The sequence below is a fragment of the Vombatus ursinus genome, unplaced genomic scaffold (genome assembly GCF_900497805.2).
Source record: "Vombatus ursinus unplaced genomic scaffold, bare-nosed wombat genome assembly UNPS02007284.1, whole genome shotgun sequence".
NCBI classification, from domain to species: Eukaryota; Metazoa; Chordata; class Mammalia; order Diprotodontia; family Vombatidae; genus Vombatus; species Vombatus ursinus.
Window position 1 is genome coordinate 20,862,338 of NW_020947062.1, and position 123,976 is coordinate 20,986,313.

Here is a 123,976-nt window from a genome sequence, read left to right on the forward strand (position 1 = left end):
TGTGTGTGTGTGTGTGTGTGTGTGTGTGTGTGTGTGTGTGTGTGTGTATGTGATGTGCTTATAAATATTTACTGGTCATACTTAATCTTCCTTTAGTTGATTTTAATGGCATATTCTTGCTACAGCTGTTAATATATATCATTCTTTGCTTTTGTTAATATATTCCTAAAATTTTTCAGAGACAGCCTAATCTTTTTTCAAAAGCTTACATCAAGATTTTATTATGGAATAAGATTTAATAGTCACATAACAGTGTGGAAATGATTCCAATGATAATTATTACTAAATTTAAAAAATTTTTCACCTAGGTCTTTCCATTCACACCTTCCATGGAAATTTCTTTGTACGATCAACAGACTTGCTGTCCTTGCCCAATGTAAACCCAGATGCTGGATATGCAGTACAGATGTCAGTAGAAGAAAATCTTACTGACATTCAAGTGGTTTCTTTTCAGTCAGCACTCTTATATACATCTAGCAAAGGTGAGCAAACTGCAAGAGCCATGGAGTTCTGAAAATTGTAACAAAAACTTTGTTAGCTGAATTCTAGTTAACTCTGCTTTTGCTAAAGTTAACATTTTTATATGTATTTCCATAACATTTGAGGCTTATAACTTGAAATGGGAAAGATAGAGTAGGTGAGAGCTTCTTTAATTTCTCTTTCCTGAATTAACCTTAACTTTCAGATAGTCCTGGGGTAGACATTAACTAGACATTGTAAAAGCCTCAAGAAAATTGTAAAAGTTTGAGAGAAATATCCTCTACCCCAAAAGATTTCTCTTTTCACTAGATCACACACACACACACACACACACACACACACACACACGCACACGCACACACACACACACACACACACACACACACACACCCTCTTCGCATTAAATGATATTGATTTGACTAGATAGTAAGTTTGGACCACACTCTAAACTGTTTCCTTGCCATATCCAGAGAATTTATATTTTATTACAATTATTAGAGAAGGATTGAAATTATGGAGCGGCATTTACAGCATATGGAATTGTTAGAGTAAAGAAGATTCTGGAAACTGGGAAACCATTTTGATAATTCAGATGATAAAGATGATAAAGAACATGGAGAAAAATGATAATAGGAATATAAAGGAAAAGAGAGATACATTATGATGGAAGAACTGACAAGATTTGGCAACTGACAAAATGTATGAATAATAGAGGAACCCAAGAAAACTTTTATTTTAGTCTTTTGTTTTTGAAACTATAAGACTTGACAATAAGTAGCAGGATGCAAAAGCAAACCCACAAAAATCAGTAACATATTTCTATAACAATAACAAAATCCAGGAAGAAATGATATAACAGGAAGGCCTATTCGCCATAACCGTGAAATAGATAAAATGTTTCAGGGTCAGTTTACTGAGAAATACTCAGGACTTGTATAGGCACAATTAAAAAGCATTCTTTAAAGTAGGGATTCTTAACCAGGGGTCCGTGGATAAATTTCAGGGGAGAGTCTGTAAATTTGGAAGGGAAAACAGTTACATTTTTATTTCGGTAACCTTCAGTTTCCTTCGTAATCTTAATGCATTTCATGTATTTCATTAGACTACCAAAGGGGTGGGTGACACAAAGATTAAGAATCCCTCCCTTAAGGAAATAAAGGATGACTTAACTGGAGGGACGTTCCTCACTCATGATGAAACTATACTAATACGCTACCTAAACTAATTTACAGATCTAGTGCTATACCGATAAACTGTGAAAGGGATACATTATAGAACTAGATGAAGATAATTACAGAATTCATTGGGAAGAAGTAAAGCCATAGAATATCTATGGAAATAATAACACTAAGAGACTTGGAGAACGATGGTACCGTTTGGTGAAAGAGGAGCATATTTTGGAAAAAAGCTGATGAGCTCAGTTTTAACTTTGTTGAGTTTGAGGTTACAATGAGATGTCCAGGTGGAATTGTCTAGCAGACAGTTGGAAATACAGGAATCAGCATTAGGAGAGAGATCAAGGATCACAGGCAAGTAGATCATAACTGGGAGAGTCCTCAAAGATCGTGCAGTCCACCCTCTTCATTAAAACATGAGAAAACTTGGGGCCAAGAACATTTATTGGCTTACCCAAGATCACACAGATAGTAAGCCTCAGGTGGGATTTGAAACCTTTTGACACCAGCTATCATAGAGGTAATAGTTAAAGCTATGAGAAACTTCTGATGATGACTGTATATAAAGACTAGAAGACAAAAAGACTGGACCTTGTGGTATGGCCACATTTAAGGAATGAATGGGAAAAGTGACAGATATATAAGAGAGATAGGAAAACCAGAGTATTTATACTGTGACAGAAGCCAAGGCTGCAGCTTCAGCAAGAGAGGAAGCAGTCAGCATTGTCACATGCTGAAAAGAGGTCAAGGATGATAAAGATTAATAAAAGTTGATCAGATTTGGTGATTAGGAGGTAGTCTTTATTTGAGTTTGGAGACAATTTTACTAATCTGGGTAGGAACCAAATTATAAGAGATTATCAAAGCAAGTAGTCAAATTAGATAGGGAAAAATATTTCTTTATGTAATTAAGCAGTAAAAAAATGAGAGCAGTGCTTATAAAGTAGTTCTTCAAAAGTTTGTCAATACAAAGGAAAATGAAAAAGAGGAACATGGTTAGCAAAAGCAGCAGATTTAAGGATTTTTTATTTTAAAAATCTAGTAGGTAGAAGAGAAATTCTGAGTACAAAAGAATAAAAATCATTAAAGAATACAGGTGAAAGGGATGGACTTGGGCAAAAGGAAGATTATTTCTTTATAGAAAGTAAGGAGGAGGTTGAGGTGATACCCAGATACAGGAACTTTTTGAGTTTAAAAGGGTAGTGGAAGAAGGAGGGAGGCTTAATTTGTCTCAGTAAAGTTAGAAGTGTTTGTCCATGTTGGAGAAAGGAAAAGGAGAGCTTTAATGAAAAAAAGTTCGCAGTAGCTGTATAAGCATTATGTTAGGAAATAGTTGAATAGAAGGATTGAGAGGCAGCAGTAAGTCCTGTCAATTGCATTGAGCTTAGTTGGCACAGTTTTCTAATTCCTCTCAATATAGAAAAAGACATACCTTGTTATGTTTTTTTTAAAAAAGATTGTACATGGTTTATTTTTCATATCCTTGGTTATTACCTTATATTTACTATCTTCACCATACTTTTTAGTATGTTTCCCATTTTAATTTTATATTTGTCTTTTTGATATCATCATTCCCTCTACTTTCTCAGCATGGAAAAGTGGAATTTGGAACTATCCCCAAATTATTATTATTTTTTTGCTTCCCTACCACTGGAAGATGAATATCAAATAATAAAAACTTTATATATTGATTTTATTGAGCCTCTTCTACAGTAGCAGATCTCTGAGCTGTCTTTTGACCATATTTGACTGTTTCTGTACAGCCATAAAGAAAACGTCCACATGAGCAGGACTAGGTATGTAATTGACAGGAATTGAATATAAGTAAGGAAGGTAGGCATTAGGAACTCCTGAATCAGTCATCACCCTGTTATCTAATGAGGGCTTCCAAAATTTCCAAGGGATTGGGTTTCAAGATGTGTTATAATGGAAAGGTTCTTGGATATGGAGTCAGAAGATCTGAATTTAAATCCCAATTCTGCCTATATAACCTTGGAAAGTCATTTAACCTCCCTAGACCTTGGTGTCTTTATAAAATAAAGGGGTTGGATTGGTTATATCTCTAAGGTGCCTTCTAGTTCTAAATCCTATATGTTGGAAGTTCTCAGACTTTTGGATCGCAGAACCCCTTTGCAGTCTTAAAAATTACTGAGGTTTCCAAAGAGCTGTTGTTTATGCTGATTATCAGTATTTACCATGTTAGAAATTAAAATAGATAAATTCATTTTAAAATGACAATAAGCCCATTATGTGTTAACATAAGTAACATTTTTTATTTTAAAAGAATAGCTAATTTCTTCAAAAAAAATATATAGTGAGAAGAGTGGCATAACTTTACATTTTTGCAAATCTTTTTAATGTTTGGCTTAATAGAAGGCAACTAGAGTCTCATATCCTGCATTCAATTTATTGTAATGTTTTGGTTGAAATACATGAAAAGAATCTGGTCTCACAAAGATGTTTTGGAAAATGTAGTATTTTAATGATTTTTTCAGATAATTGTGGATATTCTTTTTTGATACTACACCAAAACTCAAGAAATGCTAGTTTCTTAAAACTTAGATGCAATGTAAAATCTGAAACTGTCATTGACCTTTTTGTACTCTGTTACATTACAATTCATTGGTCTATGTTATACTTTCTTTTCTTTTTTTAGTATTTTATTTTTCCCCAGTTACATGTAAAAACAGTTTTTAATAATTTATTTTTATAACATGAGTTCTAAATTGTCTTCTCCTTCCCTACCTTCCTTCATTGAGAAAGAAAGCATTTCGATATAGGTTATATATGTGTAGTCATGCAAAACATATCCATAATAGTCATGTTGTGAAAGAAAACATACCCGGTGCAGGTAGGTGGCACAGTGGATAGAGCACTGGCCCTGGATTCAGGAGGACCTGAGTTCAAATGTGGCCTGAGACACATAACACTTACTAGCTGTGTGACCCTGGGCAAGTCACTTAACCCCATTGCCTAGCCCCCCCCCCAAAAAAAAAGTTAAAAAAAGGAAAGGAAGCATAGACAAAAAAAAAACCCTCAGAAAAATAAATTGAAAACAAGTATGCTTCAATCTGTATTCAGACACAATCAGTTCTTTCTCTAGGGATGGATAGCATTTTTTTTTTTTTTAAGGCAGTTGGGTTCAAGTGACTTGCCCAGGGTCATACAGCTAGTAAGTGTCAAGTGTTTGGTCTGAGGCCGCATTTGAGTTCAGGTCCTCCTGACTTCAGGGCCTGTGCTCAATCCACTGCACCACCTAGCTGCCCCATCTTATACTTTCAATGGATCTTTTACCCATCGATGATTGTGTAACATGCATTTGGTCATTTGGAAAACATTGGCTCACTGAGTTATATAGCTCTTCCAAATGTTGATACATTTCAAAATGCAACTTTTTTAAAAATCACATTCATTAATATCACCTCTGATCTAATCAGCAAAGTCTCTAAGTATTGGAAAGCTGTCTAGCTCATGGTGGTGGATACAGATTTTCCAAAATTTTAATTGTCACTTGAAAACTCAAATTTTATTATTGGCAACAAATACTGATGGATGTTTTCCTTGAAGTGACAGGTTTGTTAGCTCATTCGTTTTCAAGAAAATATCTGCCACATTCATCTTGGAATAACCATAGTTTTCTTTCAAGCATAAATGGTGTTCCATGATAAAAATGGCTTGTTCAGCTTGCAGCTCGAACAATCATACCAGTGCTTTTCCTCAAGACAGCCATCATACCTTAGTATGTAGCAGAGGACCTTTATGTATACTTTCCATTTTGTCACACAAGATGTTAAAAAGACATGTACTCAGGGGTAAAGATTTAATAATTTTCATTGCTTCATCAAGGACATTCTTAAGTAAAATTGGTGGTTTTTTTTGTTTTTGTTTTTGTTTTTTTTTACTGTGATTGTTTGGTGGTGAAGAATTCAATGATTACAGTTCAATTTTGTATCACTATTTTGATTCATGCTAAGGTGCCAGCATTGGTACCCACCATTGCTTTTCTACTGTTAGTATAAATGTCAACACATTGTTCCAAAATAAACCATGAAATTCAAAAGAGTTATTCAGCACTTTGAATATTTTAACATCAATTATATTTGTTTCCAGGCATTCTCATAAGAAGGATCTTCAGTGATTAGCTGGTACTTATGCTAGATATAAGCAAAATAGCAAGTCTAGCCCTGTCTGTTGATGGGTTCCTTTGTAAGGCAAAAGTTCAGTTATGCAGATTAAATATTAACTTTGTCTTCATGTTTGCAACTAAATCTTTAAAAGTCTATCTTACTTCATGCACACAAACTGGGAAAATATTGCCCTATAAGCTTGCTTTTTTACCTCCAAAATTTTTATGAGAATATCTTATGCATTGAGGGTATCATTGCAGTTTTCTATACTAGACTACTTTTTCACAAATAACTAAGAGATGCAAAAGAGTAAATGATCCTATTGTGTCTTATCGATTTCAAGAAAACATTTGAATCAAAAGAACAAAATGCAGCCTTGTCTCAGACAAGGTTTTTTTTTCTCCACACATAACATTAAAATTATGTAAGATTACATGACAGATGGGACCATGATCTGCTGAGTATCAACAAGAAGCAAGGAATGAAAAAGAAAGCCATAGGGGCAGCTAGGTGGCGCAGTGGATAGAGCATCGACTGTGAAGTCAGGAGGACCTGAGTTCAAATGCGGCCTCAGAACAACACTTGACACTTACTAGCTTTGTGACCCTGGGCAAGTCACTTAACCCCAATTGCCAGGAAAAAAGAAAAAAAAAAGAAAGCCATATACTTATTTAAAGAGTTAATCAGGATCATGGAAAATGTCCCAGATGATATCCAAGTAGAACTGTATTGGTGAGTTCCTCTAAATACTATTGTTTATGTTGTTATAATTATATTGAACCTTGGAACACTACCAAGGACACTCTATAGAATCTATAGAAATCAGCTTAACTACCCAGAGTGGATAAACAGCACAAATTGTAATTAAGAAAAAAGACTAAATCCTTAATTTTCTTCATATCAAAGATTCAGTAGTTTTTCTACTTCAGGATGGGCTCTAAATCTAATCATGAGAATTAATTCCATTCCCAGTATTGTATTTTTAAGTTACTTGTGTCATACCTTTATTTACATTTCTTTCACAAAGGTGAAAGGAGGATTCGTGTGCATACTATGTGTTTACCAGTAGTTTCAACACTGAATGAAGTGTACCTTGGAGCTGATGTTCAAGCAATTTCAGGATTATTGGCAAATATGGGTAAGAATAGTTGAATAAACTATAATAATTTTCCAGTAGTATCATTGGACAAACCCCAAAATGGTTATTTTTGGAGGAGAATATAAAGGCTTTCTTTTGTATTACTAGATCATGTTACCTCCTGTAGAGTACTAATGAAAGAAGTTTTGAAACACTTTAACAGCTCCCTCCGTAGACAAGTTTGTTGATATGAAACTTTTTTTTTATATAACAAAGACCCATGTTTTATTAATAGTAGTAGAGCAAGGCAATGGTCCAGGCATCTACCCATCCTATTTTCTCCTTCTTCCATAGTGTGATTTTTTATCCTTCTTTTCTCTTCTGAGAAAGACTGCATAATTTGCTTTCTCCAATTGGGATTCTATCCACTCTGCATATAATAGTGGATGGTTACATTTTCCCTATCTTTGTTGCTTTTAAAAGTGTTTTTCTTCTGTGGAACCCAACAAAAGAGTTATGCCCATCCACCTAACTCCATAAAATGTTACAACATACTAGTTGCAGTTTGCTTTTAAAAAAAAAAATCTTGCCTCCCTACCCTCTCCACAAAAGATGATCTTTAGGAAATTTAATTTTTTAATGATCACCCCCACCACTGATCATGTGATCACTATAATCTTTCCCTTTCCTTTTTTTTTTTTTCAGCTGTTGACAGGTCCATTACTGCCAGTCTGAGTGATGCTCGTGATGCCCTTGTAAATGCCGTAATAGATTCTTTGTCTGCTTACCGCACTTCAGTCCTAAATAGTCAGCAGCCTGGTCTCTTGGTTCCCTTTTCTTTACGTCTCTTCCCACTTTTTGTGTTAGCTCTTCTTAAACAGGTAAGAATGAAATAGAAAAATTAAAGGGGATGGATAGCTAATACATGTTTCATATCAGTGATTTTTAATATTTTCTTCATAGCAAATGTTTTTACTTTGCTAGTGTGTCCATATTTCCTATTCTCACTTTTTTTCATGAAGTTCAATACCAAGTATGAGGAGCCTCAACACTGACTATAAATTTTCAAATTGGCAGTCCTTAATCACACACACAAAAAATTCACTTTATCTTCTGAAACCTTTACAATTTCTGTTTCTAATGAATTGGTCAATTCATGAATGATTCCAACAGCCCTTTTATTTTATCTTCTTATCTTCAATATTTTGGTACTCCTCTCAGACTACAATTTACTTACTTGTCACTTCTATACCTGTTTTCAGCTTGCTTTTTTCATTGTGACCTTTGATCTGCCAATTCCAACCAATTAGCTTAGCTCATTGACCACCAGGTCTAACCCATCTAGAATCCCCTTTGTTTTCATCCTTCTTTAATCTCAGTATTTTGCCACTGTTAACACCTTTCCCCACCCGTTTCCATTTCCCCCATTTAATTATTATTATTATTTTTTTTTGGCTAGGCAATGGAGTTAAGTGACTTGCCCGGCGTCATACAGCTAGTGTCAAGTGTCTGAGGCAGGATTTGAACTTGGGTCCTTTTGACTCCAGGGCCAGTGCTCTATCCACTGCACCACCTAGCTGCCCCATCCCCCATTTAATTCTTTACACCTTTTTTATCAATTATGATGCTGTACTGGTCTACTTCTCTTAATCTTATGCCAACACTCTGTGCCTCCTTTTTGCTACCCTCCCCCTTACATATCAAACCATTAAGGGTACATTTTTCCCAGCATTCATTTCTGGATCCTCTGCTCTTTCTGTATTTGTGTTTGTGCTAAGTTCATCAACTCATCCGAATTAAACTTTTATATGTGAGAATCCGTGTGCTTTGTCTTGATTTCTTACTTTCTCCCAAACTGATATTTCCATTTCTTTATAGCCTATAACTTGTATGTTTTGCTATCACCTGGAGCTTAATATGTAGCAATCTATGCTCATTATCTTTACTTTGCCTCAAATCATTATTCTTTTCATTTTCCCTGTTACCAGTAGAAGAAGCATCTTCTTATACCCTTAGCATCAGTACTTTAAGATTCCTTTATTCCTTTTTTTTTTTAATTCTCTGTACCTCTCCTCCTACCTGACCTAAAGCAGGGCTTCTTAAACTTTTTCTACTCACAACCCCTTCAGTGTAAGAAGTACTTGCCCTAAAGGACCCCCATAACCATACACCAAGATCTTCTGACATATTTGTGTAAATATATGTCATTTACGTATAAATATAAACATTTGTATATGTATTATGTATGCATTCTATGCTTGAACTCTTCTTTTTCCTATTCACAGCCTTAGGTCAGGTCTACCACCTATAACCTAAATTTCCTGCTTTATTTTCCTCATCTTCATATTTTCTTCTGTCAGTTCTGTCAAGAGCTGTGAAACTCCTAATTTTATTAGATTCTCATAGTGAGTCAGATATAATGGTTTATAGTAGATATTTTTCAGGTGAGGAAATGGAGACAAGTCAAATTATTTGTCTAATGTCAATACATAATTCATAGCTGTTACAGGATTGTGACTACTAACAGTGATCAAATTTGACTTGCTGATAAAGCTTATTCAAATAAGTAAAAAATAAATGCCCAGTACTTTCTAATGGTTCTTATCATTAAGTCTTGAAAAATCTCTTCCATCTGTGTTTAACAAATGTAAGTAATTTTTATTTTTTGGTGTGGGGGGATTTGATATGTTGTGTTCACAGAAATCATTCCAAACTGGGACTACTGCTCGTCTAGATGAACGTATTTTTGCTATGTGTCAAGTGAAAAATCAGCCCCTGGTTTACCTCATGCTCATGACCCATCCGAATCTGTATAGAGTTGACAATCTCTCAGATGAGGTGAGTTTGCCCATTAATTACTTTAGTCCATGCATTCATAAGTCTTAATAATGAATCCAAAGAAGAAATGAAGGTTTCGTTCCTTTTTTTATTTTAAACTTAAACTTCTGCTTTAAGAATTCTGAAGACACAAAATTTGGTTTAGTCATTCGTTTAAGTGATACTTCATATTATAGTTGTCATTTAAGAATTCTCCAAAAAATGTCTTGATTTGATATATGTAAATTATCAAGTTATTGGCATGGTAAGGGCAACCATTGTAGATTGTTCTAGTAGGGTCCATGAATTAAGGAAAACCAATTATAAAGGCTATGGCATTAATTTTCCTTAAAGAAAATAGCATATCTTTGATTAATGTTATTGGTGTTTGTAAAGATATCCCAGATCTAATACAGATATTTTCAATCAACTATTTCCTTTCCATGTAATTAAAGGGAGAAGGGCTAGTTACATTTGAGGGAGCTTATTAGGAATTAGAAAACACTAATGATACTTTTAATAGAATTATAAAAATTTTGAAATTATAAAAATATTTTAAATAGTAACCATAGGCCAATCCTGTATTTAAATTTATTAGATTTAATTAATTAAGCTTACTTATATTTGTAGAGAGACATTGACATTTATAAACTTTTGTCATTTTTGATATTTAAGAAATTTTTGTCCTTTGTTGTTGGGTAATACTAGTATTTTTAAGCCGTGTATAAATATATATATATACAACTTTGTCCTTATCTTTAATAATTTAAAGAAGAATGGAAAACTACCACTTCTGGTTTACTAATTGAATGTCACAATATAAACATTAATGTTTTTAGTTATTTCAACTTATTAAGATACAAATTAATAGCAGCAATTGATTTGACTTCAGAAGATAGAATAACTTCAGCCAGGAAAATAGTCCTTTTTTATATGTGTGTGACATTCAGCAAGTTGTTTTGCCTCCCTGGATTTTAGTATCTTACTTTAGAATTGGGAGGTTGGATTACATGATCTTTTTTAGGTTTCTTTCAAGTATCACTTCACTGCCGAACTCTATCTAACTGTATTTTAATATTTGTAGTTTACTTATGAGGTAAAAAAGGTTCTTTATTTAGTCTCGAGATTATTAGATGAGAGGAGTTAGGCATATTGGTAGTAGGTTTTTTAAAATTTTAAACTTTTATTAGTATTTTTTGGCTTTTACATCACCTTCATTTCCAGCACAAAATTATTGCTTTATATTTATATACCATAATTTATTAAGCGTTTCCTAATGATGGGCACTCCCTTTGTTTCCAGTTCTTTGCTTCAACAAAGAGCAGTTACAAATATTTTTGTACATGTGGGTCTTTTCCCTCTTTCTTTAATCTCTAAAGGGTATAAGCCAAATATTGTTATCACTGGGTTAAAAGGATATACACATGTTAGTAACTCATTTAGCATAGTTCCAAATTACTTTACAGAATCGTTGGGGCAATTCACAGCACCAGTGGACCTGTTTTCTCTCAGCCTTTGCAACAATTTTATTTTTCCTTTTCTGACATGGAATCTAAGAATTGTTTTAATTTGTATTTCTATAATTATTAATAATTTGAAGAATGACTGTTGATTACTTATATTTCGTACTTTAAGAACAGTTTGTTCATATCCTTTATTTATTGGAGAATACTGGTCATTCTTAAATATTTTAATTAACTCCTTATATATTCTGAGTATCAAACCTTTATCAGTGAAATTTGCTACAAAGATTTTTTTCTCCATTCAGCAATTTCTTTTCTAATTTTATCTAAATTGATTGTCTGTACAAAAACGTCTCACTTATTTTTAATCATATGTCCATTTTATATTACATGATCAATCTGTGTCTGATCATGAATTCTTGGTATATCCATAGTAGGAAAAGATATTTTCTCATTCCTTTGATTTGTTTATTGATGTGGCCTTTTACACCAATTTGGAGTTTATCACATCACCTTTATTTCTAAATATATCACTCTTCTAAACCCCCTTTGCCTGTAAGCTATCACTGTATGGAAACAAATAAAAAAAGAAAAGGGCATTTCAAGAAAATTAACACAGTAGCCAAGTGTGACAGTGTATGTAGGGTCCATACCCAAAACCCCCTACCTCAGCAAATAAGAAAGTGGGAGATACCTTTTGCTTAATAGTATATCCATATCACATCCATCTTCATCTCCTGTCTCTACACTTTTGTAGTAGCTATCAGACATGGCTAAAATGCACTGGTTCCTTCGTCTTTGTAGAATCTCTTGCTTAATGCAAAACTTTGCTAAAGCACCACCTTCTACACAAAGCCCATCCTCATCCCCATAGTTACTAGTACCCTCTAGCACAAAAAGTTAGTGTGTGTGTGTTGTCTCTTGCTCCTTGAAGTCTGGAACTGTTGGATTGTTGTCATTATATCCTCAGGACCTAGCATAGTCCCTTGCATATAGTATGTGCTTAATAAAATGTTTTTTAGGGGCAGCTAGGTGGATAGAGTTCCAACCTTGAAGTCAGGAGTTCAAATCTGGCCTCACACACTTGACATTTAGTAGCTGTGTGACCCTGGGCAAATCACTTAACCCCATTGCCAAGCCAAAAAGCAAAAAAAAAAAAAAAATGCTCTTTGATTAATTGATCTAGATAGAATCTTTTCCTACTGACAGTGTTAGGTGTTTTGGTTTTTTTTAACCCTTTAGGGAGCCCTCAACATCAATGATAAAACTATACCTCAGCCACCCATTCTGCAGCTGTCTGTGGAGAAGTTGAGCAGGGATGGAGCTTTCCTTATGGATGCGGGCACTGTGAGTAGTCTGATTTGTCCATGATCTGACTGAATAGAATAGTCATACTGTCATACATTTTGGTCCTACATCTTACATAGTCACTTAAAATGGTAAATGTTTGAATGAGCAGATTCAATATTCTAATATACACCAAATGAATTTTTTTCCCAATTGCTAGGTAATGATGTTGTGGGTTGGAAAAAATTGTGGACAAAATTTTCTCAGCCAAGTTCTCGGAGTTCCAAACTATGCATCTCTACCACTGAATATGGTAAGAATGTTTCAGTGTAGTGTTGTAACACCTAAAGAGCAATTCAAATTTATGCCATATTTGTCTATTTTAAAATCAGAAAAGAATCATGCTTGTCTGCTAATATTAAATGTTTGTTTCTATTAGAAATTATTTCAACAGTACAAGTTGATTAATATTTAAATGTATTCTTAGATCATTTCCCTTAACTGATGTGTAACTATTTCTCATGTATTTAAAATAAAGGTGCATGTGGAACATAATATAAGATTTTGGGGAACTGGGCAAAAAGAAATTTATCTAGTTACTATTTAAGTAGAGCCTGCTGTCATGATACCTAGTAAGATTGCATCTTAAAATTCCTTTTGGGGGGGGGCATTGCAAGAGGAGTCATGTACTGTTATCGTCTCATTCAGTGAATTGTCTTACTTGCTGTTTGAGGGAAAGAAATTAGGTAACTGCCACAAGTAAATATTACCCCAAAGTTAATGACCAGATTTGACACAGTTGTGCAACTTCAGAGGATATTTGGAGGAGAGGTAGTATATTCAAATTGTGTTTTAATTTAGATGGATGCTATAAAATCTGTGAACCTCTAGTGTTTTCAGGTCAATAATACATAATTCCCATCATTGTAGAACCTGGATGATTTTACCACCACTTTTATTTATTCAGACATTGTTGTTTGATATATATTAAGTCATCCATGGGCATATGAAATGTTCAATAGGACCAGCACTTCTGATGTGAGGCCTTACCAAGCCCTTTTCAGGCCTGCTTATTTGTCTTTGGTATCCACCTGATCCACCCAACTCTCCTCTGTAGCTCCAAGAAGCTATAGTACTCACAGCAGCCATAGCCTGGCAGTCAGGCTAAACCAGGTTGAGGGTAACCAACAGGCCTCAAAGCTGTTGGTGGATTAGAGGGATGTCTGCCCCAAGCAAGTAAAGACTTTTCCTGGCAGAATGAGTGGATGAGAACAATTTGTTCCAGTGGCCATGAAGGTGGCTGAAGAAGGCATTGCAGAGTCCTTAGAGCTTGGTCAGACATCAGCGATGCCAAGGTTATTCACTGCATCCCTGGGTTATCGCCAGTTGTTTTGACTTTTGTCTTGTCACTGGACTTCAATGACTCTAAAAGAAAGGGTGAGGCTGACGACTTTGTGCAACTCTGCCTCACTTAAATCCAGTTCACTCAGAAGTCAGGACATCACCTATGATGTCATTCATTGGTCCTCTTTGAAAACGAAGGACAAACAACAACAGAGTCATCCAGAAAGGTAGTAAGTGCTAGCATTTCCAATCTCTGGAAGAAAAACTGAAGGTACTGTGTATGCTGAAATAACAATGAGCAACCGAGAATGGTGATTCTATTTGTAATATAGCATTATGAAGAAATTACTGAATGAATCACTTTTTCTAGATTTAATAGCTTTATCAAAAATCAGTATTCTTTAAGGTAAAGAATATGTTATATATACGGATATACATGGAAAGTAAATTCACGATTCCTATTACTGTCAAGAATACCATCATTCTCCCAGTCACCCAGGCTTGCAACCTAGTTAACATCCTCAACACTCACTTTCTTTCACTTCTCCATATCCAATCAGTTTTCAAAGACAGTCTATTTTACTTTTAGTAACATCTATCTCTCTTGTAAGCTTCCTTCTTTCCTCAGACCCTGCCAGCACTCCTACAGGTACTCATCACCTCACACTTATATCATTACAATAGCCTTTTGGTTGGTCTCCTTGCCTCAGGTCTTTTTCACACTCCAATCCATCCTCCACTGAAATGTCAAATTGACCTTCCTAAAGTGAAAGTCTAACCATATCACCTCCTACTTAACAAAAGCCAGTGGCTTCTTAGTCACAGAACTTCAGTGTTTCCCTGTCACTTCCAGGATCAAATATAAAATACTCTGTTGGGTATTCAAAGCTCTTTATAATTTTCCCCCTTCCCCTATGTTTCCAGTCTTCTTCATATACATACATTGATATACATGTAGACATACACAATTTTCAATCCAGTAACACTGACCTTCTTGTGTGTCCTCAAACAGAATACTCCATCTCCTGACTCCATGCATTTTCACTGGCTGTCAGGTCTCAGCTAAAATTCCCCTTTTTACAAGAAGCCTTTCCCAATCCTCCTTAAAGCTAATATTTTCCTTCTCTAAGTCTCCAGTTTATCCTGTGTATATCTTTTTTTGACGTAGTCATTTATATATTGTCTCCTCTATTAACTGTGAACTCCTTGAGAGCAGGAACTGTGTTTTTGCCTTTCTTTCTATGCTTAGTGTTTAGTACAATGGATGACTGGAACATAGTAGGAGCATATTAAATGCAAGTCTGTCAGTTGATTGCTTGATCTTTATTCAACAGACATATCTTCCAGACCTTGATACAGCAGAATCTGCCAGAATAAGAGGTTTTATCTCATGGCTTAGAGAACATAGGCCATTCTTTCCAATACTTTATATAATAAGGTAAGCTAGATTACTCTTATTCCTTTTTATTATTTGAGCATGGAAATTGTACCTTATGAGAGCTTGAATTTTAGGTCAGAAATATTATTGTAATAGATTGCTGCAAAATACCATTTAGAGTAATAAAGAAGACATTGAAAAAAGAAAATTATTCATCCTATGAAAATAAATATTATCTTAACATATCAGTTATTAACAAGTATTTATTAAGCATCTAGTATATATGCTAGGCTGTGGTGATAAGATTACAATGAATGAAACAATCTGCACTTGCAAGGACTTTCCATTTCAATAGGAGAGACAACTGATACATGGTATATACAGAATAGATATAAAGTAGTTGAATAATAATTCAAATGTTAGAACTCTTGACTGTTTAAATAACTTTACATTTAGCATTTTTGCTGGCATATTAGGCCTGACAGTTCTAATACTTATTTCTTCAAATCGTGGGGTTTTCATTATCGTGGAATTTTTATTCAGAAAAAATACCTTGAAATAACTGTACACATGGTATAATAATGGTACTTATTAAGATATTTTAAATGGCTTATGCTGGATTGAGTTTATTTGTAATTATTGTTATTTGTGTTATTATCATTAATAAATGAAATCACACATTTTCTCATTTTATTCCTTAGGGATGAGAGTCCGATGAAAGCAACTTTCCTTCAGTACATGGTAGAAGACAGAACAGAATCTGCCTTATCATATTATGAATTTCTCCTGCATGTACAACAGCAAGTGAATAAATGAACAAATGAAGAATGTGGATCATCTTTTCCCAATGAAAATCATTAGAGTTGAGAACACTTGAGCTTGTAATGCCCTCTTTTAAAAAAACTTTTTTTTATTAATTTTGTGGCCTAGTGTGATGGTTAAGATATTTTCACTGTGATTTCAACAAACTACAGCAAATAATGGACCACAAAAGAAAATCAAACATGCATCTAAAGATACTGTATTTTTCGAATCAAAATATATCTAAATATGATTGGGCACCTTTTTGTTTGCTGCCAATTATGTTTGAGTGGTTGTAGACTGAAGTAAGTTAAAGATAATATTGAGGCAAAGTACATTTTGTAAAATAAAGACTTCTTTGTTGCTCAAAATGTATATTATTTTTTATTTTTGTTGAATTTTTTGCTGCTACAATTAAAACCTCACGTGACTTAAGTGTTGCAGGGAAGTTATATCCACTGATAAGACCCTTAAAAAAAATAAAAAGGTTAATCCACTTATAAAGTAAATGGATATTTGAAAACCTTTGTTATTCCCTCTTTTTTTTTTTAAAGGAAAAAAAGTTATCATGTTAAATAGAACTAATGTTAATTTTTTCTTAGTTCAAGGGGGAAATATGAAGTAGTACATTCAAGCTTTTAAATCCATCAGTATTCTTTATACTTGGAGGACAAAGCCCTGATGCAGCAAAAACTATAATTAAGTGTTTATCTGATTTGGCTGCAGTGAGACTCGACTGTATATTCAGCCTTGTTCTGCATTGAAAATAATCTGAGCTCAGTAGGCATAAATACTCTTGTGATTTTTTTTTTTTCCTAATAAGGAGAAAGAGTAATGCCTCTATATTAGGGAGATGTGAATCTTAATGCTCTTGATCCTTCGTGAGTTATTTTTTGATATGTTTCTGGTCTCTCTTGTATTTCATCAACTTTCTGGCATATAATGAGAAATAAAACTAATCTTTTGATGAAATGTGGATGAATAAAAGAGATCAAATGTTTAATATTGTTTGAAATGCACCAGAAACTTTTTTGGGAGTATGAATGATGAAATTGGAAATAGTGCATAAATAATTTTATTCTTGGAAATGCAAATTTATTAAAGCATGAATAGATTATGATTCAGTGGATTTTTTTAAGTTTTCATAGATTTTATTTAATGAAGTTAATTTTTTTAAAAGGCCTGATTTCAAGACTTGCTCAGAAATTATGGGTTTCAGTTCAGCAAAGGAAATATTAAAGCCAAAACTATTCAAGGCATTTTGTTTACTTATTTAGTTAACATGCATCTATATATTTATAATGCAATGATAAATATTAATTTAAAGAATTTGGCTCAAGGATTTTTCACAAATTCATCTTTCCTTGTGATAATAACTCATTAATAAATGATGTTTCCTTTTATTAATACTCAGCAGAAGCTTTTTATATTAATGGAATATAAATGTGTTTACAATGTTGGCCTAGGTTGATAACCAAATGAATAGTAATAGTTAAGATTTATATCAATACAAGCCGTTCTTAAATTTAACTGAGTTGCCTTGGTACAAGGAAAAAATAGGTTTTACCTGGGAATAGAGCTACTGTTTTCAGTTGGATCAGAAAAAACTAAACAATTGTATTATTTCTAAAGAAACCTATGCCATCCCCTAAACAGTGTCAGACTCTATTCTCAGTATTCAAGTCCACTATACTGGAAGCTTTGTGAAAGTTGTTACCAATGTATAATTTATGATTTTATTAATTTGGTGTGTAGTAGCTTTCAGATTATAACAAAATAGAAGTTTTTTTCCTCTGTGATAAAATTAATTTCACCTTATCATGTGTTGACATTTCTCAAAAGAACTAAAATTCTTATAAAGATAAGAATTGCACATTATTTTATTTTTTTAAAGCCCTTTGAGAAGTTAAAGAAGCAGCTTCCGGGGGGGGAGGTACATCCTTCTAGGGAGAGAAATCCTCCTTGTGCCTCAAACATCCCTACAGTGGGAATGGTTCTTATTTGCTCAACATGCTTTGTTAGCATATTTCACAAATCTACTTATTTTTTTAACTCCTATTTTAGATATTGTCCAATTTAGGTGTGAACTAGAATAATTATAACTTTCAATCCATGGGTCATAATGAATATTCCATTTAAGATTCTCCATGTTTGGTCTGTAATTTCTATGAACAGTGAATGAATGGACACTCTTGGAGATAAAATGCTTTTGGAATTGTTGATATTTAGGTCATTATTCTTTGCAATATGAAATTTTCCTTTTTAATTTTATTCCCAATAGTGGGCATGTGACCTGCTGTCTCATCTTCTATTACATTTTGATGTTGTAAAACACACCAATATTTACACAATGCCATATTTTTCAATGTAGCTGTAAACTATTAGAAATGCTTGCATTTTCTATAGCTCTACAACTGCTAAAGGTAACAAGCAAGAGCAAGTTTGTTACCTGTTCTGGAGCAATGACAGTCCTACTACAGCAAATGCACTCTATTTTTCTAGTTTCTGGAATTTTTAAAATAATATATCTATAAGTTTGACTTACTAGCATTCAGACAAAAGCAGTAATCTTCATTTGCATATATTTTCATTATTTTTAATTTAATATATTGTCTAATAGACTGTTTTGCAATAATTAGAATAAAATTTGTTCATTTAACAATAATCAAAGATGCATAACAGCTATTATCTAGGGGACCATCAAATGTGATTTTATGTTTTTGTTCCATATTACAATGTAATCCTTATAGTAAATTTTAATTTTGTAAAGTAGTGTATAATATTGTAACATTTAATTCTTGTTCTCAAACCCAAATATATATTGTTCTTCAGTGTGATGTGTTAAATCTTGCCCCTTTGAAACATTAAGAGCCAAGATTTACTTGTCCTCTTTTTTTTTTATAGTTTGTAATTTTCACTGTAAAAAGAAAAGTCATTTGTAACACATGCAAATTCTTATTTTATCTGTACTAACTTATCAGTTTGGCTACTCAATAAAGTTAATTGAAAGAGCTTAAAACAGATGACCAATCATTTGGACTGATGGAAGCACCATACTGTAAAACAAACCAATCTGAGTTATGTTGCAGTATGTTCTATATTATTATGATCATGGGAAACAGTAAACTGAAGGAACTTTCAATCCTACATCTAGCTTTAGGAGTTAGACTGTTACTGTTGACACTGAGTATAGAAGCTTTATGTCTAAACGTCATGTGTAAAGTGAGAACACTAAGCTACCTCAGGAATGTTAGGATCAAATAAAGATTGTATACTAAAGTGCATTTAAAATAGTAGTGTGACAGCATGGCTTTGTTTTTTCCCTTAAATGGATTAATTTAGCCATCCATATATCCACTCTCAGTAAAGAGAGAACTTCCATAGTGGATAGAACCCCCTCAAGAAGGCCTGGATTCAAGTGCTCTGCCCCCCCCCCCCCCCCACCCACACACACACACTAGCTGTGGACCAGAGCAAGTCACTCAAACTCTCAGAGCTTGGGCCAGTTTCTACGACTATACATTGCTGAGTAGCTGTTGATCTTCATTAGTAGGGGCAATTTCCTCACCGAGATTAACCTTATAGCAATGAAATTGTAGGCTGGGACAAACAAAATACAAAACATCCATTTTACTTTAAAAGTAATTAGAATTCTTATCTATCCAGGCTTTGCATATTTGCAAGACAAAAAATGCCTTTCTATATTCATTACTTCGTGGTTCATTGTGGAATTCCAAAAAACTACATATTTGTTTTTTTAAACTCAGATTTGGGGTGAGTGGCTTAGAATCTATGAGCCTCAGTTCTGATATAGTTACAACCTTTTTTATTTTTGAGGCAAAGTTTTATTATTAATAATTTGATGGTTCTCAAGCTTTTTAAATATGAAGAACCTTTTTTGTTATCACATTTAAAGGACCCCATGAAATCAGTCCCTTGATTGAAGAAATGATGAAAAAAGCTACTTATGAATCCAATAACCTTTTAAAATGAATTTGTATTTTAATTACAGAATCTATATACATTTGAAAAATAGTAATTCGTATGTGAGAATACAATGTATACAGAAATGCTCATTTTGCTTGGTGTTTAAGTTTAGAATAAAGGAATAAAAAAAGCATATGTTATATGGTCTGTAAAATCTATGTGTTCTTATCTATTATACTTAACCATGCTGACTTTTTTTGTTACTGGGGAAGAAGGATCCAAGCCTGTGACTGTATGGGAGTAGGGGGCTACAAGTGTGAAGTGTGTAAGGTCTTTCCACTAATGCAGACTTGCAATTAGTTGGTAACATAGTCTTAGTTTTCTGGGCCACTGAGAGTTTGTAACTCACTTAGGTCACATAGTACTAGGTGTTAAGAGGCCTGACTTTAACCAGGTCTACCTAACTCTAAGGTGTTCACTTACACCAAGCCTCCCTTTCTTTGTATTGTTAGAGCTAAAAGATTTAAAATTATTTTTAATGGCACATTTTGTAAGCATATGGACTCCTGGATCCAAGATTTTTTGGCCTACGGATCACTAGGCTTTAGAAAACCACTGCTTTAGAATGCTGAAGAAATTCCATATCCAGTGTGTTATTGGACTTTTTTGTGTGTACATGACAATTTTCACATGATATTTGGAAACCTAATACTCAAAATACTAGGAAAGTGCTTCTCTTTGTAAGAGGTATGAATTCAGATGGTCAGTTTTATATCATAGCCATAAGTTATATAGGTACATGTGGAATAGCTTTGGATTGCTTAACTGGAAACACTGGAGTAGTATGAAGGGCACCAGACTTGGACCCAGGAAACCTGGGTTTGAATCCCATTTCTGTCACTAGTTTTGGAACCATGTACATATCTAACCTCTCTGCACCTCTATTTCTTCATCTGTAAAAACAATGAAAATAATTGGAATACTTCACATGATTAGTATAAAGAAGATACTTTCAATGTAAGCCACTATATAAATGTAAGTCATTATGTATTTCATTGGCTGTGTATACATGCAATTTACAGAGACCTGCTAGGAGACCCAAGGAATAGGAGTTCTGTCAAGAGATAGAAAGGTACCTTTATCAGGTTCTTGGTCTTTCCTCCCTCCAGAAACACTGTAGTATGAATGAATGTGGGAAAATTTAAAAATGGAGTCCAAACTAGAAAAGATTAAGAACAGGTTGCCATTTCTAATGCAAATGCCCTTTTGCTACTAGGTTATAGCTGATCTGTGAGCCCATGAGAGAAAAATGATATGGTCCATCAATCCCTTATTCTTGCCTTGGAAAGAGCCTAGCACAGCTCTGCCAAGTGGACAAAGGACAGGCATTTCTGCTCAGATTTATCACCAATGTTTTTGCCAATTAGTTATGAAAGTACAAATACCACCTTGTGAGTATTCTTTAGTAAGACAGAGATTTTCTAAAGATAGGAGATAATTAGGCAACTCAAGTTTTTATATTGGGGAAGGAATTTTGGCAAAAGCAGGATATTTAAAGCAAAGACTTGAAGTGCACAGTGGACAGTGTGTAGTACTCATTTATTCATTGAACTGAAGGTGGCTTTGGACAAATGGGCAGCATTGCCCTGGGAGATGAGAAGGTCCCATAGACAAACCAACTACTCTGATTTTTGTCAACAATTGCTTTTGTAGCTCTGAAAATTGTCACTTTGCCTATGCTAAGATTTGCTGATAGCTGGAATGTCACATTTATTAAAGCACAGGTAACACTCTCTGAGATGTGTGTGTGTGCGCTTGTATGTGTGTGAATTAGTCTAACTTGACCAGGAGACTATCACTTTTAAACTTTTTGATGATCTTAAAAAAAAGATAAACCCAACAAACAAAACACTGTTTCTAAGATGTGTCATTCATTAAGAATGAGTGGTCAGTAAGGAGTAGTTTATTACCCACTGATCTGCCAGGGGTGATTTCGTCAAAGCTGCATAATAGTTCAAGCAACCTTTTCCCTTATTGAGAAACAGTTTGAAAGGACAAAAGCTAGTCCTAAAATTATGTGACTTAGAAGCCAATTTGGAATCGCCATTAACCAAAGTAATGTGAGACAAATACATTAAAAAAATGCTCCAAAACAGTAGGAAGAAAAATGCAAATAAAAACAGCCTTGAGATTTTACCTCACATCCTGCAAATTGGTAAAAATGACCAAAGATAGAAGTGATCAATGTTGGAGGGGTTGTGGGAAGATAGGCACACTAGTTGGTAAAGTTGTGAATAAGTATAACCATTCTGGAAAGTAATTTGGAATTGTGCAAGTAAAGTGAAGTGCCCACACCTTTGACCTTGAGATTCCCTTACTAAACCATTGATAAGAAGAAAGTCCTTATAGAGAACAAAATAGAAGCAATATAATTATGATAGCAAATAACTGGAAACAAAGTAGACATCCATCAATTGAGGAATGGCTAAACAAATTGCACTATATGAAAATAATGAATATTATAGTGCTGTAAGAAATGAGTGGGGTGAACACAGAGAAGCATGGAAAGATCTACACGAACTGATGCAGGGTACGGTAAATAGAACCAAGAAAAAAATACACAAATTGACTACAGCAATATAAACAGAAACACACACACACACACACACATATTTAAAAGTGAATGTTGCAAAATTTTAAAGAACAAATTTGGCTCAAGAGATATGAGAAGACACTTCCACCTTTTCTGAGGTGGGATGTTCATAAGTATACATTTGCACACATTTTCAGATTTTTTTCATGTTTATTTTTTGTTTTCAAAAATGTTATTTGTTATGAGGTGGCTTTCTGGGACAGAAAGGAATTTTGGGGGAGATTATGGTAATAGAAAATAAAGTTCAATTGCTTTTCAGTGGTGTCCAATTCTTTGTGATCCATTTGGGGTTTTCTTGGCAAAGAGACTGGAGTAATTTGCCATTTCCTTCTCCAGTTCATTTTACAGATGAGGAAACTGAGGTAAATAGGGTTAAGTGACCTGCCCAGGGTCCACAGCTAGTAAGTGTCTGAGGCCAAATTTATTTATTTAAGGCTAGATTTGAACTCAGGAAGATGAGTCTTCACCACTCTAGGCCCAGCACTCTATCCACTGCTCCACCTAGCTGCCCTTAGGAAACAAAAGACATCAATAAATCTTTTTAAAAAGTACTATGTAGTTGTGAAAAGACCATATATGGACTTTGGAGTCAGAGGACCTTTATGACCTGGGACAAGTCACTTCACTTTATTGAACTTCAGTTTCCTCATATGTAAAGTGCTGGGTTGGATCAGATGATATCCAAAATCCTTCCCGCTCTAAATTTTATGGATTTTATAAAAGGGATATGACTATAGTAAGCCATAAGCACTACCCTATTAAACATACACTGAAATATAAAAGAGAAACCAAACTAAAACTTTCAATAAAGTTTTAATGTCATGAAAACTTAAATTCTGCTGATGGTTTTGCACGCTTTTAATCTTTTTGGCTGTCAAATTTGAGTATGACTGTGAAAGATTCAATGAAGTGTAAGTTTCTATGCTTGATGCAACTATTGGAAGAATTTTTTGGGTTGTATAGTAATTCATTTGTTGCTTTTAATTTTGGAAAGTAGAGAATAATTCTTCACATCTATAAACTGAACACTGAACTAATCTTGAAGTTGAAATAGCCAATCTTGATAGTGCTAGTGCTGTGGATACAAACAGTACCCTAAGGGTTAAAGAGAATATTAAAAAAATTTGGCCTCAGACACTTACTATCTGTGGACCCTGGGCAGGTCACTTAACCCTATTTACCTCAGTTTCCTCATCTGTAAAATGAGCTGGAAAAGGTAATGGCAAATCACTCCAGTCTCTTTGCCAAGAAAACCCCAAATGGATCATGAAGAGTTGGACACCACCGAAAAATGATTGAACTTCATTTTCTATTACCAGAATTTTCCCCAAAATTCCCTTATGTCCCAGAGACATATATACTGTCCCAGTACTTGGTGAGGCCCCTCCTGAAGGGGGGCTCATTCTGTAGTTCATCCTGTAACTTGAGAGCATCCTAAAGTCCTTTTCCCCTTATGTTGAAGCACCATAAAACTTCCCTTTATCCTGGGACCATAAAATTCCTTGTCTCCCTCATCTTGTGTCATAAAATTTCCCTCGTCTTCATTATCCTGTCTTTATCTTTTTTCCCCTTGATAATTAATTTATTTTTAGTTTTCAGCATTCACTTCCATAAACTTTTGAGTTTTAAATTTTCTCCCCCTCACATTCCTCTCCCCTCCCCAAGATGGAGTGCAATCTGATATAAGCTCTACTTATATTCATATTAAGCACATTTTCCCATTAGTCATGATGGAAACAGCAATTAGAACTAATAGGAGGAACCACAAGAATGAAGCAATAAAACAAAACAACAAAGGAAAAGGAGAGCAAATAGTATGCTTCCATCCACATTCAGACTCCATAGTTCTTTCTTTGGATGTGGATAGCAATTTCCATCATGAGTCTTTTGGAGTTGTCTTAGATTCTTGCATTGCTGTGAAGAGCCAAGTCTATCAAAGTTAGTCATTGTACAATGTGGCTGTTACTGTGTACATTGTTCTCCTGGTTCTGTTCATTTCATTCTGTATCAATTCATGTAAGTCTTTCCAGGTTTTTTGAAGCCTGCCTGCACACCATTTCTTATAGCACAATAGTATTCCATTGCATTCATATACTACAACTTGTTCAGCCATTCCCCAATTGATGGGTATCCCTCAATTTCCAATTCTTTGCCCCCACAAAAAGAGCTGTTATAAATATTTTTGTACACGTGGGTCCTTTTCCCATTTTTGTAATCTCTTTGGGATACAGACCTAGAAGTGGTATTGCTGGGTCAAAGCGTATATGCAATTTTGTAACCCTTTGGGCATAGTTCCAAATTGCTCTCCAGAATGGTTGAATCAGTTCACAACGCCACCAACAATACATTAGTGTTCAAATTTTCCCACATCTTCTCCAACATTTATCATTGTCTTGTTTCGTCACGTCAGCTGATCTGATAGATGTAATGTGGTACCTCAGAGTTGTTTTGATTTGCGTTTCTCCAATCAATAGTGATTTAGAACATTTTTTCATATGACTATAGATAACTTCAGTTTCTTCCTCTGAAAAGTACCTGTTTTGACTTGACATAGGCTTTACTTATACATCGGATATCCTTTGACTATTTATCTCTTGCAGAATGACTTGTATTATTATAAATTTGACTTAGCTCTCTACATATATTAGATATGAGGCCTTTATCAGAGACACTGGTTGTAAAAATTCTTTCCCAGTTTTCTGCTTTCCTCCTGATCTTGGATTCCTGTCCTTATCTTTAACCACTATAAAACCCTAAAACTACATCATCATCCTGCACATCTCTATATAATCCTAGTTCCCCTAAATAACCAGTACCTTAATTGTAGCTTTGCTGCTACGGTAAAGGTCCCTATGTGTTCACCTTAATAAAGTTCCCAATGGCTAAAAGAGAACGTCTGAATTCTTTCACACTCAAACCACTCTCCCAAATCTGATCTCGACATTATAAGTCCACTTATTAATGTCACCTCTGTATTTTAACAGAATTGTCATATTAAGGTTTCTGGAACCCAGCTCCACAAATTCCTTCGATGAAGCCACTTCTCTAAGTTGTGAACAGATTTCTTCTCTTTGTAGCTTGGGATTGTCTATTTTATTCTGGAGTCAAAGAGCCACTGGAGTTCGTGGAATATGGGGAAGTGAGAAGATCTGACTTATGCTTTATGAAGATCACCTTGCTGCGGGGAGTGTGAAGTGAAGTGGGGGGAGTCTTTAGGAAGGGAGGGCAACCACAAGACTACCGTCCAGGTGTAAGGTGATGGGGCCTGCACCAGGGTTGTGGCAGCGTCAGAGGAAAGATGAGAGATGCTGGAAGGTAGAACTGACAGCAGCAGGCAACAGAACTGAGAATGACACCCAGGTTTCAAGCCCGTGTGAGTAGGAGGATGGTTAATTTTCTCAAGGGATTCAATGCAATAATTTTTGCTTCTTTCCCAACTCCTGAACTTCGCACCGGAACCGCGTCTAAAATAATGTTTTTTAACACTACCCTATCGTTAAGTTTAGCACTAAGCAGGACTAAAGATGGCTGTGCGTCACGTGGTCCGAAAACGGGGCGGGGGAAGGCGCAGCCTCGCACCGCCTCCAACGACAAGCTTTGGAAGGTTCTGTAGTGCGCTTGCGCGCGGGGTGGGGGGAGGGGCGGAGCAGCGCGTTCCCTCGTCCCCCTGTTTGCGCGAGGCTAGGGAAGGACAGCACATGCGCGTTCCTGGGGGAGTGAGCCCATTGTGTGAGGGGGACCAGCGGACCGCTGCCTCACCTTGGGTGGTGCCGCCTCAGGCCGGGATGGAGCCGCTGGCCGGCGCCACGGAGGATGACGGGCCCGGACCGCCCGGGCCCTCGGAGGGCGCGGGCCTGTCTACTTCCCAGCGCCGGGCGGAGCTGAGGCGAAGAAAGCTGCTAATGAACTCGGAGCAGCGAATCAACCGGATCATGGGCTTCCACAGGAGCGGGAGCGCCACGGGCGAGAAGCTGGGGCCTCCGGGTAAGTCCCCGGCCCTCGGCGAGAGCCCGTGGGGGCCCCCCTCGCGCCCCAAAATTACCCCAATGCGGCACCTGGCACCCAGCCGGGACCCCGGGTGTCCTCCCCTCCGCCTGGTTCTGTCGGGCGCAGCCCCCGCCCCGCCTCCTCCTGCGCCTGGCCCGGGCGGGAGTAACCCCGAAGGCCCAGCCCTCAGCCCTGCCCCCTGCCTCCCCGCGGGGGGTCCTTGCGGAGCCCTGCGGCCCGCGACCCCAGTGAAAGTTTCCCTCTCGTTCCTGCACACCTTTGAGAGGTGGAGCTCTCCCTTACCTCCAGAAGACCGACTGGTGCTTCGTCAGCCCCAGCAAGACTGCTTTCCTGGCCACCCCAAAAGGCATTTCCCCTTCTTCTGTCAGACTGCCCAGCCGTATAGACCCGTTCTCCAATGTCCCTCCCCCTTCCACTGCCCTACTATTCCTCTCTCTCTCCTTCCTTCCTTCCATTCTTTTCATCCTTTCATCTCTTTCTCACCTGCATTAAAAAAAGGGTTGTACTTTGCATTTATTACCCACAATATTGGTAACCTGTGGTCCTGCTGAATCAGGGATAGGAATGGTGGAATTTGGGGGTAGGGAGGACTGGTTCTTAGCTGTTCTCTTGTATCTAAATAGCAGTCTGAGAGATGTATTTGTGTTAGTAGAATCGATTAATTTTAGGTGATATCTTTTTGCTTTTGTGTCTTTCTCATTCCTTGTTTTTAGACACTGTCAGGCAGTGGAAAACAAAGCCTTTCATTTATTTTGCTTCAGCTCTAGATATCCCGATAACCACCTTTATTGAGTTAGAGGTGTTATTGTAAATGGTACAAATCTTGTAAGAAATGTTATGATGTCACTTAGCAAAAGAAGCATTTTTAACTAAACAGTTTACATTTAGAGAAAGTTTCCCGTGTGGAATAACTATGAGTGGTAAACTTTGATTTTGAATAAAAGTTAAATGTATACTACCATGTTTAGTGCACTGTGGTAGGCCCCTGACGAGGCACAAATTTAAAGAAGACATAGTCTTAACCCTTTAGAAACTTATGTTAGTAATTTACAAACTGAATTTTAAAATACTTTTAATCTACATTTTCTCCCAGTTTGTACTTCCAATTGCATTGAACATTCCCTTTATTAAATGGCCTTTATCACCACTTGCAAACTGATAACAGATTTATATATATTTTTGTGAAGAAGTAGCAGTATTCTGGGTAGACTCAGTTATAGAAGCACAGGCTTAAAATTTAAGGCAGCATAGTTTGTTCTTGTTCAGTCATCATTTCACTCATTGTGACCCCATTTGGGCATTTCTTGGCAAAGTACTGAAGTGATATGCCATTTCCTTCTCCAGCTCATTTTATAGATGAGGAAACTGAGGCAAAAATAGTTAAGTGATTTGCCCAGAGTCACACAGATGGTAGGTGTATGAGGCCCAGATTTGAACTCAGGTCTTCCTGAGGCCAGGCCTGTCCACTGTACCGCCTAGCTACCCAAGGAAATATATATACATATACATATATATATATATATTTAAATGTAATTATGCATATATACATATATGCCTGGGAGCTGGAAAAATAAGGAAATGTTAAAGTACATTTCAAATATCAAAGAGATGGTAGGAGGCAACAGGGTATAGTAGACATAACCTTGGACTTAGAGTGAGTTGAAATCTATGTTAGAACCCCACCTCCAACACTTAGCAACTTTTGACCATGGGCCAGTTTCTATTAACCTTTTCTGAGCTTCTGTTGGATGATATCCACAACAAGGATAATGCTTAAAACACCTACCTCCTAAGGCTATAAAAATTTTCTTTTGTCAAGTCATAAAAGCACTTCTTCACAGTCCTTTTTCTAATGTATTTTTTTCCCATTTCGTGAACTATTTTATTACTCTCTTCATTTTGTCCATTTTTACTTTGCAGTTCCTAACTATCTTTTTAAATTTTTTTTGATGAGGTGATTGGGGTTAAGTGACTTGCCCAAGGTCACACAGCTGGTAAGTGTTAAGTGTCTGAGGCTGGATTTGAACTCAGGTCCTCCAGACTCCAAGGCCAGAGCTCTATTCACTGTGCTACCTAGCTGCCTCTCCTAACTATGTTTTTAGAAAGAATAGCATTTTCAAATCTTTTGGAATATGTCAGCATATACAATTCTACAATAGAAAGATTACATGAGCAGGTACTGTTTGACTTAGCCACACCCTGTACAATTTGAAATCCATATTCAGTAATCATTTTAAATTTTAGATTAAAAAGAACTGAAATCCCTGCCCCCATAAAGCTCATATTTCATCCTCTGAAAGAACATCTATTCTGCCTTGTTTAGTTTTAATATTTCACAAGGGTGATTCTGAGGATATGTTTTGTTGTTGTTTTTGCAAGGTCTTTAATGAATTGGATTCAGAACCATAACTTTAAATATGTTTATGGCTCCTTGTCTCAGTGGCAAGCTCTTTATATGTTAATATATATTGTGTTTACCATAACATAGCATGCATGCTTTATTTTTTTTTTCCTTAGAAGAAGAAGTGAACACAGAATCAAAGCAGCATGACACTGATAAGCTGAACTCCCTCCCTGTTCCTTCAGTTTCAAAGCGAGTGGTGCTGGGTGATTCAACTAGCACAGGAGCAGTGGACCACCAGGGTGGCATTACAGAGATCAAGGGAACCCAACTGATAGATAAAAAGGACTCTTTAATCAATCCACCTGAGAGTGCTAGTGATGGTAACCTTGAACTCCATCATCGAAAAAGAGGGGACCTTACAACTGAAACTGTCCAGAGAAGCTCCCAGCATGGCTTAGACCAGTATCTTTCCAGATTTGATGAAGCAATGAAATTAAGAAAACAATTGATTAGTGAGAAACCTAGTCAAGAGAATGGAAGTACAGGGGAAGAATTTGATACTTTTCGAATTTTCAGATTGGTGGGATGTGCTCTTCTTGCCCTTGGAGTTCGGGCTTTTGTATGCAAATATTTGGTAAGAAAAGAACACTTAAGATATTAACAATTACAAGGTGTTTCAAATCTAAAAATAAGATCCTTTTCAGAGTTCTTTAATAACATTAGTAGATTAATATTACCAACCTTGTGCTTTTTATGGGAAATAAATTCTATTATTCAAGAGTTACATAGTATGGTGCTCTGATTTAATAAAATATTCTTCCTAATAGAGATCATGTGTACCATATGTTAAATACTATTTTTCAAAAAATTCAAATGTATTGAAACAATACTATTCTGAGCATAACTATTGGTTATCTTTACTGTGAAGTGTCCAAGTTCCTATTATTCCAATGTTTAGATTGGCAGAATACTGGATAATGAAATCTACTATAATAATTATGTTTTACAGTGAAAGAGCATTTGCAGAGAAGCTAAGAAGTAGTACTGTTTCTTAGTTAACATTCCCTGTACACAAGATGACATATATTCAGTTAGAAAGCTATATGATTATTCAAAGTATCAAAGATAAAAATATATTACCGTAAATGGAACAAAAATATCAATATGTTTATACTCTACATGACACCAAAACTTAATGAGAGGGAACTTGTAGCTTTTCTACAACAGGTATGTTAGAACTATTTTCAGAACTTTAGAGTCTATGTAAGGTCATATCTTCTGTATTACTTTCTTAAAAAGTTGCGTCTTGAATCATTGGAGAATGAGGTTTTCCAAATAAGTTAATTTTCCAAATAATTGAATGTGCCTTTTAAGCATTGTAACTTTTTTTAAAAAAAGATTTTTATGGAGCATTTTATCTTCTTAAATATTTTAAACATAATTTATTTTTTCTTGATAATTTAGTGTTTTAGTTAGGAACTGTACCCATGAACATAATTTCTGTATTTGGTCCACATCTCTTTAAAATGTGAACTTTCCATTTTAGATCCTTTTCAGTTACAGGTATTGTTGGTTGTTTTGTAGTAAGGAGTTATAGTATAGTTAGCTAAATTAGAGTAAGCAGGCTCTGAGTGAAGACCTGATGAACTTTCCTGTTTCTAGATTATGAGAACCTGGACTTTGTGTGGGTGTAGATTCTGATTGTGATTTTTGTATTTTTGAAAAAAAGATTTCCAGGTAACTATGTAAAATGTATTTATAACACTTGTCTTGTAAATACATACACCTCCCTCTACTTCATTCCCCACCCCTTCCCAACATATACATGTGTATATATATAAATGTGTGTGTATACACAATATAGACATATGTACATATATATATATACACATATACACATTGATGTATATTCATATATATGTATACATATTTACACAAGAGTACTTATGTGTGTATTTCCACATAACCTTTAAACCATCTCATAAAGGAAGACTTGTTTAGCTGGAAGTGACAGTCCATTAAAAGAAATTGGCATTTGTCCAGATGTTGACTTAGAAATTTGGAACAGTATTTATGAATAAAATTCTTTTGTTCTCCTCACCTTTCTTTCTATAGGAAGAATATTCTTTAAAGCTACCTAAAATGAAGTATTTTACTGTGATTTTTAAGTTGAATTTTGCAGTTGGCATTAATTTGACTTAATGTGATTTCTGAATAATTTGTACACTAGCAGCTGATTTGCTCTTTTGTCTTTACAGTCCATATTTGCTCCATTTCTTACATTGCAACTTGCATTCATGGGATTATCTAAGTACTTCCCAAAGGTAAGTTCATTTATACCTAAAATATGTGCAAGTCTTCTAATTCTGTTTTTGTGGAGTTATATTCAAAGATGTTTAGGTAATTTTGGGGTTCTTAAGCTGGGGTCTGTGAACTTTTAAAAAGATACTTGGATAGCTATTTCAACATAATTGGTTTCCTTTGTAAGCCTATGTATTTTATTTTATACATTTAAAAACATTCTGAGAAGGGGGTCTGTAGACTTTGCCAGATTGTGAAAGGAGTCCATGGCACAAAAATGTTAAAGAACCTTGGGAAATGAATCATGTTCTTCAGCATCAGTAGTTTAATTCAACAAGCATTTATTAAACATGTACTTTATGCTAAACACTGAACTATGCCAAGAGATAACAAAGACAAAAATGGAAGTGATCCTTGTGTTCTAGGACTAAAATTTTACAGGTAAGTCGATACTTAGTAAGTTAGGCACTGGTATTTGGTGTCTAAAATTATCTCAAAAATAGATTTTTAAGGGGCAGCTGGGTGGCTCAGTAGATAGTGCACCAGCCTTGGAGTCAGGAGGACCTGAGTTCAAATTTGACCTCAGACACTTGAAACTTTCTAGCTGTGTGACCCCAGGCAAGTCACTTAACCCCGATTGACTCATTGCCTCATCAAAAAAGAAAATGAATTTTCATACAAGGGTTGGACCCAAAGAAGAAAAGGAAAAAATGTACTTAACTCCCTTCTTGGGTGAGGTCAGGGACTTTGATTATAGAACACTGAATTTACTATAGGTCACAGCCAATGTGTTGATTGATTTTACCGCATTGTTTTTTTTTCCTTTTTTAAATTTTTTACAAAGGATAGCTATATGGGAGGATGAGATATATTTGGAAATAAAAAGGTGATTTTTAAAACCAAAAGCTATCAATTAAAATTTGAATTAGGGTTTTTTTTAAAAATCTCATTGTGATATCTAATAAACAGTAATAATAAGGCATTGTTAAAGGGTTTCTTGGCTCTGTGAACTGCCTTGTGTCACCCCCTCCTTGAAAAGAGCAGAAAACAAAAGCATGAGATCAATATCAGTAAGGAAAGAGAAGAGAATAAAGTGTTGGAAAAGTTGATGGTACTGCTTTGCCTGAAAGATAGGATGAACATGCCTTTGTTTTGAACTTGCCATTTGATGATTGCTGTAACTATGTAGATTGCTCCTCTTTAATGCAAAACTGTATTCCTTCTGTTTTTTGAAAGGATTTGAAAGGGAGTCTTTACTTTGTAAAAAGAAAAGTTTGAGCCTTCAAGTCAAGATGGCTAAGTGAGGGTTTGAAAAAGATCTGGACTCTTCACATTCCCCCCCAACACACACAAACATACACCCATAGAAACAATGTGAAGAAAAGTAACTTTAAACAAACACAATAAAATATATAGGATTATTAGGGAAACCAATTATAATTAAATACAGTTATCAAAATATATTTTTAAAAATGCAGATTCATAGATGTTCAGGTTAAGAACCTTTAATATTAAAACTGTCTTTTAGTTTTCCTGGTCTCACCATGTTACCAGCCTTTTTAAAAAAACAAAACAAAACAAAACATAGGCTCCTTAGATAACATCCTATACACATTTACAAAATTCCTCATTTGTTAGTGTTAGAGTGTACTGATTCCTATCCAGGTTCTTCTCCCATTGCCTTTAGGGTGATTTGGACACTAGTATCCTATAAGTCCCATCATCATTGAAATAGAAACTTAAACCAGAAATATTAACAGAAGTGTTAATGTTTAAAAGGATAAAAAAGATTTTGCATGAATGAATAAACAATCTCTCTAAAATTAAAAGAAAACATTTTTAAAACATACCAGTAAAAAGAGACATCTGCAGCCTCTGAGCATCTAGCTATTTTTAAGAATGTTACCCCCCCAATAGAAAAATGGTCAAATGACATGAAAGAGGAATGGTAAACTGTTTATAACTTCATGAAATGATGTGTTAATGTGATAATCATGTATAAATAATAGCATATAAATGAAAACAACTTTAAGATACCCATCAGAAAGGCAGAATAGAAGAACAAAAGAAGAAAATCTAATATTGGCAAAACTGTAGGGAGAAAGATACTGCTACATTGCTAAGATTATATTGTTAAAATATCAAGAAAGATCTAATTTCTTGAAAAATATTCATACCTGTGCAAAAACATTCTTTTGCTGTATCTATTTGTAATGATAAAAAAAAAACTAGAAATAACTATTGAAGAATGACAATAAATTTTGGCCCCAGCTCTGTTGACTACCAAAGTGAACCCTGGGCAAGGCATTTAACTTTTTTGTACCTCAGTTTCCTCCTCTCTAAATTGTGAGGATTGGACTAGATGACTAAATATTTATAGAAAAGGACATAAAGGAAGATTGGTAGATCCAGAATTTTATACAAATTAACTAAATAAAAAATGAAAACTGAAGTTAAAATAGCAGGACTTCAGACACTGGAAGGGACCCCCAACAAAGACATTTATAGTTTTGTCGCCTGCTGATTTGTTTGATTCTAACCTGCTAAATGCCAAGGGTTTTATATAAAATTTTATTTCTTATTTTGTTAATATAGAAGGTAAAAAGAAAAGAGATACATAGTTTCATTTATGCAGTTTTTAAAAATTGAATTTTAAAGAACTATTAGCAGACTAGAGAATTGTAATTGACAACGATTATATATGATTCCTGGTCTGAGATAGGTCTACATGAATTGATTGTATTTAAGTCTTTTTACTTTAAAGCTTTTCTCTTTTATGAACCCATTTTTCAGAATTTAGAAAATACAATGTTTTGTTTACATTGTTAGAATGAATAACAGTGACAAGTTAAAATGCTGTCTGCTCATTCTTGTAGTGTCTTCTTTAAAAAGAAAAAAAAATCACAACATACTTTATTACTGAGTTTTCAATTTCTCACTGAAAAATTGAGCATTTGCTACTGTCTTTGAGCCATCAATTATAGATCAATTATAATTGTCCTGTATGAGAGAGAGACAGTGTGTGTCTGTCTTTGCTATAAAATTTTTTTGACTGATAGCTGAATCCAACTCATCTAGACCCATAGTAATTGATGAGCATTAAATATATTATGATTTGGAGCACAGGGGAAAGGAGGGTAATATTTTACTTTTTCTTTAATCATTATAGAAACACAATTTTACCCCTGGAATGTCTGTTAATCTAATTTTCTTGAGCACTAACTGTATGAAGGCACTGGTAGAAAGACAATTGATTTTTTTTTCCTATGTTCAGCCAACTTTTAAATGATGAGTGGAAAGGTTTATGAAAATTAAATATATCAATCCTAAAGTAGAAAACAACAGCACGACGAATTCTCTGAGGATAAAGGGAAAATCATTGAAGAAACAAATATTTAAACAAAAGAAAGAAAAACTTCAGCCCTTATTCTCTTTGACCCCTTTAGCTGCCTTTTAAAAACTATTTCCTTAACTTTTGTGCTCCTTGTTCTATTCAAAGAACCTCAAAGGGGCAGCTAGGTGGTGCAGTGGATAGAGCTCCGGCGCCTTGGAGTCAAGAGGACCTAAGTTCAAATACGGCCTCACACACTTGACACATACTAGCTGTGTGACCCTGGGCAAGTTACTTAACCCCAATTGCCTCACCAAAAAAAAAAAAAAAAAAAGCGAAAACAAAACAAAGAACCTCAGAGTTAAAAGGGGCTTCAATGGTCAGCTAGTTTTAGCAGTTCCTCAACAAAAATTCCTTCTGTGATATATCCAGCTAGTGGTCATTCAGACTTTGCTTGATTGCTTTTTCTTAGGGAAAACACACTATCTCTGAAACTAGTTCTTTCCACTATTAGAATAGTTCATTTGAGGGGCAGGTAGGTGGCACATTGGATAGAACACCAGCCCTGGAGTCAGGAAGACCTGACTTCAAATCTGGCCTCAGAGACACTAGCTTTGTGACCCTAGGCAAGTCACTTAAGTCTGATTGCCTCAAAAAAAAAAAAAAAACCAACAATAAAAAACTGAAAAAACAGCTTATTTGTTAAAAAGGTTTTTTTTGCTCACTACAAACCTCTGTAATTTCTACCGGTTTTCCTAATTCTGATTCTACTTTCTGGAGCCCAGGAGAACAGTCTTACCTCTCTTCTTCATGAAAGCCCTTCAGATACTTGAAGATGGCTATTATATCCCCTCAGTTTGTTTCTTCTCCTGCTAACTAATCATCTCCGTTTCAGGCAGTTCTTACATGGCATGATTTCAGTGCCCTCCACCATCATGGCTACTTTCTTCTAGACATTCTCTAGCTTATCAGTGTCCTTAAAATGTGGCACTTAGAACCAAACAGCTTTAAGTGTAGTCTGACCATGGCAGAAAAATAGTGGACACAATTGGAGACTGTGTTTCTCTTAATGAAGGCTAAGATTATATTAGCTTTTTGTCTACTGTGTCATACTCTTGACTCATATCGAACTTATCCTCCAAAACTCACAGATATTTTTCAAGCGAACTACTACGAGCCTCCCCCTTCCCTTCTTGTACTTATTATGTTGGGTTTTTTAAACCTAAATTAATTTATCTCAATTAGATTATACCTCTTTAGATTCAGTTCAGTGTTTTTTCCTGTCAAGATCTTTTTAGATCCTGACTTTGTTATCCAGCTTGTTCATTTACCTTTCCCCCCCAACTCCCCTCAACCCTTTATTATCAATACTTTTGTTGAAATCATTGATTAAAAATGGCTAATAGCATAGGGCCAAGTGCAGAATCCACTAGCACTAACTGGAGATCTTCCAAGTTGATATCAAACCATTAATTACTATATTTTGCACTTGGTCATCCAATTATTTACAATTTCCATATTTACCTGTGATCTAGTCCACATCTCTAGCTTGTGGACAAGACTAGTCTTAGAGACTTTGTCAAATACTTCGCTAAAATCTGGATAAACTATATTTACCATGTTCCCCTCATCTGTCAGTCCTTCCAACTTTGTAATATTCTCTTGTTAAAATAGGAAATGAGGTTAGTCTGACACGATGAATTGACCACTAGGATAACATAGGTAGTAAGCATCAATGAGGGAAGATTTGAAGTCTGGTCTTCCTTGCTCCAAGTCCAGTACTTTTCTCCAAATTTCAGAGGGATTCTCTTTCAGAACTGCCTGACAACAGTAGCTGATATTATCTTAGACTTCATTAAGAGAAGCATAGTATCCAGTTGTCCACTGTTTTTCTGCTTTGGTTAGATGACACTGTATTCTTTTTTATTTTTTATTTTTTTGCTAGGCAGTGGGGTTAAATGACTTGCCCAGGGTCACTCAGCTAGTGAGTGTTATGTGTCTGAGGCCAGATTTGAACTCAGGTCCTCCTGACTCCAGAGTCGGTGCTCTATCCATTGCGCCACCTACCTGCCCCTGGACTTTTTTTTTTTTGGACACTATTCTTGATGGAGCTATATTGGCTCTATGTGATTAGCACTTCCTTTTCTGTCCATTAACTATCCCTTTAATAATACATTCTAGAATTTTGCCATGACTCAAAGACAAATATGCTAACCTATATTGAATTTTTTTTTCCTTTTGAAAATTATAATGTTTGGCCTTCACATTCTTATTCCATCTCTTACATCCTCTATAATCTTTTAGTAATCACTGAAAACAGCTTAAGCAAATGCATTCTTTGCTTCTTAAAAAACCCTGAGATGTTTTTCGTCTGAGCTTCATCAAGGATAGCTGGGAACTCTCTTACTATACATCTCTCTACTTATCATTATTATCAGTTTTCTGTTGGCCATGTTTGTTCTGCTCTTTCTAGTCCAAAGATCATTGTCTTGTCAAAGAAAACTTGGCAAAGAAAAAATCGTTGCTATTCTTTCTCTCTCTTCTGCCATTATCATCCCACCCACATTGAGTAGCAGTCCTGTACCTTTGAAGCTTCCACCTTTCCTGTTTCTAATCATTCCTTTTTTGTGTTCTCATTCAGTTTTTGCGAGTCTTCCCCAGAATTCAGTTCTTGACTCTCAGCTCTTTCTATATTGTCTAGTTGGAAATCTCATCCACCTATTTCCCATGGTCCCCATAGGTTGGTCACATCTCTATCTTCGGTTCTGGCGTCTTGGTTTTGCTTTTTTTTTTTCCATTTGACTGTTGAATATTTCCATTCAGGTTAGTTTTCAACTCAAATATGTCTTAAAACCCAGCTCATCATATTCAGATACTTAAATGGATTTGTGAACTCATTGTTTTGAATATTTCCACTAACAATACAAGTTTGAACCTTTCTGTCCATGTCCTCTTATAATATTAGAAGCCTGCCTTCCTTTCTCCTAACGTCATAAGCATAGTAGTAGAGCACCTGAGCTATCTACCTGTCATTTATATAAACACAACCAATCTATCCATAACCACTCAAAAGTTTGGATAGGGCAGTAGACTTGGAATCAGGAAGATTTGAGTTCAAATCCTGCCGTAGACATTTACTATGTTACTGAATGAGTCATTTAGCCTCTCTCAACTTCAGTTTTCTCATCTGTAAAATGGGAATAATAATAGCTCTTGCCTCATAGGTTGTTAGAAGGATCAAAATATTTATACATACACAGTATTTTGTAAATCTTTAAGCAGTATATAAATGTTAGTTAATTCTGCAGTGTTCTGGGGTTTGATGCAGTCACTACTATGTTTTCTGCAAAAAGGACTATCTGGAGGAGGTTCACAATTTCTGAGGGAATCCCTTATTAATTTTTATTCTGGAGTGGCTCTCCATCACATTGGCGAATGCCTTTGGCAAACATGCCTGCCTGTTTTATGCCTTGCCTGATGTTTATTGTAAAAGGATTATTGAAAAAGGCTACTTCTTTTCTATCTTTCAAGGAATTTTGAATGATGTTATGTAAGTATAGGAGATTAACCTTGTTGGAAGAGCCTTTAAATCAGCGTTTTCCTTTTTCATAATAAACACTGAGAGCTTATCTCTACATATCTTTGTTAGTTGCATAGTGGAAAAGATGTTGTCCATTGTAGAATTCTGTAAAAAAACTTTCCCATTTCTATTAAAAGCTTTATCAAAAATAGCCCCTGTACGTCTATAGGTGAATCTCATTAAGGTTTTTTTTTATAGATGCAAAAGTAAGCATGTACATCAATAGTTGTTAATGTTCTTTCTGTCCCTTTTTTTTTTTTTTTTTTGGATTAATAAAATGTAGAATTTTTTCCTCCCATGCCTTTGGCATCTTTCCCTTCCTCAAGTACCTATACATTGATCCCTCAAACTTTTGTTACTTCTGATAAGGATCTCATCTGTATATATGTTGCCATTCTAGCTGCTTTTCCCATCTTTATCCTCGAGTGCTATTTCTGTTTTCTCTGTAAACAGATTTGGGCCTTATGATTCCAAGTGTGGTAATCCTGGTAGTGAAAAGTTTCATATAAAAATATTTGTAGATGTTTTCCATTTTTCTTCAGTTTGTTGACCTTCCACATTCAGCTTTAAATGCCCACAAAATGTATTTGGGTGTCTTGCCAAGCATTTTTTTCCTTTTTCTTTTCTTTTTTTTTTCTTTTTATTAATTTTTTGCAAATAGTGTTTTCTTTTGTCCAGTTACATATTAAGATAGTTTTTTTCAATATTCATTTTAATAATTTGAGTTCCAAATTTTTCTCCCTACCCTCCCCAAGACATCAAGCAATCTGATACAGGTTATACATGTACAGTCATGTTAAACATTTCTACATTAGTCATGTTGTGAAAGAAGAATCAGAACAAAAGGAAAAAACCAAGAGAAAGAAACAAAAACAAAAAAAGTGAACATAGTATACTTTAATCTGCATTCATACTCCATAGTTCTTTCTTTGGTGTGGATAACATTTTCCATCATGAGTCTTTTGGAATTGTCTTAGATCCATCGTATTGTTGAGAAGAGCTAAGTATCATAGTTGAACATAGTACAATGTTGCTGTTATGTGTACAATGTTCTCCTGATTTGGCTCACTTCACTCAGCATCAGTTCATGTAAGCCTTTCCTTTTTCTGAAATCTGCCTGTTCATCATTTCTTATAGCACAATAGTATTCCATTACATTCATATACCACAACTTGTTCAGCCATTCCCCAATTGATGGGCATTCCCTCAGTTTTCAATTCTTTGCCACCACAAAAAGAGCTACTGTAAATATTTTTGTGCATGTGGGGTCCTTTTCCTTTTTTTATGATCTCCTTGGGATACAGACTTACTAGACCTGGTATTGCTGAATCAAAAGGATGCATAATTTGATTGCCCTTTGGGCATAGCTCCAAATGGTTGGATCAGTTCATAACTCCAACAATGCATTAATGTCAAAATTTTCCCACATCATCTCCAATGTATTTCATTTTTCTTTTCTGTCACGTTAGCCTATCTGATAGGTATGAGGTTGTACTTCAGAGTTGTTTTGATTTGCATTTTTTCTTGTGACTATATAGATAGCTTTAATTTGTTCATCTGAAAACTGCCTATTCATATCCCTGGATCATTTAGGGAATGACTTGTATTCTTATAAATATGACTCAGTTCTTTTTATATTTAAGAAATGATTTGCCAAAATTTCTTTAAATTGTTTTTAACTTAAACTGCTTCTCTTTGCTTTATGAAGCTTTACTACTCATAATCATTAATCTTGGTAAAGTTTTTACAAAGAAGCTTATATTCTAAACTGATGTTGCCTTTAGCCACCATCTCGCATTGCTTGTCAAGTAAAGCAAGTATTAGCTGACTGACTTGCTTTTTTGATCTCCTTGTTATAAGTATTGATTTATATTGTATAAAATTATAATTGGTGTTAATGTATTTTCTGTTTTCCATTACATGTTTTTGTTATCAGTTTCCTATTTAAATAGTTCAAGATTGAGTTGTTTCAATTGCATTCATATTTTCTTATCATTATGATTCTTCTAGTGTTTTACTAATTCTGATCTTTGCTCTAAATCAGGTTGGACTATATATACAGACAGGTGGTTGAAGGGTGATTCCCATACCAATAATAAGTCAGAAGTGTGTTAAAAAAAAATTTCATTTTTGCCGTGGGGGAAATTTAATCTGTGCTTTCCAATATATTTCTCATATACCTTTTGAAGTCACAGAATATCAAAGTATATATTAATATAATATTTGGAGGGTCTGGATCTTCCTAGAAATTCTCTTTCTGTGTTCCATCTTCCTCATAAATATTGGTGAATAAGGTGCAGCTATTTTGATGAAAGTACTTTTACAAATTCATGAGTACTGCAATATAAGATAGTTCAGTATCCCATGAAATAATGTTTCTTATTGCTTTAGGGGGTATAAGAAAACCAACTCCCCCCAGTTTGTTTCTTTTTGCTTCTCCACAGAGTGAGTTTCTGTGAACAATCCTTTTGTTTAGGTTCAACTTCTCCTTTTTAATGGTTTCATTTATATAGGTTATCCTTGGTCAAGACTGTAATGATTTGAGTCCTTCAGCAATATACTCACCTATATGCCATTGAATAATGATCTCACATTTAGAGTCCCTACAGTCAAATTAAAATCTGTGGATGTTTCAGAATGATTTTTATCACCTTTCCTTGCCATTCTGCCTTCATTCCTTCATCCCCTGCCAACATCCTTTGTTCACCCTAAAGGGTACAATCATTCTCCCACTCAGGCAGATTCGAAATTTCAGTCATCTTTGACTCTTTCCTCAATCTTTCATGTTATAATTATAGCAATTACTAAAGTTCAGTCAATTCTGTTGCTTTTTGGTTGTAAGACTGGACAGTTCATCCACATTAATTTTATTCATCTGTAAGTGATAGTAATTATATTACCAATGCTGTGTAATCCAACAATCATTTCTTATGCACCTATTGTGCTTAAATAGGTACTAGGGGTACAAATACAATAGGAAAAACAGTCTCTACTCTCAAGGAGCCTACTTCAACTAGCGGAATACAATATATAATCAGGAAGTTTATACATGATCATTGAGAAAGAAGGACAGAGCAGTAATATGACTAGAGTACTTAGGAAAGGCTTCTTTGGGAAAGTTCTAATTGAATTGAGCCTTAAGGGAAACTAGGGATTTTAAAAGGAGGAAATGAGAGGGATCTATAGGCATAAAGAGCATTACCTTGTCAAAGATGTGGAGGCAGAAAATGGAATGCCAAATTTGGGCAACAGGAATTAAATCAATTTGGCTGGAATGTAGAATATATAGTAATATAAGTAATGTACTTCAAAAATATTATCATTAGGCTCAAATGGTAAATGACTATATAAATATCCACAATTACGATTCTTTGTATCTACAACACATGGTGCAGTGACCACCTTGCCTGTAGCAGGTGCTCAGTAAACATTTGTTGATGTGATTTTCTGTCCATTAATGCTTTAAAACTAAACTAGCAGTTTGTGTAGTCATGCTTTGCAAAAAAATACTACAACTAAAACTTTTCACAGGACTTGTTATTTGCTGAAAGTTGTGTTTGAATTTATTTATCCCTGCTTTTTCTTTGTTTAGAGTGAAAAGAAGGTGAAGACAACAGTACTAACCGCTGCACTTTTATTGTCTGGAATCCCAGCTGAAGTAATCAGTCGTTCCATGGATACCTATAGTAAAATGGGAGATGTTTTCACAGACCTTTGTGTCTACTTTTTCACTTTCATCTTCTGCCATGAACTGCTTGTTTTTTGGGGCTCTGAAGTTCCATGAAAGCTATAATAGAACCCGAAAGAGTATCTTATAAAGCCAATTTTCTGTTCTCTACTAGTCTAAGGAAAAGAAACCAGTTTATACTTTTATAGCATTCTTACTTGATAGGAGTTGTAAAACCACTGGATTTTGAATGGCAGGGTTCCCAGTTCAAAAGTTTTGCAGTTATACTGGTCCTGATGTAAAGAATAGAGTACATGTCATTCATTTATTTGTCTTACTCATTTAAAAGGTGTATCTGTTGCCCTGGCCTACATTCCCCTCAGGTTATATTCTTTTTTGACCTATAATAATACAACTAAGGTCTTTGTACTCTTTGCAGAACTGTTAAACATTGTCTTAGCCATCCCTAAGAACTGCTTCCGGTATTTGTTTTTCCTTCTCTTAAAATAAATGAGTCCATCTTATCCATAAAATTAAATTAACTGTGTTTTCTAACCTACTTGTATACAATGTAAGATCCAGTAATTGAATGAAGTAATCAAACAGTTAATTTCTTCATTTTTCTTCATTGAAAACATTTCTTTATTTTCAGTTTGACCTCTAATATTTAATCAAATATAGAAGTCCATTTATACAAATGAAATTGGAGGAGGCTTGGGAAGTTATCTGTTGTGTTTCTGCCATTTAATTGGAAAATGTTTTGTTTTATTTTGAATGATCAAAAATATGGCATTCCAAATCAACCTTTATTAACTCTTGTTGATTTAGTCTTATACTATTCTTATTTTCTTTCATCTGAAAAGGAAAATGATTTCTCTTTGATAACTTATTGGCTCAGGTCTACAACCCAGAAGCAGAGAAAAGTTTATACAAACTGACTTGATAGGTTTCCTCATTTGAGGGAGGCTGTCTTTCTAGTGTAAGATATGAAAGAATTGCTACTAATTATATTTTCTTAGAGATTTTTATGGGACTTGTATATTAGAAATATTCATTAATTCAACAGTTTTTTGTTGTTGTTTGTTTGTTTTTTTGGCAATTGAGGTTAAGTGACTTGTCAGGGTCTCACAGTTAGTAAGTGTCAAGTGTTTGGTATGAGGCCAGATTTGAACTCAGGTCTTCCTGACTTCAGGGCCAGTGCTGTATCCACTGCGCCACCTAGCTGCCCTCAACAGTTCTTATAATCAAATATAGAAATGTTTTTTCTTGTTCAGTTTTATCTTGCACATGCCCTAAATAGAGTTAATGAAATGATAGGACCATCGCTTTTATTTTCTATCCCTTGCTGCTCCTTAGCTCCATCTCGTACTGCATTCAAGAATTTGACTTTGTTAGGAACTTCTCTCCAGGAATCTTGATCTAGGAACTTGACATTGTCTCAAAACCCCAACCTTGCTCACTTGAGGCCAGCTTTAATCCCTACAACTCCCAGCTTTGCCAGGAATTCTATGCCATTCTGCCACTACTTCCAACCACTGCTCCACTCTGGGACCACAAGGTTTCATCCTCTTCATGGGGCAAATATCGGAGGTTTCCCTTTCTTGGAACCCAGTCAAAATATCTATAGCTCTTCTGTTTGACTCTCTCAATTCTAGTTTTCTTTGTCATTTTCCCACATAACCTTTCTAAAGGTCACACAGAGATCACAACAGTGACTTACCCATGACTCAATCATGCAAATAAAATTACATTAAAGAAATGGGCTTTGAAAAAGGATTAAGAACTGAATGGAAGCTAAATATAACTCAGTCCTAATTGGTGGATCAAAAAACAAAACATAGAAACGATAATTTCATCAAAGAAAATGACAGTGAGATAGCATATCAAAATTTGTGGGATGCACCAACCTTAAAAGATATCCTAAGGGATAAATTTATGTCTCTATAACATTTTCATCATCAAAAGAATCGAAGAAAAGAGCAATGAATTGAATATGCAACTAAAGAAAACAAAACTTTAAAACCTCAAACCCTTAAAATAGAAATCATGAAAATCGAAGAAATTACCAAAATTGAAAGAAAACAGACATTAACCACTGAATAAATAAAAGCAGGACCCTTTTTTTGAGGGGGAGAAACAACATAAATTGTTAGCTAATTTGATTTTGAGAAAGAAAGAGGGGCAGCTAGGTGGCGCAGTGGATAGAGCACTGGCCCTGAAATCAGGAGGACCAGAGTTCAAATTTGGCCTCAGACCAAACACTTGACACTAGCTGTGTGACCCTGGGCAAGTCCCTTAACCCCAATTGCCTAAACATTTTAAAAAAAGAGAGAAAGAAAACCAGTATCAAAAATGAAAAAAGATCAATTCACAACAAATGAAGAAATAAAATGATTAGATGCTTTGCTGAACTGTAGTCTAATAAAACCAACAACCTAAGGGAAATGGACAAATATTTACAAAAATATAAATGACAGGGCTGCTAGGTGGCGCAGTGGATAGAGATCCGGCCCTGAAGTCAGGACGACCTGAGTTCAAATCTGGCCTCAGACCAAACACTTGACACTAGCTGTGTGACCCTGGGAAAGTTACTTAACCCCAATTACCTAAAAAAAAATGAAAAAAAAATATAAATGACTAGAACAAGAATCATATATCAGCAGGAAAAAATTGAACAAGCCATAAATACACTCCAGAATAAATATCCTTGGACCAAATTTATTTACAAGCAAATCCTATCAAATATTTAAAGGATAATTCCAATAAATAAACTTTTTGTAAAAATAGAAATAGTTCCTACCAAATTTCTTCTGTGATATAAATATGGCCTGGATACCTAAACCAGAAAGAGAGAAAAATAAAACCAAAGGCCAATATTCCTACTGAATGTTGAGGTAAAAAATTTGAAATAAGATTTTAGCAAAGAAGCCACAACAACATATTGGGAAAATTATAAACAGACTATATTAATAACTGGTAGAAAACACATAATTATGTCAATAGATGAAAAGACTTTTGACGATGCAATGCTAATTTCTGTTAAAAAAAAATAAATGGTGCTTTCCTTAAATGGTAAGAAGTATATAAATAATGAGGGAGGTTTCAGGGAGACATGGTGAGATTCATATGGATTTTTGCAAAGTAAAGTAAGCAGAACCAAAACAAGTTACACAATAACAAAAATATTGTAAAGACAACTTTGAAACACTTAACTCATCAGCACAATAACCACAATTCTAGAAAACTCATGAAGAATTGAAGGAAATTATTATAAACTTTTATCCAACTATATTCCAATAAAAAACCAGTGACTTAAGGGAAATGGATATTCTTCATTGCTGATAAGAGGTGATGAATTAAGAGTATGGATTGAGACTTTTTTTTGATGTGGCCATTGCAAGGAATTTGTTTTGCTTGACTACATGTGTTTGTAACAGGTGTTTTGTTTTTCTTACCTCATTGATTTTTTGGCTGAAAGGAGTATTGGCGAAAGTGAATGTGAATCTTTGGGAGAATAAAATTGAATTGGGGGCAGCTGGGTGGCACAGTGGGTAGAGCACCAGCCCTGGAGTCTGGAGGACCTGAGTTCAAATCCGGCCTCGGACACTTGACACTAGCTGTGTAACCTTGGCCAAGTCACTTAACCCCATTGCTTAGCCCCAAAAATAAATAAAATTGAATTAGAAAAATATATATATATCTGAAACTAAGAGAAGTCTGATAGGGACAAACTGGAGGCCTTTCCATTAAGATCTGGAATAAAGCAAGGATATTCATTATCATCACTATGATTTGATATAGGACTAGAAAGGCTACTTAGAGTAATAAGACAAAAATTGAAGGAATACATATAGGCAAGGCAACAATTGTTACTTTTGCAGGTGATATGATGATATACTTAGAGAAACTTAGGTCAAATAAAAAAAACAACTAGCAAAATTGCAGTGTATAAAGTAAATCCACATAAATCATAAGCATTTCTGAATATTACCAACAAAACCCAGTAAGAAGGGATAGAGAAACTTCAAAGTAACTACAGAATGTATAAAATATTTGGGAGTCTACCTACCTAGCAAGGGTACTGTATGAATATACATATAAAAACTCTATAAATAAATAGAAAATGTTAGTTTGTTCATGTATATGAACAAGCCATGTATAGTCCAAGCCAGAAAATGATACTAAATTAATTTAAATATTCTATGACAATGTCCATCAAAATATCAAAGCAGTATTTCGTAGAGTACAAAGGAACAAGAAGTAAAAAATCTTAAGAGAAATGATTAAAAAAAGTAGGGAGGAAGGGTTCCTGGCAATACTGGATCTTAAACTATGCTACAAAGCAGTAATCATGAAAATCATTTGCTGCTAGTTAAAAAACAGATTGAACCATGGAACAAATTAGATTTATATCAAAGGAAATGAACCTAGGAACCTAATGTTCAACAATAAATAGTGTTTACATAGTGCTTTAAGGTTTGTAAAACACAGCAGCTAGGCAGTACAGTGGTTAGAACCCTGGCCCTGGAGTCAGGAAGACCTGAGTTTAAATCCATCCTCAAACTCACGATATTCACTAGCTGTGTGACCCTGGGCAAGTCACTTAACTCTGCCTTGCCAAAGAAAAAAAAAAGTTTTCAAAGCATTTTAATGTATATCTTATTCTCACAACAACCCTGGTACTATCTGTTATTTCTACTTTACAGATGGGAAACCCACAGATTGAGGTTAAATGATTTGCCCAGGGTCACACAGCTAGTATCTAGGCTGGATTTGAGGTCACGTCTTCCTAACTCCAGGGCTAGTACTCTGTCTACTGTGCCACTTAACTCCCAAAAACCTGAGCTGCTGGGGTTAGGACTCAGTATTCAACCAACACTGCTGGGAAAAACTAGAAAACTAAGTTTGGAGGAAATTAGGTATAGATCAACAACTAGTTATTAGCGTGTAGTATGCTACATGCCAAGACAGTCATGCAAAGTGGATGTAAGATTTAGATATAAAAAGTCATAAATTAGAGGAGCTAAGAATGTTAGAGTGGTACCTGAAATGAGGAATAGATATGCAGGTCATGTTGTCCTGAAAGAATTCACTCAGTCTCCAAGTTAAAGGCATTTATTGGAGTGATTCACCCAAATGGGCCTGCTCCCATGTGGGAGAGAAAACATAGGCAGCAGGCCCCACTCCCCTAAGGGAGCAGAGTGGCCCCTGCTTCTCATAGGAGACAAAAGGCCATTATTGGGTTAGGTGCCTGGTTTAAACACAATTTTATGGAAAGGGGACAAGAGAATGGGAGGAGCAAAAATGTTGCAGGGATATCAGATAGGCCAGAGGTGCCTTTATCATGCAGATAAGCAAAGAGAATAGGAGAGGGGAGGGAAAGAGTTGCTCTGGAATTGGGGGTGCTTTGTGAAAGCACACAGGTTAAGTCCACAGTGGGGACCTTCAATGCATAGTCCTCTTTGATCACTTTTTTAGCTGATCACATCGTGCATCTTATCTCATATCTTGCATCCTGCATCCTGTTGACTTCATCTGCCTCGAGCACTCCTTTCTACTTCAGCACTATAACAGAAGAGTTCATGACTTCCAAATAAGGAATATAGAGGGGCAGCTAGGTGGCGAAGTGGATAGAGCACCGGCCCTGAAGTCAGGAGTACTTGGGTTCAAATCCGGCCTCAGACCAAACACTTGACGCTTACTAGCTGTGTGACCCTGGGCAAGTCACTTAACCCCAATTGCCTAAAAAAAAAACAAACAAATAAGGAATATAGGCCTACAGAAGACAAAATGAACAGTTTTGATTACATAAAAATAAAATTATTTTTGCAGAAACAAAACCAATGAAACTAAGATCAGAAAGGAAACTGAACTGGGGAAAAAGGCATGCAGTAAGTTTTTCTGATTAAGTTCTCATTTCCAAGATATATAAGGAAATTATTCAAATTTATGAGAGCAAGAGCCATTCCTAATTAATAAATGGTCAAAAAATATGAGCAGGCAGTTTTCAAAGGAAGAAATCCAAGCTACCAACAAATTTTAAAATGTTTTTAATCATTAATAATTAGAGAAATGCAAATTAAAGCAACTCTGATGTCATAACTCATCATATTTGTGAAAATAACGTACAAGGAAAATGACAAATATTGGAGAGGCTGAGACAAAACAGGAATATTGATGCACTGATGGTGTAGCTGTGGTAGAACAACCATTCTGAAAAACAATTAGAACAATGCCCCCAAAGTCACTGAAGTCACTAAAGTCACTAAAGTAGCTATGCTACTTGTAGGACTATATACCCTAAATAGATCAAAGAAAAAGGAAAAGTACAAAATGTACTTTCTGTAGAAATTAAAGTACAAAAATATTTATAGCAGGTTTGTTGGGGTTTTTTTGGTAGAGGCAAAGAACCAAAAACTAAAGGGGTACTCATTAGTTATGGAATGGCTGAACAAATTATGGTATAAGAATATAATGAATTATCATTGTGCTGTAAGAAATTATGAAAGGCACAATTTCAGAGAAACTTGGGAAGACTCAAATGTTGAGTCAAGTGAGCAGAATCAGAACAGTTTACACATTAACAACAACAATGTAAAGACAAACAACTTTGAAAGATTTAGGAACAGTTCCAGAGTACTAGAGATGAAATATGTTGCCTACTTTCTAATAGAGAAGTGATGGACTCAAGATACAAATGAGACATTCATTTTTGTACAGAACCAGTAAGGGAATCTATTTTGCTGTACTATGCATATTTGTTACAAGGGCTTTGATTCCTTTTCAACCTGGGGAAGAGCCAGGGTCTCAAAAAACAAAAATGGAAGAGGACAGAAGGAAGAAAAGAAGAAATCACAGATAAGCAGGATCACTTTTTAAGTTACACTAAATTTGTCATATGCTAAAAAAATAAAAGCAAGTTCTATATCAGAGGTGTAAAACATGTAGCCAACAATGGCAACACCCCCCCAAGTGTGACCTGAACCAGATTAAAATATAATTGGGAATATTTAACAAAATAAATAAAAACACAATAAAACATATATTACATTTTAAAACTAAATAAGTAGCCTGCAGAGATCCTTATGTATGGGTTAGTGGCTTCTGTTTCCCTTTGAGTTTGACAACACTGCTTTATACAATAAAGATTCACAGTTTCACATAAAATTCCCTCCTGTTCTACAATGTATGTGGAAATGAGCATTTATTTGGTGTTAAGCTCAGAATAAAAAAAGTTTAAGGAAATTAAAGTGATAAAATTAGTTCTTTTTTTTTGTTGACTGACAAAACTATTTCTTAAAAGAAATTTCCATTGCTTGGAAAAGTGTTCCTCCTCCCCCCTCAACATTTCTCTACCTAAAGGAAGAGCTATTTCATAATGAAATCTCACCATACCACAAGTAGCTTTTTTATTTGGTTAGTCCATGTTCATTAACAGATTCATCCAACTACATATTACAGTTGCATAAATAGGATAGTGATTTTTTAGATTAAATATAATCTAACTGTTGTATGGAAGCAAAAGTAACAATGAATTAAACTGCTTTTGAAATGGGCATGACTACTAATCAATATATGCCTTTGAATCACAGATCCTTAGAGTTGGAAGGAACCTAACACCATTTAGTCCAACTTATTCCCCAAAAAGAATTCCTATGACAATATACCCAAAATGTGCTCATCTAGCTTCTACTTAAAAGAGACCTACAAAGAGGAGTAACCCACTACCTCCCAAAACAGCCCATTCCACTTTTGGATAATTAAATATGAAGAAGTATTCCTTTATATAAATTCTAAGTTTTTATATCTGCAACTTCCATCTCAGGCCAGACAGAGCCAAGTCTATTTGGTCTTTCACATGACAGTTCTTCAAGTACTTAAAAAAAGATTTCCCCCTGAAACTTTGATTCTCCAGGCTAAATGTTCCCAGGTCCTTAAGCCTCATATGTCTTGGTTTCAAGACCCTTAATTCTGGTTGCCCTCTGCTCTCTAGCTAACCAATGTTTCTCCTAAACTGTGACACACAGATCTAAACATAATTCTCCAGATGTGGTCTGACCAGGGCAGAGTACAAAAGGACTATTGGACTATTTATCTTCAGATAAATTGCTATCATCATGATCACACCTCCTCCATCTCATTCTTGTGAAATTGAATTTTTGAACCCAAGTGTGAGATTTTACATTTCTCCTTATTAAATTTTATCTCATTAGATTCAGTCAAATTTTCTGGATTATCAACATCTCCTTCCAAGCTGCCATCAATATGTTAATTGATTAGGATACAAACAGTGCCATAAGGATTAAAAAGAATATTAAGGGTTGCTTTTCTAGTACTTTGGAAATCCTGTAACTTGAGGGCATCCTAAAGTCTCTTCTCTTTATCTTGAAATACCACAAAACTGCTCCTTATCTTCTAAGCTCCCTCATCCTGTGTTCTCCTGTCTCTAATGTTAACCTGTGTCCCCCCCCGCCCTGTCCTTAAATCTTTAAACCATAAAGAATCCTTTTGTCTCCTTCATCCTGTCCTGTCTTTAATATTTTTAACTTTTAATTATTTTTTAGTTTTCAGCTTTCACTTCCACAAGATTTTGAATTCCAGATTTTCTCCCCATCTCTCCACTCCCCCCACCCCAAGACAGTGTACACTCTGAACATCCCTTCCCCAAATCTGCCCTCCCCTCTATTTAATCTTTAACCTCCATAAAAACCTCTAAAACTACATCATCATTCTGAAACCTCTATATAACTCCCCCAAATATCAGGGTCTCTCTTAGCTTTCTTACTAAGGAGATTACCTCCCACTTACACTGTATACGTATGTTATAAGTTCCACAATGGCATGCTTGCATTGGTTCTGGATAATGGATGTTGCTCTTGAGCTTTTTCAGTCACCAATGAATGAAGCAGGGCTTTGTGCTTACTCCATTCTTTTTAGCATGATGTTTTCAGCAATGTTGTCAGACTCCTTCAATGAGGATGAAAATGGCACCAAGTTCAGCTACTGCGCTGACAGTAAATTATTAAAGGGCTACAAACCAAGATTAAAGTGGAGGGAGAACTGGTGAGTGACTTTTTGTTTGTAAATGAACGTGGATTGATTCTCTGCTCCTCGTGCTGATTTTGGCCTAAAAATTAACAACAAGAAAACAGAGTTTCTCTACCAGCCAGCACTGCACCATCCATATGTGGAACCATCAGTTACAGCAAATGGAGAGATTTTGAATGCTTGGCAATATACTTTTCAGAGATGTACCCATAGATGATGAGATTGATGTACCCATTACCAGAGCTAGTTCAGTGTTTGAGAGGCTCTGAAGGAAAGTGTGGGAGAGAAGAGGTATTAGACTGACTACCAAACTGAAGGCCTCTTGTGCAGACCTCATTGCTGTATGCCTGTGAAACCTAGACAGTCTACCAACATCATGCCAGGAAATTGAGTTGCTTCCATTTGAATTGTCTTAGGAAGATTCCGAAGATCACCTGGCAAGATGAGGTACCAGGTATTGAGGTCTGAACTGCCAAGCATTCAAACTCTACTGCAGAGAGCACAGCTCCACTGGGCTGGTCATATTTTTTGAATGCCAAATGTACATTTGCATAAAAGAATATTTTACAGAGAACTCACACAGAGTGCATGCTTACATGGAGGTCAGAAGAAGCAATACAAGGATATTCTCAAGGTCTCTCTGAAGAACTTTGAAATTGATTGCCAGTCATGGGAAACACTGGTACAGAACTTCTGTGCCCTCATTAAAGAAGGCACTATTCTCCATGAGCAAAGCAGAATTGCTTAGAATAGTTAAGTGTAACAAAGGAGGTCATCAGAAATGTGAGATGCACAAATTTAGAGACATCTCCACTCCAAATGTTCATGTGGACTGTTTGTGTTAGACCTTGCTGTGTTGGTTTGATCAGTCACGGTTGGACACACTATGTATACCTTGACCCCAACATTATGATATTATTTTGGTCCTCTCTGAGCACAAAGGACAACAACCAACCATATATGTTATATATATCTTATTAGCTAATGAACTGTGTACATATAAGATTATATACATATAATATATATATAATATGTTGCTATTACTGTATACAATGTTCTCCTGGTTTTGCTTGCTTCACTCAGAATCAGTTCATGCAAGTCTTTCCAGGTTTTTCTGAAGTCCACCTGCTCACCATTTCTCATGTAATCCATTACATTCATATATCCTGTCTGGTATTTAAAACCCTTCATAACCTCATCACAACCTATCTTTCCAATCTTATTATATTTTATTCCCTTCCTGTCTTGTACAATCCAGAAAAACTTATCTTCGTACTCTTTTTCTGTTGTGGAAACTCGCTCCACTGATGGCAACTTTGTATTTTTAGCCTTTTTTCTCTAGGGGAAAAAAGTGGGACTTAGTTGTTTTGGCCATTGAGAAGTGATTTGACCATGGTAATACAGTATGTTAACTAATTAATTAATTAAAATTAAATTTTATTTATGTTTTCAGTTGTCAAACATTCATTTTTCCTCCCTCTCATTTCCCTCCCACACCTATTACTCCCCAAGAAAGAAAAACAACAAATATGCCTAGTCAAGCAAAACAAATTCCCACATTGACCATGTCCAAAAATGTTTATCTCGTTCTGCATACTTATCCATCATCTTTTAACTGCTAGTATGTTTCAGATGCAGAAGGTGAATCTAGATCTTCCTTGTAGCACAGACCCAACACCCTCTTCTGTCTCTAGCAGAACCCCTCCCCCTCTCCCAGAGGAGCCTCAGAGCAGGATGCCGGGGCGGCCTCCGGGCACTAGGGGGCAGAAGTGCAGTTGCGGTGGCACCCTGCCGCGCTCGTCACGCCCGGTGGGCTCTCGCTTCAGCTGCGGGTACTTCCGGTCATCGATGGCCCGCGTTATAATGGCTGCTGCCTCTGCTTAGCACCCTGTCTTGTATCTCTGTCGGAGTGGTACGGCAGCGCGGAGAACAGCGACGCCGTGGCCCACACGCCGGCCTCTCCTCGACGCGGCGTCATGGGCCGGGAGTCACGGTGAGTCGGAGGACCCGCGGCGGCCTCCGGAAGGTGTCTGTGAGGAGAAAGTGAAGGCGGCGGCGTGAGGGAGTTAGGAGGGCTCTGTGAGGCCTGGGGTCCGGCCCCCGGTGTAAGGTGGGCCCCGCAGCCCCCGCGGGCCCCGCCCGCGGTCCGTGCACGTTTCCAGGCCCTGACCTCCCGCAGGACCTGGGCGGCCCAGGGTGATTCCTTCTGGCCTGCGGGAGGCCTTGAGCCTCGTTATTCTCCAACTGCAGGAAGTTGTGGGAGCCTCGGGGCCCCTCAGGCTCGGATCCTTGGCTGCAGAAAGCCACGACAGCCCCTCTCACTTAAGCCGTTGGCCTCCCATCCACTTTTCTGATTTTAACTTGGATCACTTAAGTCTCGGCCTCTCCAGGCTAAGGTACTTGTTGGCCCAGATTGACTGTTTTCATCATTGTACCTCCAACTTGTAGCCTAGTGCTCTTTTGGGTGAATTAAATAGAAAAGCCTTCTCCAGGCACCTCAATCATAAGGAAATAATTTCCTCTACCAGACGATATTGCACTTAGATTGCTTTGTGTTACTGGTATGTGTCTGCATACTTTGTTTTTCCCACTAGACTATGCTTCTTGAGGGCAAGGACCTTTTCTTATTCATCACTGCTCTTCTCAGGGGCCACTTTGGGGCCCTGAATATGGTGTGATACTTACTAAATGAATGATTCAGACTGTTTCAGGAAATACTGATTTAAAATGTGGATACAACAATGAAAATCAGCATATAAGTTTTACAATGTGCACCATTTGAGCTGATGTCAGATAGAGATGTTTGGTTGGGTAGGCTTTACTCATCATTAGTTTTCCCATTATTTTCTCCTTTTCTTTCTGCTCCCAACCTTTCTGCTATCTGGGGGATAAGAAACCTGATTAGATCAGAATGCTTAGATCCTGTCAAAAACTATATATTATGGCTCCTTCTAACAGTAAAGGTAGTTATGCTTGTATTCTAGCAGAAATTGAAAGGACTTGTAAAACTAGGGACTGTGAGGACTATTTAGCCCCTTTGGATTACTTTATGACAAGCAGTGATTCCTACTCTTATCTGGCTTTAGTTTTAGGTATTTCAGTGCAGTCATCTTTTTGTGTAGGCAAGCTAAATGGATGTTCACCAACTGATCTTAGAGAAAAAGTAGACTGTAAACCAAAAAAAGTGGGTGCGTGCATTAGATGTGATGTAAAATAGGACAATTAGAATAAAAAGCAAAAACAGTTAAGAAAATTGGAGAAATACATGTTATTAATCATCTGAGATTAATTGATGACAACAATTGGGTGTTTAGTAAGATTCCTAGAACTAAAGCAAAAAAAGGAATCTTGGGGGCAGCTAGGTGGGGTGCAGTGGATAAAGCACCGGCCCTGAAGTCAGGAGGACCTGAGTTCAAATCCGGGCTCAGACCAAACACTTGACACTTACTAGCTGTGTGACCCTGGCAAGTCATTTAACCCCAATTGCCTTAAAAAAAAAAAAAAAAGAAATCTTGGCATCTCTGCCTGTCATGGGCTGGATATGCTGGGACACTCTGGGGAGCGTTACCATTAGGAAAGGAAATGGCCATTGAGAATGTGCCCCAAATTCCATCTAAAATAAATATAGACAGTATAAAATACTTGGGAGTCTACCTGCTTAGACAAACCCAGGAACAACGTGAACACAATTACAAAACACTTTTCACACAAAGTCAGATCTAAACCATTGGAAAAAATATCAGTTGCCCATGGGTAGGCCAAGCCAATATAATAAAAATGACAATTCTGTTTCAATTAATTTACTTATTCAGTGCCATACTAATCAAAATACCAAAAAATTGTTTTTATAGAACTAGAGAGTGTACCCCCAGGATGTCGCAACACACCAAGACCAAGTTCCATGCATGCCCATGTTGCTTGAATGTCATCTCAAACTGATGATGTCCAAAATACAACTCATTATACTTTTCCACCTCTCCCAAACTTCCCCATTCCTGTAAATGACATCACCACACTGCCATTGACCCAGGTTTGCCATCTGGGTGTCACTTTTGACTCTTCCCTTAACCCCACAACCCCACATTTGCCAAATCTTGTGATTCCTACCTTCACAACATCCATTGGGCTGTCCCATTCTCTCCACTCACATGGTCCTAGTTCAGGTTCTTTTCATCTCTATTGCAATTACTGCCTAATTGGACTTCATATTTTCAGCTTCTTCCTTCTCCACATTCCCCACAGCTGACAAATTGATATTACTAAAATATAGATCTGACCTTGTCTCCCCATACTCAGAAATCTTCAGTGGTTTCCTGTTGCTTCTAGGATAAAATACAAAGTCTTCACTCTCACGTTTAAAGCCTTGAACAAGTTCTTCCTTTCACCTTTCCAGATTTATTTTATGGCATTTTTCTCTTTAGTGCTATCTGTTCATGATGGTCAAAATAGCATGCTAGCTTTTCCCTGTATATTGCTTTTTATTTCTTGTCTCTGTTCACAAGTGGTCCTTCTAGTCTAGAGTGTGTCACCTCCTCCTTACCTTGTAGAATCTGTAGGTTCCTTCAAAGCACAGCTCAGGTGCCACCTCCTACATGAAACATTTCCTGACTCCTTCTAGTTATTAGCGCTCATGTTCTCGCTTGCTCTCTTTCTTTCTCTCTTTCTCTCTCAAATACTTATATTTTGTGTTTGTTTTTTAAAATTTATTTACTTTTAGTTTTCAACATTTACTTTCACAAGATTTTGAGTTCCAGATTTTCTCCCTGTTACTCCCCTCGCTTTTGTGTTTATTTGTGTCCATGTTCTTACCTCCTGTTCTTCCCCTAACCATGTAAGCTCCTTGAGGGAACTTTTCTCTTCATGTCCCCAGTACCTATCACAGTGTTTGGACTGTAATAATTGCTTAATAAATGCTTGCTGATTGACTTGTATAATGCTATCCATGTACATAGTAAATGCTCAGTGAAGTTACTATGAATGAATGTTATATCCCACTTCATAAGGCTGGTCAATGGAGGAAAGGACAGGAGTAAGAAAGAAAAATTCACTTTTTAAAAAATAAATTTTTATTGATGTCTTTTATTTTTTACATCACCTACATTTCCCAGTGTTCTTTCACCTCACCCTTCCCAACAGTCATTTCTTATAGCAGATAATAAAGAAGAGGGGTAGGAAAGGAGTACCTTAGAATTAACCAACATATGTAATGAACCTGACATTGTCCCATACTCATAGTCTCCCATCTCTGCCAAAAACAGGAAGAGGTGCTTTCTTGAATCTATTGATAACAAGCTTCCCAAACATTTCTGAGGCCTTCTCTCCTTTATAATGATAATTATTGTAGTGGACATTCACATAGTACTTTGAAGTTTGCAAAATGCTTTACCTATGTTATTCCTCTGTAGCCTTAAAATGACTTTGTATTAGAAGTATAATCACCCCCATTTTATTGATGAGTCCTCTGAGACAGTATTAATACTGTATTATGTCTCTTTAAAAGTGTGTTGATTTTTAAGTGTATGAATTTCAGTGGAAGGCATTGGACCTGGTTATTAGTTTGTTATCAGATAGGCAGGATGATCTTCAATTGTAGTTGAATCTACGTATTAGCCACACAATAGAATTTATGTAGATCTCATGATCACATTTTAAAAATAATATTAGTAAGTCATTTGGCAAATTGCTAAGCTGTCTATAATAAAATGTACTTTCCTGTAGTCTTCCAAGTTTGTAAATTGACATTGTCCTCGTCTTCTAATTCTTCCTTACCCCATGTATCCAGTCAGTTGCCCGATCTTGCTTTTTCCACTTCCACGAACATCTTTCTCTCTACTTATACAGCCACTTCCTTAGCTCAGGTACTCATCATTTTTTTCCTGGAGGATTGCAGTGGACTCATAATTGGTTTCCTTACCTCACGTCTTTCCCTATTCCAATTCATCCCCCACATGTCTGCCAGAGTGATTTTCTTCGAGTGCAGATTTGACCACGTCACTCCCCTATTTGATGAACTCCCTATTGCTTCTAATATAAAATGTAAAACCTGGCCTTAAAAACCCTTCACAACATGAGACTCCAGCCTGTCTTTGTAGATTCATTACGCATTATTCTCCACACGCTTTGGTCTAGCCAGCCTTTTCTCTGTTCTTAATATCCAGCACTGTGTCTCCCACCTCTGTCTTTTACTCTGACTGTCCTTCATTCCTAGAATTCACTCCTTCTCACCTCCACTTTTAGAAGCCTTCACTTCCTTCAAGACTCAGCTCAAGCACCACCTTCTCACACAAAACCTTTCCTGATTTCTGCAAATACTAATGTCTTCTCTCCCTTACTACTTTGTATTTAACTATTTGTATTTATTTATTCTGTATATGCTTATATATTTTTTGTTTCATGGGAAATAGACAACCACAATAACAACACTGACTATAATAACTTCATCCAGAAATTTAATCAGTGTAGATTAATTGTCACAACAAGGAGACTTATAGAGCCCCAAATGTACTTTTGTTAGCAAACATGACTTGCCAAATGGGAAGAGATGGCTATCAAAGGATGCACTAGATTAGAAAGTAAACTTGCTTGTAAGATCTTATAAAGATGGTTGAAAAATGCAAACAATGGAGAGAAACCATTTTAAAGAAAGTCTAGCAAGTTGTCCAGCTAATCAGTGTCATCCAAAGAGCATTCAAGGATGAAACTGGAATGAAGACTGTAAATAAAAGAAAAATGGAAAAAAAGTTTATTAAAACCATTTTAATAAACTTTTTTTCCATCAAAAATAGTAGAACCACTATACTTGGTCCTAACATCACAGTCTCAGATGAGCTTCTAGGAGATATAGAAATGGCATTGAAGAGAACAAAGCTGGGAAAAGCAGCCAGTTAGACCCAAAGTATATAGGTGAACAATATATAGAAGAGATCTGTGCTAGAGGTGATGCAATTGTGAGAGTGTTGAGGGACTGATGTACAAAATACATGAAGGAGAAGATACCAAACACATGGAAAATATCTCAGATGTTATAATACCAAAAAAAAAAAGTGATTCTGAGAACATCAGTAACTATTGGTCTAGATTGGTCCAGTTTATACGCAATCTTTGTGAGAACCATCTGTATATAAATTGAGGGCATCCTTAATGAGGGTTTTATTCAATTTTCACAAGTGATATTAGTATGGGTGAGATCTTTACCATTTCACATTTAACTAAAAGATGTAAAGACTATGAAATCCCATTTTACTCCTTGTTTATTGATTACTACACGTACACACACATGCCTGTGTATACACAGTAAAAAACATCACCTTATAGATTATTTTATAACAAGGTGTCTTCCAGCCATATATCAAGCTCATAACAAGATTCCTTGGAAGATTCAACAGCAGAGGCTATTTTCAGTGATACTCTGATAACAAGAATCTGGCAAATTATAAAACAGGGAGATGTATGATCACCTACAGAACTAGCCACTGTGACAAAAAAGATCCTGTGCAGAGTCCAAGTTGAGAAGGGATTTCTTATGGATGATGAGAACCCTTAGATGCTCTAATTTGCAGGTGATACTGTATTGATTACATCAAGCTCCAGAACATTGTAGAGAATAAAACCTTGTGGAAGAGACTTACACTCTTGCCCAGGTTCACACAGCTAGTCACTTAATCCTCTTATTTCCTTGAATGTCCATTTTTCCCCCTGAAGAATTATGCTCAGTTTTTCTGGGTGGGTGAATCGTTTGTAATCCTAGCTCCTTTGCCATCTGGAATACCATATTCCAAACCCTCTGCCTTTAATGTAGAAGCTGCTTAATCTTGTGTGATCTTGACTGTGGCTTCACGATACTTAAATTGTTTCTTTCTGGATGCTTGCAGTATTTTCTGCTTGACCGGAGAGCTTTGGAATTTGGCTATATTCCTGAGAGTTTTCATTTGGGATCTCTTTCAGGAGGTAATGGCTTCTTTCAATTTCTATTTTACCCTCTGGATCTAAGATATCAGGGCAATTTTCCTTGATAATTTCATATATTACATTTTTTGGGGGGGGGGTAAGGCAATTGGAGTTAAGTGACTTGCCCAGGGTCAGACAGCTAGTGTCTGAGGCAGGATTTGAACTCAAGTCCTTCTGACTCTAGAGCCAGTGCTCTATCCACCGTGCCACCTCTCTGCCCCAGTAATTTCTTGAAAGATGACGTCTAACCTCTTTTTTGGATCATGGCTTTCGGGTAGTCTAATAATTTTTAAATTATCCCTCCTGGATCTATTTTCCAGGTCAGCTGTTTTTCCAGTGAGATATTTCACATTATCTTTTTTTTTTCTATTCTTTTGGTTTTGTTTTATTGTTGCTTGATGTCTCATAAAATCATTAGCTTCCATTTGCTCAATTCTAATGTTTAAGGATTTATTTTTTTGGTGAGCTTTTGTACCTCCTTTTCCATTTGGCCAATTCTACCTTTTAAGGAGTTTTTTCCTTCAGTGAATTCTTGTGCCTCTTTTTTTTTCCATTTGGCTAATTTTGCTTTTCTAGGCATTCTTCTCCTCACTGGCTTGTTTACTATTTGGCTTCGTCTGTTTTTAAGATACTGTTTTTTTCAGTATTTTTTTGTGCCTCCTTTACCAAGCTGTTGACTCATTTTTCTGTGATTTTCTTGCATCACTCTCATTTCTCTTCCCATTTTTTCTTCTACCTCTCTTACTTGGTTTTCAGATTCCTTCTTGAGCTCTTCCATGGCCTGAGACCAATTCATATTTTTCTTAGAGACTTTGGATGTAGGAGCTTTGACTTTATCTTCTTCCAAATTTGTGTTTTAATCTTCCTTGTCACCATAGTAACTGTCTGTGGTCAAAATTTTTTTCTGTTGTTTGCCTATTTTTTTCCCAGCCTATTTCTTGACTTTTAACTTGTTGTGAAAGTAGGACTCTGCTTCCAGGGTGGAGGGTACACTGTCCCAAACTTCAGGGGTTTTGTGTACCGGTTTTCAGAGTTACTTGTGGGGACCTATATAAGTTTTCAATTTTTCCAAGGTGGTGTGATCTAAGGAGAGGTGTGTTTACTACCCTCCTGGCCCGTGCTCTGGTCCACGAGCAACCACAAGCATTCTTGTCTGGAGCTGTGAGGAGTGTCCCTGATCCACTGGGGCTGCAAGCTCTGGTGTGCTAGTGCTCTTACTTGCCTTGGGAATGCCACCCAGGACTGTGATCCAGATCCGAGTATGGGCAAAGCAGCAGAATCCTTCCTCAGTGCTAGCAAAGAGACCCCTGTAATCTCCTTCTGACCAGTTGCTTGACCCCTTTACCATCTGTGGATTGTACACTCCAGAAGTAGGTGCTGTTGCTGCTGATTCATTGGCTCCTAAGGCCTGTTCCTGGTTTGCTGGGGCTGCGTTGGAGGTGGGTCTGCTTTGATGTGGCCTGTGCTGGACTGTGTTCCATTCTCACCCAGGTGGGACAGACCTTTGCTGCTGATCTTCTAAGTTGTCTTTGGTCAGAAAATTATTTCACCCATCCTTTTATGGGTTCTGCTGTGCCAGGATTGTTTTATGGCATTATTTAAAGGTCTTTGGAGGGGTTTTGGGATGAGCTCAGGCGAGTTGCTGCCTTTTCTCTGCCATCTTGGCTTTGCCCTTCTTCTCCCTTCCTCTCCTCCATTTGCTTTTCTATTTACTGTTGACCTTCCTACTGTCCTCTAAGCCTGGGATTCTCTTTCTACTAACTTTTGCCTCTTAGAATTCCTGGCTTCCTTCAAGACTCTGCTCAAATGGTACCTTTTATAGGAAGCCTTTTTTTTTTTTTTAACTCCTAGCTGAACTGCCAGAGCCTTTCCCTCTAATATTACTGTTTATTCTGTGTATCTCATATGGGTCTATTTATTTATGTTTTTTTCCTTGTTAGAATGTAAACTCCTTGAGATTAGGGGCTGTTATTTTTCATATCACTTAGTATAGTATGTAGCATATATAACAAGCATTTTAAAAAATGGTTGTTGACTGAGTAAGTGGTGTCATCAGGGAATTGTATGATGAGGAGAAGAGATGGGCTTCCAGTGGGTTTAGAGTGAAGGCTGACAAATGGATGGTTTAAGAGTTGGATAGGTATTGATGGGTTGAAATCTCTATTGGTGACAGCTCCCTAATCAATTAGAATATAGATCAATTTGTATACTTACATACCTATTTGTCTTCTTCCATAGAGTGTAAGCTCCTTAAGAGTAAGGATTGTTTCATTTTTTTTGTGTTTGTATCCCCTTTACCTGTTACAATTTAGGAAAGATGGATAGAAGTACTGAATGATACTGAGTATATTTTAAAGCAGTGGTAAGTAAGTAGGATTTAGAACTGGGAAGATCTTTAGAGATTATTTATACCAACCCCCACATTTTTAAAGAATAGAAACTGGTCCCAGTGAGATTGAGATCTGCCATAGTAGCATAGTAGTAGAACTCATACCAGATCAAGTCTCCTGATTTGTGTTTCAGTGTTCTTTTCTTTAAAAAATAAAATATTTCAGTGTATTTTTCTTTTAAAATTTTTTTTTATTGATAGTTGTTTTTATATCACCTTAATTTCTATTTTTCTCCCTTTTCCCCTACCCAGTGAACTATCTCTTGTAACAGAGATTTAAAAAGAAAGATTAAACAATTCAGCACAACTGGCCACAGAAATAAACCTGATGGTATATTTGATGACCTACAGCCATCTTCCCCCCCTCTGCAAAAAGGAAGGCCCTGAATTTTCTCCTCTCTTGTACTAAACTTGGTCATTATAATTACATATTTTATTCTTTCATTTATATTGGTGTAGTCTTTGCATATATTGTTTTCCTGGTTTTGCTTGTGTCAATTTTCATTAGTTCCTGTAATTCTCAGAATTGTTCATATGCATCATTTTTATGGTTCAATAATATTCTATTACATCAGTAGCAGTGATATTCCATATTATTAAATTGATGTACTATAATTTGTTTGGCTATTCCCCAATCGCTGGGCACTTACTTTGTTTTCAGTTCTTGGCTGTCACAAAAAAAGTGCTGCTGTGAATGTTTTGGTGTATATGGGACATTTCTTTATGTCTTTGATCTCATTATAGTAATGTACATAACTTTAAGATACCTGGGTCAAAGAGTATGGATATTTTAGTTACCGTTTTAAAAAGTGTAATTTCACATTGCTTTCCATTGTACTTTTCATTGTATCATGCCTGTCTTCTGTCTTATCTGAACATCTCATCTTCTACATTTTTGTCCTTTTTTTAAATCTTCAAAAAAAATCTTTTTTCTGCTCTCTATCTGTGATTCCATCAATATAGGTAACTGTGTAAAAACTTCAACACCAAATGTAGGTCATTAATTCTGTAGTTTAGAGTCTTAAAAAAAATTGACTGGGGCACTGAGAGGTTGTAATTTGGTCTTATAGCAAGTGTGCCTTAGAGACACATCTTCTTGTCTCCAAGACCAACCTTCTCCACAAAGCCATACTGCCTTTTATATGGTAGAGGACAATGATAATTTTCATGTTTAAATTCCCTTGCTTAGGTGCCTTCTGTTTCTGATTTGTAAAATAGGAATGATACTTCACAGAGTTGTTATGAGAAAAGCACTTTGTAAACCTTAAAACATAGTATCAAGGGGCTTTATTTTGTTTTCATAAAAAGAATTTTTATTATAAACTTAAATCTAAAGAAAACCAAAATTTGATATATGTAAACAAAAGCAAAAAAAAAGTTTGTACTCTAGGTCATAAAATGGTATGGATTATTATTACCAATTACTGTTAATTTAATGCTTTCAGAAACTGTCCAGGTTGTATAAATTCTATTTGATTGCTTCCTTCTCAAAATGATATTTCTCTCTATTGATTATACATGCTTATGTGATAAACAAATCCTAACATGTTCATTCTCTGGTCCCCATTTCTTTTACAATTCATGCCAAAAAGAAGTGTTCTTTCTAATGATTTACTTGTATGCTTTGGTTTTAGTAAATGTAATTAATTTGTATTGTTAAAACTGTAGGCACTACAGGAAACGATCAGCATCCCGGGGTCGATCTGGAAGCCGATCTAGGAGTCGTTCTCCTTCTGATAAAAGAACTAAACGTGGAGATGACAGACGCTCAAGAAGCAGAGACCGAGATAGAAGGCGAGAAAGATCTCGAAGTAGGGATAAGAGAAGGTCTCGATCCCGAGACAGAAAACGCTTGAGGTAGGTGGTGATATTTCAGATAAGATGTGATAAACTGAAGTTAAATGGCATCTACTCTATAGGGACAGAGACTGGACCTGTTAGCTCTTTGGTATTGGGAACTCCCAGGTATGGAAACTTCATCTACCAGGGCAGGTCTGTAACTTCTCTACAACTTATAGGATACTTAGGGAGTTGCCTAGAGCACTGGGAGGTGAAGTGACCTGTTCAGAGGTGAAATTTGAATCTAGGGCTTCCTGTGCCTAGATTAGGCAAGTTGCCAGCTCAGAATCTCCCATTATTTGTAGATTTTTGAGGGTTAGTTAGTCCCTATTTTTAGATAAGAAACTCTTAAAAATTTAAGTCTATTTAAGTCATTCACAGCTGATTGGTGAAGCAGTATGTCAACATATTGCTATTATACAAGACTCTTCTCCCTTAACCCTTCTCCTTCTATCTTTCATACCTTTCCATCTTATTTATAGATAAAGGGATGAGTAAGTTAAAGGGAGGGATTTATCCATCATCAGGAAACTTCAGAACCTATCATTCCATAATAGCAAGGACTTTGTGTAGAATACAGTAATGCTAAACTGCTAAATTAGTAGTCGAGACAGAAAGAGCTGGGGGAATTTAGAGTTAGAAGAGTGTATGGGAAAAGGTTCATAAAGAATATGGAATTTGCAACTGGTCTTATAAGAAAAGTAAGATTTGGATGGGCAAAATGAGGAAGGGGCAATGATAAGTGTTATTTGTGGGAAGATTCTGGAGAGAACTGTGTTCTAAGAGAGGCTGTCTAGCTCCTTACTAGCTACAGGTATTTTCTCCGTCAAAATTTCTCACAGCACTTTGTTTCTGTCATAGCCTACCTTTTATCATTCTTATGTGTATACCTGTCTTATCTCTTTGTTAGAGTCTAATGTCCTTGAGTGCTTAGACTGCCTTTTTTAATCTTTATATCCCCATCGTCAAGTACATGCTGTGTATTTGGTGGGTAGGTACTTAATAAATGCTTTTTGAATGAATCCTCCTGATATAGTTGCCTCATGCACTGCCACTCCCCCTCTCCTCCCTTCCCATTCAATCATATGACTGGATTCAGTTCAATTCAACAAACATTTACTCAGTGTCTTACTGAGTAAATTACATTGTAATGTAATTTACTGAGTAAAACTATATTGGTGGATAAGAGCCTACCAATGCAGGTCTTTCTCAGCAGCTTGGTTTTAATCAGATTTAAGGGTCCTACTGGAACATGGAGAATATGAAGAGTTTGGTGTTTTGTTTTGTTTTTGGTTTTTGTTTTTTTGTTAGGCAATGGGGTTAAGTGACTTGCCTAGGGTCACACAGCTAGTAAGTGTTATGTGTCTGAGGCTGGTTTTGAACTCAGGTCCTCCTGAATCCAGGGCCAGTGCTCTATCCACTTCGTACCTAGCTGCCCCAAGAGTTTGGTTTTGTTATTCCAGTTTACTGACTACCTCCCTCTCTTGGAAGGAGAGTGAGATCACTCCATTATACTTCGTTTTCTAATAGGTGAAGCATTCTGATCCAATTAGATATTAAAGTGTTATATAGATGTGAGTTATTAATATAATTAATAATAGCTAATAGCTAACATTTATATAGTGCTTACTATTGTGCCAGGCACTGTACTGAGCACTTAAGATTATTATCTCATTTGATTCTCATAACAACTTGTAAGTGTTATTATTATTATTCTTCTTTTACAGATGAGGAAACCAAAGCAAACAAGTTAAATGACTTGCCTAAGGTCACACAGCTAGTAAATGTCTGAGGTCAGATTTGAACTCAGATCTTCCTGACTCCAGACCCTGTGCTCTATTCACTGCACTACTTAGCAGCCCCCATATTATCTTTCTTTATCAAAGATCATTTTCATTAAATGCTGACAAATACTGTCATATTAATACTTGTGTACTTTCATAGCCTTATTTTGCTTGAATAAAATCTGCTAACAGTAACAATTTTTATTTCCATCCTATCAATGTGCTTTTATATCTTTGCTCTGCAAGTCTGTTTCTAGGCCTCTAACTCTCTCTCAACTTTTCCTTCCCCAGAAGGGTCAATATGACCTAAATATCTGGAGCCAGTTTAATTTTCTGACTGAGGCATAGTGTTACTTTCCTTTCTGTAGTTTCCAAAATCTTTTTACTTTGTCTTGTCATTGACAGGATTTGTCATTGATTTGCCATAGGATCCCTTCCTTAATCCATTTTAACACTAGCACTGGAATAAGCATAATAATAATAATGATAGTGAGCTATTTTTATAGACATTTCTTGACTGTGATTGGGGATAAAGGGAATATGCTGGGGTTTTTTCTTGACTAGTTGCTTAAAAGATATAATAATGAGTTAGCTTTTTTCACTTGATCCTTTCTTGTTTAGTTGAGTGTCATTAAAACTATCATTTTTACCCATGATACTCACTGATGTTCATTAAAGGGAAGGGAAAGAGAGTGTATTTGTGATTTCATTGGTGTAGGAAATTCCCAGGTGAAGAAACTCCCTCAACTAATGCAGATTTCTCAGTAACCTGGTCTTAAAGTTTTGTCTAGAACACTGAGAGATTAAGTGACTTGTCCAAGGTCACACAGCTAGAAAGTGTCAATGACAGTAGTCATCAAGCTCTTATTAATCATTTACTGTCTGCCAAACCCTGTACTACAGTCTGAGGATACAAAGCCAAAAAAAAAAACCAGTCCTTGCTTTCAGGGAGCTTACAGTCTGATGGGGGAGACTGCGTGCAAACACATCAATCACTAAGTATTTATTAAGTGCCCCCTGGATGCCAGTTATTGTGCTAAAGAGTTGGACCTACAAACAAAGCCAAAAGACAGTTCATGGCCTTAAGGAGCTCACAGTCTAATCAGAGACCTTGAACCCAGTCTGCTGTTCTTGCTTCAAGGCCAACTCTCTGTCCAGTTTGCTAAGCCTTCTCTGAATCATTACAGTTTTAACAGAATTGTAAAAAAGAGATCCGAAATAACCATAGGTTTCAAATGACATAATACTAAATTGATGATTTTTCCCTTTCTTAGACGGTCAAGAAGTAGAGAAAGAGAGAGAAGCAGAGAGAGGAGACGATCTCGAAGTCGAGACAGGAGACGATCAAGAAGCAGAAGCCGAGGAAGGAGATCACGATCATCTAGTCCTGGCAAAAATAAGAAAGCAGAGAATAGGTAATATCAACATCCAGCATCATTCTAGGATAGGAACAGGATTTTTTTCTCTTAACATTTACTTTTGCTGTCTATCAGAAAAGTACTAATATTAAAAATACATGAATAAGAACAGAAGAAAAAATACAAAAAGACCAGATAAGCATGATAAAAACAAAAAAGTGATTGAAAATAATTATATATGTAATCATATGCTCTTTTTTATTTGCCACTTACGAAAATAAACTAAGCATGTTTGAACAAAGTCATCTTAGATGTTTAACATGAATTTTGTTGCATTTATTTACACAGTTGCATTCAGTGTGCTTATTTTTGGTTCTTTTTTTTAAACTTTCATCTCATGTCTTTCCATATTTCTTTGAATTCTTAATATTTGTTGTCAGCTAATTTTTTATTATATTCGTATGCTGTAATTTTTCAGCTGTTTTCCTAATCATTGTGTACATAATTTGTTTTCAGCTTTTTGCCATCACAAATAGTGCTACTGAGAATATTTTTCTATGATGAGTCCTTTTTTTCCCCATGTCAGTAGAGTTTAAACCAAATAGTGGAATTGCAGGATTACAGAGTGAACACTTTGATGACACTTATTGGATAATTCCTTCTTGTTTTCCAAAATGAGTGAGCCAGCAATCAGCAACTATCTTTGACTTAAAATGAGATGACACTTCTATACCGTCTAGCACTTAACAAAAAGGAGATTTACTTATCATTAGCATGGAAAAGATACAAAGATCCAAAGCAATATCATGTAGACAGAGCCTCTCTTGTCTCTATATAGAAACATATTTGGTCAGAGTGGGGTCAGATAAGTGTGATGACAGTTGTAGCAATAGGATATCCATCAGATGTGAGAGTTACTGACATTATAATGGGCCAGCTTTTTTTATGCGCTTGCAAGTAGAAGGCTGCATCAACAGATTATAACTAATCTGGATGGATCAAGCCTTGGTAACAAAGTAGTTTAGAGAAAAGGTAGCCTACCTTATGTAGCATAGACCCTAGTTAATATTGCTTCTACTACATTATGCTTTTTATTTTTCTTTGTAAGGGTGGTTGATGTTAATTTCATTATGACAGGTTGTAAAACCTTTAATTATATATATTTGATATATATGGATTCATCACTTCTAATTCTTTTTGCCTGCATTATTAAATGTATTTGGTAGACAAATAATAGACATTCATTTCTTTTCTTTTTGGGGGTGGGGTTGAGGCAATCCGGGTTAAGTGACTTGCCCAGGGTCATACAGCTAGTAAGTGTCAAGTGTTTGAGGCCAGATTTGAGACATTCATTTCTAGAAAGAAGATTGTAAAAACTTTGGTTTTGGCCTTTGAATTATATTATCTTTATTTAACTGCTTGGAAATTTGATATGTAAACGTGTGAAAGCATTTTCATCTTAATGTCCCAAAAAGCACACAGTTGGTCTCAGATTAACATATCTTCTCTTTTTTCAGGTCAAGGTCTAAAGAGAAAACAGATGGTATAGATGTTTCCAAAGACAAGAAAAAAGAAAAAGATGACAAGGAAGAAGAAAAGGAAAAAGATGTTAGCGTATGTATACTAACTTATAACCAAAAGTGTTATTAAAGTGCTTCCAGATTGACAAGACAAAAAAGAATTTGTCTTTCACTCCTGTACAGAGATATTCAGAAATTTAGAACGAGAGCTTATTTTAGTTTGGTGTCACCAAGATCACAGGGTCATAGTTATAGAGCTGGAGGGAACTTAGGGGTAATTTACTCCAACTCTCTTCTTTTACAGATGAGGGGGCTGAGTCTCAGAGAGACTTTTGAATTGTCTAGGACCAAAAAGCTAGTAAATTGGGATAGCTAGGTTTGAAACCTGGGTCTTTTAATTTCAGCTCAGTGCTTATGTCTTAGCATCTGGCAATCTTTTAAGTACTTTAATGGTGCTGTGCTTCTTTCTTTCAGAAGTGATCATAGTTACCTGATGTAGGAAACTCTAGCACTAAGAGTTAAGTTTACTTGTTGGATAGATGACATGTATGGAAACTTCGTTTTCATTCATATGGATAATTGTGGTTTACTCACAGCTTTGTAGTGGGAAAATGGAGCTTTATGTGGAATAAATATGAGAAGAATGCATACCTAATAGAGTATGATTCAAATCTGAATTTAGGTGAAACTGCTCTGGTAAATTTCTTTGAACTTTAAAGTCAGATTCTTTAGTGGAAAAGGCTTTTTAAAAAAAACTGATTTAGTATGGATAACATGCTCCTGATATATACTTAGCAGTTTACTTGTGGATTTCAGTGTGTACCAATATTTTTCTTATTTTATGAACTCAGTTGGTATATGTCACATGAAGCATAATTATCAACTCTTTTCTATTTTAGAACTTTGACCAGAATAAGTTGGAAGAAGAAATGAGAAAACGGAAAGAGAGAGTGGAAAAATGGAGGGAAGAACAGCGTAAAAAAGCAATGGAAAATATAGGAGAACTGAAAAAAGAAATTGAGGAGATGAAGCAGGGGAAAAAATGGAGCCTTGAAGATGATGATGGTATATTCTTAGTTTGTTGACTTAACAGCCAGATTGTAATTCAAATCAGTAAAACATTTATTAAGAGCCTACTATGTGCTAGGTACCATACTAAGCACCTGACATACTAAGTCAAAAATGAAAGTCTTTGTCTTCAAGTAGCATATATTTTATTGAGGGAGATATGTACAAAATGAGGTTATTTGGGGGTGTGGAAGGGAGTGCTATCAGAGGAAATCAGAAAAACCTCACGTGGTGGTACTTAAGCTGAGACTTGAAAGAAGTGAGAGATTCTAAGAGTGAATTCCAGCATGCAACCTTTGCAAAGATGTGGATAAGGAAAATAGAGTGTGATGTGTGAGGAACAACAGAAAGGCCAGTTGGCTAGAGGGTAGAGTGCATGAAGGGGAGTACTATGTAAATAAGATTGGAAAGTAGTTTGGAACCAGATTGTGGAGGTTTTTAAATGCCAAACAGAGAAGATGATCTTTAATCCTAGAGGTTATAGGGAGCCATTGAAGTTTATTAACTAGGAGTGACATTATGGGTCTACATGGAGGATGGATTAGAAAGGGGTAGGTAGGAAGGTAGGAAGACCAGTTAGCATTGGCTGTTGCAGTAGTACAGTCATAAAGTAATAATATCCTGAATTAGGATGATGACCATGTGAGAAGTGGGGTGGAGGTTGGGGGGAATGGATACAAACGATATTGTGGAGAAAGAAGGGACATCTTTGGTAATCAATTACATTGGTAATTGATTCGATATGTAGGGTGAAGGTTAGCAAGTGAGGTGAGGAATCAAGGATGACTTGAGGTTTTATACCAATATGAATAGAAGAAAGGTGGTGCTATCAACAGAAATATCAGGTTTTAGAGAAGAGATTTTTTTTTGTGGGGAAAGATGATAAGTTCTGTTTTAGAAATGATAAGTTTGAGATGCCTATGGAACATATAATTCAGAATCCAAATCAGCATTTCATGATGGGGGACTAGAGCTCAAAGGAGAGACAGGTTGACTATATAGATATGGGGGCTGTTTACATAGAAATGATAATTAAATCCATATTGCTAAATCCAGCTACTGAGATCACCAAAATAGAGCAGAGAGAGATAAGAGGACCTAAGACAAAGCCTTGAGCTACTGTAACTACCCTCAGGAGGCATGATATGGGTAATGATCTAGCAAAGGAAATTAAGAAGTTATCAAACAGGGGAGGAGAATCAGAAGAGAACATTGTAGCAAAAATCCAAAGAGGAGACAGTATTCTGGAGAGAGAAAGTGGTCAACAATATCAGATGTTGCAGAGAAATCAAGAAGAATGATTGAGGAAAAGCCATCAGATTTAGCAATTTAAAGACCGTTGGTAACTTTGGAGAGTTTTAGGGTCATAGAGCTAGAAGAGTCTTCAGAGGCTATGCCAGTTTCCTCATTTTACAAATGAAAAAACTGAAACCCAGATGTAGATTAAGTGACTTACCTAAGATCGCACAGGTAGTATCACTAATAGTATTTGAATTCAGGTTCTCTGATTGTGAAGCCAGTGCACCAGACTGCAATTTCAGTTGAATTTTGAGGTCGGAAGCCAGATGCAAATGAGAGAAAAGGAAGTTCAGGCAATCAGATTAAACTACTTACTCTAGGAGTTTGGAGTGAAAGAGATAAGAAATATCGGACTAATAGCTTGACAGGATGGTAGGATCAAATGAAGGCTTTTTATAAATTAGGTAGAAGGAAGTATGTTTATAGGTAGCAGGGAAAGATCCATTAAAAATGAGATTAAAGAGTAGAGAGAGAGAGAGGAGGAAGATTGTTAAGAGAATCTGCTGGAGGAGATGGAGAAGGATGGGATCAAGGATACATGTAGAGGGTTTGGCCTTGAGAAAGGCCACCTCAGATGCTGGAGTAAGGGCGAAAAAGAATATCTGTTGATGTCAAAGAATTTTGAAATGTAGAGAAGGAGAGACAAGTTCACAGTAAATAGTTTCTATTTTCTGAGTAAAATATGAAGCATGGTCCTCAATTGAGAGGGTGAGAAGAGGGGTTGATGGTTTGTGAGTCTTAAGGATAGGGGACATTTTGTAGCAGCCGCAGTAAGGGTGAAGTAAAAACATTTCCCTGTTTCAGTGAAGACCTAGTCAACAGTAGATCACATAAATTTGTGTTGGACCAAGTCAACAGAGTAGGAGTAGGAACAGAAGAAGCTGATTACAGAGGTGCAATTTGGCAAGGTGTGAGTGGTGACAGGACAAGGGAGCCAAGGGATGAGGAGAGGAGAGTGCTGTGTTTGTTGAACTGCAACTCTGTTGTCAAGCTTGGGAAGGAAGAAAAATGAAGCCAGAGTACCACTGATTTTGTGTTAAATCCACCTTTTTGATTATAGATAAAATATGTATTCCAGAAATAATATTTAATGTAAGGTCACTTTTTAGGGATAGGGCAAGTCCAGGATGGAGAGGATATAGCAAATTATTTAGAATCAAGTTCAACGATAAACTTCTCTTTTTTTTTTTTTTAAATTTATTTTTAGTTTTCAACATTCACTTCCACAAGATTTTGAGTTCCAAATTTTCTCTCCATCTCATCCCTCCCCCTGCCCCAAGATGGCATGCATTCTGTGTACCCCTTCCCCTAATCTGCCCTCCCTTCTACCTCACCCCCGCCTTCTCTTATCCCCTTCTCCTTCTTTTTTCCTGTAGGGCAGGATAGATTTCTATACCCCATTTCCTGTATTTCTTATTTTCCAGTTGCATGTGAAAACTTTTTTTTAACATGTGTTTTTAAAACATGTTAAAACATGTTTTTCTTCCTGTCTCCCTCCCCATTCACCTGCATTGAAAAGGCAAATAATTCAAAACAGGTTATATATGTGTAGTCATGCAAAACACTTCCATAGTAGTCATGTTGTGAAAAACTAAGGATATTTCCCTTCATCCTATTCCCACCCCCCATTTATTCTATTCTCTCTTTTGACCCTGTCCCTCCTCAGAATTGTTTACTTTTGATTACCCCCTCCCCCAATCTGCCCTCCCCTCTATCATCCCCCTGGTCTCTTGTCCCCTTCCCCCCGTTTTCCTATAGGGTAAGATAGATTTCCATACCCAGTTGAATGTTATTCCCTCCTTAATCCAAATCCAATGAGAATAAGATTCACTCATTCCCTCTCACCTTCCCCCGTTTCCCCTCCACTGTGAAAGCCTTTTCTTGTGTGTTTTATGTGAGATAATTTACCCCATTCTACCTCTCCTTTTCTCCTTCTCCCAGTATAATCCTTTCTCACCCCTTAATTTTTTTTTCTTTTTTTTTTTAGTGAGGCAGTCGGAGTTAAGTGACTTGCCCAAGGTCACACAGCTAGTGAGTGTCAAGTGTTTGGTCTGGGACCGGATTTGAACTCAGGTCCTCTTGACTTCAGGGCCAGTGCTGTATCCACTGTGCCACCTAGCTGCCCCGTCCCAACCCTTAATTTTATTCTCCAGATATTACCCTTTCATCTTCAACTCATCGTATGCCCTCTATCTATCTATCTCTAATCTATCTATCTATCTATCTGTATACACATACATACAATTTTTACCCTCCAATTACCCTAATACTGACAGAGGTCTCATGAGTTACAAATATCATCTTTCCATGCAGGAATGTAAATAGTTCAACCTTAATAAGTCTCTTGTGATTTCTCTTTCTTCTTTACCTCTTCATGTTTCGCTTGAGTCTTGTATTTGAAAGTCAGATTTTCTATTCAGCTCTGGTCTTTTCATCAAGAATGCTTGAAAGTCCCATATTTCACTGAATGACTATTTTTTCCCCGGAAGGATTATACTCAGTTTTGCTGGGTAGGTGATTCTTGGTTGTAATCCTATCTCCTTTGCCCTCTGGAATATTATATTCCATGCCCTCCAGTCCCTTAATGTAGAAGCTGCTAAATCTTGTGTTATCCTGATTGTGTTTCCACAATACTTGAATCGTTTCTTTCTGGCTGCTTGCAATATTTTCTCCTTGACCTGGCAACTCTGGAATCTGGCTACAATATTCCTAGGAGTTTTCCTTTGGGGATCTCTTTCAGGAGGTGATTGGTGGATTCTTTCAATTTCTATTTTGCCCTCTGGTTCTAAAATATCAGGACAGTTTTCCTTGATAATTTCTTGAAAGATGATGTCTAGGTTCTTTTTTTGATCATTGCTTTCAGATAGTCCAATAATTTTTAAATTCCCTCGCCTGGATCTATTTTCCAGGTCAGTTGTTTTTCCAGTGAGATATTTCACATTGTTTTCTATTTTTCATTCTTTTGGATTTGTTTTACAGTGTCTTGATTTCTCATAAAGTCACTAGTTTGCAATTGCTCCATTCTAATTTTTAAGGAAGTATTTTCTTCAGTAAGCTTTTGGACTTCCTTCTCCATTTGGCCAGTTTTGCTTTTTAGGGCATTCTTCTCCTCATTGGCTTTTTGGACCTCTTCTGCCATTTGGGTTAGGCTATTTTTTTTTTTAAGGTAGTTGGGGTTAAGTGACTTGCCCAGGGTCACACAGCTAGTAAGTGTCAAGTATTTGGTCTGATGCCAGATTTGAACTCGGGTCCTCCTGACTTCAGGGCTGGTGCTTTGTCCACTGCGCCACCTAGCTGCCCCTAGGCTATTTTTTAAGGTGTTATTTTCTTCAGTATTTTTTTTGGGTCTCCTTTAGCAAGCTGTTGACTTGTTTTTCATGATTTTCTAACATCACTCTCAGTTTTTCCTCAACTTCTCCTACTTGCTTCTCATAATTCTTTTTGAGCTCTTCCATGGCCTGGGACTGATTCATATTTTTTTTGGAGGCTTTGGATGTAGGAGCTTTGGTTTTGTTTTCTTCTTCTGGTTGTACATTTCGATCTTCTTTGTCACCAAAGTAAGATTCTATGGTCTGACTCTTTTTGTGTTGCTTGCTCATGATCCCAGCCAATTACTTGAATTATAAACTCTTTGTTAAGTTAGAAGTCTACTTCCAATGTGGAGAATGTACTGTCCCAAGCTTCTGTGCAGCTGTGTTCAGAGATACTTCTAGGGACCTGTAAATTTTCTGTTCTTCTAAGGTGCTATGATCAAGGGTGAGGTGTTTACTCCTTTCCTGGCCTGTGCTTTTCTGTCCTGGAACTGTGAGGAGGATTCTCTGTCCACAGCCACTACAAGGTCTACCATGCCAGCACTCCTCCTCGCCCCAGGACCACTGCTCCCAACTGTGACCCCGATCCAAGCATGGGCAAAGCAAGGGAATGCTGCATCAGCAGAGAGATCCCTGCAATTCCCCTCTGATCAGCCACTTGATTCTCCCTCAGTCTGTGGGCCAGAACCTCTGCAGGCAGCTACCTCCCCGGGGCCATGCTTGAGGGTGGTTGGGACAGGGCTTCTCTCTCACCACAGACACATACTTTTCCTACAGACTTTCTAAGTTGTCTTTGGTGTTCGTGGATTGAGAAGTCTGGAAACCACCACAACTCCCAGCTTTTCAGTCCTCTGAGGGCTGCTCCAGGTTTGCTGAGACTTGCACGCCCACGCCAAACTACGTTCCTTTCCCAGCCCGGTGCAATATGCCTTTCAGATCAACCATCCAGGCTGTCTTGTGCTATAAATTTGTTTCACTCTGTCTTTTTGTGGGTTCTGCTGCTTTAGAATTTGTTTAGAGCCGTTTTTTATAGGTATTTGGAGGGGTTTGGGAGAGAGCTCAAGCGAGTCGCAGCTTTTACTCTGCCATCCTGGCTCCGCTGATAAACTACTCTTGCCAGAGGTTGCACAGAGGATAATTTTCAGTGGTATACAGTCCAGTTGCTACTGCTTGGCAAACTGCTATCTTAACTGCTTTGCCAAATATAATTCTCTTTCCCTGTTCCTCATGAACACTAATGATGATGATAGTATAAGTAATTAGATAAATAAACATTTACTAAGTATCTACTGTATGCCAAACACCGTGCTAAGCATTGGGCAGCTCTGCTCTGATTCAGGTTCTCAGCCTTTTTCATTGTTCATGAGTGTTCCTCCTATTATGTTATCACCTTTGTCATTGTCTGAATGACAGTGACTCAGGTCTGAGTCAAATGAAGGGGAAAAACCAAATCTGTCTCTCCATATCCTCTTGTGTTTTAGATGATGAGGAAGAGCCCGCAGAAGGGGAAAAGGAAGGGGATGAAATCGAAGACGAAGAACTGGATCCTTTGGATGCCTACATGGAGGAAGTAAAAGAGGAAGTCAAGAAATTTAATATGAGGAGCGTTAAAGGCGGCGGGGGAAGTGAGAAGGTAAATTATGTAATCTTCATTACTTCTTGTTTGGCGGTTTTAGAAAAATTTGTATCTCTGGAGACTTCCAGGAAGATGGAAGAGTGAAAGACTGCAAAAGGATCTAGTTCCTTAATACCTTCATTAAAAACAGCAGAAACCCCAGAAGGAAATAAAATGTTCAAAAGAACTTGTTTTTAGGGTGCAAATGCTCAAAGAAATTAACAAATATATAAATTTCATGACAATGAAAAAAAATCATGAATTTAAGAAAACTGGAGACAGTGAAACCAGACGAAAAATATACTCAAAGTCACGAACAAGAGCACTAGTAATGAAACTAGAATTTCCTTAGAACATGTGAATGATGTACGCTATTAAGGGATTGAAGGAAGAAATGAAAATAGCAAAAATATAAAGTGAAAAAGGAACTGAGTACAACTAGAAAGTCAGGAAAAGTAGATGACAGAACTAAACCATTTGGTAACATCCATGGAAAATAGAAATAATTACTAGATTTCAAACTATTTTGTATAAAGCAATAATCATCAACGGTACTATTTAGTATTGTTTAAAAGTTGATCAGTAGATCAGACTGGATAAGCAAAGTTCAAAAGTAATTGAATATATTAGTCTAGTGTTTAATAAACCCAGGAACACAAACTTCTTGGGGGAAGGGGGAGGTGAAGACTTCTTATATGATTAAGAAGTGCTAGTAAGATAATTGTCTGAATACAAACTACAGTGTACTGTTTTTCACTTTTTTTTGGTTCAAGTTTCCTTGTGCAAAACCTAACATGGAAATGTTTTACATGATTGCACGTGTATAACTTATATTGGATTGCTTACTGTCTCAGGAGGGGAGAGGGAGGGATAGAATTTGGAATTCAAAACTTAAAAAAAATGTTAAAAATTGTTTTAACACAATTGGGGAAAAAATGAAGTATTTTTTTTTTTAAAAGAACTGCTAGTAAAATGAGGGAAAATGAGTTTTGACCAGTGTCACATACCATATATCTCAGATTCCAAATGGATACCTGATCTAAATGTAAAAGTTTATCTTAGAAAGAGGTATTTTTGACACTTCTAACAAAGGAGGTTATGGGATAGGGACTGGAATTATCATTTCACAGTTACAGTGAACTCCTAGGTGAGGAAACTTAACCAACCAAGGCAAGTTTGCATCTTCTCTGAAACTTTATATTCTTATAAAGGTACCTAGAGAACAATAAGAAATTTAAGTAACTTACTCAAGGTCACACAGCCATTGTGTGTCAGAGTCAGTACTTGACCCCTGGTCTTCTGTCTTTGAGACTGGCTATAGTCTCACTGCCTCTCAGTAACCAATATAACACCAAAAGCCAGTCCCAGTAGATGAGAAGTCAAAGGATAGGAATAGGCAGTTTTCAAAAGAATTGCAAAGTATTAGTAACCATATGAAAGAATTCACCAGATCAGTAATAATAAGAGAAATGTAATTTAGAAGAACCCTCAGTTTGCATCTTAAATATCAGATTTATGTTTGATGATGACAGGACAGAAACAGTCACTGTTCGAATCTTGGTAAGAAAGGCATATTAGTACACCCTGAGTCAAGTTATGAATTGGTCCAGTTATTCTGGAAAACAATTTTGAGACTATACTAGAAAAGTCACAAACCATACAAACCCCTTGATCCGTTAATACCAGTGAGGTCTAAGACAGAGGGAAAATGCCCATATATACAAAAATAACATGTATTTTCTATATAGTAGCATTTTATGTGAAAAAACTGAAACTAGGGGTTCTTAACCTGAGGTCTCTGAACTTTTTTTTTATTATCATATATTGTTATAATTCGTTTCATTTGAAACCCTTTGTATTTTCTTCTATGCATTGAAAAACATTTTGAGAAGGAACAGATTTGTAGACTTCATAGACTTCTAGAGGGATCTGTAACACAGAACACTTGCTGTAAATAGAATCATTATCCATTTATTGCCTAGGTCCTAAGGAATGGCTAAACAAATAATGGCATAATCATGTAATGAAATAGTATTGCACTGTAAGAGATAAGTAAAATGAACAATTAAGAGAAATTTAGGAAGATGCTTATGAACCAATTCAGGATGAGGGAAATGAAATCAAGAGAAGTTTTTTCAGTGACCACAATAGCATAAGGGAAAATAACATTTAAAGACATCAGAGCTATGGTCAGTGGAGTAATAAATTTGATTTCAGAGCACTGAAAATATACTTCCTCTTCCTTTTTCTCAGAGATGTGAAACTAGACAAGTATTGTCATCTATGGCCAGTGCGTTAGTTTGTTTTGCTTAACTTTTACTACTTTGTTATGAGGGAAAATTATTTGGGAGAGTGAGAGTAGTCATTGGGAATTGACAGTTTTCTAGGCATAAAAAATGTAAACATAGACTCTAGAAAAAATAATTTTTCTGGGGGACAAAATTATAAAGAAAGCAGAAAAATCAGAAAATTACATAACTGGAAAAAGAATTAGAATAAATATAAACAGAAGTAATTGTGTTTGAGAGCAGATCAAGGAGAGAAAATTTAATATTTATTAATCTTCCTGAAAATTGATGGTAGAAAGTAGTCGAGCCACTGTATTTCGGGATTGCCACAGTGCCAGGCGCTTAGTTGGTACTTAAGTGTTTATTGATTGTAAACGTATAGTAAACTTGCCTAGAAACGTTGAAAAAGTGTGATAAATTCCAAGTGACAGAATTAATAGGAGGTGAACATCAAATTCAACTCACTCAGACACATCATTATCCAGTTTCAAGGCTAAAATGACACAGATAAAATTTTATAAGCAGTTAGGAAACAAATCATTCCAAAGCAGAGAAATTTGAACTCTACAAGGTTTTTATACAAAAAATAAGAAGTGATATAAAGTGGCCTAAGAGAATGCGGAAGAGATTTATTGGATTTCATCCCTAGATTAGCTTTGCAGCAAAGATAACCATTTTTTTTTTTATTTCAAAGACTAAGATGATCATTTAAGAATTCATATGCCTTTGAACAATTTGTTTAGGCCAGAGATAATATTAAGGTATCCTGCAATGTAAAAATAATTTCACAGAGACTGAGATATGTTTAATAGAAGTAAGAGTGAAGAGAAGAGTGAATAATAAAATTAAAACTAGAGTGTGTATGTGTGTGCATGCACACAATGCATATATTAAGTTTAGAACAGGATTAATAATAGAATGATTGTATTTTCTGAAAAAATAAATAATTTTTCAAAGGAGGGTAGTAATAACATGAAATTTTCCTTATAAAGAAAAAGAGTTCAAGTGAAAAATTCTTGATTATTCAACAAATAGAAAAAATTTAGATAAATTTGATTATAAAAAAACAAGTTTTTTATGCAATAGAAGTGTATCTATGAATGAAGGGGAAATAGGGTGGAAAAAACAGCTGCTATAAACATTTAAGGAATTGACACAAACTATGTATGAGAATTTGAGGTTCATCCTTGTTGACACCTAATAGATGAGTAGGCAAAGGTTGTGAATGGGCAGTTCCCAAAAAAATGTGTAATATCAGTTACCTCTTGAAAAGTATTTAAACTCTCGGGCAGCTAGGTGGCGCAGTGGATAGAGTACCGGCCCTGAAGTCAGGAGGACCTGAGTTCAAATATGGCCTCAGACCAAACACTTGACACGTACTAGCTGTGTGACCCTGGGCAAGTCACTTAACCCTTATTGCCTCACCAAAAAAAAAAAAGAAAAGTATTTAAACTCTCAAATAATCACAGAGATGCAAATTGTAACAAGTGTGAGATAGCTCCTGTCTAATAAATTGACAAAGTTAGTTAAAAAACAAAATTTAACCCTGGCAGATTTGTGGAGAACAGACACACTACATTACATTACAGTGACAAAACTACTGATATAACATGTGTGACTTAGAATTGAGAAGTGACTGTTGTGGCATTTGAGTGACATGGAATATTATACTCTAAGAATATTATAACCATAAAAAATGATAAATTTGAAGAATATAAAGAAAAATAGGAAAACCCATGAAATTCTGCGATGTGAAGAAACACAATGAAAATTATATATACAATGACTATTCTATGAAAATAATAACAGCAAAATCTGGGAAAATAGATAAAACCAAAGTTCTTCAGAAGGGGAGTGGAAGCAAGATGATTTAGTTTCTATATTTAAAGTTAATATGCAATTTTAAAAATTATAGCTGATTGAAATTTGTAGTCTTGAACAGTCTTTTACTTCTAATTTTTGTTTGAACATAGATGGGTTAGTGATTTCTACAGTTATAAGTTAAATTTTAAAAATTCTTAATCTGAGATCTTGGTTCTATTATGAACTCTACTATTAATCACTTAAGTGACTTTAGAAAAGTTAATATTTCACTTTTTTCATATTTCATTTTTTCATATTTCACTTTTTCTTCCTATCAGAAGTGTGGCATAGGACTGATAAATTGCCCAAATATAGTATTGAAAAGTTTTTTACTTTTGAGTATATTTGTGCTGTTAATAAAGGCAACATTAAGCTTTTTTTTAAACAATACTGTGTTGTGTAATATTCAGTTGTACAAACTGTTAAAAATATATACATTCTTATTGTTTGATTTATCATTGATTAACTTGCTCACAAACTAAACCAAGTCTATTGAGCTAAACTGGTGTTTAAAATTAAGGTGATGTAGTCTGTGATAGTTTTCAGTTTTGTCAGAAATTTTATGTCTTATTATGTTTCAGAAATCAGGACCAACTGTTACAAAAGTTGTCACTGTTGTGACAACTAAAAAGGCCACTGTAGAATCTGAAAAGAAGAAAGGAGAACTCATGGAGAATGACCAGGATGCAATGGAGGTAGTTCATCATTCATATTGACTTAAGTCATACTGGGTTCATGACCTTTCATTAGAAAGTATTCATGGATATGTTTTTATAGAATCCTTGTCAATTCATTAAAATAAAATTAGAAAAGATAACTTTTCCATTTTATTCTCCATTATTCAGGGACAGTTTAGCAAATTTGTAGGCTAAATTTCTAGACTGTTTTAGAAAAAGAAAAGTGAAAGTCAGTTATTTTTCCCATTATTGGCTGTTCCAGAATTTTATGTAAGGAACAGTAAGAAAACTGATGGTTTTAATTGAACATTTTGAACTGTGGTTTACTTCATAATGCTAAATCTTATTTTAGTTGTGTGATTTTGCAACAGAGCAGGAATAGAAAATAAAGTGTCAAAAAAAATGTTCACTTTATTGATTCTCTAAGAGGGAAATATTAAGTGATGATACAGTTGTATCTTAGAATCTACAGTTAAATATTTTAAGATGAATTTTAAGATCATTCCTTCTATTGCAGTAAAGTGATGCTTTGCCAGAACCCTACTGAAAATTTTAGTCAAGACTCTTCCCTTTTAGACAGTCTTGAGAGGTCCAGAGTATTGTGATTGTCATAAAAGCCAAGTGAGAATTTACAGAAAGAGGGAAAGCAAGGACGGTTGGTTTCTAGTGAGTTAAAATTTGTGGAAGAACCATCATTTTCAAATAAGTCATTTTATAATTTTCTAATCTGTAGTATTCATCAGAAGAGGAAGAAGTTGATCTTCAGACAGCACTAACAGGGTATCAGACCAAACAGAGGAAGCTCCTAGAACCAGTTGATCATGGAAAAATTGAATATGAACCATACAGAAAAAACTTTTACGTTGAAGTTCCAGAGCTGGCAAAAATGTCTCAGGATGGTGAATATATTTTTAGTGTTTGGAGATACTTTGATATTATTCAAAGAATAGATAATATCTTGAAAGAAGCAAGAGACTGCCCCATACCAAACAAAATATTTCTGTTGCATTTTCCTTGTCTTAGGAAAGCTAAAAGGGAAAACTGGTGGTACCTTTGTGACCTAAGAGAGCTCTCAGCTGGACTTTGTCCAAATGTCAATTTCAGAAATTAACATAAATAATGCATCCTAAGTACTGTCTTTGTAAATTGGATTTTTCAAAAGCTGATCAGGAGTTAGTAGTGGCTGCTACTCCCTTTCTTCAGTAATCTGAATGTCTTTCTCTACCCCCTCTATGGAATAATCACAGAACTGAATCAAGTAATGAGGGAAAATAAAGATTCAGAATGTCACTGGGCCTAATTAAAAACTGCCAAAATACTTCTGTTTACATAGAATACACTTTACAGTCTTTAATCTTAGATTATGTTTTGCAGAGGTGAATATATTTCGGTTGGAAATGGAAGGCATTACAGTCAAGGGAAAAGGCTGCCCCAAACCAATAAAAACTTGGGTCCAGTGTGGAATTTCAATGAAGATACTAAATTCCCTCAAAAAGTAAGTGGGTTCTTAAGGAGTTCATGTTAGCAAAATCATTAGTCCACCTTTTCAGATATTTGGCAATGTGCTTCTTAATAGTATAGCTTTTTCCCCGCCTTGATAGGTGTTTGGAATTTATGGCAGTAGATCATAGATTGATATTCTTAACATTATATTCTCTGTTTTTCTTTTCAAGACATGGTTATGAAAAGCCTACACCAATCCAGGCCCAAGCCATACCAGCTATCATGTCTGGACGAGATTTGATTGGCATTGCCAAAACAGGAAGTGGAAAGACGATTGCTTTTCTCTTGCCCATGTTTAGACACATCATGGATCAAAGGGCTTTAGAAGAAGGAGAGGGTCCCATAGGTATGGATTCTTTTTCTTAAAAATCTTTCTAGGTTGTGTTGAGTGTTAACCAGATAAGACCTGATAATCTATAATGTTCATAAGTGTGACAATAAAAATGTCTTTGTGTACATTCCCTGTTATCAATTTGGCACTTTGGGGCTGATTTCCCCTTACCAGCAGGTGGAGTGAGAATCTTCCGAGCTCTGGAGTGACATCTCAGAAGTACAAAAACAGCCTCTCTCCTGGCACAGCTCAGTTTTTAAACTCTGACTCGGCAGGTAGACTCCTTGTGCATCTATCTGTTTATTTATGTTGAGATTTGTTCTTGGCCAGTATCCATGGATCTATAAACTCGACGCAAAACATAAGAGGGAAATTTATTTTCCCTTGTATTTTAGCCTTGGAAGCATTTAGTGCCAGAATCTTATCATCAGGTCCTCAGAAACAGAATTTTTGGTTCATTTTGTCAGAGATTTCTTTTTTAAACTCCAGTAAGGTTTTGGAAAATTGTACACTTCCTCTCTTGGAAACAGAGGGGAATATGTAGTTCTTCTTTGTCTATAATCCCTTGAAGGTTGTCTCCTGAAACAGCATTGTGGATTCTGGCATCACAGTGAGTGACTCAATTTTCTTTTGCTATGGTTTGCACTTGAGACATTTACTTTCAATTTGAACAAGACTTCACATAGGTTGAATGAGGAATTTTTCCCCTCATTTATCTTTCAAGTAGCCTGCTACTAAAGCTGCAGTTAAATTTTATTTCATCCTTTATGCAAGCCTCTGTTAATCTTTTTAAATTCAGCTTTTAAAGCTGCATAAATTAAATCAAAATATTAAAATTTAGACCATAAATGATCTGAACTTCATTGCTGAGACTTACATTTACTCTTTAAAAGAATAACATCTCTTTAAAATTTTGGTGGTTAGACTTGTAACATATTTATCTTTTCAGCTGTCATCATGACTCCAACTAGAGAACTGGCTTTACAGATTACTAAAGAATGTAAGAAGTTTTCCAAGACATTGGGACTTAGAGTTGTATGTGTCTATGGAGGGACAGGAATCAGTGAACAGGTATTGTGAAAGCATATTAAAAACCTCTTTTTTAACTTACCTGAAAATATTAAATAATGGTTTCTCTAGCCTTTTCAGACTATTCCTCTAAAGATGTAGAACAAAAGTTAAGCCTTTCTTAGAGAAATGGATTAAGGGTGAAAACCAAACCTAACTCTTGTCTAGGTAAGATCATTGCCTCTCCACTCATCTGAAGTGTTTTGGAGTACCCAGTAAACCCTTTTTAGTACTTGAGGAGACTGGTCAGGAAATGAACTGAGAAGTGCCTTCTGAAGTATTAGCCCCAAACTATATTTTGTATATGGTCTTTTCTTTATTAAAGATTACTGTAAGTGTTACCTCAGATCATATTGAATTCGAGCATGCAGTTCTAGTTTGGACACTTCTTTTACTAAGGTAGAAATCCTTGGATTTAAAATCTAAATTAAGTAAAGTTGTTTCATGTGTGTATGGAAGGGGTCAAGGAGGGAGAAACATCATATAAGAGAGATTCTTTTCCCATTTGCTGTAATCAAGTTGTTCAATAAAATAGGTCGGTAATGATTCCACCTCAGTGATGACCCTACTTCATTTAGTGCTTCATTGATAGCTACTAAAGTTTCATAAGAATGTCAGTAATGAAAATAATAGTCGTGCTTCTGTTGTGCTTGGCAATTTCCAACTGGTTTTGACAGCATACTTTCTTGCTGATTCTTATAAAAGCACTGTGAAGTAGGCAGGACAGATATGGTTATCCCTATTTATTCAGGCTCTGAGGAGTGAACTGACTTTTCTGAAATTATATGATTAGTAAGTGGCTGAGCTGGAACTGGGTTCACTGACATGCTCTTCCAGGACATTATACTGCCTTCCAGAAGAGATAGTCATAAATAAGATACATAAATGAAATGTTAATTTTGAAATATTCCAAAAGGCAGTATTTTAATTAACTTTTATACTCTGGTGTATTCTATGTATGTATATGTAAATATGACTTAACTTGATAACACTTGTTTTTAACACTTGAACCACTCTTTAAAAATTCATTAGTCATTTAAATTTGTATTGCCCTATGTTAAGTTTCTTTAGTGCTTTTGAAGACCAATGGGAAATGAAAATAATACTAAAATAATTCCTAGTTTTCTTTAAAGCTTTGGCCTTGTAGCTATTGGGACATTTGTATGTGATGCTTCCAGCCTTCTTAAGCTAGATTTTGCTAGGTTAAACTCTAGAGGTTTTGGGAGCTCCCTATCAGTTTTAAACTATTGCCTTTAATAGTTTATTTTACAGAAAGACCAGGTGACATATTTTCAAATCTATATGAATTGTGTTTAGGAAAGTGACCAGTGTTAAGTGTTAATTAGTTTGTAAATGTATTGACTTTTATCTTAGATTGCTGAACTGAAAAGAGGTGCTGAAATTATTGTTTGCACACCTGGTCGAATGATTGACATGTTAGCAGCTAATAGTGGTGAGTAAGAGACTTTTTTCTTACATTTTTTACATGTTATGGAACTCTATACATTTTTTTCTTAAAGCATATTCAAGAAAAAGTTTTAATGAATAGATGTCTGGAATTCACCTCTTAAAGCTGTAATATCTTGAATTTTATGTTTGACATTTTCTTATAGAATGAACTACAAAAAAATTAAAGACATATTACTTATGATGAAGGGATTGCAACCCGTTTTAATTTGAATTCATATAATACCATTCACGTTTAAAGTTTCTGCAGTAATTTAAACACTAGGTTTTTTTACACCTCTTATATCTAATAATCCTTAACATTAAAATATATCAGCTTGATTTTGTTCTAAATTTATTATTTTTTTATTTAAAAAATATTGTCTCTTTCATAAATTTGAGAATTTTATCCTTATGTAGGAGCTGGTATTAAGATACTAGTTAAATCAAGATATTGCAGCTTCAAGAAATTGTGTCTTTTATAAATATTGCATGTTTTTAGACAAATCTTAATGCTTTATTGAAGTATTCCAAATCAAAACTATTACTAAACTGTTGACATTATTTAACTTCTGTGGAAAAAGGCCCTTCAAGATTTATAGAACTGGGCTTCCAAGACTTTAACCATCAAAGGTAGGTAATTTAATGCTGTTCCCAAATTTTGCCAAACTACCTGGGCTTTGAATATAAAATTGTAAGATGGATAGTTTTTAGAAGTCACTTGTTTTAACACTGTAAAGAAGGGTTTTGCATTATGGTATTTAAACAAAGCAAAAAATTTTAGTACTGCCAGTAGTTGTGCTTTTTTTCTTTTAGAGTTGTATCAGTTACTGAATAACTGAGTTTTATGTAAATTCAGGAAATTGATATCAAAAGATATTAGATAATCATGCCTACAAAGTACAGTATATGAAAAAGTTTGATTAATGCTGCATTGCTTCAAAACGTATTTGACTTTTTTCCTTTTGAAATCTTCTGGTTTTTTTTCCTTTAATAGTTCTTGCATTCACCTTTAAATATCAACTGATTTAATATTAACTTCCTTAGAAGTGCTTATTAATCCTGTGCTGTGTTTAATTTGTTCAGTTTTCATTGATAATGAAACCTATTGATCTTATTTGAACCAGTGGCAAAATTTAACTAAATTGAATCCTCATACAGAAAAGCGGTTTATATGTACAGTAATATGTTTCATATAGGATGGTATTAATAATCTCTCATGCCTATAAATTGTTTTTAAATATATGATCATAGGTTATAGACTATTTTGAAGGGAGATTTTCTGAGACTGGATCAGTTAGCACTGGAACTTTGCCTTCCACACATACGCTGTAATCTCTAATATGTTTTTTCCTAGGTGATGCTGTCAGATAATGGCTGATGTGGCTCGATGCTTCATCTCAGTCTTAGTTTTATGATGTGTTTTGGAGAGGGCTGTTTTCTGAGTTTTACAGGTTCTTCAGGCCCTATGATGGTATGCAAGAGAAGAATTTGAAAAAATAAAGGGCCTTATATACCCATTGCCAGAATATATTTGCCATTAGATTAAGATAATTAAGATTGAAATCTGATTCACTGTTTCTAAAATTATTTACCTATCCCCCTGTGTTTAAACTAGTTAGTTTAGTTCCCTTGCAGTTTTTTAAAGTCCTTGGTAGTTAAAAGATGACTTGCAATTGATTTTTGGTTCCTGTTTTTATTTTTCTTCTTATTGTAGGTAGGGTGACAAACCTTCGAAGAGTAACATATGTAGTTCTTGATGAAGCAGATAGAATGTTTGACATGGGTTTTGAGCCACAGGTAAAAATTGAATTTATTTCTTTAAAAAACATTTTGTCTGTACATCATAGTTAATGTGGGAATCCTCTCCTTAGATTGAGTACTCCTTAATAACAAAGAAAAAACAGTGAAGCAAAAACTTGTTCCAGTGACTGCATCTGATAATGAAAAAATATTCTACCCTAATATTTCTCTATCTCCCTGCTATGAAGAAGGAGCTATGTTTTCATTATGTAATTTCTAGGACCATCATTTACTCAGGTTGGCTTTCCTTTAGTGAGCTTTTCATTATGTCATGATTTTCATTGTTTAGAGCATCTTTTCACTTTTTATGAATTCATATAAATCTTTGTATGTTTAACTGAATTCTCATTTCCTATTGAGTTGTAATATTTCATTAAATTCATATAAAATGCATCAGTAAAAGCTATATAGGGAATTAGCATAAATATGTATAACAGCCATTCCTCAATAGGTAAATATTTTAAAAATATAGTTTTCTTTTTTCTTTCTTTTTTTTAAAATATAGTTTTTCAAAAGAAGAATCACAAACTTTACAGACCATTTAAAATTGAATTTCATGGGATTTTGAATTTTCAGTGGTTGCAATTATAATAATGATGAGATTAATTCAGTGAGTTACATATGAATACCAGTCTTGATATGTTATAACCATGCCTTATCCAATATAGGAAAATAATTGGAAAAAGGTGGCATTATAAATGCTTAGGGATATATTGAATTAGAATAGCCATTTACTTTTTGGATTATGTATATAGCAGTTGATAAACAACTTTATAAGATTTCTGTAGACTTTTCATCAGAATAATAATATTTCAAGGGAACAGCCTGCTTCCTCATTAGTCTCTGGAATCCTGGTTAGTCATTACACTGACAAGAATGGAGGGAATACAATAGTACTTCATCACATTTATGTACCAAGTTGGTCATCCATTTCCCAATTAATGGGAACCCCCCCCCAGATTCCCATTCTTTACCATGTAAAAAAAATGTATTTTTATCCTTAGAATTTATTTTGCTTAGTGCTAATTCTTTCCTCTAGTTCCCCCTTCCTGTCTTTTCCTCCTAGTTCCCTGTTGAGTAAAATGTATTTTTGTTCCTTAGTTACTTAGTGTGCGTGTGTGTGTGTTCTTTTGACAGTTCAGATGATTGAGGTTCAAGTGTCAGCTGCACCCCCCCATCCCCACCTTGTTTGTATGGATATCTATCTGATTAGGTGGGATAACTTTCCTTAACTTTTCTTTCCTTTCCCCCTTCCTCCTAGTGTATTCCTCCTCTTCTCTCTTTTTCCATTCTTTTCTTAAGGACATCAAGACATAACAGAACCACTCTCCCAGGCCTTGTCTAATGGAACTCTTTCTATGAACCCTTTTCATGGTAGGGTTCAGAGGGGACACGAGTATCATCTTCCAGTATTTCAGTGTAAACAATTTGTCCTTGTTTAGTCCTTTATTGTTGTTCATTCATGTTTACCTTTTCATTTTCATTTTGCTCTTTACTCGCGTGTGGGGAAACTTCAGAGTTTTTCTACAGCTCTAGTCTTTTCATCAGGAATGCTTGAAAGCCCTCTGTCATTAAGAGTCCATTTTTTCCCCTGTAGCATTATAATCAGTTTTGCTTGGTAAGTTATTCTTGGCTATAAGCCCATATTCTTTGCCTTCTCTGGAATATCACATTCGAAGTTTTCCACTCCTTCATAGTGGTCGCTGCTAAATCATATGTGATCCTAACTGTGACTCCTCAGTGCTTGAAATCTTTCTTTCTGGCTGCGAGCAGCTCATAGTTTTTTTCTTTAACCTGGAAGCTGTGGATTTTGTCTATGATGTTCCTGGGAGGTTCATTTTGGGATTATTTTCAGGAAGTGACCAGTGATTCTATTTGTACCTTGCCCTCTGGTTCTAAGAGATCTGTGTAATTTTCTTTTTGAGATTTCTTGAAGTGTGATGTCTTGGGTCTTTTGGGCCATGACTTTCGGGTATTCAAATGATTCTTAAATTTTAACTCCTTGATCTGTTTTTTAGGTCTTTTTGTTTTGAGATACCTTGCATTTTCTTCTATTTTTTCAGCCTTTTGACTTAATATTTCTTCTTGCTTCATGGAATAATTGACTTCTGTTTGATCGGTTTGAATTTTTAGGGCATTTGTTGCTTGGAAAAGATTTTGTACCTTATTTTCTTTCCAATTCTTTCTTCCATAGTTCTCATTTCTTTTCCAGTTTTTTCAAGTGCTCTCATTCCCTTTATAAAAGACATTTAAAAAAAATTTTTTTTCATATTTTCCAGGATTTTTAATTGAGTTTGTGTCCAAGGAGTCTTTTTCTCTGAGGCTTTGCTTTGTAGATGTTTTGGAGTCATTTTCTTCTGGGTTTGTGTCTGGAGCATCTGTGCTACCGTAATAACTCATGATGGAGTTCTTTTTTTGTTTTTGTTTTTGTTTATTCTTTCTGCCAGCCTGCTTCCTGGCTTTACACTTGTTGTTAGGGATAGATTCTTTGGTACTTCTGGAAAGAAGGTCTGGGCTGGTTCTGTTGCTGTTTTCTTGGGGGCATTGAGTGTTGTCTTACTCCAGGATCTCAGGGACAAGCTAGGCACCTGCATGTTTTTAGTGCTGTAACCCAATCTAAGCTCTGCAAGTTTTTTGGGGGGGGGGGGGTGTGTGTGTGTGTGTGTGTGTGTGTGTGTGTGTGTGTGTGTGTTTGTTTTTTTTGCTTTTTGGTGAGGCAATCAGGGTTAAGTGACTTGCCCAGGGTCACACAGCTAGCATCAGGTGCCTGAGGCCGGATTTGAACTCAGGTCATCCTGATTCCAAGACCAGAGCTCTATCCACTGCGCCCCCTAGCTACCTCTGCTCTGCAAGTTCTTGACCCAGGTTTGTGTCTGAATAAGTGTAGACAGTTGCTGAATTCAACCTCCATCAGCCGGCTGGAAAGCTCTGTTGGCTCAGATTATCAGAGTTGTAGGCTCCTCTTTGGTCTTGGATTTTTGCCCTGATTATCGCTTTGTACTGTCTACTTGCTGGAAATGAAACTGCTTTGCTGCTGAGGTCTTAGCCACACCACTGTTTCTTCTGCTGTTTTCTGAACTTCATCCTTTCTCCGTACATACCTACCTAGCAATGGCATTGGTATACATAGGTTCCCTCTTCAGCTCCACGCTAGATGTGTGACCTGGAACTGGGCAGAGTGCGCAAAGCTGCTTGTTCATAACCCATTTCCATCAAAATGACCTGGGGGTGCTCCAGTTCAGGTCTTGGACCACTTCTTACCCTGGCTCCCAGCCTCTCCCTGGGAACTAGAGTTACTTATCTCGAGTGTCCGTAGACTTCCCTGTCCGTCTCGTTTATTGAGCTGGGCTGGACAAATGACTCACTGTGACTTTTTCTGAATTTCCCTAACATTCAGTCTGGTGCATTTTCTAGATCTGTTTGGAGAAGTTTGTGAGGGAGCTCAGCTGGACTGCTTCCTTTCAACTATTTGGTCTTAGCTATGCCCCTTCCTAGTGTTTTTCCCACTTTACTACATGGCTCATTTTGTCTGCTTTTCATATTAATTCCATAACCTGAGTTGGAGACTATCAAATGTACCTGAAAATAAAAGAGGTATTTCAAAGAGCCGTGAATATGCACTTGAAAAGGTTAAAAGGCAGAATGACAATCAGAGCAGTTGAAGTCATTATATGGAGGTAGCTACTTGACTGAACCAACTATGAAGAATTTTGTGCCAAGGGTACGATGCTTGAACTGCTACAGAGGGAGGTGAATGTTAAAGGGGCTAAAATTCAACAGTGACGGTCATGATTGGTGAGTTAGTCAAGGCTAACTATATCTATCATGTCCCAGACCTTTCTTCACAATCCTGTTGGATCACCCATCTGACCTCTTTATCATCTGCCTACCCACCCTATATAGGACTTTTTGATTGATTTATATCTCTATAATAGAAGATAAGAAAGCATTGGTACTTAATAAATGCCTTTCATTCACCGAGCTGTGGTTTCCATTAAGAAGGAAGATTAAATTTAGCTACTTGTTATTACTATATTACCAAGGTTGTTACTCTTTCTTCAGTTATAGTATGATCTTAGGATCAGTTTCTTTTTGATAATAGATATTTCACATATTCTTCTAATTTTTCAGTTTTTCTTTTACATTGTTTAAGTTTCCCTGTTGTCTCTTTAAATTATTAAGTTCTGTTTGTTTTGTTCTGTTTTTCGGGGTGTCCACTCTTTTGGGCAGGTTTTAATTAGGATCTTCTGTTTTAAGCAGTTTTTTCTCCTTCCAACTTAATTTTTTTTTTAAAGCTTTTTTTGGTGAGGCAATAGGTTAAGTGACTTGCCCAGAATCACACAGCTAGGAAGTGTTATGTGTCTGAGGTCAGATTTGAACCCAGGTCCTCCTGACTCTCGGGCCAATGCTCTATCCACTGTGCCACCTAGCTGCCCCTCCAACTTATTCTTGAAGAGCTCTAATTTCATTTTTAATTTTCTTGCTTCAGTTCTTCCATTTCCTTTTGGAGTCCTTCTGGCCAAGCTATTCTTTTTTTCTAAAGCTCTACCTGTGCTTATTGTTGAACTCTTCTTTTGGATTTACCTCTTCAACTTCTCTTGACCCATAGTATTTCTCTTTTTTGAAATTTTAATTAAAAGTTACATTCTCCTTCTTACTCCCACCCATTAAAAAAAAAGAAGGAAAACCAAAATTCTTGTAACAAATATGCATAGTCAAACAGAACAAATTCTCCCACTGGCTATGTCCAAAAAAATGTCTTCTTCTGTATTCTTAGTCCATCACCTCTATCAGGAGGTAGTTAGCCTATGCTTCATCATTTGTCCTCGAATTGTGGTTGGTCATTGCATTGATCAGATCTCTAAAGTTTTTCAGTGTTGTATTTGTCTTTACATTGTTGTTGTATAAATTATTTTCTTGGTTCTGTTCATTCTGTATCATTTCATACTAGTCTTCCCTTCTCTGAAACCATTCCTTTCAGCATTTCTTACAGCAATATTCCATTACAGCTATTTACCATAATTTATTCAGCCTTTTGCCAAATGACTGGCATCCTCTTAGTTTCCAATTCTTTGCCACCACAAAAAAGAACTGTTACAAATATTTTTGTACATGTGAGTCCTTTTTCTTTTACTTTTTTCTCTTTCAGATATGAGCCTAGTAGTGGTATCACTGGATCAAAGAATATGAACAGTTTAGTGACCATTTGGACATAGTTCCAAACAGCTTTCCAGAATGGCTGTACCAATTCAAAGTTTCACCAGTAATTCATTAATTTACCTGTTTTACCTTAGCCCTTCCAACAATTTGATTCATAATGCACACTGCCTGAACCCTTCTGCCCCATTTCTTATCTTCTAGGGCAACCAGCTAGTAGGAGCTGGCTTTGTTTCCCCTACTGTAACCTAGGATTTGAAATTCCATTGGTTTCAGGTTCCATTTGATGAAACAGTCCTTATCCTGGAAGTGCTTACATTCCAAAAGGGTAGACAACATGTACATGTATATGTAGTACATAACATACCCAAACTGAATGCAAGATAGTTTTGGGAGGGAGTTCACTGTCAATTGCACGGATCAGAAAAGGCTTCACATAGAAAGAAGGTGGTGCTTGCACTGATTCTTGAAGGAAATTAGAGTTTCTAAGTGGCAGAAGTGAGATGGGGAGTGCATGCCAAGGATGAAGGATATTAAGTCTAAAGAAATGAAGACAGGAGATTGAGTATTATAATGAATTCAGAACATCAAGTCGGTAGTTATTGTTAGATTGCAGAGTAATGTATAAAAAGGTAGGAAGGATAAAAAGTGGGGATTAGATTCTTGTAGAGCTTTTGGTACCAAATGAGAGGAGGTTTGATCCTAGAGGTGAGAAGGTCACATGGTCAGATCTGTTCTTTATGAAAATCACTTTGGAGGCTCTGTAAAAGATGGATTGGAGGAGAAAGAAGGTAGAGGCACCAAATTGGCTATTGTAAAAGACAAAAATAATAATAGCTAGTTTACATAAGTTTGCAAAGGACTTTATAAGTATTATCTCATTTTATCCTCATAACAAACCTGGGAGGTAGGTGTTATTATTATTCCCATTTTGCACATGAGGAAACTGAGGCAGACCAAGATTAAATGACTCAGGGTCACACGGCTAGTAAAGTGTTTAAAGGCAGATTTAAATTGGGGTCTTAATGGCTCCAGGGTAGGTACTGTAGCTACTATGCCATCAGTTGCTTCAAGAACGAAGATGAAGGCTTGAAGCAAGTTGATTATGTAGAAGGAAAGAAGGGGACTTATGCAGAGATGTTGTGGTAGAGAAATAGTGGTAGAAAAAGATATCATTTTTCTAGAAGCCTACAAGTTTAGCTTCCTGAAAAATAGCTTTAAAGAGGACCTTGCTTGATGAATACTGTATTGAACTGAATAGAAATTTTTTGTAAAAAGGTGTTTGAGTAGACAAATAATAATAATAGCTAGCGTTTATGTCATTCTTTAAGGTTTGCAAAGCACTTTGCTTATGATATTTCATTTGATCCTCACAACAACCCTGTTAGGTAGTTGTAATTATGATCCCCATTTTGAATATGAGGAAAGTGAGGCTGTGAAAGATTAAGTGACTTGTTTAGGTCTTCCTGACTCCAGACCCAGAGCTCTATCCACTGTGTCACCTTGCTGCGTCCTCTATATAAATACATACACAATCAGTACAAGCCACTTAGCTGCAAAGTAAATGTGAGTGTCTTTGCACTAAGCATCATTATATTTTATTCATAGAATAGCTCCTCAGGTCTTCACTTAGAGTCTGTTGGCTTTTACTAAAGCCATAATTCTGAAAAGTTTAGGAATTGGCTTCCTAGACACATTAGAGAATCATAGAATCTTAGACCTGGAAGGAATCCCAGAAGCCATGTAATTTAGCACGTACCTGAGCAGCAGTGTTATTGATCACATCCCTGAGAAGTAGCCAGCTGATGATGGTAGTCATAATTACAAGGAACAAATGAGAAATGGAAAGTAAATGAGGTGATTGTCCCAGGGCTGCTAGAGGAGCACATGCTAACTGCAGGAGAAGGGACAGTTGACATCAAAAGAGAAAAGAATTCAGAAATCGTTAGCAGTCTTGGGTAGGTTAGTGTAGGGTCAGGTACCTCACATACCTCAAAAGCCGCTCCTGACATCTGTGTGCAGTACAATGATAGAGTAAGGCTTTTATCAAGAGAAAATTAGTTTATGTTCATTGTTCTTTAAGAAGCAGGGTATTTGTCACATTTCTGGGATTTTTATTTGATTTTTAAAAATTTGACATAAGGTAATAAGCTTCAGTTTAATCTGTACATTCACTTTTGGTCCATTTTCCCATGATGTCAGTTAAATGAGGATTATTTATTATTTTGATTGTATGTGTTGAATACTTCTTTTTGGTGATCTACTGCATGCTACCTGTAAAAGCAGCTTGGTGTTATGGAAAAAGCATTTGAATTTTTTAAGGTTTTATTTATTTTTTGTTCCACAGTCCTGATTAATGTACTTCCGTTCCTCCCCATTCCCTGAACGTTCCCTGTAATAAAGCAAAACTGACCACCACAATAACAATATCTGATAGCATATGCAATATTTTACTACTGTAGTCTCCTTTCTCTTTGATGAGGTCAGGGAAGAGCACCATATATTCTCTAGGACCAAAAGCGGTCATTGAAATTAATTTGAGTTTAGCTATCCTTTAGTATTATTGGATTCATTGTATATTATTAAAAAGTATAAAATTTAAAATAATTTCAGCTTTGTTACTTGAATGAATGAAGTATTTGTTAAGTACTTACATGTTCAAAGCACTGTGCTAAGTGCTGGATAGAGATAAAAAAGTAAGAGAACCTGCTCTCAAGGAGCCACTCATTCCAATGGGGAAGACGACATACATGGAAAGTTTCAGGTGCAAGTCAGATGGAAAAGCCCCATGGTCCTTAGGGTGCAGCAGTAAAGCAGATTTTAATAGTTCTTTAATGTCATTTTCACTGACAAAATGATAGTTTCTGAGATAGAATAATTTGACAATGCCAGGGTCTTTGGTGGAAAGAACTTTCTTTTCTGGGTATTTAGAAGTTCTGCCTGTAGCAGTTGCAGGAGATATTAGTTGCCAGGCTACATCTCCACGGGGCTGCTTCCCCAGGTGAGGGCTGAGGGCACTGGGCTGTAAGCTCTGCTCTTCCTGAGACTCTTGTGTTCCTGGTCCTGGGCTGTTTCTATCAAGATCTGATGGGAAATAGTGGTCATAGTGGTGGTGGTCTGATGTATGCTGCCTCCCATCTAGTCTTTAAGGTGCCTTGCTGCTTTAACTAAGTTAGCTTGCCTGCCCTCTATGTGAGGACTGGTTGGCATTTGAGGATGGCTGACCCCTCTCCACAGGAGTTATTTCCTCCACTGATGGAAATGAGGACTAGGCCAACAGATCCAAGAGGAGTTTTCAGTGTCAGGGGATCCTGTGCCTATCTGACTGTTGATGAAGGTTGGTTACTTACTGTGTGACCTTAGGCAAGTCATTTAACCTATCTGTGCCCTAGTTTTCTCACCTGTAAAATGAAGAAAGCCTCTACTGTGTGAGTTAAATGAATGTATTAAAGCATTTTGTAAACTTCCATGTACTATATAAATATTTCCTATTATTACCATGTGCTGGAAATAAGAGGATAATTTTACAATGTTGCTAAGATGGAAGATGTGTTATTTTCTCCAAAGAAATTTTGGAAGGATACTAGTCATAACTGTTTGTTTGCTATATTTCCAACAGGTCATGCGCATCGTGGATAACGTCCGACCTGATCGGCAAACTGTTATGTTTTCTGCCACTTTCCCTAGAGCAATGGAGGCTTTGGCCCGTCGGATCCTGAGTAAACCAATTGAAGTACAGGTTGGAGGCAGAAGCGTGGTTTGCTCTGATGTTGAACAACAGGTGGTAAGTATAACCCTTTGTGAAATATAAAAGTTCATAGCTAAACTTTTATTATTGAATCTGACTTTAGAGGTAAACAGAGTTATTCGTTCCTTTAGGGCATTACTTAGCCTAATTAATTAGCCAGGAACTGACTTTCATACCTGACATCTACTTAGCTGCAGGATGAGGGTAAGGATGGGGGAGGGAGCAGACATCATTTATCACCACTCCTCACCCCCCCTCCCCAACACTTTCCACTTTGACGTAATGGAAAGAGCACCATCCTCAGAATCAGAGGACATGAGTTGAGTCCTAGTTCTGATACTTACCATCATTTTGTCCTTAGACAAACCCCTCTCAACCAAATTTCCTTATTTGTAAAATAAGCAGTTCAGCAAAACCAACTAGCACATCAACTGCATCTTATGTCCTATGTTGCATTCTATACCAGTTGTTCTGTCAACAAAATATGTTGCATTTCTCTAGGTCTTTGTTATTTTCCAGGGGCTATAATGGCCATTCCTTTTATTTATTTATTTATTTATTTTTGGTGAGGCAATTGGGCTTAAGTGACTTGGCCCAGGGTCATACAGCTAGTGAGTATCATGTGTCTGAGGCCAGATTTGAACTGAGGTCCTCCTGACTCCAGGGCCGGTGCTCTATCCACTGTGCCACCTAGCTGCCCCTTATAATGGCCATTCTTATTTGATCCTTTTAGCAGTGCTCTGAGAAGGTAGATAATTATTTCCAAAAGTTAAACAGGAATTGATTAATTCAACAACCTTATCTTTGTGCAAAACTTTATACTAGTTACTAGTAGCTGGTTTAGAGGTAATTTAAGTCAGCCTTTTCCTTCAGAGCCCATAGTCTAGTTGGGTAGATAATGTAATATCAAATAGTTAATACAAAGCAAAAGGTGATGAGTACATAAAAGGGGTAAAAAGTAGTATGGAGTATGTGTTTAAAAAGAAAAAAAGGAATGATTTTTTGGATTATGGAAACCATTCAAACTTGAATGTCTAAAAGCTAAAATCATTTTTTCCATTCAGAGAAATTCAATTCAACAAAAATTTAAGTACCTTCCGTGAGCAAAGCATTCTTCTAGGTTCTAGGAATGTAAAAACAAAACAAAATGGTTAATGCTGTCAAGGAACTGAAATGTTATTGGAAGAATACAAATGAATAAAATCACTTAACTTCTCTGAGCCTCAGATGCCTCATCTCTAAAAGATAGGGGATTGGATTAGAAGACAACCACGTCCATCTAGCTCTACATCTTTTTCCTGAGAGAAAGTGTATTTGGATAAACACATACTTGATAATTTGAGGAGAGAAAGAATATTAATACTGTGGGTCCAAGGGAAGGTCAGGGAAGTCTTTACAGGAAAGAGATGATACTTTATCTGGGTCTGAATTAAAGACAGACTCTGAAAGACAGACATAAGGAGGGATTGCATGTAACTGACTCTCTATGACTCCATTTTTTATTCTTCTTTTTTCCCTTCCTACCACCAAGAATATATGGGTGGAAAATCGAAAGTAACAAAACTAGTATGTTATGTGTATCCTGATCTGGATCCACGATCTGTCCATGTTATGATATCCAGTTACACAGTAGCATGGGGAAAACAAGGAGAAGGAGCAGACATTGATTTTTCAAGATGTTGCCCAAGGTCTATCAGTCTTCTCTAAAAAATTCAATAACCTTTTTCTTTTTGCCTTATTAGGTGCCTAAATCATGTTTTGTCACAAATAAAATGTGAATAATGATCTGTCCAAAGAAAATAATAGAATTTATATTATTAACTTCTTGGTGTTTTTAGATTGTAATTGAAGAAGAAAACAAGTTTCTGAAGTTACTTGAGCTTCTAGGCCATTACCAGGAGTCAGGATCTGTTATCATATTTGTAGATAAACAGGAGCATGCTGATGGTCTTTTGAAAGACTTAATGAGAGCATCTTATCCTTGCATGTCTCTTCATGGAGGTAATGTATATATACTGATTTGTTAGCATTGAATTTAATTAGTGCCTTTAAGTTATTTAATACTTAAAATATTAATGTTTCAAGTAATTTTTCTCTATTATTTGTCTTTTATTTCTTAAGTACTATGTTCAGATTTACATAAATGATTGGGTATAAAACAGTTAAGATTATTGGGTATTTATTTCCTTACATGTTATATAAATCTTCTTTAAACAAGGTTTGCATCGTTCCATAAAATGTCTTTAGTTATCAGTTTGATTCTCCTTAAGATTTTTTTGGCATATAGAATGTTACGACAGAGTTTTTGGTTGTTATCCAGGTGTCACAGTTGAATGACGTCATTCTCCACCATCTATTTTTCTAGACTTCATATTTTTTAACAGTCAAATTAAACATAAAGTATAGAATATCCGTATGTCTATGTATTTCAAACCAGCTTATAGTAGTGTATGCAACAGGCACATTTATTTTAGAAAGAAATCTATTTCACTTCCATCAACACTTATAAATATTTAAATATATGAAATGAAACAAAGACAAGCAAAAACAAGCTACCAACCTTTTCCCCATCTTCTTTCTCTCACCCCAGGGCAAAAAACATAAAAATGATTATAAATGATTGTTCATTAGCTAGATAATTAATAAAAATGTTGAAAACAGCATGACTAGTATAGATCACTTGGGCCCTGTATCAGAGACCTTCCAAATTGACACCAAACTATTAATGACTATTCCATAGGTCTGTCAATTCATTATTCCAACTTTATCACAAGAATATCATGAGAGGTTTTGTCAAATAAATGTTTTGCTAAAATCTAGATAATTTATATCTCTAGTATTCCACTGATCAACCAGTTTAACCTGTCAAAAATAATGTTAGTCTGGTATAACCTATTCTTGATAAAGTCATGCTGAACCTGATTACTACTTTCTTGCTTACTGACCATCTGTTCACTAACCACCCCTTTCAAATGCATTCTAGAATTTTGCCAGGAATCACAGCCAAGCTTACTTGCCTATTGTTTTTAGGCTCTTTTCTTGTCTGAAAATTGGAAAATTTGCCCTTCTATAATCCTGTGATATTTTTCCTGATGGCCAGTTTTTCAAAGATCTTTGAAGATGTCTTAATAATCCCATTCACCCATTCTTTCATTACCCAAAAATATAGTTCATCTGGGCCCTCCTTGAGGACCCCTTCTTTTCTCAAGCTGACCAGAGAGCTTCCTGCTGGGCTTTCTTAATAGGTGAACTCTTTCTCTTTTAAAGCCAGGCTCATATTTCATGTAACTTGGTGTTTTACACCACTTAAATGATCTAGAAATTACCAACTCTAATGGAGGACCACTGAACTTTGTCATGTGCCCTGCCATTATGCCCTCTGGACTTTCCATTCATATTGTAGCTGACCTTTCTTATATGACTTCTCTCTCCAGTTGGATATTGGCTATTATGTTATGTCAATATAATGGAATATTATGATGTTATAGAAAATGTTTAAAGGAAAGATTTAGGGAAACTTGTACAAACTAATACAGAGTGAAGTGAGCAGGTCTGGGGACCCAGTTTATACAATGACTTGATCATTGCAAAGAAAAACATCTTAGACTTTAGGACTCTGATCAGTGCAATGACCAAGCACTACTCCAGAGTAGCATGTTTCCCACTCTTGACAAAGAGGTGATGTTTTAAAGATGTAGCATAAGACATAATTTTTGGACATTAGTGATGTGTGTTATCTATTTTATGGGACTATGCTTACTTATTATAAGGGAGGATTTTTTTATTTTGGGGAGGGATAAATTGAAAATAGTGAGAGATAGCTATCAGAATGAAAGAAAAAGAAAGCATCTATTTAAAAATGCCTAGAAAAGGACAGAAAGAGGTTTTGAAGTAAACACTGACATGTGGGTTAGTATTAGGAACTAATGGGTAATGTGATGTGGGTAATTTAGAGTCAGGAAGACTTGAATTTGAATCAGCCTTAGAAATTTACTAGTTTTGTGATCCTGGGCCAGTCATTTAACCTCATATAGCTCCATTTTCTCATCTGTAAAATGTAGAGGTTAGACTCAGATCCTTTCTAGCTCTAAATCCATGTTATTTGCAATGAAAGAAATCTGTGTTTTTATATATAACACTCTTTCTATTCTTTTTATGTGGAAGTATGTGTTTGGTATTTGTCAAGTTCAGAATAACAAATTTAAAATTTTTTAAAGATAAGGTATACACTGTTTAATGACACACGTAATTTTAAATTATTGGAAAGGGCTTTTTTACAGTCCTTTCGGAAAGGAAGCTAAAGATAAAGACTGATTTTGAAGATGACAAAGAGAAACTTTACTAAAATACTTAATTTCACAGTCTTCTATTTCCTGTATATATTTGATGAATTGGGAGAGTGGCCAGTATAAATTGAATTTGTCTCATTCTTTACGTTTAATCTTGATTCGTTATTATCCTACTAGTGTGCAATGAAATGCAAAACTTGATCTTATATGGTTTTACATTTTTGTGTGGTTTGTTTGCAGGCATTGATCAATATGACAGAGATAGCATCATTAACGACTTTAAGAATGGGACATGTAAACTTCTGGTGGCCACTTCTGTTGCTGCACGAGGACTTGATGTGAAACATCTAATCCTCGTAGTGAATTATAGCTGCCCTAACCATTATGAGGATTATGTCCACAGAGCAGGCAGAACTGGAAGAGCAGGCAACAAAGTAAAAGAAGTTGCATTATTTTGCCATTTTCTATAAAATATCTTTTTTGCATTTAAAAAATAATTGGAATATAGGCTAGCAAAGGAGCTCAGACCATTTTTGTAGAAGTCTATATGTAGGACATATATGGTAATAATTAGGATTATTGAAGAATGTTTATATGTACACAAAAGGGTGGAAGCTTTCACTGTTCTAGTTAGTTAAGCTCCTTTGAGACTACACTTAATTCTTTACCCCACCACACAAATTTAGTGTATAAACACTAAATTTGAATTGAATAGAATCTGAGTGATACTATTTAGTTGATGCTCTAAACAGTGCTCACTATTTTAACATAAATGATATTTAAAGGTTTAGTTCAATAGCCTTAGCAGTATTACAATGCAGCATAATCAATACTTGTCTTTATCCTGAGCTGGCATTTTGCTCAGCATCCATGTGTTATTATCTCTTTTTGATAGAAGGAGATAATGCCTTGATTCTGTGAAGATTATTTGGCACTTTGAATGGTGGTTCCATGTTGCTTGGAGCAAAATTGCTACTGCAGTTTATCTTTTATCTCTCCAACAGTGAGAGTTTCATGGAGACCTCTCTTTTGTGAAATAGTGACTATTTAGACCTTGAAAATTCAGAATCTCAAGAGTTTCTAAAATAACTGCGGTCCACAGACTGCTGCTACTTTAAGTTTTATTCTAAAGCATCAAATTTAAAAAAGTTTCTCTTAATCCTTTTTAATATTTTGACTTAGAAATCATAGTTGTGAAAATGGCTCTTTGTAATCTTAGTGTTATCTCAGATAGGGTTTGTATTGCATTATGTTGTGTTTTTCTTAATTTGCTAGGGATATGCCTACACGTTTATCACAGAAGACCAAGCAAGGTATGCAGGTGATATCATTAAAGCTCTGGAGTTGTCAGGGACTGCAGTCCCTCCTGATCTGGAAAAACTTTGGAGTGATTTCAAAGATCAACAGAAAGCTGTAAGTAAACCTCTCTACACCCACCTTACCCCACCCCCGGCCCCATTAATTTTGCCCAAATTGTTGATCTATTTTAATATTTTTCTGTTTTGTTATAAGTTCATCTATATTCTAGTCGTGTAATTTTTTTTCCTAAGAGAATAGTATCAATTATAGGGGGACATTGATCTGAAGATTTAAAAGAAAATTTTCTTGAGGTTATCGACATGGCTTGTCTCCACGTTAATCTGTCTTTACATATCAAGATACTGGATTAGTGTAGCACTTTGGAATATAGTTCCATTAGCACACATTTAAAAAAACTCATAAAATGGTATGTGTCCTTTTTTTCCTTCTTTCTGGTAGGAAGGGAAGATAATTAAAAAAAGTAGTGGATTTTCTGGTAAAGGATTCAAATTTGATGAAACAGAACAAGCTTTGGCCAATGAGAGGAAGAAGTTACAAAAAGCAGCACTTGGTCTACAGGATTCAGATGATGAAGATACTGCAGTTGATGTAAGTATTTTCATCCTAAACTGCATTTCCATCAGAAAGTGCTTTACAGAATGCTGTTTCTTCACATTATTCAATACTTAATTACTGTATTCAATACTTAAATTATCTTTAGGCTTATTGAGGTCTTACTCCATTCTTATCAGGGATATCAAAACTAAGCATTGAGCCACAGAGGCTTGGGTTGAAGCTATTAATGACCATTCCATGAAAGCCTCTCTTTCTAGAGCTATATTTCAAGAAATCAAAAATGTAAACCATGCAGGATGAAAAATAAATTGTCCCAGCTTCAGTTGTCTTGACTTTTGTCTTGCTGCTGGACTTCGATGACTGGAGGAGAGTGAAGCTGATGACTTTGAGCAGCTCTGCCTCACTCATATCCAAGTCATGACATCACCCTTGTGATGTCATTGGTCCTCTAAAGGAACAAAGGACAAAGAACAACAATGACAACAATCGGGGATATGATCTCTTCTGTGGTATTATTGAACTTTTGGATTAGTTAAGGCAAGTCCCAACAAATCCCACATACTTAACATTATATCTAATAATTTTATTAACAAAAGAGAGGTCTTCATGAAACTTTCACTGTTAGAGAGATAAAAGGTAACCTTCAGTAGCCTTTTCAATAGCAATTTTGCCCCAAGCAACATGGAACCACCATTCAAAGTGCCAAATAATCTTCACAGAATCAAGGCATTATCTCCTTCTATCAAAAAGAGATAATAACACATGGATGCTGAGCAAAATGCCAGCTCAGGATAAAGACAAGTATTGATTATGCTGCGTTGTAATACTGCTAAGGCTATTGAACTGAACCTTTAAATATCATTTATGTTAAAATAGTGAGCACTGTTTAGAGCATCAACTAAATAGTATCACTCAGATTCTATTCAATTCAAATTTAGTGTTTATACACTAAATTTGTGTGGTGGGGTAAAGAATTAAGTGTAGTCTCAAAGGAGCTTAACTAACTAGAACAGTGAAAGCTTCCACCCTTTTGTGTACATATATTCTTCAATATCCTAATTATTACCATATATGTCCTATATATAGACATTTTCAAAGATGGCCTGAGCTCCTTTGCTCACCTCTATTTCAATTATAGATGATCTCTGAGTTCCCCTCCTCTCTAAATCTTTTCCTATGAACTAAATTGATTTGGAATTGACTTATGCAATAAAAGTTTTTAAAATTGACCTCATTCATTTTTAAAGTCTTAAATCAAGATTTTTTTTCAATATATGGATCTTAACAGATAGAAAATATTTTCCCTTTGCCACAGCTAGTAAGTTTTTTGAGTATAAAAAGAAGATTCGCTTTTTAAGTATCATTTGGACTAGATGTATTTAAGACACTTTCAAACTCTGAGATTCCCTAGGGTATTTTGTTTGTTTTTAAACATTCCCAAACTAAATATTTTAGTGTTCATTGAAAGAAAGAAGTTATTTTATTAAAAAAAAATCATAATGGCCTTGAAACCATTACATAATCCTTTTTTGAGTAAAGAGATATGCCAGGTAAGCAGATGCCAGGAAAGGTGAGAAGGCAGTAGAGATGTTGGATACTCAGTGGCACCTGGGATGTAGAGACTTTTAAAAGTCTCTACATCCCAGGTTCCATTTTCCCTCTGCTTAATTTTCTTTACTGTGTATGTCCCCGATTCTTCCAGTGTGCCACAAATTATTGAGTTCTTCAGCAGGATTATCAGGCTGCTTTATTTTCAATTGGCTGATGCCTTGGTAGCATGCTGAGTCGTAGATATTTGATCTGAAATTCTTAGAGTATCTCTAAATTGTTCATGAAAAGTAGTTAAATCTCTTGCCCCTTATCCTTATCTATGAGAGAGGACTGGTTCTTTAAAACATTAAATGGGGGCAAGTAGTCAAGCACATAAATATTTTGATGAGGCCCATATTTTGTAATCTGCTAGACTTGAGTAACATAAATAAACAACATAAAGGTAACAAAGTAACATAAAGATAGGTCAGATCTTAAAAAATACTGTTCAGTCAGAGATTCTAACCTGAGGTCCACCGACACCCTTACCCAGGGGAAAAGAATTACATATTTATTTTCACTAACCTCTAACTGAAATTTAGCATTTCCTTCAATTTTGAATGAAAAAAAAAACCAAACTTAATCTCAAGAGTCTTTACAGAAAAAAAGGTTAAAAATTCTTGGTGTAAAAAATGCAAAAAAGATTAGAAGAAAGAGAATAAGTATCATGATTTTGTGTGCAATTAATTATTGGTTGTAAAATTAATAAAGGAACAAAACTGGAAGCAAAAACAAGTATACTCTGAAATTTTTTGTTAGCTATGTGACCATAGGCAATTTACTTAACATCTCTCAGCCTCTGTTTCCTAATCTGGAGGGGGAAAAAATGGGGATAATTATGCTAGCAGTACTTACTTCACTGGGGTGTTGAGACTCCAATGATATAACTTATGTAATTGAAAACCTTAAAGCCTCACATAAATCTCAGTTATTATTAGTGATTTCATAACTTCTCTTTCTTTCTAGATTGATGAACAGATTGAAAGCATGTTCAATTCAAAGAAGAGAGTTAAAGACATGGCAGCCCCAGGAACTTCTAGTGTTCCTGCTCCAACTGCTGGAAATGCAGAAAAACTGGAAATTGCAAAGAGGTTGGCTCTGAGAATCAATGCCCAGAAGAATTTGGGAGCCGAGGCTCAGGTATTAAGTGGTTTGTTCAGTGCCTCAGCTCCTTACTTCCTAAAACATGTAAAAATGCTAAATTATGTAGCTATATTTTAATACCTAATTATTGTAACTATTACTTAATTTGTAGGGAGTTTGACTTTTTTTTTCCCAATGTAGTTACTTATATAATGATACCTATGCTGGAATGCCTAACCTATCATATCTGTAATGGATTATGGCTTGTATAAGGAATATACTGGTTGATAACACAAACATCATAGAAAACTTTCTGAATAACATTGCATATAGCATGTTTTTCATGGATGACTTTCTGACAATGTTTAATAGTCTTTATTATGTTAATAATTTTTTAATCAAGTGTGTGAACTTTAGTAGCATTCCCAAAGAATGATTTGTTAGTTTCTCCAATATTCTGAAGACTTCAGGTAAGTCAAGTCAGTTACTGTAAAATTATTGTTGGTTGGGTTGGTTTTCCAGGGGGTTGTGGGGGTACAAATTTTCTAATTTAAATGAACTTCTGGGCACTAGTAGAATCTACTTCATATGTACGTAATTTAGGAAAGGTCAGGGCAAACAATCTAATATGACAGGTAAGGAAGTGAATATCACTTGTGTGTCAGCATTTTTATTTAGAAGCCTCAATGGTATTTTGGTTTTGAATTTCTCCAAAATAGAAGAGGTGCATTAAAATGAAATGTGTATTTCTGTGTAGTTGTCAAATCTATAGCATGCTCAATGGTACTTATGATGAGGACTTAGTTTGGTAGGGAATGGAGCATTTGGGGCTTTAAAATGGGTCATCAAAAAAGAATTTCTAATGGGGTCTGCGGGCCAATTCCTACATTAGTCCGTGATTTAATTGTAGTACTTCTTTAATTACAGGATGTAATGCAACAGGCTACTAATGCAATCCTAAGAGGGGGCACTATTCTGGCCCCTACTGTATCTGCAAAAACCATTGCAGAACAACTTGCTGAAAAGATCAATGCCAAGCTCAATTATGTGCCTATAGAGAAACAAGAGGAAGAAAGGCAGGATGGTGGACAGAATGAATCTTTTAAGAGATATGAGGAAGAATTAGAGATCAATGATTTCCCACAGGTAAGCAACAGATTTCTTTTGTACCATTTTAAATGAATATCATGGATCTCTTTCACCTGAGTCCTGCTGAATCCAGTTACCATGATTTGTCCAACAAAATAGTTTTCTCTTCTCTTTATTTCTACCACTTTTTTGTTGCCCAGTCTTGACAGTAGTAAAAGTCATTGGAATCACTGCCAGTTGAAGAACGTTTCAGGTGGCTCAATATATTTATCCTCCTGATGGTTTCTTGTTCAGAAGAAAAAACACCCTTACTTGATAAAAATGCATAATTTCAAAGTTAATTCACTTTCTGATTTCTAAAAAATTAAAAAGTGAGAATAATGGAAATGTTATTATGAACATACTTTATCTATATCTATCTATATATGAGTACTTGTGAACATAATCTATTTAATTCTAGTTCTGATAGGTTGTAATGTGCTATAACAAACTGTTCTTTTGTGTTATTTGATATGTTGTTTATCGTGTCCCAGATCTTTTTTCCTAGTGTAAAATAGCCTTTTCTTCCCTTTTCTTTTATAGACTGCAAGGTGGAAAGTTACTTCTAAGGAAGCTTTGCAGAGGATCAGTGAATATTCTGAAGCTGCTATTACAATCAGAGGAACATATTTCCCTCCTGGCAAAGAACCCAAGGAAGGAGAGCGCAAAATTTACCTGGCAATTGAAAGTATGTACTGCAGAAATTGTTAGACTGCCTGAGTTTGATCATTGTTAAATACAAATTGTTGGTAGTAGATAGACATTATAGAGGTTAAAGCTAAGGAACAGGAGATTTTTTTCTCCCTCATCTGCAAGTGAGAAACTTAGGTATGGTTGAGTAATTTAATTAATTAATTAATTAATTAATTATTTTGCTTAGGCAGTCTGAGTTAAGTGACTTGCCCAGGGTCACACAAGCTAGTAAATGTCATGTGTCTGAGGCCAGATTTGAACTCAAGTCCTCCTGACTCCAGGGCTGGAGCTCTATCCACTGCACCACCTAGCTGCCTCTTGTGGTTGAGTAATTTAAAGCCTTTTGTTTAAAAGCAGTCATAAGTACGAAGTAGTAGGATCTATGCTTTAAGACCCTCATTTCCAATACTGGCAGATTACAGCCATGAAAATAGATCAGTGTTTGTGTCTCCATTTGAGAAATAGGCCACAGAGCTGGACAACTGATAGATCGAGTGAGATGGCCCATTTTATCTAGGGCTGATACATTTGGGGACGTAAGTTTTCTTGTGAGTATTTTAATGATCTGTCATATTAGTGAGAAGAAAACTCTGAAAATTAAATTTTGAATTTTTTCTAAAAAGTAAAAGTTCCTTTTTACATCTTGAGTTGTATTTGCGGGAGCTTCTTTTGTAAGGATTATACCCATGATCTGTATTTAATCATTTTGATAAAAACTTCATTTTTTTACTAACAACTTTCTTGTTGCATAAATAGCCATAGTAAGAGGTTGCTGTGATGTAGGCTAAGCTACAAGTCGTCTTCACTGAATATAGCTCATGCTAGCTACACATAGAAAATTGTGGCTTATTCATTATCACCTCAGTACAGTCAAATTGAAATATGGACACAACAAATCAAAATATTTTTTAGTCATATATGCTGTATTATCTGAGATTGAGGCCGTTTTCTATCTGCAGAGGAAGTAAGGAGCAAAGAGTTGATAAACATTGTGTAGAATTAAATCCACTTACTAGTTCCAGCAATCATTGGTTCTCACAAAGTGTGCTTTTTTGCGTGGCTGATGCTTCAGTTGAACTGAAATGCCTTTTTATTTGGCTTTCTTTTTTTTCTCTTTATTTTCCTTTACACACTTCACAACTTCTGCTCTTTGAGTACTTAATATGTTTAGTACACATTGATTCTCTTGGCTAAAGTCTTGCCCTTAACTTGTTCATTTGCAGCAATGCTTATAGAATGCTTAATAATATTATTGATCCTTCGAGTTTGCCATGGTAACATTTATGTGACATTAACTGCTGAACTTGCCAATACCCTTGATATATACGGTATTTGTCCTTATAGATTCATACACACACACACACACACACACACACACATACACACACACACACACACACACACACAGCGCCAAGGCAGATGAGTGGTACCGTGGATAGACCACTGGGGCTAAGACTTGAGTTCAGATCTAGCCTCAGATACTTAATAACTGTGTAACTGTAGGCAAACTGTTTTCTGTCTGTTCCATTTTTCTCAACTGTGAAAATGGGGATTAATAGCTTTCACCTTCTAGGGTTGTTGCAAAGATAAAATACTTGTTATGATTTTTTGAGGTAGATTATCCAGGATTTTTGTTTGGTCATGATTTTCTGGGAGTCCAATGATTCTTTGTTGGAAAAGACAATTGGGGTTAAGTGACTTGCCCATGGTCACACAGCTAGTGTCAAGTGTCTGAGGCTGGATTTGAACTCAGGTCTTCCTGACTCCAGGGCCAGTGCTCTATCCACTGTTCCACTTAGCTGCCCCAAGTCCAGTGATTCTTAAATTATCTCTTTTTGGTCTGTCTTCCAGGTCAGGTTTAAAAAAATTAAATAGTAGATGCTTTATAATTTCTTACTTTTTTCTTTTTTTCTCTTTCTTTTTCTTTTTTTTTGAGGCAATTGGGGTTAAGTGACTTGTCCAGAGTCATGCAGCTAATAAGTGTCAAGTGTTTGAGGCTGGATTTGAACTCAGGTCTTCCTGACGCTGGGGCCAGTACTCTATCTACTGCGCCAGCTAGCTGCCCCTGCATTATAATTTCTTGCATTCTTTCATTCTCTTGTTTTGTTCAGATATTTCTTGTTGTCTCATGGAGTGTTAGCCCTTGTTGAAACTTCCTTATTTCTATCAAAGGTAACTTTAATTCTTCTAGTCTCCCACGTTTATAACTTCATTGTTATTCTCAGGTGCTCATTCAGATTTTCATGGTGTGGCTCCCTCTCTGATCTCACAGGGCTTCAGGTCTCTGGGATTTCCTAGGGTTTGGACATGTCTAGAAATTACATAATATAGAAACTGCAGGCCACACAGATAAATAATATGCTGTTGAAAGATTGCTAATATTTTACTTGTACCCAATCATTTTCACTGAGTGTGATTTTATTGTTTTGATGAAATGTCAGTGGAAAAGATATAAAAATTTCCTTACAGTAGAAATCTTCCCAACTGTAGATTGTTCCTTTTCTCCTGCATTGTCTTTGTTGTTCTCCTTGTATTTAGTAAAGTACTAAGCAACTTTAATTTGTCACAAAATATGATCTCAGCAATAATATTTTAAAGCCTATAATTTAAAATTTCTTTTATGGATGGCCTTCCATTAGGCAGCCATTGAAAGCTTTCCTCAGCATTTATGTGGAGTGCTTGAAATTGACCTGCAGTATGTGTCTGTAAATATCACGTGTGATTCTAATAATATATTTGCCACTCAACTTCCTAGGTGCCAATGAACTGGCTGTGCAGAAAGCAAAGGCAGAAATTACTAGGCTTATAAAAGAAGAATTAATCAGACTGGTAAGTAAAAATCTTTTGGGTGGTTTGTATTAATTGGCTTTAGAAAAAGCAGTGCTTTTGGAAGTATTGTATCCCTAGTTAGAACTTATGAATACTTACTTAGAAAATTAGCATTGCGATCCATACCCTTTGGAAAAATTGATTTTTTTCTTTCTTCTAAGTATGTGTTATCGGACTTTTCAACTCAGATATCTCTAATGCAGCACTCTTGTGAGGCAGAAAAAGTGCTGTTCACTACACAAAGTTAATGGAAGAAATTATACAGAATGCTACAGGAGGAAGTAACCTTAAAATAAGATCTTAAGCTACTTAAAAAAATAACCTCTTCTTAAGTGAATAAATGAAGAAGCAGTGTGGCATAATGAGTGCCAGAGCTCTTGGGTTCAAATCCTGCCTCTGTAACACATAATAGCTCTGTGAGCCTGGACAAGTCACTTAATTTCTTAGTGCTCTAGGCAACTCTCTAAGACTATAAGTTTCATAGAAGGTGCTAACCTGCATTGGTAGAGGAAGTTTCTTCATCTGGAAGTTATCTATACCAATGAAAAATTAGAGGTCCAGATCCTATCCTTACCCTGTCTTAAGTATATATCAACATCTTAGCATGTCTGTTAATTAGATATATAGAAACTACTGGTGAATAAATAGTTGAGTGACATACAGGTAAATAATAGGCTCTTGAAATATTGCTAATATTTTACTTAGACCCAATAAAGTTAGTATTTTCTCCATTCATGGTTAAATTATTTAGATGAAATATCCAGTGGAAAAGATGGCAAAAATTAATTTAGTCTAATTGAATGAAAGTTTATTTTTGTTTTAAAGTTTTGCTATTGAATTTATATAGAGGGTGGTGTTCACTTTAGGGGTGTTTTTTGCTCTCTCTGACATTGACAATTATTTTAATTACAGCAAAATTCATATCAACCAACAAATAAAGGAAGATATAAAGTTTTATAAACATCTGGAGAAAACCTCTTTACCAGTTGCTGGTGTGTGAAACTTTGTGACTTCTGTTGTCTTTGGAGTTTACAGTATATTGTAAATTAAGATTTTTAAAAATTTTGTCTTGCTGATTTTTTTATACAAGAAAAACCAGTATTTGCTTAAAAAATCTTTGTCCACTCCCCTAAAATGATTCAATCTAAAACAAACTTGTTTGCAGAGTATGATTTCCTCTAGAACAACATTTATATTCTTACAAGTATGGAAATATGGATTAAATAGACTTTAATCCTGACAGACTCCATAGAAAGATTTGGACATTTCATTGGAAATTAGTAAAGTACACTTTTAACTTTGTTTTTTGGAGTAATTCACATTACTAACTTACAATTAAATGTTGATTTATTTCCTAAACAAAGGGTAACATTCTCTTTTTTGGCGAATCTAATTGGCATACATCAAAGAATATAAACTAGAAATGAAGTTGTTATCCTCAAATATTTAGAATATGGGTTCAGAGTCTTTGTTTTAACTTTTAGAAGAGTAAATGGATAATAGTTTGAACTACTTTGTGTTTTTTATACAAATTAAAAATATGTAGCAAAATAGTTTTTTTCTCCATGTATGAAAGAATTTTAACATTTGATTTTAGATTGCCCTTTAATCTGTGAATTAAATTTTTTAAATCCCTACAAACAATTGATTTTTATAACCAAATCTATAAAGAGTAAGATTTTTCCCAAGTCTTTAATAGTTTGATTATCTATCTCTACATTTGATATATACGAACACCCCCCCAGCCCTAGATTGCCCTTATTAGAATGTGTACTGTTTTTCTTTAAAATTATGGAGCAAAATTATGACCTAGCATTCATCTTAAAGCTTGGCCTCTCTTCAGGGAAACCAGCTGCTTATTTCTTGGGTTAGTCATAAATGTATTTGTTTTTTAGCCCTCAGATGACATAAATTCCTGGATCTGGAGCTTCCATGGTGTTCTTCTGGTTTAGGCTGTGAAATTTTGATCACCCAGGGGCCTATCTGTACTTAGTACAAGTCTTTCAAATTAAGACACTGAATAGAGAGAGATTTTCAGGAGTTGAATGCTTTGGTAGAAGATTTTTATTAATTAAGAGACAAGAAATCCTCTTTACTTGAGTGAAGGACAGTTTAAAAAATAATACACTGTAAATAGTATCACAAACTCAGTTTCTTAATAGTATGTTAAATAGCTTTAAGTGTCAGAGGATGTCAAACCATTACTACTTCAGGGTAGCATTTTTATCTGAAAAGTTGTCACCTAGAAATTAATATTTCTGATTCTACCTTGTCCATTGTTTTCCTGGTGGCAGATTAAAGAACCACATATTATGTGCACAACAATACACAAACAAAACAGATAATTTCAAACTTCACCCATCTCTTAGATTTCTTTCTCTTAAGATTATTTATTTACTTATTTTCTTCAGTCTGATGGTTTATGCTTCCTTTTGACAGTGCATTTCCATCCTACACACTTGACAATTTGGTGCTGCTTTCAACCAGCATCAGTCAATTTGGGGTTGAGACTTTTTTTTTAATCATTTTAAGAACTCTGTTCATGTTTGTCATGCTAGTTATCAAGAGAAGCCATGCTAGAAATATTATTTTGTTCAGAAAGCAAACTGTGTTAGCTCATTGTTCCTAGTGTCACACTGGCACAGTTGGATTTTTAAGATTTGGATGATGTACAGACTTTAACTTTTTTTTATGCAATATATCAATATTTGTTCCTATGTTTTCTAAATTCCTCCAAAAATAAAATAATAAATAAGTGTGCATTTTTCTTTAAATCATCTTTGTTCATTAGTTTTCCATCGTATTTTGCTTTTATAATTTTTATTCTTTTAGACAAATGAGAAAAGTAATACTGTCTTTTGAAAAAACTTGCCATCAAAATGTCACCTGAAGCAAAATATGTCTCTTCATCTTCATGGGTATCTTGGGCTTCTTGGAATTTAACCAAGCAGTGCAAAAATCCACCTTTACAAGTAAGAAATGAAGGAATACACTGAAAAAGAACTGGCGGGGGGGAGGGGCGAGTGTATTTCAAACTCAATATGAGACAGAAGTATATGGCAGCCAGAAAATAAAGTAATATGATTTTAGGCTACATTAAGCTAGGCATACTGTCCAAGACTAGGGTGTTGGTAGTCCCACTTTCCTCTCCCTTGGTTAGATCACAACTGGAGAATTCTGTTTCAATTAAGAAGGACTTGGATAAACTGGAAGGGCATCAAGAAGAAGTTGGTCAAGAGCCTTGAGTTCATACCATATAGAGACTAGTTAAGAAACTAAATATAATCAACTTGGGTGGGTTGGGGAAGGGGAGGGCTGTTAAATAGAGCAGATAAGACTCTGCTTGGCCCCAGAGAACAGATAGAAGTTGTTGGAAAATCATCCCAACAATAAGAACTATTCAAAATGGAATGGACTGCCTCTGAAGGTGGTGGGGTCCCTGGACCTCACTGATGATTTTCAAGCCAAATCTGGTTGACCATTTAGGAGGAGTCTGGACATAGAAAAATGCCAAAAAAGGTTTTAAAATAATTCCTACATAATGAGATCATTCTGCTTCGTTAGATATGGGCAGAAGATTTACCAAAATCCTTTTTATACTGAGTAATTTTATGTCAGTGATGTCAAGGTGTATTGCAACAATCTGTTGCAAGAGAGTCACAAAACACCTATATAACATGTCAACTATGGTACATTTCATTTTTTGATTTGAAGTGCTCCTACATACAGGGAAAAATAGAACAGGGAAAAATAGAACAGGGAACCGCTAACCCTCATTTGAGGGTGAGGGACCTACAATGAAATTACAATTAAGTCACCTTTAGGGTCAATGTCTGACTCCTGTCATATCACAGGAAGCTTTGGGTCTATATAGGTGATTTGCACGGTAACTTTCAGCTCTAAAATTCCATACTCCTCTAGAAAGCCTTCAGTGTCTAAAGTATGTAATATAAATAAATAAATAAATAAAATATAAAGTATGCAGAAGCTACCAAGCTTATTTCAGAGAACTTAATGTATTGTACATATTAAGTACAGGTTATACACCTTTTCTTGCATCAAGGATCCCTTTGACATTCTGGTGAAGCTCATCAAGCCCCCTTCTCCCCTATGTATAGAAAGACATTTAGATATCCAGGCGGGATGTGGTGACTCATGTTGTCTTCAGAAATCCATCTAATCAGAAAGGCCCCTTCTCTAGGTCGCTGGGAATTTGTATATCCTTAGGTGTCGAGGGAAGCTGGGTTGGACAACTTTGTCTCCTTTTAGGGAAAGTTAATACATGTCACACGAGGAAAGGAGGAGCAGCCTACCCCGTGTCGTGAGTCAGGGGAAAGAAGCTTCGTCAGGGACACAAAGGCCAGTCAAGTCTGGGGCCATTTTGTCTCCTTTTAGGGAAAACTAATCCATGAGGCGAGAGGGAAGAAGGGCAAACAATCCATCTTGTGGGGAAATGCTGCTTGATACTAGTCCTGCAACATCTGGTAGGTATATAACCAAAAGAAGTCAATTCAGTATGTTGGTAATATTTTCCCAGGAGAGATACTAAGCAATCAGATGTTCTACCTTAAAAGAATGCTTACTGTGAGCCAAAATTGTGAGTAGCAGACCTCTTGGACCAAAGGAAGCTGTATGTTTTAAATTAGTAATTTGAGATGGAGACTTTGATAAAAACTGTATAATAAAATGTCTACATGATCCAACAGCATTCATTCTAAGGTTATTCTTCTGCTTCTTCAAATGCTGAATCTTAGGGCTACTGCTGACTAAGGTAAAATTTTCAATGCTTGATTCGTTAATTTTCTTTAAGAATCTGGCTCTACTCACATTTTCTAATGTATGTAACTTACTTTTGCAGACTGAAATCTTTGCTTAGACTTAATAAAAATAATTTCAGAACTATAGTATTAGTGATGAATATGGAAGATTTTTTTACCCTAACAAAACCTCAGATAAGATGTCCCAAATTGTGATTTAATATCTTCCTGTTTTAAAAAAAAAGAATTATTTATTTTTAGTTTTCAACGTTCACTTTTATAAAATTTTGAGTTTTAAATTTTCTCCCTCTCCCCGGGACAGCATGCAATCCGATATAGGCTATACATGTACAATCATATTAAGCTTATTTCCACATTAGTAATGTTGTAAAGAAATATCTTCCCTTTTTTACAAGACTAATCTATTCAAACTGTTTCTCATAATTAGCATTTATATAGTGATTTGCAAAGCTCTTTACAAATATTTCATTCTATCCTCATGACAACCCTGTGAGGCAGGTGCTCTTATCTCTATTTTACTGATGAGAAAATTGAGGCAGACGGGTTAACTGACTTGCCTAAAGTCACAAGGAGTGCCTTTGCCTGCATTTAAACTCTGATCTTCTTGATGAGGAAATTAGAACAGCAAATGGTAGTGGGAATTGAGTGAATCATACCGACTCCATCTTGTGACTCATTTCTGGAGCTAGGTCAGTTCCCTTTCTATTCAATTGTGCTTCTTGTCCAATTTCTGTCTTACGAGAAAATTTTACTCAATTGTGGGAATTGTGAGAAAACCTTATTACATTGTTTGAAAATAGCCCTGCTTGGCTGAAAAGCTGGATCACCTCTACCTGCTGCTTATGCTGACCAGAAACCCAGTCAGATCTGAAGATTGATGCAAGGAGTTTTCTCACAGTTGTACATCTCAAACAACCCATATATCTAACTGAAAACTGACTTTGTAATGGTCAATAAGTTATTGTTTCCATGTTCCTTTGATTGAATACAGACATTTGTGGGGAGTGGGACACCTCTTTTTCTGAATACAGGGAATTGTACCTATTCACTCCCCCTCTCCCAACTTAGAAAATCCCTAACCTTTCAGTTAGAAATCAGATTACCTAATTTTGTATCCTGGTTAATTGTTTTCTTTTAATTAATTGGTTTTATTTGATTGTTTTAATACATAAAAATCTGTGGGGTCCAGTGCCAAAGCTGAGGGAGCCTGGTCCCAATTTGTTAGGCAATTGGCATACATTAGTTAATTTAAAAATATGCTCAGAAGCTCAATTTCTTTATTTCAAGCTCATTTCTTTTACTTGCCACATTGACTGAGTCCAGTACACTATTCATTGTACCGCTGAGCTGCTTTCTCAGACAGTTAAATCCAACTAAAGGCAGCTACACTGTTTGATTTGTTCGTTGATATTCACAGGGTTTTATTCCCCCTTTCCATATCACTTGAGACTCGAGGCTTGTCTTAGAAAGGAATCCAGGTAGAAATGTAAACAAATGCATCACTTATCAGAGTGTCCCGAAGCATTAAACGTGTTTCCTTTACGGTTTATTCTTTTGTCTCTGAAACCTAAATTGAAGTATGTGTGTGTAAATGTGTAGATAGGCTAATAGTATACAGGAATTTACTTTTGATTATTTTTCTTGAGCCAGATCATTTTCAAATATCAGCTTGGAGTAGTTGATTGTTCTGAAGATTAAGCATCTGAGAAAATAATGCGACTTTCAGTTAATCCTATTGTAATAGGATAAAAGGAAAAATATTTAAACAAGGAGTCTTCTTTACAAATATCAAACAAAAATGAAATGTTTGGCCATTTGCCAGGGAGTCTCTAGGACTACCACTGCTAAATCATAGATATGCCTTTAGTAACTTTGACATAAATTGACAGGAAAAATCTTATTAATTGTACCCAATAACTAACCTTTATGTATTCCCTCTCCCCATCCCATAATTAACCATTGAAAATATATGTGAAAAAACTGCTGTAATTTTTTAGTTTTTATAGGTATTAAAGGAAGGCATTCACATATAAAGGCTACATTTTCTTTTTTTATTTAAAACATTTTTATTGACATCTTTTAATCACCTTTTTTTTGTTTTCAGTTGGTAAAAATTCATATTCTTGTCTTCTAGTCCACCTTACCCAATTGAGAATGAAAGAAAAATTTTATTTTTATGTATATTTATACATATTACAAACATGTATAATCAAGTAAAACAAATTTCTTTATTGGCCATGCCTAAAAGAAAAAACATTTATGTGTATGTATATCTATACACATAGTTTTTATTCTGCACTCTAAAGTACATCATCTCTATCAGGTGGATAGCATGTTTTATCACTAATCCTCAGGAATCGTGGTTGGTCAGTACACTGATCAGAGTTCCTCAGTCTTTCAAGGTTGTTTGTTTTTACAGTATTGTTGTCATTGTCTTAAGTTTTTCTCCTGGTTCTGTTTATTTCACTCTACATTAGTTCATACAAGTTTCCCTAAGTTTCTCTGAAATCATCCCCGTCATCATTTCTTACTGCACAATAGAATTCCATCATATTTATATAGCAGAACTTATTCAGCCATTCCTCAATTGATGAGTACCCTCTCAGATTCCCATTTTTTGTTTCCTCAAAAAGAGCTTAAAATATTTTTGTTCATTGAGTTAGGGTTTGTTTTTCTTAAGGATTAATCCCTCCCTTAATCTTCTCTCCTAATTTACCCTGCTCCCTTTCCCCCTTCTCTTATTTGTCTGTTGAGTACAATGTATTTCTGTAACCAGCTCTGTGTGTATCTGTGTATTCTTCCTTCCTTTAACTAGTCCAGATGAGAGTGAGATTCATATGTCAGCTGCTTCCTCTACCCCTTCCTCATTATTTGTATAGATGTCTACTTGCACATCTTTATTATGTGAGATAATTTTCCTTAACCTTCCTTTCCCCTATGTATTCTCCCTTTCCCCTATGTATTCTCCTACCATGTCTTTCCATTCGTTTCCTAAAATCATCAAGATATAACAGAACACTTCCAGGCATTCTCTAATTAGATTCCATCTATGACCCCTGATGATGAGATGGTTCAGAAGGGACACATCTTTTCTTATTAGAACTTAAGCAGTTTATCCTTGTTCAGTCACTTATGATTGATTGTGTTTGCCTTCATGTTTCTCTGTTTTTGAACTGCAGAGTTGTTACAAAGCTTTGGTCTTTTCATCAGGCATGCTTGAGGATCCTCTCTTTCATTAAAGGTTCTTTTTTTCCCCTTCAAGGTTATACTCAGTTTTTCTGGGTAAGTGGTTACAAGTCTACATTTTTTGCCTTCTAGAATATTGTGTTCCAATCTCTTTACTCCTTTAAGATAGTAGCTGCTGTATTGTTTATGATCTTGACTGTGACTCCTTGGTACTTGAAGTCTTCCTGATTACTTGCAGTATTTTTCCTTTGGTCTAGAAAGTATGGATTTTGGCTCTAATCTTCCTAGGAGTTTTCATTTTGAGATTTCCTTCAGGAGGTGACCAGTGGATTCTTTCTTTTTCCACTTTGCTCTCTGGTTCTAGGAGATCTAGACACTTTTATTTTGTGATCTTGAAAAATGTCTTTTTTGGGGGGAGGGGGTAGAACATGGTTTTCAGATAGTCAGATGATTATTAATTTTTTTCTCCTTGATCTGTTTTCCAGATCAATTGTTTTCTTCTATGAGATACCTTACATTTTTTACTTTTCCAATCTTTTGGCTTTATTTTAATATTTCTTGTCTCGTGGAGTCATTGGCTACTGTTCAATCTATTCTAATTTTCAAAAAGTTTGTTCCTTGGGCAAGATTTTGTAACTCTTGTATCAAGTTATGAATTCATTTTCCAATTCTTTCTGACATAACATTTCTTTTCCATTTTTTTTCCTCTAGTACTCTAATTTCATCGATAAAAACATTTTAAATTCTTTTTTTCAGCTTTTGCTTTATTCCAGGAATTCTAGTTGAGTTTGTGCCTAAGCTCTGTTTTTCTTTGAGGCTTTGCTTGTAAATGTTTCACAGTCATTCTCCTGTATTTGTGTCTTGAGCATCCTTGTCATCATAATAGCTTTTTATAGTATAATTTTTTTTTGTTTGTTTGCTCATTTATTCTAACCTATTTTCTAACTTTAAACTTTATGTTAGGGCCAGAATCTCTGTACTTGTAGAGGAAACATCTGGCCTGGACTGCTTTCTTGGGAGTTTTTCAAATTAAAAAACAAAAACAACAAAAACCATTTTTTGGAATTTGGTAAATTATATCAACTTGGCATCTTCAGGCCATACTAGCTGCCTTAAGAAACCTTGATTTTGATGCCCAAATTCCAAGGAAGCGTTGTAACTATTTGGGACCAATGTGTTATCTAAAGCAATGACTATTGCTTCTGAACTCAGGATAGATATCTGTACCCTCCTTGACATTCCTTCCTAGAGATATGAAAAATCTAAGGAAAATATTCACCTACCTCTTTCCCCAGGCTGTTTATGTGCCCAACACTATCCTCATGCTTGCCATGATTCTTGCTTAAGACACTGGCCTTGATGACATGCAGATTGAAGGGTCACTACTAGTGTTGATGTACAAGTTATAGGGAGCCTGATTCTGCTCTGACAGCTCATGGTGCCTCATTAGTCTCACATTTAAATAGCTTTAAATCATAAAGTACTTTATAAATTTGAACTGTTAAGCAGTGACTATTCCCTAACAATTCATTTTTGACACATCCCAATAAAGCAGTGAGTCAACAAGTATTTAGTTATCACCCACCATGTTCCAGGAATTGTTCTAAGCACTGAGAATATTTTAAAAAGGTAAAAGACAGTCCCTACTCTCAAGGAGTTCACTGTCTGATGGGGGAAACAACATTTAAGCAACTCTTCAAGATATACACAGGATAATTTGGAGATAATAGAGGGAATTAAGAAGGATTCAGAAAGACTTTGTAGAAGATGGAATTTTAGCTGTGACCTGAGGGAAGCCAGGAGCTAGGGATGAGGGAAGAGAGAATTCCAGGCTTAGAAGGTAAGCCAGTGGAAATTCTTGGAGTCAGGAGATGAGTGTCTTGTGTGTGAGGAACATTGAGCAGGTCAATATTACTAGATCACAGAGTATATTGGTGGAGAGAAAGGTATAAGAAGACTGGAAAGGTAGGAGGGATCCAAGTTAGAAAGAACTTTAAAAGTCAAACAGAGGATTTTGTATTTGATCCTGGAGGTGGTAGCCACTGGAGTTTATTGAATAAGGGGGTGACATGATCAGAACTGCATGTTAGAAAGATTAATTTGGTCTGAAGTGGGGAGACACTTAAGGAAGAAAGACTCATCAAAAGGCTATTGCAGTAGTCTAATCATGAGGTGATGAGGGCCTGTACCTGGGTGGGGGCAGTGTCAGAGAAAGAAGGGAACATATAAAAGAAATGTCATGAAAGCAAAATCAACGTAACTTGGCTATAGATTCATATGGGTCTGGGGGTGGGGGAGGGTGAAAGAGATTGAGGAATTGAGAATAACATCTAGTTTGTGAGCTTGGGTAACCTGGGAGGATGGCAGTCCCCTTTACAGTAATAGAAAAGTTAGGAAGAGGGAAAGGTTTTGAGGAAAAGATGAGGTCAATTTTCAATATGTTGTTTAAGATGTCTGATACATCCAATTTGAGAAGCCTAATAAGACAGTGGACATGTTTCTAGAGGTTAGGATTGGATAAGTAGATTTTAGAATTATCAGCATTAGAAGTTATAATCCATGGGACCTAATGAGATCACTGAGAGAAAATAATATACAGAAAGGAGAGAGTCCAGGACAGGGGCTTTGGGGACACCCACCTTCAGCAAGTATGACCCAGACAAAGATCTAGCAAAGAAAATAAAAGAATGGTTCAATAGTTGGGAGGAGAAAGGAGTATCAAGAAAACCAAGAAAGAGCAAAGTATCAAGGAGATGAGGATGGTCCACAGTGCAGTGTGGTCCATAGGTTGCAGAAAAGTCAAGAAGGTTGAGAAAAGGTCATTAGTCAGACACTTGACACTTACTAGCTGTGTGACCATGGGCAAGTCAATCCCAATTGCCTTGCCAAAAAGTGCAAAGAAAAAAAAAAAGCTATTAAATTTGGTAGTTAAAAGATCAGTGGTAATTTTGAAAAAAAAGTTTCAGTTGAATGATTAGGTCAAAAGCCAGACTATAAAGAGTTAAGAGAGTGAGAAGAAAGGAAATAGAGACACTGATTATAAACAGACTTCTCAAAGAGTTTAGCCACAAAAAGGAAGAGAGATTTGGGGTTATAGCAAATGAAGACAGACTGGTCAAGTGAGTTTTTTGAGGATTGGGGAAACATGGACATATTTATAGATGGTAGAGAAGCATCCAGCAGACAGGGAGAGACTGAAGATAAATAAGAGTGAACTTGATAAAAGGGACAATCACCTGGAGAAGACAGGATGGAATGGGATCACTTGTGCAGGTAGAGGGGTTTACTTTGGCATGGAAAAGGGCCACTTCATGTGAGACAGGGTTGAAGGAGTTGTCAGGGTTGAAGGCATCTAAATGATATTAAATGAGGAGAAGGGGAGAAGAGGGGGGTCTTGTTGAATGACCTCAATTTTTTTCCGTGAAATATGAAGCAAAGTTCCCAGCTGAGAAGGAGAGCCATGGGAGGTATGAAGAGAGATGAAAAGGTTTGGAAAAGCCACTGGGGTGACTGAAACAGTGAGTCATTTAGAGAGGTATAAAAGGATTACATTGCTGCAAAAAGGGCCTAGTTGGAACTATGTAATTTAAATTTGTAGTGTACCTCATCAGCACAGTTTCATGATTTTCTCCAGCTTTCTTGAGCAGCATGTGAGTAGGAGTGAAAGCAATAGATGATGGGAGTAATCAAAGGCTGATGCTTGGTAAGGCAAAACTAGAAATAGAATGAGAACACAAAGGAGTTGAGACAAGAAAATGGTGTAGAATTGAACTGGCCTACAAAAGGGTCAAGATGGAAAAGGGAAGGAGTGTGCAGCTAGTTCAGGGATAATGGTCTGGGAACGAACTGAGGGCGGTCATGGTGAGAAGAAAGAACAGGGCATGATGTTACAAGGTAAAGGGAGAGGTATAAAGACAACCAATTATGATCAGATAAGGGAATTTTAGAGACCATGAATATAGAAGTGGTACATTTGTAAGTAAGGCATATCTGTATGTAGCTGAGATGAGGCAGAGGAGTAGATAATGAAATATGAAATAATGAGTAGATAATGAAATGAGTAAGCTGAGGGAGGTATCAGTATGTATATTGAAGTCTCTTGGTATGAAGGCAAGAGATGGAGAGAAAAAACCAATTGAGCCAGGCAATGAACTCATCAAGGAAAGAAAGGGTGTGTCCTGGAGACTGGTATACAAAAACTAAAATCTGATTGAGTGGTAGATATGAACTGTTGTTCAGTCCTGTCTGACTCTTTGTGGAAAAAGTGGGAGAAGAAGAGTTTACCTATAGAGCAGGTAATTCGGGCAGCACAGTGGAAGGAGCTTTGGAGTAGGACTTGGCCAGGAAGGGGTTAGGTACAGGAGGATGGGAATAAAAAAGTGGGCAGTGGAGGACAGAGAATGAAGGTTCCCAATAACCAAATGAATGGGTTTAAGTAGATTTTCAACATCCTTAGGGGATTGGCCTCTGAGAGGAGCCTCAGGCAGCTGAGTTGGTATCAGTTTTTCTCCCTTTCCCAAAGTCAGGAAGACACCTTGTGGAAGACTGGTCAGCAATGGGATGGCTGAGCACAAAAAAGTCAGGATAAGCAACATGAAAATGTTAGTTTATTTTTAAACATGCCTTAGACTTCTAAGCCTCAGGGTACAGAAAGAACATTTAACTTGGACTTAGGAAGACGGGTTCAAATCCTGCCTCAGATAGCATTTGTGTGACCCTGGGCACATAAATGAACCTCTGGCAGTCTCAGTTTTCTCATCTGTAAAACAAAGGAGTTTTATTCCATCACCTCTAAGAGCCATCCTAGTGCCAAGTAATCCTATGGTGGAATTATGGGGTGGTATTGTTGTTTGTCCTTCATTCTTTTTTTTAATTTTTTAAAAAAATTTTTGCAAGGCAATTGGGGTTAAGTAACTTGCCCAGGGTCACACAGCTAGTAAGTGTCAAGTGTCTGATTTGAGACCAGATTTGAACTTGGGTCCTTCTGACTCTAGGGCCAGTGCTCTATCCACTGGGCCACCTAGCTGTCCCTTGTTCTTCGTTCTTAAAGAGGAGGACATTAGGGAGGTGATGCCATGACTTGCAAGTGAATTGAATTTAAGTGAGGGAGGGCTGTGCAAAGTCACCAGCCTCACTTTCTCCTCTGAAGCCATTTGGGTGCAGTGCCAGATATACATCATGATGACTGGAGATGACCCTCATGGGGTGTTCAGGGAGTTCCAGTACTAGCACGGGGTGATGTCATTGGTTCTCTTCAAAAAGGAAGGACACACAACAAACAACAATCCTCTGGTCCTAGGTTCTAGGAATACAAAAGCAAGTATTAAACAGCCCCTTCTTTTCTGAAGAAGCTGACATTCTTTGGAAAGAAACAACGTGGACATAGGTAAACAAACAGAGAAATGTGGAAAGGAACTGGTCCTGTGACTACATCTGTATAGGGAGTTCCTGGTGAGGAAACTCCCTCTGTCAATGCAGAGGGGCCAGTGCTCTACAATTTATAATCGTGGACAGAGTCAGCTTGGGGAAGTGAGAGGTTTGGGTACTTGTCCATTATCACACAATACATGTCAGAGGTAAGGTTTAAACCCAGGGCTTCCTGATTCGGAGGCCTGGAATTTACTGACCCATTCTACCTCTCAAATACAAATTATATACAAACACAAAATACAAAATAATTCTGTCAAGTGGGTAGAGTGTAGGGAGGAATGTATAGTGAGGGGGAAGAGGATAAGGAAAGGAGAGGAGGGAGGTCTGGGGAGTGAAAATCGGAAAGGACCTCTTGTAGGTGGCGCATTTGAGCTGAACCTTCCTCAGTTGTTCCTAGTTGTCATTCTTTCCATCTATGCAGCAGCCTGTGCTTGAGTTCAGGTTCTCAATTTCAAATGCAAGAGATTTGGACCTCTTTACATCATGATCTACTATCATTCGAATATAATGTACAGGATTTTATTCTCTCTTGTATAGAAATTGAATTAAACCTAAAATAATGGATAGTTTCAGGATATTATCTATAATCATATGAAAAAGTGCTCTAAATCACTATTGATTGGAGAAATGCAAATCAAAAAATCTCTGAGGTACCACATCATACCTATTGGATTGGCTAACATGACAAAACAGGAAAATTATAAATGCTGGAGAAGATGTGGGAAAATTGGAACACTAATGCATTGTTGGTGGAGTTGTAAACTGATCCAACCATTCTAGAGAGCAATTTGAAACTATGGCCAAAAAGCTGTAAAAATGTGCATACCCTTTGACCCAGCAAAACCACTTCTAGGACTATATCCCAAAGAGATCATAAAAATGGGAAAAAGACCCACATGTACAAAAATATTTATAGTGGTTCTTTTTGTGGTGGCCAAGAATTGGAAATTGAGGGGATGTCCATCAATTGGGGAATGACTGAACAAGTTGTGGTGTATGAATGTAATGGAATACTATTGTGTTATAAGAAATGGATGAACAAGCAGACTTCAGAAAAACCGGTAAGGATTTATATAAACTGATGCTGAGTGAAGTGAGCAGACCCAGAACATTGTACACAGTTACAGCCACATTGTGTGATGACTGACTTTGATAGACTTAGCTCTCCTCAGCAGTGCAAGGATCTAAGACAATTCCAAAAGATTCATGATGGAAAATGCTATCCACATCCAGAGAAAGAACTATGGAGTCTGAATGAAGATAAAAGCATACTATTTGCCCTCTCTCTCTTTTTTTTTTTAGTTTTGTTTCTTCTTTCTCATGGAACATGACTAAGGTGAAAATATGTTTAATAAGAATGTCTATGTAGAGCCTATATCAGATTGCGTGCCATCTTGGGGAGGGGGGAGGAAAGGGAGGCGGAAAAAATTTAAAACTCAAAAGCTTATGGAAGTGAATGTTGAAAATGAAAAATAAATAAATAATTTTAAAATAAATAAATAAATAAAAATAACGTCTGCCTGAATTAATTTACGTATTCAGTGCCATACCAGTCAAACTAAGAAAGAATTATTTTATAGAGCTAAAAAAGTAATAATGAAATTCAACTGGAAGACAAAGAGTCAAGAATTTAAAGAAAATAATGAAAAAAGTGGCAAAGAAGGGGACCTACGAGTACCAAATCTCAAACTTTACTGCAAAACAGTAATCTTCAAAATTATTTGGTACTGGTTAAAAAAATAGGACGATAAATGGAATAGATGAGGTACATGGCCGACAGAAGAAAATGAACACAGTAACATAGTGTTTAGTAAACCCAAAGACTCTAGGGCACCTGGGGTAAAGACTCCCATTTGACAAAAACTGCTAGGAAAACTTGAAAGCCATCTGGATGTCATTTGGTATACACCAGTATCTCAAATTGGATAAACTCCAAATTCATACGTAACTTAAAACACAAAAGGTGACATCTTAAACAACTTAGAGAAGCAAGGACTGGTTCATCCTACGATATGGAACAAAATCAGAGTGGAGCAATTTGTGTTTTATGCTAGGGAATTAAAATTAAGATGATACATAAATTGAAAATAATTATTTTAAAAGATTATGCAATTTTAAAAATAGTTACATTTGTATTTTGATACAACTTTCATTTCTTCATCAGCATTTTCCCTACTCCAAATCTCTCCCTACACCAGTCCATCCTCTGCTCAGTTTCCAAAATTTTCTTCTTCTTCTTCTTCTTCTTCTTCTTCTTCTTCTTCTTCTTCTT

General features: G+C 35.9%; 3 protein-coding genes across 4 annotated transcripts in view; all 3 read left to right on the forward strand.

Annotated features, from left to right (window-relative positions):
• Window positions 1–20,039, forward strand: part of SEC24A (SEC24 homolog A, COPII coat complex component) — a 59,760-nt gene extending 39,721 nt beyond the window's left edge. For both annotated transcript variants that reach the window (XM_027849074.1, XM_027849075.1), the window contains exons 16-23: window positions 309–482; window positions 6,810–6,920; window positions 7,566–7,741; window positions 9,561–9,698; window positions 12,383–12,487; window positions 12,648–12,740; window positions 15,106–15,209; window positions 15,851–20,039. In XM_027849074.1, the coding sequence (XP_027704875.1) occupies window positions 309–482; window positions 6,810–6,920; window positions 7,566–7,741; window positions 9,561–9,698; window positions 12,383–12,487; window positions 12,648–12,740; window positions 15,106–15,209; window positions 15,851–15,965 (1,016 nt within the window). In that variant the 3' untranslated portion in view covers window positions 15,966–20,039. The remainder of the gene's footprint in view (window positions 1–308; window positions 483–6,809; window positions 6,921–7,565; window positions 7,742–9,560; window positions 9,699–12,382; window positions 12,488–12,647; window positions 12,741–15,105; window positions 15,210–15,850) is intronic.
• A 6,147-nt stretch (window positions 20,040–26,186) lies between these two features.
• Window positions 26,187–42,824, forward strand: CAMLG (calcium modulating ligand). The gene is made up of 4 exons (XM_027849211.1): window positions 26,187–26,514; window positions 29,056–29,516; window positions 31,141–31,206; window positions 41,687–42,824. Exons 1-4 carry the CDS (start codon window positions 26,229–26,231, stop codon window positions 41,876–41,878), a joined length of 1,005 nt encoding a protein of 334 aa, XP_027705012.1. The 5' UTR covers window positions 26,187–26,228; the 3' UTR covers window positions 41,879–42,824.
• A 9,825-nt stretch (window positions 42,825–52,649) lies between these two features.
• On the forward strand, window positions 52,650–111,070 carry DDX46 (DEAD-box helicase 46). Its single transcript, XM_027849200.1, has 23 exons — window positions 52,650–52,802; window positions 62,814–63,002; window positions 66,043–66,183; window positions 67,644–67,740; window positions 68,546–68,711; window positions 74,806–74,957; window positions 79,672–79,785; window positions 80,501–80,666; window positions 81,142–81,262; window positions 81,441–81,616; window positions 82,551–82,672; window positions 84,044–84,122; window positions 85,833–85,915; window positions 94,695–94,859; window positions 96,662–96,824; window positions 99,353–99,546; window positions 100,388–100,525; window positions 100,871–101,020; window positions 103,544–103,717; window positions 104,588–104,806; window positions 105,332–105,476; window positions 108,237–108,310; window positions 109,223–111,070. Exons 1-23 carry the CDS (start codon window positions 52,786–52,788, stop codon window positions 109,268–109,270), a joined length of 3,093 nt encoding a protein of 1,030 aa, XP_027705001.1. The 5' UTR covers window positions 52,650–52,785; the 3' UTR covers window positions 109,271–111,070.
• The last annotated feature ends 12,906 nt before the right edge of the window (window positions 111,071–123,976 follow it).

Coding starts and splice junctions, on each gene's coding strand:
- CAMLG (XM_027849211.1), top strand. CDS start 26,229: ATGCGCGTTCCTGGGGGAGTGAGCCCATTGTGTGAGGGGGACCAGCGG. Junction 29,517..31,140: donor CTTTTGTATGCAAATATTTG/GTAAGAAAAGAA, acceptor TTGTCTTTACAG/TCCATATTTGCTCCATTTCT. Junction 31,207..41,686: donor TATCTAAGTACTTCCCAAAG/GTAAGTTCATTT, acceptor TTCTTTGTTTAG/AGTGAAAAGAAGGTGAAGAC.
- DDX46 (XM_027849200.1), top strand. Junction 82,673..84,043: donor GGACAGGAATCAGTGAACAG/GTATTGTGAAAG, acceptor CTTTTATCTTAG/ATTGCTGAACTGAAAAGAGG. Junction 94,860..96,661: donor CTGATGTTGAACAACAGGTG/GTAAGTATAACC, acceptor TGGTGTTTTTAG/ATTGTAATTGAAGAAGAAAA.